This window comes from Trichosurus vulpecula, chromosome 1, assembly GCF_011100635.1.
Source record: "Trichosurus vulpecula isolate mTriVul1 chromosome 1, mTriVul1.pri, whole genome shotgun sequence".
Lineage (NCBI taxonomy): Eukaryota > Metazoa > Chordata > Mammalia > Diprotodontia > Phalangeridae > Trichosurus > Trichosurus vulpecula.
The window spans coordinates 31,924,175-32,067,765 of NC_050573.1; the positions used below are offsets into that span (position 1 = coordinate 31,924,175).

The 143,591-nt window shown below is 45.0% G+C and overlaps 4 protein-coding genes across 7 annotated transcripts in view; 2 read left to right on the plus strand and 2 right to left on the minus strand.

Moving 5' to 3' along the window:
• Positions 1 to 18,782: 18,782 nt before the first annotated feature.
• Positions 18,783 to 40,376, minus strand: SDSL (serine dehydratase like). Of its 2 annotated transcripts, none has more exons than XM_036751311.1 (9): positions 40,308 to 40,376; positions 29,423 to 29,621; positions 27,828 to 27,867; positions 24,846 to 24,985; positions 21,633 to 21,721; positions 20,514 to 20,741; positions 19,940 to 20,064; positions 19,123 to 19,341; positions 18,783 to 19,033 (listed from the first exon to the last, which is right to left on the minus strand). In XM_036751311.1, the coding sequence occupies exons 2-8, from the start codon at positions 29,600 to 29,602 to the stop codon at positions 19,148 to 19,150; spliced, it is 996 nt and encodes a 331-aa protein (XP_036607206.1). In that variant the 5' UTR covers positions 29,603 to 29,621; positions 40,308 to 40,376; the 3' UTR covers positions 18,783 to 19,033; positions 19,123 to 19,147. The 2 variants fall into 2 exon arrangements, with proteins under 2 accessions (XP_036607206.1, XP_036607214.1); XM_036751319.1 differs by having other exon boundaries at positions 19,119 to 19,341.
• Positions 40,377 to 49,899: 9,523 nt separating this feature from the next.
• SDS (serine dehydratase) lies at positions 49,900 to 64,277 on the plus strand. 3 transcript variants are annotated; one of them, XM_036740925.1, is made up of 9 exons: positions 49,900 to 49,964; positions 51,268 to 51,378; positions 54,564 to 54,721; positions 55,929 to 55,968; positions 56,762 to 56,901; positions 57,206 to 57,297; positions 60,031 to 60,258; positions 61,878 to 62,002; positions 63,510 to 64,277. In XM_036740925.1, the coding sequence occupies exons 3-9, from the start codon at positions 54,572 to 54,574 to the stop codon at positions 63,707 to 63,709; spliced, it is 975 nt and encodes a 324-aa protein (XP_036596820.1). In that variant the 5' UTR covers positions 49,900 to 49,964; positions 51,268 to 51,378; positions 54,564 to 54,571; the 3' UTR covers positions 63,710 to 64,277. The 3 variants fall into 3 exon arrangements, with proteins under 3 accessions (XP_036596820.1, XP_036596822.1, XP_036596821.1); XM_036740927.1 differs by having other exon boundaries at positions 54,567 to 54,721; XM_036740926.1 differs by having other exon boundaries at positions 49,901 to 49,964; positions 51,263 to 51,378.
• Positions 64,278 to 64,902: 625 nt separating this feature from the next.
• Positions 64,903 to 99,592, minus strand: PLBD2 (phospholipase B domain containing 2). The gene is made up of 12 exons (XM_036761057.1): positions 99,360 to 99,592; positions 86,068 to 86,161; positions 83,952 to 84,110; positions 82,890 to 82,990; positions 80,088 to 80,302; positions 78,509 to 78,606; positions 76,445 to 76,605; positions 75,826 to 75,921; positions 75,162 to 75,233; positions 74,905 to 75,057; positions 70,232 to 70,394; positions 64,903 to 70,010 (listed from the first exon to the last, which is right to left on the minus strand). The coding sequence occupies exons 1-12, from the start codon at positions 99,563 to 99,565 to the stop codon at positions 69,843 to 69,845; spliced, it is 1,686 nt and encodes a 561-aa protein (XP_036616952.1). The 5' UTR covers positions 99,566 to 99,592; the 3' UTR covers positions 64,903 to 69,842.
• Positions 99,593 to 136,423: 36,831 nt separating this feature from the next.
• SLC8B1 (solute carrier family 8 member B1) overlaps positions 136,424 to 143,591 on the plus strand; it is a 33,346-nt gene continuing 26,178 nt past the window's right edge. The window contains exons 1-2 of the mRNA XM_036742355.1: positions 136,424 to 136,465; positions 141,695 to 141,946. Of these exons, the coding sequence (XP_036598250.1) occupies positions 141,770 to 141,946 (177 nt within the window). The 5' untranslated portion in view covers positions 136,424 to 136,465; positions 141,695 to 141,769. The remainder of the gene's footprint in view (positions 136,466 to 141,694; positions 141,947 to 143,591) is intronic.

Here is a 143,591-nt window from a genome sequence, read left to right on the forward strand (position 1 = left end):
ACTCGTTCAGCAGGTGAGAATTCATCCCACTCTCTCTTCATTTCTCTCCCACCTTATTTGAGAGTATCTTCCAGAAAAGATTCTAGAAGAAAACCATAGAGCACATATTATTGATGGGACCCAAGGTCCCACAGCTGCCTAGTGGAAAAGACACCAAGATATATTGGCTTCAAGGTCTGCTTGTAGTGTTTGTGTGTGTGTGTGTGTGTGTGTGTGTGTGTGTGTGAACTAGGATTCTCCCCTCACTCAAGTTTTGGATTTTGAGTAAAGATGTCCTGAGTTCAAATCCAGTCTCACACACTTCTTAGCTGTATGACTCTAGGTAACTCACTTAACCTCTGCCTGCCTCATCCATAAAATGAGTTTCTCCATCTGTAAAATGGAAGTACCAAGAGCCCCTACCTCTCAGGGTTATTGTGATGATCAAACACATTAACAAATGAGTCTGCAAACTTGAAAGTGATATATGAATTACTACTACTATCATTATTAACTATTTTGTGCCATCAGAGATGTTAAATGAGTTTCATCTTGTATAAATTTATAGCAACCTTGACAAATAAAGGGCCCCAATTCTACATGGACACTGACCACAGAGGTGTAACAGCAATGCTGCTAGCAGCTGCTGTGGAGGTGTAAGGCCAATAACACCAGTGCACAGGAGGGCTGCTAGCGCAGGTTCTTTGATCTGCTTTTCTAAGGAAAGCCACTTTAAGGGGTTTACAATCTCACTTTAATTAAACATACATATATCATTCACTTAGTTCAGGGGGAAAAGTCAGCACCCTGAACTTCAGAGAAAACACAAACAGAAATTACAAGCAGGAAATAATATAAACAGAGCAAATAACACAAATCAGCAGATAGGGCTTCTAACTGTCTGTCCACAGCAATACATACATAGTTACCAGAGAGAGAAGCACCAGAATCTGGGTTTTCAAAGTCGGGAGGCTCCTTAATGGCTACCCAGGGTCTCATCTGGCCAAATCACATGAACACTTTCCCAAGGAGTGAGCCCCAAAGCAAAATGCTAACCTCAGAGTATATATACATATATGTATGTATGTATATGTATATATGTATGTATGTATATGTATATGTATATGTATATGTATGTATATATACATGTATGTACACATATATATATATACACACACACTTCTTCAGGGTCAGAGGGTATCACAACCATGTGACTCAAACTCATGTGACTTAGGCTTTCTTGTGACTTAAGCAGGTCAGCAAAGAGTCTTAATTCAATCAAAGGCTCTTGATTCAAATAAAGGCAAGGTTTGGGGCAGCTAGGTAGAGCAGTGAGTAGAGCACTGGCCCTGGAGTCAGAGGACCTGAGTTCAAATCCAGCCTCAGACACTTGATACACTTACTAGCTGTGTGACCTTGGGCAAGTCACTTAACCCCAATTGCCCTGCCTTCCCCTCTCAAAAAAAAAAAAAAAAGAAAGGAAAAGAAAGAGAAAAAAAAACAAAAAATAAAAAATTTAAAAATTAAAAAATAAAGGCAAGGTTCAATCAAAGGCACTTGATTGCCTCCGTGCTGAGAAGCACTCCAAAAGAAAAAACAGCAAAAAGTCCCCCTTTGCCATTACAAGAGGGTAGCCCTGGGCAGTGTTCAGGACAGGACCCAGAGACTAACAACCTGGACTCTTGTCCCCGTCTTCTACTACCCAGTTGTGTGACCTTATCCAACCACCTCCTTTCTCTGAAGCTTAGCTTGCTCATCTATATCAGGAGTAATAATCCTTCACACCCAGAACTGTGGTGATGGTCCCCTGAGATAATGAATTGGAAAATACTTTTTAAAAAAAGACCTAAAGAATGATTTAGGTGTGAGGAGCTGTTTTTCTACAATACCAGAAGTCCTGGATTAAAAGGTGGAAAACCCCATCAATGATTTATTTTGTCTTTGTTCTTGTTCAGCTATTTTCAATCATGTCCAGCTCTTCGTGAGCCCATTTGGGGTTTTCTTAGCAAAGATGCTGGAGTGGTTTGCCATTTCTTTCTCTGACTCATTTTATAGTTGAGGAAACTGAAGCAAACAGGATTAAGTGACTTGCCCAGGGTCACACAACTAAGAAGTATCTGAGGAGAATTTGAATTCAGGAAGATGAGTCTTCCAGACTCCAGGCCCAGCACTCTGTGCACTATGGCACCACCTAGCTGTTTACAGCACAGTAAAGAAGATTCATGACTTATTTTCCCCCTCTACGTTGTCTGATTTCAGAGTTGAATCCACTGAATAGTTCATAAGTCTCAACATTATGGGACTATATGGACAGCCACAGACACACACACACACTTCACCCATTTATTTCTTTTTCTGCTTTAAAAATAATTTACTGATTTCTTTCGTATTTCTATCACTCTCCCCTCCCCTTGGGCAGGTAGGTGATGCATTGGCTAGAGTGCCAAGTCTGGAATCAGGAAGACTTGAATTCAAATGTGGCTTCAGATGCTAGCTGTGTGACCCTGGGCAAGTCACTTCACCCTGTTTGCCTAAGTTTCCTCATCTGTAAAATGAGCTGGAGAAGGAAATTCCAGTATCTCTGCCAAGAAATCTTCAAATGGGGTCAAGTGTCAGACATGACTAAAAAATGGCTGAACAACAACTGCCCTCTCCAGTAGCCATCCTTAGAAGAAAAGATAAAAAAAATACCCCAGAAAAAAAGCAGCTCAACAAAACCAAGCAGCATGTTACAATGAGGAAGGCATCTAATCTGGGTCAGAAGACCAGGATTCAAATCCTGCCTTGGTCTTTCACACACCTATGTAATCTTCAACTTGAAAAGGCTACAAGCCAAGGCCAAAGTAGAGGGAGTGCTGGTGCATGATTTTCTGTTTGCAGATGATTGTGCACTCAATGCAGCCTCTGAAACTGAGATGCACCAAAATACGGATCAATTCTCTGTTGCTTGTGCTAATTTTGGCCTAACAATTAACACCAAGAAAACACAGGTGCTCCATCAGCCAGCACCACACCATCCATACGTGGAACCATCAGTTACAGCAAATGGAGAAGTTCTGAATGCTGTGGATAAGTTCACTTACCTTGGTAGTGTACTTTGCAGGGATGTCCACATTGATAATGAGGTTGATGCAGGCATCGACAGAGCTAGCTCGATTTTTGGGAGGTTCCAAAGGAAAGTGTGGGAGAGAAGAGGTATTGGATTGACTGAAGGTCAAACTGAAGATCTACAGAGCTGTGGTGCTGACCTCATTGTTGTATACCTGTGAAACCTGGACAGCCTACCAGCTCCACGCCAGGCAACTGAATCACTTCTATTTGAATTGTCTTAGGAAGATTCTGAAGATCACCTGGCAGGATGAGGTGCCAGGCCCTGAGGTCCTTACTCCAACTAAATTGCCAAGCATTCAAACCCTGCTCCAGAGAGAGCGACTCCAATGGGCTGGCCACGTTGTTCAAATGCAAAATGCCTGCTTGCTGTAAAGAACTCACACAGGTCAAGTGCTCACATGGTGGTCAGAAGAAGCAATACAAGGACACTCTCAAGGTCTCTCTTAAGAACTTTGGAATTGATCGTGTGGCATGGGACACTAGCACAGGACCACTCAGCATGGCATGTCCGAATCAGGGAAGGTGCTGTGCTCTATGAGCAAAGCAGAATTGAAACAGCTCGAAGGAAACTCTAAACACAGGTTTAGAGTATCCACCCCAAATGTTCACGTGGACTATTTGTGCCCAACCTGTGGTAGAGCATTCCAAGCTCATAGCGGTCTGATCAGCCACAGTCAGACACACTGAAACTTGACTCTAGCATAGTGGTATCATTTGGTCCTCTTTGAGAATGAAAGACAACAACCAAGGAATCTTGAACAAATCACTTAACCTTTCTGGGTCTCAATTTTCTCATCTGTAAAATGAGCAGAATTAGATGACCTCTTGGGTCCTTTCCAGGTCTAGAGCTACCAGCCTATGATTAGGTGACAGTAGTCTGCCCCCATAGTCTCCACCTTTGCAAAAGACAGTGAGGCAGAGAGTGAAGGAGGGGAATTTTCTGAGTTCTTCTTGCAGGACAGGGCTCAGCTGCTTCATCAATTTACTATTTTAAAAGCTTCAGTCCCAGTGGAGGAGATCTTATGTGTGAAGTGTTCTGAGACGCTCAGAAGAAAATATACAAGTGAAAAAGTTCTCTCTGTCTCTCGTTCCTCCCTCTCTCTCCCAATTCATTCTCTTTCTCTCTCCTCTCCTCTCCTCTTTCTCTTTCCCCATCTCTCTCTGTCTCTGCATCTCTGTTACCTCTCTTCTCCCATCTCTCTTTGTCTCCCTTTCTATCTCTCTATCCCTCTATGTCTCTCTGTCTCTCTCTCTCTCTCTCTGTCTCCTCTCTCTCCCTCTCTCTCTCTCTCTCTCTCTCTCTCTCTCTCTCTCTCTCTGTCTCTCACTCCTCCCTCTCTCTCAATTCATTCTTTCTCTTCCTTCCTCCTCTCCTCTTCTCTCTCTTTCTCTTTCTCCTATCTCTCTGTCTCTGCATCTCTGTATCTGTCTGGCCCCATCTCTGTCTCCTTTTCTATCTGTCTCTCTATGTGCCTCTCTGTCTCCATCTGTATGTGTATGTCTGTCTGTCTCTGTGTGTGTCTCTCTCTGTCTCTGTGTCTCTCTCTGCTTCTCTGTGTCTCTGTCTCTGTATGTCTCTGTGTGTCTCTCTGTCTTTCTCCCTCTGTGTGTGTGTGTCTCTTTCTCTCTGTCTCTGTCTCCTCTTTCTCTCTTCTCTCTCTCTCTCTCTCTCTCTCTCTCTCTCTCTCTCTCCCTACTCTTGCTTTCCTTACTAAAAGCTGAAAGTTTCCTATTTGTTTTTCAAACATTTGTTTTATTCTTTGGGGTTTTGGGGGAAGGGGAAGGACTGGCAAAGGTAATCAGTTTTCGGACTTAAGATAAAAAATAGCAGGAAAGGGTCGACTTGACTCCTTATAATTAATGGGGCAGCTTGTAATAGGATTCTCCAGCCTCCGGCGCTCCCCGGGCACACCTTTTTACATAAGATATTGCCCACGATGGAGTGGCAGGGCTGTGATTTATGGGGTTCCCTGCTCCAGAAAGCCTCTCCCGGGGTTGCCCGACCAGCAGAATTTATCAGGGACCTTGGAAACAAAGCAAAGAGACTTCCCGTGGCATTTTGGTAGCGTTTACAAACCCCCACCACCAGGGAAGAGAGAGAGCGGCAGGGCAGGACTAGTGCCAGGGAGCTGGTCTCAGGCCAGGGAGCTCTCCCAGTCACCATGGCTCTGCTCCAAAGGATAAAGACCAGGGCCAGCAACAAGGGGGTGTGTGTTTGGAAGAGGGAGGAAGCATAAGCCAAATTCATCCTCATGTAGACGCTGGGAGCCTCAGAACTAGGAACACCTTTAGAGCATAAAGTGTCACACCTGGGAGGGGCCTCAGAACACAGAATGTGAGGGCTTGGAGGGGCTTAGAACAGGAAATGTCAGAGCTGGGAGAGGGGCCTCAGAACAGAGAATGTGAGGGCTGGGAGGGGTTTTAGAACAGAGAATGTGAGGGCTGGGTAGGGTCTTAGAACAGGAAATGTCAGAACTGGGAGGGGCCTTAGAACAAGGAATGTCAGAGCTGGGAGGGGTTTTAGAACAGAGAATGTGAGGGCTGGGAAGGGTCTTAAAACAGGAAATGTCAGAACTGGGAGGGGCCTTAGAACAGGGAATGTCAGAGCTGGGGGAGGGGCCTTAGAACTGAGAATGTGAGGGCTGGAAGGGGTCTTAGAACAGGGGATGTCAGAGCTTTAGAGGCCTTAGAACAGGGTAGGTCAGAGCAGGGAAGCCCCTCCCTAAAAACCTTTTCTAAGGCTCTTTGCCTCCTCGGTGATCCTCCCCCATCACCCTCCAGCTCCCTTCTGTGGCTTTGCACTGAAAGTGTCTCCTGCCTGGAATGTCTTCCTGCCTTATCTCTTGGAATTCTTCATAACTCCTAAGTCGTCTCAAGCCACCCCCATGAGGCTGTTCCCAACCCTTCCCACTGCCCCTCCCCGCCCCAGCCTTCCCCTCTTAGGTTACTTTCCCCCACATCTTTTGCACACCTGCTCTCGTACCTCATGTCTACCTGGTGAGAACTGCAGTTCTTTGAGCACCAGGACTGACTTTCCCTTTTTTGTGCGACCCCAGCACTTGCTGAAATACTTGGCAAACAGTAAGTGCTTAATAAATGGTTGTTGATTGACTAAATATCAGAAAGGGCAGGACCATTGGGACATATGATGTAGTACATTGAGAGACCTCTGGGATCTTCCTGTCTGGCATTCTCAGTTTGACAGAGGAGAAAATTGAAGCCCAGAGAGAGGAAGGGTCTTAGCCAAGGTCACACAGGAACAGAGCCAGAACTTCCACTCTAGCACACTAGGAAGTCTCTAGGATTCTCTCCATTTTCCCTAGACCAGGCTCAAAAGGCAACAGGAAGCACTTGAGATAATAAATTTGGATCTGGAAGGGGTCTCAGAGCTCACCTATCGTAACAACCTGATCTCCATTGTCTTCACATGCTTGGTTCAGTAGAATGGAAGCTCCCTGTGGGCAGACACATTTTATGTTTGATTTTCATTCCCCAGGACAGGGGTTCAAATGTGGCAGGTGCTTAATTACTGCTTACTCACAGATTTAGAATTGTAGGGAACATTAGAGACCACCTAGTCCTGGCCTCCTCCCCATTCATTTTATGGATGCAGAAATGAAAACCTACCAAGTACTCAGGGGGAGAACCAGGACTTGAACCCCAGGCCCCTGCCTCCCAAAGTCAGTATTCTTTCTCTTTTACCACATTTTTGCTCGCCTCTAAGTGAAAGATAGAGGGTTGCTGGAAGCAGCAGTGTTCAATAGCAAAGGAAGGGAAGAGACAAGGGGAAATAAGCATTTATTAATCACCTACTGTGTGCTATGTATAAAGTACTAAACATTTTACAAATATTATTTCATTTGATTCTCACAACCCACTGAGGTAGATACTTAATATGATACTTATTTTACAGTTGAGGAAACTGAGTTAGGCAGAGGTTAAGTGACTTGCCCAGGGTCACACAACTAGGAAGCGTCTGAGGCTGCTTTTGAACTCAGGTCTTCTTGACTAGACTGCAGTTGCCTCTGCCCCAAACCCATTGTTTGACCTTGGGCAGGGTCACTTATTCAATCAATAGGGATCTATTAAATGACTACACTGGTTGTCATCTTCCATTTCTATGGCATTTGTTATTGTTCAGTCATTTCAGTCATGTCCAACTCTCTGTGACCCCATTTGGGGTTTTCTTGAAAAAATACTGGAGCAGTTTGCAATTTCCTTCTCCAGTTCATTTTACAGATGAGGAAACTGAGGCAAACAGAGTGAAATGCCTTGCCCAGGGTCACAGAACTCAACTCTTCCTGACTCTAGGCCCAGTGCTTTATCCACTGTGCCACCTAGCTGCCCTCTCTATAACAACCCAATGAGTTAGATAATGTAAACATCATCCCCATTTTACAGATGGTCACACTGAATCTCTGAGAAGTTAAATGATCTACCCAACATCACACGGTTGGTGTCAGAGTCAAAAAGCCAGAGTGCCTTGTCCAGGTCATATAATGACTATGTATGAGAGGCAGGACTAGAACTCAGGTCTTTCTGGCTTGGAAACCAGTTCTTTACCTGCCACACTGCACTGCTTCTCTTATGTGAGGAGATTTCACTAATAGAGACAAAACAGAGGTCTTAAATCCTTGCCATTGTGGGAGTCACAGCTGGTTCTTGGGCAGAACCTGAGAGACGGAATTCAGGAGGTTTGCACCCCAGATATGGAGGAGATTATCTATGGAGAAAGAGAAGAGGAAGAGGAACTATGTCCAACCCCTTCCCCTCCAGGCAGCCACCCAACAGGAGGCTGCCCATCACTCATCCAGCTGATGGCTTTTTGGATGGTAAGCCAGTCATGCCTGATGGAGCCAAAGTCTGCATCTCTGGGTCTGATGGAGCAGTCATTACGTCCCTTGTGTGCCCAGGCTTACAGTTCTATGTTGATTAGGCAGCCCCAGAAGTGGGGAGGAATGAATTCACAGTCTCCTGGCACTAGGAAACAGGTGAGGGAATGCCTGCTGCTTCTTTTAATTCCTTCTTATTTACCTTCTATTCTATTTTAAGAAAATGTCCTTTGACTTGCTGTGTTATCACATGTCTAGTTCTGGCTGGTGGAAGAGGGAAAATTCAGGAGAAAATGGGAGCTTGTGAGCAGTGGTTTTGAACAGATGATGAGCCCAAACAGGGTGTAAGAATATGATTGTAGCAACGGGCATGATCTATATGGAAAGAGAGAAACAGAGACAGAGAGACAGGGGGAAAGGATGGAGGGAAGGGGAGAGAGAGACAGACAGACAGACAGAGACAGACAGATGGGGGAAGGGAGGGGGGGAGAGAGAGAGAAAGAGAGAGAGGGAGGGAGGGAGAAAGAGAGAAGAGAGAGAGATGGAGATAGAACAACAGAGAAGAAAGTCAGAGACAGAGACAGAGAGAGAAAAAAGGGAGAAGGGAGGGGAGGGGAGGAGATTATTGCTATTCTCCATTTTGAATCTATGAAAACTGAAAATCCAGAGAGGTTTAAGCAGTCTGTGCATGGCTCAGTGGCAAACAAGAACGACCCAAACTCCCTGGTTCTCTGCTGACAGTCCATATCATACATAGTCTGAGGGAATAGTCATCCATCTTGAACAGAAATCATCTTCTCAGGACTGCCCTCTGTGGAGCAGGGAAATATCATCATTCCCATTATACTGATAGACTTAACCCCCTTAGTGACATCATCATCAATGTGCCAGGCACTGTCCAAAATGCTTCACAATTATTATCTCATTCAATCCTCACAACAGCCCTGGGAGGCAGGTGCCATTTTACAGTTGAAGAAACTGAGGCAAACACAGTTGAAGTGATTTGCCCAGGGTCACACATCTAGGAAGCTGCTGAGGTCACATTTGAACTCAGGCCCAGTGCTCTCTATCCACTGCACCACGTAGGCACCTTGTTCACCTGTTCCACATTGCAGGTTCATTCCTTGGCCTCTTCACTTCCCACCTGGCTGTGCTCCTCTGGATTTCTCCATCCTGCCCCAGGAACCTCTTCATCCTGTAGGATTTCATCAGCCCTGGAATTCCCAACCAACCTGGGGCCCCTCCCTTCCTCTGATGATAAGGTATAGCCCTCTTCTCCCAGAAGCTTCATTTAAGGAGGGAGCCCAGGTCTGCCATCTCTTCCTTTCCTGTCCTGTTGTAGCCCTCTGGATTTCTCCATCATGCCCTCACAGAATGTTTCCTTTTGTATATTGTCTTCTCCCCATTAGACTATAAGCTTCTTGAGGACAGGGACTGTCTTTTATGTTTCTTTGTATCTCCAGCATTTAGCACAGTACCTGGCACATAGTAGGTGCTTAATAAATGTTTATTGACTGACTACTGTCTTAGCCACCTCTCAGGATGGGATAAAACAGAAAAAGAGACTAAAAGATGGGAAGGTGAAGAGAGAAGGGGAGGAAGAAAACCAGTCAGGGGTCAGCCAGGAAGAAAAGCCTCCCTGCTCTCCAGTTAACAGATGACATCACCAATCAGCAGAGTAACCCCAACTTTGGAATCTGCAGAATAACCCTATCAGGAAGTTTGCAGCCAGACCTGTATGGCGGAAGCTGCTGTGTCTTCTAAGATTATGATACCCACACACACAGAGACAGGGTTTCACACAGCACTAGCTTCCAGCAAACACCTGCAGCCAGGAGGAGGGATCAGTAATCACCTTAACAAACACAAGTGCACACTAACACACACTCAACTCAAATACACTAAACTCTGCATGCATTCACACCAACACACACAAGCCCAGCTCTATGTGTGCATGCATTCATGAAGGCACATGACAACTCATCTGCTTTTCCTAGGCATGCATGAGCAGGGAGACGTACAAACATATGTGTATATGTTTATTCGAATGTATTCATTCATAAAACAAAATGCTGGCTATTAAGAGATGGATAGAGAAGAGGTGATAGTCCTCTTGCACTTTGCCTTGATCATACTCTATTGCTGGGGGTGGGGTGGGGAGGGGAGATACCAACAGAGGACACCCATCATCCCTTGCTCTCACCACTGGATCACCCTATTTTCCTTGCCCATCATATAATTCCTCCCTGACATCCTTCCCTCCTGTTCTTCTTGAAGGTTCCTCATTTGTTATCAGTTGCCCCTGTTCACACCCACTCTGTGCCTCTCCGTTGCCTTCTGAGAGATGTTCATCTTTAGTTCTTCCAAGGCAGTGATGGTCATCATCTCAGTCATCTGGAAACATTAGTAAAACATTAGTATTGAAAACATAGGTCTTTTTTGTTGTGGGAAGCTTGGGGTCAGTAGTGCTTTGCAATTTCCTTTTTTTTTCTTCCACCTAATAGAATTTTATTTTTTCCAGTTATATGCAAAGATAGTTTTCAACATTCACTTGCAAAAGATTTTGAGTTCCAAATTTTTCTCTCTCCCTCCCTTCCCCCCATCCCACAACAGCATGCAATCTGATATAGGCTATACATGTACAATCATATTAACTATATTTCTACATTGGTTATGTTGTGCAATTTCCTGAAAGCAATCTAACCCTCTCTCCTCCGACCTGTCAACTCTGAACCCCAAATCATTGTACATCTATACTATCCCATATATACATACTAAGAAGCTCTACAGTATGTCCATTCAGATACTTGGTGAAATCTGGACAACTGAAATTCTTCGTCCACTTGGTCTTTCCTGTGTGGATGGACAGGCCAGACTCCTTTGGGGGATTACAGCTCTCTTCCAGGAGTATCACTGAGTTCTTGATATATGTGTCTTGTCTCTTCAGCTCAGCTATAAGTAGGAAGCAGAAGAGAGAAAGGGGCCAGGCCTCTGAGAGGCCATGCTAACTAGGCAAAGTATGAGCACTGATTTAGAAGGGATCTTAGAGGTGATCTAATGCAACTCCCTCATTTTAAACACAGAAATAAGTGACTTACCGAGATCACACAGTTATTGAGCTGCAGACTCTAAAACCAGCAAGTGTATTTTTCACTAACCCATGTGGCTTCAGTCATCTGGCTTCTCTTTCCACCCATGCCCAGTGCTTGGGGTGGGGAAACAAAAACAATGATTCTATGCCCCTTCTTTCCCTTAGCTCTCCATGTTAGCAGCTGGTCCATAGCAGAGGGATCCAGCTGTGTTTATCCTGCTCAGGAAATTGATAGGGAAGGGAGGCAGGTAGCTGGGAGACATTTGGCCTTAGGCACATTTTGTGTTGTGCTGATCCATCGAGTACCAGGAATGTGAGCTGGGGCTGGGGTGAAGGAGGAATCAAGATATGCTTGTTTCTATTCCTCTGGCCTCCGGCTTCCCCAGCCAATCCCAGCTGTGCCTTTCACCTGGACTCCCGTGAAATGTGGTCTCCTATTGTCTCCAGTGGGAATTTCAGCCCTCAGGCAGCTGGCTTGGCCTGTTTGTAGAGTCTGTCACCCCGCTCCCACCCTCAGCTGCCTCTTCTTTAGTGCTGTTATATTCTAATAACTAACACTCTCATTTCCAGGAGACACTCAGGACTTCAGCCCAGAGGTCATGGGAGACAGCCGGTACCTGGGGTTCCTGCTGATATGGTAACAGGATAGTACAAGAATATCTGAAATATTGAAATTAGAGAGATGAGTCAGGGCCTTCTGGGAATAGCACCAGCAAGAAAGATTATGGGGTAAGGTATCCAGAAACTTGGACCATTGGCAACTCCCATCCCCCAGAGGGGGCATATAGGCCCCTGTAGGGTGTGGCTAGGCATGACCATTAGGGAGGAATCTCCAACAGTGAGAGGGAAACAGACCTTTCTGATCTCAAATATGTTTTGGCAACTCTCATGCTGGTATTAATTCAGGCTTGGCCAGATATGTTTTTGTGTGTGCATAAAATGGATAGATTTGTATATGCTTAAATTTGTGTGTATGTGGGTGTAAGTGTTCTCTCTCTCCCTCTCCCTCTCCCTCTTCCACTCTCTCTCTCTCTCTCTCTCCATATATATATATATATATACATATATATATGTATATATATGTATATATATGTGTGTTTATATACATATATATACATATATACACATACATATGCAATAGAGAGAAAGAGAGTATACACGTATATTTGTTGTTGTTCTTCAATTATTTCAAGTCATGTCTGACTCTTGGTGACCCCATTTGGGGTTTTCTTGGCAGAGATGCTGGAGTGGTTTACTATTTCCTTCTCTAGCTCATTTTACAGATGAGGAAACTGAGGCAAACAGGATGAAGTGACTTGCCCAGGGTCACACAGCTAGGAAGCATCTGAGGCCGGATTTGAGCTCAGGTGACTCTAGGTCTGGCTCTTCATCCTTTATACCACACCTAGCTGCCCACATACATACGTATGTTTGTATCTATATATTTGTGTGTTCATATTAATTTCTAAATCTATATTCGAAGAATTTCAGAGTTTGAAGCAAACTATCTATCAGATAGCAAACTATCAGAACCTATCCAATCTAATTTGTAGCTGGGAAAAAAACCCTCTACGACATCTCTGGGAAGTGGTCATTTTGGCTTTGCTTGAAAACGTCTGATGAAGGGGGAACTTCCCACCCCCAAGGCAGTCCATTTTACTTTTACTCATTATTAGGAAGCTTCCCCTCATATGAAGCCTAAATGTTCCACGATGGAACTTCCCCCTGTTACTCCTAGTTGTTCCCTCCAGGGCCAAGCAGAATAAAGCTACTCCCTCTTCCACTGGAGTCCCTTCAAGGGCTTGAAGGTACTCATCATATCCCCATTTCAACTTCTATCCTTCAGGCAAAACCTGCCCAGTTCCTTCAACCAATCCTCACATGGTATAGATTCAAGAGCCTTCAATATCCTGGATGCTCTCCAGCTTACCCAGGATTGAACACAGAACTTCAGATTGTTGAAAGTCTTGAATGCCAGAGTCAAAGATTTGCTTCTATAGGTATCTGGTAAGCAAAGGGGAACCACTGAAGTTTTTGAAGGAGAAGAGCAGTAGCATCATTAGGTTAGTATGTGATGGGTGCCAACTGCCCTTGTTTAGTTCAAATTATCAGGCCCAGATAAAGTACTTGGCCAAGCACTGACAAAAACGGTAGCTGGTATTGTTGTACCAATAATAATCATGGAGAGCAAGAAAGGTACTACGGGATTTGTTTAGTTGTTTTCAGTCATGGCCAACTCTTTGTGACCCCATTTTCTTGGCAAAGATTTTGGAGTTATTGGCCATTTCCTTCTCCAGCTCATTTTACAGATGAGGAAACTGAGGTAAATGGGGTTATATGACTTGCCCAGAGTCACACAGCTAGTAAGCATCTGAGGTTGAATTTAAATTCAGGTCTTCCTGTCTCCTATGCACTATAGCACAATATAGCTGCCCCTCCATGCTAATAGAGAATACTAAACATTGCCCCAAGTTTTCAAAAGAGGGGAAAGAATAAAGTCTACAAGTTACAGTAAACTTCAATTCTCACCAAAATTTTAAGTTATGTTATCTAAGAAAGAGGCAGGGAACACTTGGAGCAAGAAGCAGTCATGACAGAGAACCATCACGGCTTTGTCAAGAAGAGGGCATATAGGACTGATTTCATTTCTTTTTCTGACAGGGATACTAGACCAGAGCTGAAGAATGTTGTAGATGATACGTTTCCTAGACTTTTAGCAAAGCATTTGACAAATATTCTCATATTTTTCTTGTAGACAAGAGAAAGAGACTTGGGCTAATTGAAGATACAGTCAGGTGGATTTGTAACTGGTCAAAAGTTGAACCCAAAAAGTCATGATAAAAGGTTCAACAACAGCTTGAAAGAAGGTCCCTAGTGGAGTATGCCAGGGATCTGTCTATGGTGCTAGTCTATCAGTGACTTGGATAAAGGCATAGATACATAGAATTCTAGTTTCCTCCAAAGCTCAGCTCAAATATCACCTCCTACATGAGCCTTTTCCTGATTCCTCCAGCTGCTAATACCTCCCATCCAAAATTCCTTTGTATTTATTATGCATTGAATATATTTATTTATAGCAGCTAGGAGGCACAGCACTGGACCTGAGTCAGGAAAATGACTTCAAATCCAGCCTCAGATACTCACCAGCTGTGTGACCCTAAGCCAGTCACTCAATCTCTATCAGATTTAGTGTCATTATCTGTAAAATGGGAATTGTAATAGCATCTACTTCTTGGGGCTGTTGTGATGATAAAATGAAATATATATATATAAAGCACTTTGCAAACCTGAAAGCACTATACAAATAAATGCTAGTTGTCACCACCACCACCACCACCACCACCATCATCATTTGGACATTTCTATACCTGTAGGATGTAATAGATTATATCCTCTTTGAGGGCAACCCTCAACACACTACCTGGCAAATAGTAGGGACAGTTAGGTGTCAAAAGAGATAGAATACCGGTCTTGGAACTCATCTTCCTGAGTCCAAATATGGCCTCAGACAGTTACAAACTGTGTGACCCTGGGTGAGTCTTTTAACCCTGTTTTCCTCTGTTCTCCATGTGTAAAATGAGCTAGAGAAGGAAATGGTAGAACCACCTCAATGTTTTTGTCAAGAAAACCCCAAAATAGGGTCACAAAGAGTCAAACAAAATGATGGGACAGCAACAATAAATGCTTGTTGATTGATTGATTATCAAATTTGCATGTGAAATGAGGCTAGGAAACAAAGAGTAAAGGTCCGAAAAATGTCTTGACATTTTAGAATATTGGGTTGAATCTAACAGATGGAATTTAATAGGAATAAGGGGAAAGGAAGGAAATAAACATTTATTAGTCACCTACTGTTGTCAAGCGCTGTGCTAAGCACTTTACAAATAGTATGTCATTTTGATCTGCACAACTATGCTGGGAGGTAGGTAATTATAATATCCATTTTACTGTTGAGAAAACTGAGGCAGACAGAGGTTAAATGATTTGCCCAGAGTACTCAGCTAGGAAGGGGTTAGGGCCAGATTTGAACCCAAATATTCCTAACTCTAGGCCAGCCAACACTCTATACACGGCATCACCTTTTTTGTTGTTCCTAGGCAGCCAAGTGGTGCCATGGATAGAGTGCTAGGCTTCGAATCAGGAAGACTCATCTTTATGAGTTCAAATGCAGCCTCGAGACACTCAAGCTGTGTGACCCTGGGCAAGTGACTGACTGCAGTGCTCTAGGTGTGGTCTGACAAGGGCAGAATGCAGTGGGATATCCCTTCTGTGCATTCTGAATGTAGCCCAAGGTTCCATCATATGTGGAACATCACACATTGACCTCACAGCATTAAAAAAAAACTCAAGATCTTTTTATTTTTTTAACTACTCCTTAGTAACATTGGATCCACTACATACTTGTGAAATGGATTTTTTGAACTCAAAGGTATTATTGTTCAATTCTGTCAGATTCTTTGTGATCCTGTTTACAGTCTTGGCAAAGATATTGGAGTGGTTTGCCATTTCCTTCTCCAGATCATTTTACAGGTAAGGAAACTGAGGCAAACAGGGTTAAGAGACTCCTAGGTGCCACAATTTAGGGAGGATAAATGACAAACTGGACCACACCTACAATAAAGAAGTCCCCTTGTTCTCCTTGGTCCCAGACAGCAGAACTAGAAGACATGGGAGGGATAGGGGGTACAGAGAAGAACTCCTCAATGTCAAGAAAATCTTCCTCACAATCAGAAGTGAAAGAAATTCAGGAGTGAAAGTAGCAGCCTCTGGTGGTGGCGGGCTCACCCTCGTTAGAGGAAGTTAAGGCTGCGATATACAGTGGGTGCTTACTAAATGTTTATTGATTGATGGGACAAATGACTATCTGTCAGGGTGGTCATAAAGGGGCTCAATCACGCATGAGGTAAAGCCAGATGGCCTCTGAAATCCCTTCTAACTCTGGGTTTCAGGGATTCTGAGATTCTCATGCTTAGGGCACACAGTCGGGCACAGGAGAGATTCATAAAATTAAATCAAATTCACTCCTTCTCCTAAATGTGTTTATCACTTTTCTCCCACCTTAGGGTCCTGCCCCTATCTCCTCTTTGTCCTCTTTTCTCCCCTTTGCTGTCTTTCTTTCTTCCACTCTCCCTCTCCGATGTCTCAGCTGGGCCAACTCTCCTCTGTTATATACAAGAAAAGACTTAACTACAGTCAATTAAGAAATGTTATTTGGGGCTGTTGTATGGCAAACAATTCTTTTCTAGTTAACCCCAGTGAAGACCAAGCCTCTTATCTCCTGCTTCCCTGGGAACAAGGAAAAACACCAGCTGTAGATTCTCCCACAGTCTCAGCCAACAGTTTCCCTCCTAACTGTCACCTGTCCAACCTGACAAAAGATCGCCCTGATTAGGGGAAGAGGGGGAAATGAAACACTAAGAGACAAAGAGACCTGTCTGGAGTCCACTGGCACTTGAACCCATGCCCAGAGCTTCATCCCAGCTTTACTACTCATTTCCTGTGCGGCCTTGAGCACATCACTTAACTTCTCCAATCCTCAGTTTCTTCCTCTGTAAAAAGAAAGGGTTGAACTCAATGTCCTCTAAAGTCCCTTCCAAAGCTAACTCTGTGATCCTATGGGTCTATGGGAGTTGGTGTCTATGGTGTCTTCCAACTCATGGTTTTTGTGATTCTGAGATTGCCCTTCAGAATAGCCCTTAGGCAAAGCTCAGACTCAGCTCCCTTCTCCCCACTCTTCTAGGACTGGGGCTGAGAACTAAAAGGGGGGGTCAGAAAAATGCATACCCAGAGAAAGAATATATTTCGATGCAGAAACCAGAAAAATACACTCTGGTGTATCCCTCTCCATCATCCCCGGGGGCCATCTGCATGAGAGACACTTTGCTGCCCCCATGTGGCTCTGAGATGCTATTGTCCATAAAGCTTCTAAAAAGACCCCAGGCTTGTCTATTCCTGAATAACCAGAAAAGTCAGCTCTGGGGAACACTGACCATCTCCCAGCAAGGCTCAGATCCCCGAGAGCAGGCCCCTTTATATAAAAGTCATAACCACAGAGAGTTTCTAACAGCTTGGTATAAAAGGAGTCCTAGGAGTTAGGAGTTCTTGCTCCATCATTACCAATCTGGGAGACCTTGGCCAAGTGAGATGCTCAACACAGCAAGCATTAATTAGGGAGCTACTGTGTACAGAGCCTCACTTTGGTGCAGGATATATGCAGATGCACCGTCACTGCCCTCAAGAAGCTTATAGTTTTTTTCTGACCTCTCAACTCTCAGTGCCCTAAGTAAGAGAATCGGGAGAGGTGAACTGAGCCTAATTAGGGGACATAGAAAGGCAAAGGCTGGGGAAGGACAATCATGTAAAATGAGACATGGGAAGGTCAGAGAACCACAGAATGTGACTTGGAAGGGAGTTCTATGGACACCTAGTCCAACCAAAAGCAGGAAAGGACACTCCTCTATAAATACCCAATAATTAACCAATTAATCTATAATTATTAATTAATCACTTAATATGGCAAGTGATCATCCAGCCTCTGCCTGAAGACCTCCAAGGAGGGATAACCCACTGCCTCTAGAGACAGTCCATTCCACATTCTAACTTTCATTTGTTAGGAAGCTTTTTTCCTGAAATCAATCCAAAATTGGCCTCCATCTACTTTAATCTATCAGGCAACTAAGGATTTGCCAAGTGCCCGCTATGTGTCAGGCACCTGACACTCCTGGTTCTGTCCTTTGGAACCAGAGAATGAGTCTATGTCTCTTCCAGAACTTGAAGATAGTTATCACATCCCTCCTGAATCTTCTTTTCTCCAGAATAAGCCTCCTCCATTCTTTCCAGCAGTCCCACAGGGTATGATCTCAATGTGGTGTGAAGAGTACAGGATTTGGAGTCAGGGGTTTACTTCCCCTCTACGGGTTTTCTCATCAGCAAAATGGGATCTTTGGACCAGATAATCTCAAAGGGTTTTTACAGCTAAATCCTATGATGTTCTGGTACCAGGAAGAATAAGCTAAGGGGAAAGAAGTAGGAAAAAAGCGAGAAGAGGTATATCACATTCGTGGTGAGAGTACAGGTGAGGTATTCTGACCCCATATTCATGACGGAAGGTACTATCTGAACTGGACAATGAAGAAAAGTAGGAACTTTCGCAGATAAGAATGAGGGAGTCTGTTCCAGGAGCAGGGGCTGATAAAATCAAAGGCCCAGAGATCTGAGAATGGGGGACTGAGGCTAGTCCAGTTTGGCCAGAAGGAGAATATAAGAAATGGGGGTTATTGAGATAAAACTGGAAAGGTAGGTGGTAGCTGAACTGTAGAGTCCCTGAATACCAAACTTGAGAGGTTATGCTTTATTGGGTGAGAGCAGCTAAGTGGTGCTGCATTGGACAGAGTGCTGGCCTTAGAGTCAGGAAGACTTATCTCTCTGAGTTCAAATCTGGCCTCAGACACTTCCTAGCTATGTGACCCTGGGTAAGCCACTTCACCCTCTTTGCCTCAGTTTCCTCATCTGTAAAATGCGCCAGAAAAGGAAATGGCAAATCACTCCAGTATCTTTGCCAAGAGAACCCCAAATGGGGTCACGGAGAGTCAGACATGACTGAAATGACTGAACAACTACAACACTTTGTTAGATGCACAATAGGGAGCCACCAAAGGTTTTTCAGTAAAAGAGGGACTTACTTCCCTCCTCTGTAAAATGGGGTAGTTGGACCTGATGATCTCGAAGTTCCTTTCCAGTCCTGAGGCTCAAAGATTCTACAAACTCAATTCAAACAATGAAATTTTTATTGAATATGTGCTATAACTAGGTTGACACTAAAATGCAAAGCACATGCCTACTTGCAGTCTAGCCGGGGAAGCGAAGAAGAAAACATTTAGACAAGAGAGAAATATCGGGGATTTTAGAGCAATCAGGGAAGGCTTCCAGGAGGAGGGTGGGGCTACAAATGTCACTTTCTCCAGGGGTTCTTGCTGAGAGCATCATTTCAGTGCCAAGGAGTCCGATGGAGAGTTTGATCCTAAAAGGAGAACACTATTTCTCAGGCCTCTCAAGGCCACCTCCCCCTCCCCCAATACCCCATTTTCCTTCACCTGGCTTACTACCCACCTAGAGCCCCGCAGGGCAGGGCCACTCAGCGCCTCCCCAGCTGGGTCTGGAGGTCCTTCAGCTCAGCCCGATGAATGCCGTTCCCACCACACACGATGACCACAACCGAGCCCAGTGAGGAGCTGAGGCGGCCCTCAGCCTGGAGCCGGCCCAGGCAGCCCGAATAGATGGCAGCTAGTGAAGCCCCGCAGGCTGGTTCCACTAGCAGCCTTTCATCATCTGTGACCACAGGGAGGACAAGGCCAGGGGTGCAGGAAGACAGGACAGTGAAATAGAGAGACAGAGGTATCGAGAGCCAGTTAGGACTGAGCACGAGGTACCGCTGTGTTCCACTGTGTCCTCAATGGTTCCTTAGCCATGGCCCATGCTGGTAGCTAGGTGGTGCAGTGGGTACAGCACCAAACCTGGAGTCAGGAAGACCTGAGCTCAAATGCTACCATAGATACTTACTAGCTGTGAGACCCTGGGCAAGTCACTTAACCTCTGTTGGACTCAGTTTCCTCATTTATAAACTGACGATAATAATAGAACCTGCCCCCCAGGGTAGATAGGTGATGAGGATCAAAGAAAACACTGTTTCTGAAACACCCTTTAATACTGGCTATCATTATTATATCATCCCCACTGAGGTATGGAGTAGAGGGACGGCAAGACCAAACCCAAGGAGTCAAAAGACAATAGTGAAACGTCGGCTCTGGGGCAAAATTTCAGGGAAAGATTTTGAGATTAGAGAGCAGTTCTCAGTGACCCTCAGGTCACAGACCCGGGGCCCGCCTAGTCTGCCTATGGGCAAGGCTGACCTTCCTACCACACTCACCAAGGAAGCGCTCAACAGCCTCTACGGCTTCCTCATCGTCCACCAGCTCCGAGATGATCTGGCACTCACGGGCGCACTCCAGCGCCCGGGCACACACGGTCTTAGCACCTAGACATTTTGCCAGACTGGGGGGGGGGTGGGAGGAAAAAATGAATTCTAATGGGAGAAGAAATCAACTCCCCACATGTGAGAAAGACACAGATCATGGATCATAGAACGTGTGTCACAGTGGAAAGGGGGTTGTGTTTGGAGATCACGGACCAGGGCTGGGGGGAGGGGAGACCCAAAGCCCAGCTCTGCCTCTTATGAGCTGTGTGACCTTAATACTCCAAGTCTCCATCATATATGGACTGGGTGGTCTCTGAAGAGACCTTAGACATTATCTAAGCCACCTCCTTTACTGTTCTTTTATGGAGGTACATATGTAATTATGCTTAAGGATCTGGAACTGGAAGGTGTCCCAGAGACCATCGAGTCCAGCCCTCTCATTTTACAGATAGGGAAACTAAGGCCCAGAGAAGGAAAGTGATCTTCTGGGACCAGCATAGCCCCTTGAAAGCCAGGCAATGCCCACCTGGTAATGTCAGGTAAGGTGACAACTCTCCCAGCCTGAATGGTTTGGTTAAAGCTGTCAGCCCCTCGGGTCTCCATGGCGATGATGGGCACATCCTGCCAGCCCACCTCCTTCATTCCTGCCACGACACCAGCCAGGAGGCCCCCACCCCCTACAGAGAGGATGATGGCACCAGGCCGGGTACCCAGAGTATCCTTCAGTTCATGAATCATGCTGCCATGGCCTTCCCTAGAGACAAAAGCAAGAATAGAAAGGCCCCCATCACCACCACCCCACCAAGGACAAATCTTGATGTAGTCAGGAAGACCTGAGTTCAAATCCTGCCTCAGATATGTGACTGCAGGCAAATCACTATATCTTCCTCAGTTTCCACATCTGTAAATATCGGCTAGTCAATAAAAATTTATGAAGCGCCTACAGTGTGCTTGATTGAACACATTATTAAGCACCTACTATGTGCTACAAGGCACTGTGTAAAGCATGAAACACATATTAAAAATGGAAAGACAGTCCCTGCTCTCAAAGAGCTTACAACCTAATGGGGACAAGAATAGCACCTGCCTCAGAGGGTTGTTGTTAGGAAGAAATGAGACAACGTTTGCAAAATACTTTGCAAATCCAAAAGTGATATAAAATGTCAGTGATGATGAGGGGAGGAGGAGGACAAACATAGAGTTCTAGAATGCCAGGACTGGAAAGAACCTTAGAATATGGAATGTCGAAGCTGAGAGGGACCTTAGCATCCTTCCTCATTTTACAAAAGGGAAACTGAGCCTCGGGCTCAAGGTTCACGTGCAAGTTTGTGTCTGAGTGAGGACTGAAACCCAGGTTTCCCAAAATCCAACCTAGAGCCCTTCTCATTGTCACAGAAACATAACCTGGTGCTCGGTTGCCCAAGTTAATGGCTCTGTGCCCTAGCCCAATTCCCCTTTCCTGGAACAATTCTAATGCTAGCAGCCTATGGCCAAGTTGCACAGAGAAAAAGAAGGGAGAAAAGTGTCTGCGTCCCCATGAATAGTAGTGAATCAGTTTCTGATGAGAGCTGACCATAAATCCAGGGACCCAAATACTGGAGGTTTAAGGGGAAAAGCTGGGCAAGGAGAAGGAGTCCATAGTCACCAGATCAGTGGGTGGTCAAAGGGGTGAACGCTGACCCAACCATCCCTTTTGACCAACTCCTGGGCCTTCAAATCAGCTTCATCCCATACCTACAGGAAAATAGACAGAATTAATCAATGAATTAAAAGGCATTTATTAAGAATCTAAGACAGTGATATGGAGCAATCAGGGACTGAGGTCTGAAAACCTAATCATATCACCAAGGGATATAGGAGTGAGACCGGGAGAGGTAATGTCTGGGTCAGGGAGTCAGACTCTAAGGATCTTAACAGAGACACTGGGGCCAGGCTGTAAGCCAATAGTTAAAATCACTTGGGGATTCCTACGGTCGATGGACATTGATATTCAGTCTGTGTCCCAAGTCTGCATCTTCTTGCCCTTCTTCCCTAATTTAGACTAGACTGACTTAGGGCCCAAAACAAACGGAAATATGTTTAGCAGCTTTTTTCCAACTTCTAACCCATCCTACAGTATGTGAATGTCATGGAATGTTACTGTACTATAATGAACATGAAGAATCCAGAGAAGTATAAGAAGATTTCTATGAACTGATGCAGAAGGAAGTTACCAAATCAGACAGACAAGGTACATGATAATGACAGACAATCCAGATGGAAGGAATGATGATCAAGAAAAACCAACGACAACAAAACTGGATGAAGTTATGATGACAAATCTTAGCCTCAAAGTAGACCTACGAGAATGTGCTTCCCTCCTTTCTTTACAGAGGAAGAAAATTATGGGTGTAGATCACTGCCTATAGATGTTAGATTTGGTTGATGTGTTAGTTTTTCTGAACTGGTGTTTGTTTTCCTCTTTTCTATTCTCATTAAAAAAAAAAGGTAGCCCTCTGGGAGGCAGTGGGCAGAGATGCTGGGAAATGAGGGTGATGTAAAAACAGACAGAGGGCTGGGTCTGGAGTTAGGAAGATCTGAGTTCAGATCTGGCCTCAGATTTACTTACTAGCTGTGTGACCCTAGGCAAGTTATTTAACCCTCAGTTTACTCATCTTTAAAATGAGCTGGAGAAGGAAATGGCAAACCACTCCATTCTCTCTGCCAAGAAAATTCCAAGTGCGGTCACAAAAAATCAGACATGACTGAAATGACTGAACAACAAACAAAAAAGACAGCAGAAGAATGTCCCCAACTTTTGGTAAAGTTTGGTTGGAACAATCCTTACTAAAAACCAGCAAATGTTTTGCTTGTTTTCTCTACAAAAAAATATTTACTCAGCATGTACCCATCATCAGTCCTGTTCAAGGCTCTGTAGACAAAACAGAAGCCATCATGGTATAGTGGGGACAGGACTGGATATGGAGTCAGGAGAGGGGTGTTCTAAAACTCCCTCCGATGATTTCCAACTATGTGACCATGAGGTCAAACTTTCCTTCTTACACACTTAAGCCTTCTGAGCCTCAGTTTCCTTATCTGTAAAATGGGGACAATAATATTCTTTACATGTTACCTTTATTCAATAGAATTAATCCAATAGATTAATTATTAATAGAAGTTAATTATTCAATAGGATAAAGGCAGCACAACATAATCCAATACCTGTCTGACTCTTCTCAAAAGGTGGTTGTGAGGCTCAAGCATGATAATGTATGTGAAGCCTTTTACAAAGCATCCTAGAGCTGGTTCCTGCCCCCAGGGAGCTTATAGTCAAATCGATAAGAATTTACTGAATGCCTCAAATTTATTAAACATGGAGAATACAAAGAAAGGCAAAAACAGTCCCTGCGTTCTAGGAGTTCATTGTAATCCCAACAGACAAGATATAGAAACTGGAGGTGATTAACAGGAGGAAAACATATTGGGGTAAGAGAATTCTCGTTCTCAAGCATTAGAGACCAAGGAGAGTATAAACCATGGGACCCCCAGTACACTAGTTCAGAGAACTCTTATCTTGTTCATTCTCTTCAAACATTTGTGGGGCGGGGGTGGGGAGGGGAACCCTGCTGGTTCTAAATGACGTTAATCTACAACCAATGACAAGGGTACTATTATTTCCCCCTGTAGATTGTAATATTTGAGGGAAGACCCAGATCTGCAATTTCCTTGATGAATGGATTCCCATAGGAAAACTCCATCCACCACTGAAGATTGGCTACTGGTCTGCAATTTATAACCCCAGTGAGTTAACTGGGGCTTTAAAAAGTTCAGTGATTAAAGGATCATAGATTCAGAGGCAGAGACCATTTAGAGGAACCACTTCATTTCAAAGATGAAGAACCAGGGAAGTGAACTAAGGTCACACAATTAAGTGTCTGAGATAGAATCTGAGATCAGGTCTTCCTGATTCCAAATCCCAGGCCCCAACCCCTGCACCACCTAACTTCAACAGTCACTCTTTTACCCATGTGTTGTTTAGAAATAAATATGATGCTGCTGGTCATGAATTTTTAATATGATCCGACCCTGACAAGTGGTCCTGGTCCAAATAAAGAGGGGTAAGAATTGGCCAGTGGCAGAATATGGTACACAAAGATGCATTTTAATTGGACTGGTTGAAGTGCGCTCCCATCTAGAGGCAGAGGGATGGGGTCACTTGTAGCCTGAGGACCAGAGACGGGCAAAGCTGGGAGAAGATTAACCACAGATAGGGCATAGCCTCTCCTGATGCCCCTTGGAAAGACAATCCCCTCTACAGTATAAAAAGAGGGTAGTAATACCTGCAATATTTACCTGGTCTGGTTGTTATAGGGCTCAAATGGTAGAGAAAAGAGAAGGAAGGCACTTTGTATTCTTTCAGGTATAGAAATGTTGGTCATTTTACATTACTATGTACTATGTACAATATTACAGTATTATTATGGTATGATGATTATATTTGTTACAATTATATTCATAAATGTAATTCTAAGAGAGGCCTGGATAGAAAGCAGGACTTCAACACAGACAGGCCTGACTTTAATTCCCACCTCTGACACATACTGACTGTGTGACCCTGGATAAGTCTTATACTGACTCAGGACCCCCAGTAACTCTCTAAGACTAGTGATTACAAGGCAGATACACTCTGCTTGGGTACAGGGAGTTCCCTTATCAGAAGCTGTTTACACCAATAAAGTCACAGGCCCCAAAAAATAGCATTACTATACTTCTAAGACTGAAAAGGTTGAGGGAGATAACAGGTAGAAAGAGATCGCCACTGCCTCCAGGCCCTCCCAACCTCCTGGTGGGCTGTGCATTGCAGGAAGCCTTCCATTACCTTCCCCACCATCTGCACCTCAGCCCCCTCCCTCTCCAGCCTCTGAAGCACAGTTGGGCTGGCATTCGTGGGCAACACAATGGTGACTGGGATGCCCAGCTTTCTGGCAGCATAAGCAGCAGCCACACCTGCATTTCCCCCTGCAGAAGTAACAAAAAGGTTAAGGGATCATACATAGTTGGTCTGATATTTACATGTACTTAGTAAGGGAGAATATGGGAGAAGACGATGAAGGCCAAGAAGGAAGCTGCCATCTTGGTAAAGGACACTCTTTTAGAAAAGGTGTGAGCATAGGAGTTAAGATGTCTTCCAAAAGGGGGCTATAGGGCCCATATGTATTCTGTGCTCCCCTCCCAATCATCCCAACATACTAGGATCGTAGCATCACAGTACTTCAAGCTATAACAGATCTTAGAGATCATTTAGTCCAAACTCCTTCATTTTACAAAAGAGGAATCCAAAACCCAGAGAAACTGTGACTTGCCCAGGGTCACACAGGTAGTAAGCAGAAGAACTAAGGCTTGAACCCAACTCCTTCTGTACCATCTTTTCTTCCTCCCAATTCTCTTCCAGCTTCTTCTTATGAGCCAGTCAGTCGATCAATACTTATTAAGCACCTACTATGTGCCAGGTACTATGCTAAACACCAGAGATACAAAGAAATACAAAAGATAAATCCCTCAAAGAGCATACAGTCTAATGGGAGAAATGTAACATGAAAGCAACTTTGTACAAAGAAACTGTATATACATATAATTAGTTGAAGATAATCGACAAAATGATGCATGAGAATTAACAGATAATGAAAGGTTTTTCATAGAAGGTAGGGTTTCAGTTGTAATGGCCTCATTTTTTTTTCAGTAAAATATGACCCAAGACTCTCAGGCAAGGTTGGGGGAGGAAAAGCCATGATTGATTTGAGAAGAGCTACTATGATGAGTGGGATAGTATGTTAATTAGAGAGGCATAAAAGGATTTCCAAGTAGCAGTGAGGGTCAGGTTGATTTAATGTTTAAATTTAAAGAAAATTTGGTATAAACTCATAGGAGACATAGTATGGTTGTGTGATTTTCTCCACCTTCGTTCAACACGACATGTGTGGGTTTAAAGACAACTTATGTCAGGACTGATCCAGGGCTGAGGCTTGACAGGGCATAATCATTGATATGATAAGGTAGCAAGTGACTCAAGAAGAGAGTTTATTGTTGAACGGAATTAATTCACTGAAGGGGTCAAGATGGGGAATGGAGAAGAATGTGGCTAGTGTAGGAATGTTAGCATGGGAGAAAATGAAAGCTCAAGGGATTGGAAATCCCAGTATGATCAAAGACCAGCCAGAGGGAGAGGGAGAGAACAAAATAGATTGTGATCAGATAAGGGAAGTTCAGAATTCATGAACGGGGAGGTGATGCATTTGTGGGTTATGGCAAGATGGAGGGTGTGTATGGCTGAGGTGAGGTAGAGGAGTAGGTCATGGGGGTCAGGGTGTTTGAAGGGGAAATCAAACCGTTTTTCTAAATGCCCCATGAATCTTTCTTAAACTACATTAAGAGAGCCAAATTGTCCAAAGCGGGAGAGAACTGGTGGTCCCTCTGTACTCTGCCAAGGTCAGACCATATTTACAGTATTTGTGTTCAGTTTTGGACATTGTTGGATAAGACTATTGACAAACTGGAGATCATCCACAAAAAGGAGCCTATGGTCATGATGATGAAACCACACCATATGAGAATGAACTGAAAGAACTGGGAATATTTAGCCTGAGGAAGAATAGATTTGTGGGGTGGAGGTGTGATGATAGCTGTTTTCAAATATCTGAAGGTCTGTCAAGTGGAAGAGTCAATCAACAATCAGCAGGCATTTATTAAGTGATCACTATATACTAAGCACTATTCTAAGCACTGGGGATACACAGAAAAGAGAAAAACAAAAACAAAAAACCCTCACATTCTAATGGATTAGATTCATTCTACTCAGCTCCGGAAGAGGAGAGAGAAAGTTCTAGCAAGGTACCTTTCAGTTCAACATAAGGAAAAACTTCTTAAGAAGAACAGTTGCTCAAAAGTCGGATGGGTTTCCTTGGGAGGTAGTGATGTGCCCATAGCCAGAGGTCTTCAAGATAGGCATGGATACCACTTGATAAGCATGTTGTAGAAGAGATTCTTAGCTAGGGATGGATTGGATGAGATGACATCCGAGATCCTTTTCCACTCTGAGATTCTACTCTTCTCTCAGTCTCTCCAGATTTCTTCCAAAACTCTTCCCTCAGACCTTTCTCCAAGAATTTTTAACCAAATAAGGAAGAGGATTTGTGACAAAAGCTAAAACGGAGCTTTTCAAATTCATGAAATTGAAAAGTTTCCACATGATCAAAATTAATGCAGCTAGAGTGAGAAGAGAAGCTGTTAATTGGGAAAAAATCTTTGCAACAAATATCTTTAATAAATACTTAACTACCAAGATATATAAGGAAATAACATAAATGAAACAAAACCAAAATCTATTCCCCAGTTAGTGGTCAAAAGATATGAATAAATAATTGTCAAAAGAATTGCAAACTATAAACAACAATATGGATTGCTCTGAATCATTTATGATAAATGAATATCAAAACCACTCACCACTCTCCTACCCAAGTTCACCTTGTGATTTTCCTCTGATGTTTCTTAACTTCTTTTTCCAAATTGTCTCTGTAACTCAACATCTCTTTCCATCTAGTCTCTCCTCCAAACCTCTCACCTCCAATCCCTTTCCACAACGTCTTCCCCTCAATCTCAACCCCAACCTATTGTCCAAATGTCCACAAACCTCTCCTTCACCTGTTCTATTATCCTATGCCCCTGAAAGAATAAGGGGGAATCTATAAGGTATCCCCACCCCCAGACTTCAGTTCTGTGGACACTATAGAAATTCCCACTTCTTACCCACCCCATCATTTTTAGGATGCCCAAGAAGATTCAGGAATAAAGAGGACTGGCTCACCTGAGGAGCACACCAGGTGTTTGCAACCCTTCTTGGCCATCTATGGAAAGAAGAAAAGGAGCTCAGATTCATTCTGGTCCACTTGCTAGTTACAAACATCACAAATTCTCAGATTCCTTAAGAGTCTAGCCAATATGGAGGATTTTAAATAAAGTTTGTTTTTCTTTGGCAGAAAAGAGAGAGAGAGAGAGAGAGAAAGGGAGGGAGGGAGAGAAGGAGAAAGGAAGGAAGGAAGAAAGGGAGGAAGGAAGGAGGGGGGGGAGGGAGGGAGGGAAGAAGGAAGGAAGGAAGGAAGGAAGGAAGGAAGGAAGGAAGGAAGGAAGGAAGGAAGGAAGGGAGGGAGGGAGGGAGGGAGGGAGGAAGGAAGGAGGGAGGGAGAGAAGGAGGAAGGAAGGAAGAAGAAAAGGAGAGCCAGGCACTCCTCACTTGTCAGGAAATATGTGTGGTGAGGTGGAAGCATGTGGAATTTATGTATGAGATACTGACCTTTTCAGCCACACACATATACACACCCATGAAGGACACAAATGAATGCGCTGTTTTAAAAAATATTTATATCTTTTGTTTTTATATCACCTTCATTTTTTTTTAATATATCCCTTCCTACTCCCTTACCGAGGGAGCCACCCCTTGTACCAAAAAGAAGAAAAAGAAAAAAAATCAGGCAAAACTAACCAATATATCACCTAAGTCTGATGGTATGGACTATAGACTCACAGTCCCCTACTTCGAAAATAAGAGAGGTACAGTCTTGTGCACAGGGGCACACACACTCTTACCCAGTGGTATACATCTATGCTCTTTAACATACCCCTCTCTGCCCCAAATATGCCTGCAGAGTCTCAAAGACACAGGCTAATGTGGTCTCCTATAAGTGGTCCCTAGTCTCTCATACACGTCATATAAGTGAAGAAAGAGACCATTGTATCATAGGCTTCAAGCTGGAAAGGACCTTAGAGACCATCTAGTCTAACACTTTTATTTGATAGTTGAGGAAACTGGAAACTGAGGCCTAGAGAGATAAGGTGGCTTGTTCAATGTCATGGAGGCAGTGCTTATAAAGGCATACATCTAGAGATCATCTTGCTCACTTCCCCCATTTTATAGTTAAAGAAACTGAGGCCAAGAGAGGTGAGATGACTTGTCCAAAGTCACACAAGGAGTACATGATGGAGCCAAAGTCCTCTCATTATGTACTGTGGCATTTGGTGGGGGTGGGGTTGTGAAGACTTAGAAGGAATCTGACCTCTCTGCTCTCTCTTGGGAGGGAAGAAGTGACCATGACCTAGATCCCTAGACATTCTACATCCTCACATAGCTTCCTAATCCCTAGGCACTGTCCCAGCTTCCCAGTCTGCCTGGGTCCCAGACAATAAGGAACACCACAACCTCTCTGCCCCAGAATCCTTCAAGTCTATTCACCCCTGGGATGAGAGTCTAACTGGGTCAAAGGAAGCTGGAGCTCTATCCACCGACACAGACACCCTCCCCAGATCCCTTTATGTCAGACATCTTTCCTCTCTCACCCAAACTCTTTATTTCTCCATTCCTGCCCACACACCTTAAGACCTGCCCTCCAGACCAAAGCCCCTCACCTCCTGGCAGAAGCGTCCTATGCCCCTGATCTTGAAGGAGCCAGCAGGCTGGACATTCTCGAGCTTTAGGAAGACAGTGGTGCCCGCAACCACAGAGAGCGCACAGCTTTCAAGGAGAGGGGTGACAATGTGGAGATGCCTCTGTTCCTCGAGGCCATTTTTCTGAGAACCGTCCGTCATCGAGCCTTACCTACAAAAGCTGACCAACAAAAAGACAGATGTCATCCAAGAATGTAACCACCAAACACAGGCCCCACTCAGCAGACAACAGGGAGAATCTCCCTGGCACAGATCAGGGTTACACCATACAGAAGCAAGCACTTCACTCTACTTCAGACTCCTAATTCTAGCACAGGGGCTCACTGTCTGGGTGACCTTGGACAAATCACCTCCTCCCTCTGGGCCTCAGTTTCCTCCCCTCTAAAATATGGGCAGGAGGTGCTGTCCCCAAGTTCTGTCCCAGTTCTAAGAGTCTATGGTTTTAAATGAAAAAGCAAGAGAAGTAGAAAGAAAGGCATGGAAGAAAGCAGAGAAAAAAGACAAGGAAAGAGTAGGGGATGGGATAGTGTAATCAACACCAGACTTGAAGTCAGGAGACCCAGGATCAGATCTTGATTTACAGTCATTTCCTGTGTGTCCCTGGTCAAGTCACTTTCCCTCTCTGGATCTCAGTTTCCTCCTTTAAAAACTGAGATAGAGTAGATGATTCCTAAAGTTTCTTCCAAGAACTGGCCTCAGTTGAAGCCAGGAAGACTTGGTTTCAAGTTCAGCCTTTCATTCATGTGACCCTGGGCAAATCACTTAACCTTTCACTGTTCTAAGAAACTCCATACTGTAAGACTCTATGCTGCAGAGAAAATGCCAGCCTGCACTGGCAGAGGGAATTTTCTCATCTTAGAGTCTCCTGAATCCATGAAATCATATGTCCAATCCCTAGGCCAGTTTCTCTGATCTTAAGAAGGGAAGAGACCATTAGATGTTAGAGGCAAGAAATCAGAGAGATAGAGTGCAGCAAGAGAGACAGAAATGGAGAGATGAAAGAGACAGAGACAGAGAGATGCAGACACAAAGACAGAGACAGAGGCAAACAGAGAGGCAGACAGAGGGGAGAGAGAGGGAGGGAGAGAGAGGGAGAGGAAGAGAGAGAGAGAGAGAGAGAGAGAGAGAGAGAGAGAGAGAGAGAGAGAAGCAGAGACACAGAGAAACAGAAACACAGAGAGAGACAGAAAGAGAGACAAAAAAGAGAGAGTCACTGAGACAGAGAAAAAGAGATGGGGCAGGGGAAGGAGAGAGTTCAGAAGAAGGCAACAATAGGAGAGGGATAAGAAAGAGAGAGGGCAAGAGGACAGACTAAGAAAGAACTCTGAGAGATGAAAGACTGACCACTCCACACAGCAATCACTGCAGGGGTCAGGAAGTCCAAAGGTCCAGGGGTCCCTAAGACTCCTCCTGGACCTCTTCAATCCCAGATCTCCTGACCTACCTCTCTGGACTGCCTTCGCATTTCAGGGGATTCTGGAGGCTGGCGCCTGTTGCTTTGCTTGCCACAGAGTCCAGGTCCCAGGCTCCCCTCTACCACAGCCTTGGTCCCTCCCCCATAGCTCAAACACAGCCCCTACATGGCCTTTTCTGCCTGGAGACCTGAATGGCCCAGGACCAAGGTCTCCCATCCCCCATCTACACTAGAGGCCAAAAGCCCAGACCAGAGTGGAGAAGGAACCACCTCATACAAGTAAGGGGCCCTAGCAGTTCTGGATCTCAAACTATACCATAAAGAAGTCACAATCCTACAATTTGGTACTGATTTAAAAACGGAGTGATCACTGTAACAGATCAGGGTCACACAACACAGAAGCAGGCAAATATAGCAGCAGCATTGTCAGTAACCAAAAGACCCCAGTTACTGGAGTAAAGACTCCCAATTAGACAGAAACTGCTGGGAAAACTGCAAAGAAGCAGTTTGATAGAAATTGGCATTAGACCAACATCTCGTGCTGAATACCAAGAGAAATTCCAAACGGATGCATGACTTGGACATTTTAAAATGGACTCATCAGCACATTGGAGGAGCAAGGACAAATAACTTTTCAGATCTTTGGATAGGGGAATAATTCATGACCAAACAGGGGATAGAGAGGTTCACAGAAAATTAAATGGACAGTTTTGAATATGTGAAATTGAAAAGTTTTTGCGCAAACAAATCTAATTCAGTTAAAATTAGAAGGGAAACCGGTAACTGGGGGAAAAGCTTTGTAGTAAGTTTCTCTGATGAAGGTCTCACATCCAAGATATATGAGCCATCAGTTCAAATTATAGCAGCAAGAGGGGCAGCTAGGTGGCGCAGTGAGTAGAGCACCGGCCCTGGAGTCAGGAGGACCTGAGTTCAAATCCGGACTCAGACACTTGACACATGTACTAGCTGTGTGACCTTGGGCAAGTCACTTAACCCCAATTGCCCTGCCAAAAAAGCAAAAAAAAAAAAAAATTAAAAAAAAAATTTAAATTATAGCAGCAAGAGACATCGCCCAATAGGTAAGAAGACAAAGGATATCTATCAACAGGCAGTTTTCAAAGGAAGAGATCTAAGTTATCAGTAATCATATGAAAAAATGCTCCAATTCACTAGTAATTATAGAAATGCTGATTAAAGCAACTCTGAAGTTCTACCTTGTACCCAGCAGACCAACAAAAGTGAGCAAAAACGGTAAATGACACATGATAGAGGACTAGGGGAAAACAGACACATTAACACATCATTCATAAAGCCATGAATTGGTCCGGACGTTCTGGAAAGTAATTTGGAATGTGCCCCGAAAGTCTCCAAAGTGTGACCCAACTATATAATTTCTAGGCTTGTACCCCTAAAGAGATCGAAGAAAGCAGAGAAGTACCCATGTGTACAAAATATGTACAGCAACTGTTTTCATAGCAATCCCCAAACAGAAAACTAAGAGGGTATCCACTTAATGAGGAAGATGTCGAGGTGGATACTTTGTAGCCAGAAAGTTCAAATACACTTAGTAGCTGTATGTAATATCAGGATAATCATAGTACCTCCCTCCCAAGGTTGTTGTGAGATAAAATGACATAATATTTGTCAAATATTCTCCCTTTAAAGCACTATGTAAATGCTAGCTACTATCTATTATTTATCAATATCTATTATTTATTAATTCACAAGAAATAATGAAATAGTTTCAGAGGAAATTGGGAAGACCTATATGAGCTGATTCCGAGTAAAGTGACTAAAATTAGAGAAATTATTTAATTACAGTTGCCCCTTCTGCATCTCAGGGGTTAGGGGCATGCTGCCCCCACGATCAGGAAAATCTGTGTAAAATTTTTTGACCCTTCATACCAGAGAAGTCTGAATTTTTTCATTTTCTTTTATGGGATGTTTACAGTACCTTATTGTAAAATTTGGGTTAAGTATCTGGTTACAGACTCTGTGTCATCTGTCTCCGGTTTGCGCAAAACTCCCCCAAAATTCCCATTTAATTTCTTATGCCAGCCTGCAATATATGGAAACCCCATGGGAAAAGTAGAGGTATGGAAGGGATAACTGTACAAGTCTTTTAGGGACCACTAGGTGGCGCCATAGTGCACAGAGCAACGATCCTGGAGTCTTGGAGACACCTGAGTTCAGTTTCAGCCTCGGACATTTAGTAGCTGTGTGAACCTGTGCAAGAGTCACCTAACTTCCATTTGCCTCAGTTTTCTCATCTGTCAAATGGGGATGATAATAGCACTTACCTCCCAGAGTTGTAGTGAGGATAAAATGGGATAATTGATCATTGTAAAGCATTCAGCACAACTAAAAAATACCTCATAGGAGGGAGAAAAGGAGAAAGAAATTATAAATGGAAAAGGGGGAAGAAAAGCCTTCCTCATAGATCTAGAAATGGAAGGGACCTTATAAGCCATCTAGTCTAATCCTTTCATTTTACAGATAGAGAAACTGAGGTTTAGTGAGGTTAAGTGAGTTGTCTATGGTCAAAAAGCTGATAGTTATTAAAAGCAGGATTTGAACCCAGTACTTTAATCACTCCACATGCTGCCCCTCTCCTGAAACAGAGAGGATGTGTAAGATTAGCTGCCTAAGTGAGGAGAGCAGCCATCAGTTAAACAAGAAAGCCTTGAACTGAAAGCAGCAACATTGGCATTAGGGTGATCGACAAGGCTATTTTTATGGATGGTTAGACACCTATATCCTGTCATCCCCTTTCCAGGAGCCTGGAACCCAAAGAGATTTTAAAGGTCACACAGCCCACGAGCAAAGCAGGTCAACCGACTCTTTGGCCTAGAACACAGCATTGTTTCCTGGCCCTGTCACTGGAGTATATTTTGGAAGGAGAAGGGGATGAGGGAGAAGCCAGGAACCTCTGAAGATAGCTTGCATGGTGGCCTCCCCCATTAGAATGTGAGTTCCCTGAGGGCAGGGACAGTTTGTGCCTTCTTGTATCCCTAGGATTTAGTCAGTCAATAAATATTTTAAGTACCTACTATGTTCCAGGCACTGTGCTAAGCAGTTGGGACACAAAGCAAGGCCACAGTCTAAAGAGGAGACACAACATGCAAATGACTATGTCCAAACAAGCTACACACGGGATAACTAGAGATGATCAACAGAGAGAAGGTGCTAGAATTAAGAAGGGTTGGGAAAGGCTTCCTTTAGAAGGTGGGATTTTAGTTGGGACTGGAAGTACCAGGCACATTGTTGTTCAGTCATTTTAGTCATGTCCAACTCTCTATGATCCCATTTGGGGTTTTCTTGGCAGAGATGCTGCAGTGGTTTGCCATTTCCTTCTCCAAATCATTTTATAGATGAGGAAACTGAGGCAAACAGGGTTAAGGGACTTGCCCAGGGTCACACAGCTAAGAAGTGTCTGAGGCTGGATTTGAACTCTGGAAGAGGAGTTTTCCTGACTCCAGGTCTAGCACTCTATTCACTGAGTATAGAAAGTGCTTAATAAAGGTTTGTTGATTGATCCTACCCCTCCAGAGAGCTCCCTGGGAAGAAACTTCTTCCCTTGATAGAGATCAGTGCCAGGTCTATATAGAAGTTATAGCCTAGGACAGAGCAGCATGTGTCAAAGCTTGAACCCAGGTCTCTTCTGACTCTCAGACCTGCTTCCTTTCCCCACTATTCCAAATTGTCAGGCTGCAAAAGGTGAACAAAGTTGGTCTGAAGCTGCAAGGAATGTAGCATATGAGGAATTCTGAGAATCAGAGAAGACTTATATGAACTGATGCAGAGGAGAGGAAGAAATCAAAAACAGGAAAACAACATACAGGATAACTACAAAGATGTCTATAACAAGCACAAAGATAACTACAAATATTACACCACACAGTAGCAAAACTCAGGTCAAGACAGATAACGCTGATACCTTTCAGTTAAAGCACATCCTTCCTCTTGACGATAGGAAAGCTATGAAAGAGGAAATGGATTTGTGCTCCCAGTCTCTCACAAACCCCCTTTTAGGTGGCTTTGCTTGGATGTTTTCTGGGAATTTACTTTGGAAAGCGGTTGTTTGTGTAATTGTCAGGCCAACGAAAGGTATCAACAAAATCTGTATTAAAACAGTCTTCATCTGGAGCCTGCTGCTCAGCTGACCTGCGGGTGTCAGCCACCAGTTTGGAGAGATGAAGGAAAGAAATGGAAAGTCATAGAAAGATGCAGTTCATAGATTTAGAGCTTGAAGGGAACATAGGGACCATTGAGTCAAAATCTCTTATTTTATAGATGAGAAAACTGAGGCTCAGAAGTCACACAGTAGGGAATCAGAGGCAAGATTTGATCCCAGATTTTCTGAACCTAGATGGTGATCTTCATGAGGTCAGGGACTGTCTTTTGCCTCTTTTTGTATTCCCAGTGCTTAGCCCAGTGCCTGGCACATAGTAGGTGCTTAATAAATGTTTAATTATTAATTGATAATTTGTCAACTAAACTATTAATTGATGGAGAATTCTTTGAGAGCAGGGAATGTCTTTTCCCTTTTTTGTATCCCCAGCACAAAACACAGTGTCTGACACATAGTAGGTGCTTAATATACGTTTATTGAATTGAATTAACTCCATATTCAGCTTTCTTTTCTTCCAACTTTCTCATCTTGGGAGGAACTGCCATCCTCACCATCCTCACCACTGATCTCAGGGGAATGTGATCAAACAGAATCTGAAGTCCATGCTTCTGGTCTTCCCAGTCTTAAACCACCCTGAAGGTGGGGTTACCCCTAAGGCCCAAGAAGTCACCTCCTCATTTCTCACCCACCTGCCCTCTTGAGCTTTGTGATCTCCAGAACAACTGGAGAACCACATCTTCCCCTAACCAACTCTGTGGTCCTTGGGGAGGTACTCTCTCCTGATGTTTTTTCTAATATAAGAAGGGGGAAGGGTTCCTTATTTATGGGGTTCTAAAGGCCCCTCTCAGCCCTGACATTCCAGTTAGGTCATTCCCTGTTCTAAGGCCCCTCCCAGCTCTGATATCCCCTGTTCTAAGGCCCCTCCCAGCTCTGACATTGCCTGTTCTAAGGACCCTCCTAATTTCACAATGACCAGGAAGGTATAAATGCCCAGGAATTCCCAGCTGCCAGCCTCTCCATTTCAGTGTGCCCAATCAGCCACTATGTGGAGCCCTGAGTCTCCCCTAGACACTTGACCTCCAAACCAAATTGTAAGTGACTAGGATCACAGACTGGCCCCCAGGGGGAAGATTCTGGGCCAAACAGGAACCGTTGTGCAGGCTGGCCTCAGATCCAAACTGGCTAGTTCCAGTTCCTTGGAGTTTGACCCTGTTTACTCGCAAGGGGTGACGACCTTGGGGATTTTAGACTGAAAACAGCCCCCTCCCCATCCCATCTCTTCAGATGACCACCTGTGTGAGCTGGAGTCAGTCACTGAACCGTTCCGAGCCTGTTTTCACATCTATAAATGAAGGCATTGGACCAGACGACACCTGAGGTCTCTTCCATTCCCCTCTAGAGTTGTGAATCTTTGACCCTTCCAGAACCCCCGCCACAGAGCTTCCCAATAAACGATTAGGTAGAAATCAGAAGGCAGCCCAAGGGGCAACTTTTGTCCTCCATTCAATTTTTTGTTTATTTCATTGTGGTTTTAGGGACCTTTAGCACATCAAGAGGATGGGGGGAGGGAGAAAGAGTGATGGGCTTGAGGTCAGGAAAACCCAAGTCTACCTCCAGCCCCAGTCATTAACTAGCTGTGTGGTGGGTGCTGGGCACCTCTCTCTGGGCCTCTGTTTCTTCATTTGTAAAGTGGGGATAATAACAGCACCTCCTTCCCAGGGTGGGTTTGAAGATCAATTGAGATAATATTTGTAAAACGCTTAGCACAGTGCCTGGCACACAGTAGGTATTATATAAAAGCTAGCTATTTTTATTAGATTGGGGAAGGAAATGGCAAACCGCTCTAGTATCTTACCAAGAAAACCCCAAATGGGGTCACAAATAGTCAGATATGAAAATGACCGAACAACAAAATTAGGATTAGTTACAAGGCAATTCGGGGGCATGGTGGATGGAGCGCTGGACCTGGAGTCAGGAGTACATGATTTCAGGTCCAGTCTCAGATATTTACGAGCTGTGTGACCCAGGGCAAGTCACTTCACTTCTATTTGCCTCAATCTCCTCATCTGTAAAATGGCACCTACCTCCTAGGGGTGTTGTAAGGATCAAATGAGATAATCATTGTAAAACTCTTTGCAAAGCTCTTTCAAACAAAGCCCTATATAAATATTAGGTCTTATTATTCTCAATTAATCCCAGAAACCAAAGAGCAGACCCCAGTAGAGGACATCTCTCTCTCTCTCTCTCCCCAACTCATCAAACACGATGTTGATGTGCTAACAGCTGGTGGTGATGACAGCAACCATCAGTTAAACAAGCAGGCTATTAGTTAAGATCAAATATGAACAATTCTGTTGGGCATTTAACTAACTCTTTCACCCATCATACTACCTATACGGTACTGCTACAACAATTCAAATAAAAAGGAATGTGACAGTAGACAGCGGCGAGTCATTCTTTATTCCACCATCTACCATTCCATTCCTTTCACAGCCTGGCCTCTTTCTATCTTTCAATACGTAGATTTACACCTTTTTCCCCTCCACAAAGTCTATGGTCCAGTCACCCTGGCCTCGTTTCTGCTCCTGACATAAGACATTCCATCTCTAACCTCCAAACCTTTGCAAAGGCTTTTCCCCCTGCCTCAAATGCCCTCCCTCCCCACCTCTATGTCTTGGAATTATACCACTCCTAGGGCTATAACCCAAAGAGATCGCACAAGTGGGAAACAACATACAAAAAATATTTATAGTGGCTGTTTTTGTGGTGGCAAAGAATTGGAAATCAAGGGGATGCCCATCAATTGGAGAATGGCTGAACAAGCTGTGGTATATGAATGCAATGGAATACTATTATGTTATAAGAAATGGGGAAGATACGGACTTCATAATAACCTGGAAAGACCTACATGATACGATGCTGAGTGAGAGGAGCAGAACCAGGAGAACATTGTACACAACCACAGACATATTGATTCTGTGATGACTAATCTTGATAGACTTGGCTCTTCTCAGCAATACAAGGCTCAAAGATAGCTCCAAAGAACTCATGATGGAAAAAGCGAGCTACATCCAGAGAAAGAACTGTGGAGTCTGAATGTAGATTAAGGCAAACTATTTGCTCTCTCTCTCTCTCTCTCTCTCTTCATTTTTTTTTTTGGTTTTGTTTCTTCTCTCTCATGATTCATTCCATTGGTCATAAATCTTCTTTGCAACTTGACTATTGTGTAAATAAGTTTAATGCAAAGGTTTATGTAGAATCTATATCAGACTGCATGCCATCTTGTGGGGGAGGGGGAGAGGGGAGGGAAGGGAAGAAAATTTGAAACTCAAGAACGTGAAAAATTAAGTGTTGTAAACTAAAAACAAAAAATCTGACTAAAAAAAGACTAAACTCAAACACTACCTTCAATACAAAATCTTTCCTGATTCTGCCCTCCTCAGGCACCCTCCCTCCCTAGCAGCCTTTCTGTATGTATTTATATATATTGTATGTATATCTAGAGTATATATATTGTATATGTATATATATATATATATACATACATACATATATAGGGATGTGTGTGTGTATATATATGTGTGTGTATATATTTATATATATATGTGTGTGTGTGTATATATATATATATACATATATATATATATATATATATATATATATATATATATATATATATATATATATATATATGGTCTCCCCCATTGCAATGTAAGTGCACTGAGATTGAGGACTGTTTCACTTATGTCTTTGTATCTCCAGCACAAGGGAGTTGGCCTCGATGACTAATTAGGTCCCTTTTAGCTCTGAATCTATCTCCCATGATCCTCCATGCTTTGGATCATAGATTCAGAGTTGGATGGCTATCTGGACCAACACCCAGGGGTCATAGGAGGAGGTAACAGGATCACAGATCCAGGGACAGAAGCAAGCTCAGAGGCATCTAGTCCAACTCCACTCATTTTACAGGGCAGGAAACTGACACCCAGACAGATGAAGGTCTAATTCTAATTAGAATTACTAATAGGTGGTAGTAAGCTTCAAGGGGTAGCGAGGTGGCACAGTGGATAGAGTTCTGGGCCTGGAGTCAGGATGGCTCATCTTCCTGAGTTCAAATCCAGCCTCAGACCCTTACTAGCTGTGTGACCTTGGGCAAGTCACTTAAATGCTGTTTGCCTTAGTTTTCTCATCTATAAAATAAACTGGAGAAGGAAAGGCAAGCTACTCTGGTATCTCTGCCAATAAAACCCCAAATGGAACATGACTGAAATGACTGGGGAAAAAAAATCTTTAAGCTTCAGAGGCAGGATTTGAACCTGAGTCCTCTACATTCAATTTCAGAGCTCACTCTATTTCCTAAAATTCTGTGCAAAGAGCAAAGCACTAACAGAAGAACTTAGTTTGAGCCCTGGCAGTTCTGTCAGACTCTCTAGTTGCCTCGGACCTTTGGTCACTCGGCTCCTGTGAGACTCAATAAAATAAAGATAACAACCCTTCCCCCTTTCTTCCTCTGTCCCAGAGTAGTAATAAGAGAAAAGAGAGATTCTGAAATCTATTAATTAGAGGTCAGATCTAAAAGGTTCATACAGAGGTCAGTTTAATTTTTCACAAGGTGCTGATAAGCAGGTCCAAAGCCTTTCATTTTACAAAGAAAGGAAACTGAGGCACAGAGAAAGAAAGAGTTAGCAGAGAGTCATTAGTACTTATCCCAGTGAAGCCCCTACGGAATCCTGGGCCCATTCTGTGGGGTTCGCTGGCAGACACCTGCCCCTTTACTCTCCCCCAGTCCTCTGGACCCACAGAAGACAGAGCAGAGCTCTTCATGCCAGACTGCTTCTCAGGGACCCCGACCTCCTCCGCTTTTTCTGAGTCCCATGAAATAGGGGTGAAAATAGTTATTTCCAGTGGATACCAAGGATGGAGTTTCTTTCTAAAAATAAACCTCCAAATGACAGCTGTCTCACAGTGGGGTGGGGAGGAGAGGTAGTTCCCACCCCAGCCCCAGACCCAAAGCTTCCCTCAATCCCTCTCTCCCCAGAATCACTTAGCCCAGCTCCCCCATCACCAATGAAGAGTTTTATTATGTTCTAGAAATTTGCCCTGATATCCTCTGGAGGGCCAGGTCTCTTCCAGTCCCTGGAAGACAGATGACAGTCAGTCAGCCAACAAACATTTATTCAATGTTTACTATATATATACCAAACACTGTGTTAAGGTCTGGAAATAAAGATAAAAACAGTCCCGGGCCCCACACACTGCTCCCCTCCCATCTTTTAGGGAGGCCCAGGGGCTTGGCTTACCTCACTGCAAACTGCCCTTAGACTCACTCCTCAGGCTGCTGCTGGCCCCCAGCACCTGGCTCAGCTTCCTGCTGGAGTTTAGACCTTCAGCTCCTCCTCCTAGGTGAAAAGGCCACTCTGCTCAGGCCCGTGGAAGACCGCCAGATCCAAGGAAGAAAAGAATAGGGAGAAAGAAACAGCTGGGGAACCCTCTAGAGGCAGCGTGATAGGGGGTAAAGAATTCTGGATCTGGCCTCTGGACACCTGCCATTCAAACCCTAGAATTCTAGATCTGGAGGAGACCCTAGGTGTAGAGACCTGAGGGGCCATGCGGGCCAACCCCCTTAATTTTACAGTTGAGGAAACAGATCAGTCACACCAATTGTGTGAATGGAAAGATCTGGTCTGTTACAGAGCTCTTCCACCTTCCACCCACTCTTTCTTCCACCTTCGTCAAGGATGCCCTCGGCAGAGGTGTCGATTATTGACCAAGATTTTAGAGGTCAGGGAAGCATCCTTTTTATCCTGGAAGATGCCTCCACCCCTGCGGCCACTTCCTCTTATAGGTCAGCTCCTTCTGAGGCAGCTAATTGGTGCAGCAGTTAGTGTGATGGCCCCAAGGCAGGAAAACCTGAGTTCAAATCCCACCTCAGATACTTACCTGGGGAAGTCTCTTTTTGCCTCAGTTTCCTCACCTGTAAAGTGGGCATAATAATAGCATCCACTGGAGGCCGTCTAATCCCTGTATTTTAAAGATATGATACTAAGTACCTGAGACAGAATTTGAATCCAGACCTTTTTTTTTTTTGGAGGGGGGAAGGAAGGGCAATTGAGGTTAAGTGATTTGCCCAAGGTCACACAGCTAGTAAGTGTGTCAAGTGTCTGAGGTCACATTTGAACTCAGGTCCCCCTGGCTCCAGGGCTGGTGCTCTACTCACTGTGCCACCCAGCTGCCCCTGAATCCAGATCTTCTTGACTCCAAATCCAATGTTCTCTTCAGAGCAAGACAGTGGGCAGAAGGATTCCCACTTACCTTTTGTTTTAGAATCTTTTTTTGCTCCTATGAACATGTCGACAGAAGCAGAAATATTTTTGGATTTGGAATGTGATGGCCTGTGTTTAAATTCTGGATCTGTGTGACCTTGAGCAAGTAATTTCCCGTCTCTAACCCTTAGTTGTTTATTTTTTTCCCTCTCTTCCATGAGGGGAACTAAATGACTCCCTAAGTTTTTTCCTGGCTCTTAATTTATGGTGTTATAAGAGGGTGGTTCCTGCTTAGGATTCCTCATCTCTCTCAATCCAGTCATGAAGGGGGAGGAGGAAAGGATCAAGCACTTATTAAGCACCTGCTGTGTACCAGGCACCATCTCATTTGAGCCTCACGGCAACCCTGTGAGATAAGTGCTAATATCATCCCCATTTTTGATAGCTGGAGAAACTGAGGCAGGTACAAGCTAAGTGATTTGGCCAGAGTCACACAGCTGGTGTCTCCATCAGGATTTTATAACAGATCTTCCTTGATTCCAAGTCCAGCACTCCTACCTACCCCATAAATCTCAATAAGAGATTTCTTAGAAATTTTAGAATTCTTAGAAATCTTAGAAAAAATCTTAGAAAGAAATGTTAGAAAGAAATTGGGGCAGAGGTAGATTTGACAGCCTGTAAGGTCCCTTCCAGCCTCAGTTTCTTTATCTGTAAAATGAGAGAGCTAGGTAGCTTTTTAAAGTTTGTAAATATTCAGAGCTGGAAAAAACAAATTCAGAGCTGGAAAGAGCCTTAGAAGCCACTTAATCACATGACTAATGTGGAAATATGTTTGATATGATTGCTGCTTGCTGTCTTGGGGAGGGGAAGGAGGGAGGGAGAAAAAAGTTTGGAACTCAAAATCTTATAAAAGTGAATGTTAAAAACTTTCTTTACACAGTGGGAAAAAATAAAACACTATTAAAAATATTTTTTTAAAAAGAAGCCACTTAATCTATCTCCCTCGTTTTATAACTAAGGAAACTCAGGCCTACAGAGGTGAGACCCTGAGCAAGGAGACTTGACTAAGGTCACAAAACAATAAGTAGAAAAACTGGGATCGGACCCCAAGGTCTCCAAAGACAGCTGGCGTTCTTTCCACTGAGCCACATTGGGTGTTCTAGCAAGGAAGGCACAGGGCCAGGAATGATGCTATTGGCAGGGAGGGCAGATAGCAAGGGCAGGAGCAAGAGGGAGCAGGAAGAGACGCAGGAGATGGACTTGGAGAGGGAGGCTGGGGCCTTGAGTCTAAAATAACCCTTGACCTCACAGGTCACTCACCCCTCACCCGAGCCTGCCAGGTAGATGTTCGTCAGCCGACTTCACCCCTACGGCACCTCTTGCCCCATGATTGCACCTATTGGCCACCATGCACACACCTATCTGTGTCCCTGGGTTATTGTTTAAGCAGACATTTCGCCATGCTTATGTTGAAGCCGTCATTTCGCCTCCTTCCCATCCCCAGGTCCACTTGGCTGGGGCTTCCACTCTCAAAATAGGACTCAACACTGGCTCCCCCTCTCCTGAAGAAGGAGTGCTTTGGGGACACTCCACCGGACCTGTCCAGTGGCCTATATCGTCTCCTTCTCCATAAGGGGCATATAACCTCTCAGCCTCAGTTTCCTTTTCTGAAAAGGGAGAGGGTTGAATTGGAGGGCCAGCCAGATCTGTGGCTCTTACCTCTAGGAGCCTCAGTCTCTCTATCTATAAAAACAGAGGGCTGTGTAGTTCTCTTTAAAGGTTTGTAAACCTTTGTATTTTAAGGTTTGTAAAACACTTTCCAAATATTATCTCATTTGAGCTTCAAAATAACCCTGGGAGGTATTCTCATGCCCATCTTACAGATTAGGAAACCGAGGTACTCAGAGGCTAAATGTCTTGGCCATGGTCACACAGCTGTGAAGTCTGAGGCCAAATCTGAAGTCCACTGTATCACCTAGTGGCCTTAGATGTCCTCCAGAGGGTGGGGCCACATGGGCCTCAAGGCTGCACGCTCCCCACCCCTGCATCTAGTCCAATGCCCTCATTTTACCCATGAGAAAATTGAGGCATGAAGAAATGGACTAACTTGCCCAAGCTCAACTATCACCATATGTGTCAGAAGCAGGATTTGGACCCAGGTCCTCTGATATACCAGAAGAGACTATAGCACACTTGTCACAAATAGCAACAAAGGAGCTGGTGATGTGGGCCTGGGGCTAAGTGATAGCAGGGAAAGAGAGACCAATAGGAATCAATCATCCCTGCCCCCCAGGGCTGAAAAAGTCAGCCCCTAATCCAGACCTCAAAGACAGACCAGACAGACAAACATTAAAAAGAATGGGAAATAAATAGATTTATGATCTATAATCTATAATGTATAACATACAACAGTATATCTAATGTCTTATATATGATTGTTACATCTAATTATACATTATATACAAAACATATAAATTATATATAATTATGTGTTGTATGTATGCATATATTACATATGTATTATATGTGTATACATGCATATGTATACTATGTAACAATATATTATATATAGTATAAATCATATTATATATTATAAATTATCTATTATAATTTGTGTTATATCATTTTTATTATATATTAAAAAGCATATTATAAATTATATAATATAAATTATTTAATATATTATAAATTACATGTTTTATACACACACATATATAGATATGTAATTTGTCCTTGGCAACTGGTCCCATCACTTCCTGGCAAATAGAGGGAGAAGAAGTGGAAGGAGTGACCGATTTGATATTCTTGGGCTCAAAGATCACTACAGACAGAGACTGCTGCCGCGAAATTAAAAGACGCTGGCTTCTTGGAAGGAAGGCCATGGCAGATCTGGACAGCATACTAAAAAGCAGAGACATCATCTTGCCAACAGTCAAAGCTATGGTTGTTCCAGTGGCAGCGTAGGGCTGTGAGAGTTGGACTGTAAGGAAAGCTGAGCGCCACAGAATCGGCACTTCGGAATTGTGGTGCTGGAGAAGACTTTTGAGAGTCCCTCGGACTCTCAAAATGAGATTAAATCATTCAATAGTTAAAAGACATTGATTCAGACCATTCACTGCAAGGTGAAACACTGAAGCTGAAGTTTAAATGCTTTGGCCATGTAATGAGAAGATGGGACTCAAGGGAAAAGACCCTGATGTTGGGAAAGATGGAAGGCAAAAGGAAAAGGGGAAGGCAGAGGATGAGATGGATAGAGAGTGTCGTGGAAACAATGAACATCAGCTTGGACAGACTTCAGGAGATGGTGGAGGGTGGAAGGGCCTGGTGTGCTATGGTCCACAAGGTCACAAAGAATCAGACATGACTGAATAACAAAAATACATCATATAGAATTATAAAGTAAATACATATATATAGTATATTAACGGGAGTATAGAAGATTATAGCTCTAGAAATGGAAAAGATCTTAGAGACTGTTTCATCCAATTTTATCAATCACTATATTTTAAAGATAAGGAAACTGAGTCCCAGGAAGTTTCACCCAGGGCACCCTTGAATGGGATTAGTATCCAGGTCATCTGACCCTAGAATCTGTATTGCCTCCTTAATAGAAGGAAGCCCCTCTTTAAAGTCATGTTTAGCTAATCCAGCTTCCTTCTAGGCTTGGCATGGTTTTGCCTGCTACTATATAGCAGGTTATACAGAGGTTAGGTGTGACTCCTGATCAGCTGAGAGAATGCTTATTGAAACACTGCCTACCTGCCACAGGGAAAGTTCCAGAGACTCTTCAAAGAGCCACATGGAGAAATGGCTTCCTGGGAAGGTGATGGAGAGAGAAGGGCTTTGGAATAACAGAACACAGTTCTCTAAGCCGCAAGTATTTGGGAGCCCCCATCATATTCTTGACCTTTTGTTTAGTTGTTGTTGGGCTTTGTTTTTGTTTCAGTCCCGTCCAGCTCTTCATAACCTCATTTGGGGTTTTCCTGGCAAAGATACCAGAGTAGTTTGCCATTTCCTTCTCCAGCTCATTTTACAGAGGAGGAAACTGAGGCAAACAGGGTTAAGTGACTTGCCCAGGATCACACAGCTAGTAAGTGTCTGAAAAAATATTTGAACCCAGGAAGATGAGTCTTCCTGACTTCAGGCCCAGCACTTCAGGCACCACCTAGCTGCCCGTTCTTGACATTAGGGCCTACAATTTTTCCCCTTCTCCCTCTCCTGGTTTGAGCCTCCCATTTATGCTTGAATACCTCAATGGAGAGGGAACTCACTAACTCTAATGCACTGGGACAGACCTAAGGTTCTAAAACTTTCCTGATGTCAAGCCTAGATCTGCTTCTCTGCCACTGCCCTCTTGGGCCCAATAGTAATAACATGACTGATATTTACATAGAGCTTGCTACGTGCCGGGCACTGTGCCGAGTGCTTTACAATTACTGACTCGTTTGATTCTCAAAATAAGCCTGGGAGGTGGGCGCTATTATTATGCCCACCTCACAGACCATTTTATTCACGAAGTGTGGAGAGTCAGCTATATCCTGTTCAGGCCTTATCAGACCTCTGCAGAGCAGCCTTTTTAGATCTCCGCACGGCAGGATCAATTGAGGAAGGGTCTCTGCAAGGCAAAAGGCCCATGTTTAGGATAAGAAGATGTGGCAAAGAAAACCCACCTTCACAGCTGATTATCCACATGGGAAAGAACTGAAATGTTTCAGTATGGTTCCCCGTATGGGAAAGAATAGTAATGTTTCCATATGGTTATCCACACAGGAAAGAGTAGAAATGTAGGAGACCATTCCCAGGAGCAAAGAGATAAAAAATATTAACCCATGCTCCTTTGTACTCTTCCAAGAAGTCAGGATGACTCAGCAATTAACCTGTATAATACTGTCAGTAACTCCATTAAAATCAGTCTATAGCCCAACTATATGACTCACCTAGCCCCATGCCTTTATCTTTCTGTGTCAATTACTCCATCATATAATAGCGCCACTGCTGACACAATGAAGACTAGTCTAGTGATGGAAAGAAGGGAGGGAGGGGGAGGGAGGGAAGGAGAGAAGGAGGGAGGGAAGGAGGGAGGGAGGGAGGGAGGGAGGGAAGGGAGGAAGGAAGGAAGGAAGGAAGGAAGGAAGGAAGGAAGGAAGGGAGGGAGGGAGGAAGGAAGGAAGGGAGGGAGGAAGGGAAGAAGGGAGGAAGGAAGGAAGGAAGGAAGGAGGGGAGAGAGGGAGGGAGGGAGGAAGGAAGGAAGGAAGGAAGGAAGGGAGGAAGGAAGGAAGAAAGGAATGGAGGGAGGAAGGAAGGAAGGAAGGGAGGAAGGGAAGAAGGGAGGAAGGGAGGGAGGAAGGAGGGGAGGGAGGAAGGAAGGAAGGAAGGAAGGAAGGAAGGAAGGAAGGAAGGGAAGAAGGGAGGAAGGGAGGGAGGAAGGAGGGGAGAGAGGGAGGGAGGAAGGAAGGAAGGAAGGAAGGGAGCAAGGAAGGAAGGAAAGGAGGAAGGGAAGAAGGGAGGAAGGGAGGGAGGAAGGAGGGGAGAGAGGGAGGGAGGAAGGAAGGAAGGAAGGAAGGAAGGACGGAAAGGAGGAAGAGTGGAGAGAGGGAGGGAGGAAGGAAGGGAGGTAGGAAGGAAGGAAGGAAGGAAGGAAGGAAAGGAGGGAGGAAGGAGGGAAGGAGGGAGGGAGGGAGGAAGGAAGGAGGGAAAGAGGGAAGGAGGGAGGAAGGAAGGAAGGAAGGAAGGGAGGGAGGGAGCAAGGAAGGAGGGAAGGAGGGAGAGAAGGAAGGAAGGAAGGGAGGGAGGAAGGGAGGAGAGAAGGAGGGAAGGAAGGACCACATCGATAAACTCTGACTACTTCACAGCCTTACTTCAGGCCAGCCCTTCTGGGAAGGGCAAACAGAACAGAGATCTGAGTGTTCAGAGATCTGTGAAAACAAGCATCAAAATTCCCACCTCCTCCAGAGCCAAGGACATTCAGATCGAAATAGGAAGATAGGAAGCCCAGGGGAATGGGTGACGTAAGCAGGGCAGACAGTAGGTGACCTGGAGGTCTCTGTCACATAGGCCGTTGGAGGGGGGGGAGGGGAGCTGCTGCGTACAGGGAGACCAAATGGTTTTATACCTTCCTTCATCTTTGATGGTTGTCCTCTTGACAGGAGGAACCTGAGGCTCAGAGAAAAGCCCAAAGTGCCTAGGCTTGTTGCTCACACTGACCTCTGCATCAGCAAGTCTGAGCCTCCAAACCAGGTACCTGAGTTTGGTCAGCAGTAAGACTCTACTGCCCCAAGCCCCCTTTAGGTCAGGCTCTGCCAAGAAAATCCCAAATGTGATCACAAACTGAACAACTGACCATTTCTGTGTCTCAGCTTTCTCCGTCTAGCTGGCCCAAAAGCACCAGGGTAAGGGAAGGACAAAAGCAGGGCAAGCTGTCCCCTCTCCTTCAATCACACACCTTAGGTGCATCCCCAAACACCATGGGGAAAATGACAATCAGGTGGGGCATTACCTGCCTTCAACACTCTTGGGCTATCAATGTCCTTCCTGGTATCCAGAGAACCGAACATTACTCTGGAGAAGTGGCCTGGCCAGGGCTGAGTACAGCGAAATTCTTACTCTTCTCCTTCTAGACAGCATCTCTTTTTAATATGTCTAAAATCATGGATCTCCCTTCTGAGCTCACCGGCCTTGCCTCCATGGTGCCTCATTTTCCCTATTTGTTCAATGAGACGAAGCCCCTGATCGCCTCTGCCTAACCAAGGGATGTTATAAAAATGAATGAGACTTCATAGTGTGACGTTAGCAAGTGACCTGCCATTAGACTGCAAGTTCCTTGAGGGCAGGGACCGGCTTTTGCCTCTTTGTGGGTCCCCAGTGCTTTGGTACAGGGCCTAGCACATAGAACTCATTTAATAAATGTTTACTGACTTACTGACTTCGCCACTTTGGGCTTCGGTTTCCTTGTCTGTAAAATGAGGCAGTTAGGTTAAATCCCCTCACAGTTCCCATCCAGCTCTAAATCTATGACCCTACAAGATGTAAAAGGGTCTGATTCTCTGGTGAGTCCTCCCTAAAGCTCCCATAATTCCTAGTCACTCTTCTTAGTCCCTGCCCCATAGGGTCTCTGCCTTGAGGCAATCTGTGAAGGCCACAAGACGTGGGAGTGTAGGAATTGGGGTGAACTATATGAACAGTAAAGGAGACTGGTTCAACACCAATGACAAGGCAGACCTCCCCCCACCAAGGCCTGCACACGCGAGCTCGAGCGCGAGCGCGCGCACGCGCACACACACACATACAAGCACTCCCACACACACACTCACATGCATGCTCACACACACAAGCACACACACACACACACACACACACACACACACACACACACACACCTCCATCGCCTTAGCCACTAAACATGTTATTAGAGCTGACTGGTTCTGGTTGCTCTATCCTTCCCTTCCCTGAAGAAAGTTTATTGCAGGGGAGGACAGGAAGCAAAAGAAACTCCACTGGGAAGTGCTCCATTTTTTCTTATTGGGTCTCACAGATTGCTGAGGCATGAGACACACTGTCCCTGGGAAAGAGAAGGCTTTGGGGATTTGTTTTCTTCTCAGCTGCCTTGTCCACCTCATCATTATTCTGGTCCCAGTTTTCGGCTCTGCACCTTGGCTGGAGCCCCGACTACAGCTATCTGACTCAAGGGGGCTTTGTCTGATGGGCCAAACTCTGCTGTGTGTGTGTGTGTGTGTGTGTGTGTGTGTGTGTGTGTGTGTGTGTGTGTGTGATGAAAGACAGAGGGCAAAGACAAAGATGTAGACAGAGAGAAGAGACAGAGAGTTCCAGAGACATTGAGAAAGAAAAAGGAAGAGACAGAGAAGACGGCACAGGGGGACAAGCCCTCTGAGTTCAGATCCCACCTCTGTGACTTTGTATAAGTCACAACCTCTCTGGGCCTCAGTTTCCTCACCTGTAAAATGAAGGGAGGGTGAGATCATTTCTGAGGCTTCTTCCAGACCCAAGATCCTACAACACAGAGACAGGGACAAACAAAGCTGGGGGCTATGGATTAGAATTCCCTTTAGGTTGAGATGACCTCCCTGTCTAGGGTAGACAATGCGAGGGGCTGGACCAGATGGCCTCACGAGAGGCCCTCTGGCTCAAGGATACTACAAGAGGGAAAGGGCCTCAGAGCCCCTCCTGTCCAATCAGAAACGGATATGGTTTCATTCGTGGAAACGACCCTAAGGAAGGTGGGTGACCTTCTGCCTTGTCACCGCACCCTGAGGACCACAGGATCTTTCCATCTGACTGGCAACCTCTTACATGTATGGTCTTCCCCATTATAATGAATGTGAGCTCCTTGAGAGAGGGCTGTCTGGCTTTTCTATTTTCAGTCCCAGAACTTAGCACAATGCTGTCCCCTGCCTGTCCTTGTGTCCTTTCCCACCTCCCCCCCTCTGTGGGCTTCCTTTGGGATAACTGTCTGCTCTCCACAGGTCTCCTGAGGGGAGAGGAGGGGAGGGAGCTGGCATCAGGGGAGGAGGGGAGGAGGGGAGGCGGGGCCCTCGCTAAACTTCCATTGGCTCCCCTGGGCACAGCCAGACTATATAAATTTGGGAGGGGACTTGGGAATGACACCTAGTGCTCTCCCCTGGCCCTTGCAGGAGGGATCTGGATACTCCCTCCACACCCTTGGCCAACTTCTCTCTGGTGAGTGAATCTTGTCTACTCCCTTGCTCCCCTCTCTTCTCCTTCCCTCTCCTGGTGGCCAAAGTCATGGGGAAAGGATCGGCCAAGAGAGTCTTCAGTTTGGGGGAAGGAGTGCTAAAAACAAACCAAAAAGAAGCAAGCTGGTAGCATCATTTAAAGAGGTCAGAGAGCAGGTAATGCCCCTACCTGATCCTTATTTTCCCCATGGCATTTGGGGATGGATCTAAGGAGTGTGATTGAAGGAAAGAGGACAGCTCACCCTACTTTTGTCTCTCCCTTACCCTGGTCCTTTTGAATTATTCAACCCCATCCACCTCCAAGGGGCAGCTAGATGGGCCCTTTGAGAAATGAGATCCCAAGAGCCTGGCACTGTGGGCAATGCCCAGGCTGCCCCCAAAGGTCTTTTAGCCAATGCCGAGCAGACAAGAGTCTGATTGCTACAGAGAGGATTCTATCTCAACTACGGGTTGTCCTGGAGGGCTTCTGAGGTCTGAAATTCTATAATTCAAATTCTCTGACCTCCACCAATCCAGACCCCAGACCAGTGGGAATGTTAGCCCCACTAGCCCAAGCTCCCAGTGCTAAAGCCTCCTCCTCTCCAGACGTTCACTCACAAACCCAGAAGCTCAAAGCCTCCTAAATGGAGTGTTTGGGTGTGGGATGCAGGACTCCAGAGAAATACCATTGTACATCTCAAAACCCCAAGCCCTGCTCCCCCCAGGAATCAACCAATGTCCTCAGTGCTCTAAGGTTTATAAAACACTTTCCCTAACACAACCCTTGGAGAATGCTATCACAAGTATTTTTATTTTAGGGGGCAAGAGGAGTCCAGATTCATGATCCCAATGAGGAAACTCCCTCTTTCTACCAGTGTGACTTATTTGTCATTTACAGTCTTCCCAGAGATGCCTCTGGCCCAGAGAGGATGCATGACTTGCCCAGCGTCACACAGTCAGAGGAAGGTCTTGATCCCAGGGTCTTCCTCCCTCAAGGCTGGCCCTCTCTTCATTATGTCAAGCTGTCTCTTGGCTCAAGTTCATTAATTTTATTTTTTCTTTTCCCTCCTTTTTTGGATGGAGTTTAGATAGAAACAGCTTAAGGACAAAACACTCTCCTGCTCATTGGTCTTTTATATTTAATGTTCTGTGGATTCACGTGCACCTGGATAAAATCATTGTTTTTTGTAATCGAGTAGCTTTGGAATGTCAACTTACCCTCTCTAGTTTTAGTCTCATGATTGTCCGGACTTCGGCTTTACTTGAATAGGAAACGCCTAATGAAGAAATTCTCTCTGTCAGTGCAGATTGGTAACCATACTGCCAAAGGATAGTCCTCCGGTAGAGGCTCCTCATCTTTTTGGTGTCACAGACCCCTTTTGCAGTCTGGCCCCCTAAAGGCCTCTTCTCCGAATCAGGTTTGTGACTCATATTTATGATGAAAGAAAATGCTATATTTCAATTAGAAGTGAATGAAAATAATTTTTTCCCCATCCAAATTCATTCTGACACAAGTCACCTTCTCTTGTAGAAATAGCAAGGTGGTGTGGCTAAAGCAGTACACATGGAGTCAGAATGACCCAGGTTCAAATCCTACCCCAGACACTCAATTAGCTGTGTGACCCCCAAGTGATTCACTTAACCTCTCTTTCAGGATTTAAATAGGATAAATCCTAAGTGCCTCAGTTTCCTTATCTGTAAAATGAAGTTAGACTCTCAAGGATTCTTCCAGCCCTAAATCTACAATCCTAACCCTTCCCAGTCACTTCTAACACTCTTTCTCCAGCCACTGTACTAGAAACAGATGGATATTAGGTAGGGAAGGAAGGGAATAAGCATTACTATAGTTCCTACTATGTGCCACGCCCTGTGCTAAGCATTTTTACAAATATTATCTCATTTGATCTTCACAACAACCTTGAAAGGTAGGTGCTGCTTTACAGATGGGGAAAATGAGGCAGAGGTCAAGTGACTTGTGCAGGGCCACACAGCTAGTACATGTCTGAGGCTAGATCTGAACTCAGGTCAGCCTGACTCCAGACCCAGTTCCCCGTGCACTATGGCACCAACAGCTGCCTCTGATGAGGAGAGATTGAAAGCTGGACGTCAATTCAAGCCGATCTGACAAAAGGTCAGCCTGAGATCTATTTGCACAGATGGTGATGATCTCTCGTATTACTATGGGGGCAGCCTGGTCCCAGCTCGTCCACTTACCTTGCTGGCTGATCTTAGGTGACTAACCCTTGCATAAAACCCCCAAGTCCCCTCCCCTCTCTCACCTTCAGTCTCTCCCTCTGGACTCCTCATGGACTCCATGGCCTGGGTCCCTTCTAGCTCCTTTGGTTCTTACAGTCATATTCACCATTTTAAAGATAACATTAGAGTGACGGCGGATACAGAGCTGAACTTTGAGTCAAAAAGAGCTGGGTTCAAATCCTGCCTCTGACTTTAACTAACTGTATGAATCTGATCAAGTCACTTAACCCGTGAGCCTCAGTGTCCTCATCTGTAAAATCTGACCTACCTTGAATTACTGTGAAGCTGTAATGAACTAATCTAAAGCACTTAGCATAATGCTGGCACACAGTAGGTACTTAATAAATGCCTGTTCCTGTTCCGTTTCCCTAATGAACTTTGCCAACCTTAAAGGACTGTAGAGCTATTATAATATTGATTTTATAAATGGGGAAACCTGAGGCCCAGAGAGCCTGTGATTTGCCCAAGGCCATGGATAGTAAGAAGCAAAACATGAACCCAGGTCCTCTGACTATTGATCACAGAATCCTAGATTAAAAACTAGAAGGGACCCTGAAGGCCATCTAATGCCTCCAAAAACTAGGTGGCCCAATGGATAGAGCGCAGGGCTTGGAAGCAGGAAGACCTGGGTTCAGATCCGGCCTGAGACACTAACTAGCTGTGTGACCCAGGGCAAGTCCCTTGACATCTGTCTGCCTCAGTTTCCTCACCTGTAAAATAGGAGTGATAATAAAAGCTCTTACTTTGAAAGGTTGTCGTGAGGATCAAATGAAAGAATCATTGAATGGCACTTAGCTCAGTGCCTGGCACATAGTAGGCGCCATAAATGTTAGCAGTGATGAGTGTAGGGAATGTACTGGGTTTTTTCTTTATATCTCCAGCACCCAGCACAGTAGGAGATGCTTGGTTGAGTAACAAATTCATTCAGATGAATGTCAAGTCCCTTCACCTTACAGATGAGGAAAATGAGGCTGAGAAAACACAGCTGTTAGTGATGAGAACCTGAGGCTCTCCCTGGCGTTCCTTCCTCAGGGCCATGATAAATCCAGCCCTGTTGATGGGAAGATTTCCAGGAAAACCTTCTTAGTATAAGAGAAATCACATCAGGATGAAATTGTCTCTCCAGCCCAGGGGCAGAGAGCCTGTGAGTCACAGACCAGCAGCAGGCCGGAGGGGGTGCCAGAGAGCAGGGCAAGGCATGCCCGCCCCATGCTTCCCACGAGCACCTTCCAGATCCATGCCGCTTCCAAGGAAGCACATAGATGCCGCCTACCCCTGGCAGGCAAGCGCAGGCAATTCCCCTCAGTCTAGCCTGGAGGTCCGTGGGTCAGGGCATGACAATGATTGAATGGAGTGGAGAAATAAGTTATTGGCTCTCCTAGGGAAATTCCGGAAGGTGAAGAGCTCCAGGACAATCAGCCCTGCCACCCCCACCCCCAGATACTGCAGATTTAAAACCCTCTAAAGTCCTGGATCCTCCTCCTTCTCCTTCCCCCGACCCCAGCATAGCATTTGAGGCCAAATACTGAGGCCATTTACAAATACAGAGGTGGTATTAACACCAACACCTTCCTCCACTCTAGGCCAACTAAGATCCAAGGAAAGAAACAAGCATTGATTAAGTACCTGCTGTGTGTGAAGCTCTTTAATAATTATTAATTCATTTAATCTTCACAACAACTCTTTCAGGTAGATGATGATTAGGCCAATTTACAGAAGAGGAAACTGAGGCAGACAGCAATTAAGTGATTCACCCCAGGTCAAAGTTGTCTGCCTGGGAAGGGCCCAGGGCTGGAGGTCATAAGATTTTAGATTTAGAGCTGGAAAAGGCATTAGAAGTCCTCTAGTCTGCCCACTCCCCATTTTACACATGAGGAAACTGAGACCCAGAGAGATGAAATTACTTACCTTAAGTATCAGAGACAGGTTTTGAACTCAGGTTTTCTAATTCAAAATCTAATATTTTTCCTGATGGACCATGGATATGAGGAGGGAAAGAGGGATTCAGACTAATAGATTTAATTCTGGAAGGGACTATGTGGGTCATCTAGTCCAAACTTATCACTCCATAGATGAGAAAACTGAAACCCAGAAAGGGTAAACAACCTTCCCAAGGCCACAGAGGTAGCAAGTGGCAGAGCTAGGATTCGAACCCAGATCCTCTGACTCTGGATCCTCTGGGGATAACCCATAACCTTGAGAGAGGCACTGGACCTGTGGGAGTCCCAGTTTCCTCTTCCATACAATCAGGGAGTTGGATGAGATGGTCTCTGATCTGAGATTCTGGTGGTTTGTCTGGGTCAGAAAGTTTCTTCTGCCTCACCCTTTACCTTTCTCTCCCCCACAGCAGTGATCATGTCTCAGGAGCCTCTCCATGTAAAGACCCCCATCAGGGACAGCATGGCCCTGTCCAAGGTGGCAGGTGCCACTGTTTACCTCAAGATGGACAGCACTCAGCCCTCCGGGTCCTTTAAGATCCGGGGCATTGGACACCTGTGCAAGACAGTAAGAAGGGAAGGGGCAAGGAGCTGGGGAGGTGCCAGGGAGGGCAGCAATGCCCTGGGCCCTTTGGAGGGGGATGAAGGTCAGGAAGTGTCTGTGCCTCCCAGGTCATCGGAGGAGGGAGAAGGGAGAAGGTCTACAGAGGGTCCAAAAGAAATAACCCGTCAGTGTGGCCATGAAGTACCCTGGGACAGACAAGCACCAAGGTCAAGCTTTTGCATAAAAGCCCTAGGAGACAACCTGATACAATCTGGGGTGGGGGGTGCCAGGAAAATCCCTGCCCCAAAACTGTTCTCCCACCGGCTATCCAGTGCCCAAAGATCCACCGTTAGAACATCATTCCTTTAAGTTAACACTTTTCCATCTCCCAGTTCCCCTGGAGAAGGCTATTGGGTGGTCCGGTGTATAGCATGCTGGACCTGAAATCAGGAAGAGCTGAGCTCAGATCCTGCCTCAGACACTAATGAAGCTGTGCAAGGGTCGTAAAACCTGCCAGCCTCAGCTTTCTCATCTGTAAAATAGGGATAATAATAGTAACTAACTAATACAATTGTTGTGAGGATATTAAGCATTGTATTAAGGTAATTATTGGTGTTTAGTGTGGATGAGTTCAGCACATCCTCTCCTCTGAGAATGTTAGTGGCAAGTAAGGAAGAGCTTGGTTGAGAGGCAGGGAGTAAAGAGCGGCTGGGACTTACAGCCCAGGGTACTTTCTGGTCACATGGAGAGCCCTGGACAACGAGCAGGGTGAGATGAAGTCACTGCACGGCTAAGAGAGGGAGGTGCTAAAGGGGGAATCACAGGAACCCTGGGACCTGGGAGTAGGAGGAGAAGGCATGGGAACATGGGATGTCAGAGCTGGGAGGGGCCTCAGAACAGGGGATGTCAAAGCTGGGAGGGCCCCTAGAACAGGGGATGTCAGAGCTGGGGAGGGCCTCAGAACAAGGGATGTTAGAGCTGGGAGGGGCCTTAGAACAGGGAATGTCAAAGCTGGGAGGGCCCCTAGAACAGGGGATGTCAGAGCTGGGAAGGGCCTCAGAACAGGGAATGTCAGAGCTGGGAGGGGCCTCAGAACAGGGGATGTCAGAGCTGGGAGGGGCCTTAGAACAGGGAGTGCCAGAGCCTCCCTCTGACTCTAAATCTAGCTCTCTCCCCTGCTCCCTGATGCTCCCTCCTGCCCTGACCTACCTCCCTCTCTCTGTCTCCACAGTGGGCTGAGAGGGGCTGTGACCATTTCGTCTGCTCCTCAGGTAAGATTCCTAAGGGGGCAGGGCTCCCAGGCTCCTATCCATGGAAGAGGCCCCCACATATCAGGATTTAATGGGCAGCAGAAGAGGGGAAGAGAATACCCCCTGGGCCACAGAGGGTCCTCATCTAGTCCAATCCCCTCATCTTACAAATGGGGAAACTGAGATCCAGAAAAATTATTGTCTTTTGCCTCTCTTTGTATCCCCAGAACTTAGCACAGTGTCTGGCACACAGTAGGTGCTTAATATATGTTGATTGATTGATTACCTGACTTGCTCCTAGGGGCAAGGATAGAGACTGAACCTATGATTTCATTGGTAAGGAAGGTCTATAGCACTACATGACCTGCTCTACAATTTACAGTCTCGCTGGGGTCTCCCTGCCTCCAAGGGTACTCCATTCAGAGCATGACTTACTAACATATGTCTTACTGAACTGCTATCACATACCAGGATGACTCCCAGGCCAGTAAACAGCAGACTGCAACCCAAGGATTCTAACTCCCAAGTTCAGATCTCTCTCCTCCCAGGATGAGGGAAAGACTGGTGAGCCGTGGGCTAATGTAAGAGCTAGGTCTCAGGAAATCTAGGCCTGGCTGGGCTCTGCCACTCATCACCTCAATGGAACCTTGGGCACAACATTAATTAAGGCCTAATTTCCCATCAAGTCTTTCCAGGAATCTCAGGTTAGAGGAGAGAAAGAGAAATGAGGTTGGGCCCTTAAAATAACCGTAGATCATCCTGGGTTCTGTCTGAAATGACGCAAACCTTCCTTCCCCTAACAAACCACCTACAGCTGGCAATGCTGGCCTGGCTGCAGCCTATGCTGCCAGGAAGCTGGGCATCCCTGCCACCATCATCGTGCCCAACACTACACCTCCCCTCACCATCCAGAAGCTCAAGGCTGAGGGTGCCATGGTCAAGGTCGTAGGTGAGGTGAGTGCCTGAGAGGTGGACACATACATGTTGGTGATGTGATGTATAAGGGGTGGGCTGGAGCAAGGTTGTTCATTTGTATTTGATTCTAGAGGTACTAGGGAGCCATTAGAGTTTCTTTAGCGTGGGAGTGATGAAGTCATAATGGCCTTTTAGGAATATCCGTTTGGCAACATTGTGAAGGATTGGAGAGGGAAGAGCATGTGAGGTCAAGGAGCCAGAAGGGACCCTATATAAAATGTCCAGCTAGTGGGATCTCGGGGAGAAAAGCCTTCCTTCACCTGTGTCCCTTGACGATTTCCAGACACTGGATGAGGCGGTCAAGTTGGCGAAAGCTCTTGCCAAGAACAACCCGGGCTGGATCTATGTGCCTCCCTACGATGATCCCCTCATCTGGTACGTACTACCTGGGTTGGGCTCAAGGACCATCTCTAGGCTGATGATTCTCAAATCTACTTATCCTGCCCCAGTCTCTCCAGTGACCTCCAATCTCACATATCCAGCTGCCTTTCAGACATCTCAAAATGGATATCCAGTAGACGTCTTAAACTTAACATGTCTGAAGCAGAACTCATTATCTTTCCCCCCAAACCCTTCCCTATAAATGTAGAGGGCATCACGAGCCTCCCAGTTCTTCATGCTCCCAATCTAGGAGTCATCCTGGACTCCTCATTATCTCTCACCCCCCAGATGCAATATGGAGCCAAGGCCTGTCTAGTTTACCTTCATAAAATCTCTCCAAGATGGCCCCTCCTTTCCTCTGACACAGCCCTCCCTCTGGTCCAGACCCTCATCACCTCACACCTGGAATATTGCAATAGCCTGCTAGGGTGGGGGGACAGGGCTAGGGGTCAGCCTTAAGTCTCTCCCACCCCCATCCATCCTCCATATGGCCACCTTCCTAAAGCACAGATCTGACCACCTTTCCCCTCCCCCTGAACCCCAACTGACCATACCCATGCCCACAATGCCCCTCTTCACCCTCCTCCCCCTGTTAAATTTCTACACATCCTTTGAAGTTCAACCCAAACACTACCCCCTCCAGGAAGATTCCCCTGATTGTCATTGTCAGTAATATCTTTCTTCTTGTATCTCACGGAACCCTTGACTCCGATTACAAAACAATCCAGTGGGACCGTAGCATCTCAGATCTAGAAGGGTTCCAAGAAGCCATTGAGTCCAGGCTCTGGAGAAGAGATGGACTGGGGTCAGGTTTGGAAAGAGCAGAAAGAGAAATGCAAGAAGTCTGAGGGGAGCAACCTAGCATGGTAAATGAAGCACCGGGCCTAGCACCGGCAGGACCTACGTTCAAATCCTGCCTTGGATACTTAGTAGCTCTATGATCCTGGAAAAGTCAGTTCCCCTACCTCCTGGCACAGGTGATACTAGCCAACCTTTATAAAGGGCTTTACAAACTTTATATCATTTTTTCCTCCCAATAGCCTTGAGAGGAGGATGCTATTCTTATTCCCAATTTAGAGATGAGGAAACTGAGGCAGATAGCGGTTTCAGAGACTTGACCACGTAGGTGTCTGAGGCCAGATTTGAACACAGGTCTTCCTAACTCCAGACCGAGTGTTCTAGGCATTGCATCATCCAGCTGTATCTAGGTGATGCAGTCTCAAGGTGAAGAATGAGACGTACATTTTCAGACATGGTCGCCTCGATTGTTTCTTTTTTTTAATCCGTAAAATGGGGGTGATAGCAGTGCCTACATCACAATGTTAAGTATCCAATAAGATCAGGCTTGTAAAGTTTTTTGCAGACCTTAAAGTACACCATAAATGTACATTGTTGTTATTCATTTGGCTTTCCATAGAAGGTCACATGTATCATAAGATCCTAAGATCATAAGAGCTGAAAGGGACCCCATGGGGAATCTTTAGCCCCAGGAAGTTAAGTGACTTGTCCAAGGTCATACAGGTAGTAAGCATCAGAGGTAAGACTTGAACCCAAGTCCTTTGACTCCCATCAGGACTTTTTCCCACCATACCAAAAGTCAGTCAACAAGCATTTATTAAACACCTGCTCTGTACCAGGTACTCTACTAAGCTCTGGGGACACCAAAAAATAAAGAGTTTCTCCTCAAGAAGCTCACGGTCTAACAGCAAGAAGAAAAAAAAACCATGCAAACAACCCTGTTCAGGCAAGATAGAGACAGAATAAATTGGGATAAGTCTCAGAGGGAAGGTGCTAAGATGGAGGTAGATAGAGAAAGGTAGAAGGTAGGACTTTAACTGGGATTGGAAGGAAGCCAGGAGGCAGAGATGAGGAGGGAGAGCCTGCCAGGCATGGGGCACAGCTGGGGAAAATGCCCGGAGTCAGGAGCTGGATCTCATGTGGTTATATGTAATAAAGGATGACTTTAGGATCCAATATAGGTTTGGTTTTTTAAGTTAAATTATATATATTTAACAGAAATATGTTTTGTATGATCTCATACATATAACCGATATCATATTGGCTGCCCTCTCAACGGGTGGAGGGAGGGGCTGGAGGAGAAAGAGAATTTGGAACTCAAAAAATTTTTAAAGGCAATGTTATAAATAATAAATAAGAAAATATATAATAATATTACGTTACATTATGTTATATTACATTAATTATATTATGTATTACATTACATTATATTATATTGTTACGTTATGTTATGTTATATCACGTCACATCATATCATATCATTATAATTTATAATAATAAAATATATAAAAATAAATAATAAATTTAAAAGTGAGCATTAAAACAAATAAATAATGAGTTTTTGAAGAATGCCATAGATAGAAAGATAAGATAAATTTGTGGGGGGCTAGACATTTTTAATTAATAATTTATATACATTTTAAATTAATAAACATTTATTTTCCCTCCCCCAATGAAAAAGGAAAAACCAAAACCTTTGTAACAGATATTCATAGCAAAGGAAAGCAAATTCCCACATGGGCCATGCCCAAAAATGAAAAACGTCCTGAAAATGGAGGGTTTCCCAAAGCGGACTTGGGCTGCCTTGGAAGGTAGTTGTCCATCCCTGCCAGGGTTCAAATGAAGTTTGGTCTGGTACAGACTGAACTAGACATCCAGAAGGCCCTTCCAGCTCTGAGATAATGGTATTTTCTGATTCCCAACCTGCAGGGAAGGCCACACCACCATTGTGAAGGAGCTGAAGGAAAACCTTCCCGTGAAGCCGGGAGCCATCGTCCTGTCCGTGGGTGGCGGCGGCCTCCTGTGTGGTGTGGTGCAGGGCCTGGTGGAGGTGGGCTGGAAGGATGTGCCTGTTGTGGCAATGGAGACCCACGGGGCCCACAGTTTCAACGCAGCCACCAAAGCTGGCAAGCTGGTCACACTTCCCAAGATTACCAGGTAAGGGAGAGAGGGAGAAGGAAATGGGAATTTATTAAGTAACTACCTTGCGCCAGGCACTGTGCCAAGCACTTTACTATTATTATCTCATTTGAAACTCAAAAACCTTGCAAGGTAAGTACTATTGTGATCCTCCTTTTACAATTGAGGAAACTGAGTCAGACAGCATCACACAGCCAGCAAGTATCTGAGGCTGGATCTGGACTCTGGTCTTCCTGACTTTAGGAACCACCTAGCTGGGGTCAAAGGATTCTGACTGGTAACAGATAGCAGCTACAGAAGCCCAGGACCCTGGGCCAAGCATCCAGGGGCTTAAACTCCTGTCCTAGAAAAGGAGCAAACAGCTCCCTTGTCCTCACCACTGGGCATAAACACCACTGCCCTCTAGGGAGCCCCTATATCCCAGCCCTGAGGGGTGGGAGGTGTCATCTCGATCCAGGTGAACCCTATCTGTTCATGAATTTGGAAACAGAGGCCCAGGAAAATTAAAGAACTTAACCCAAGCAAGTGCCAGAACCAGGATTAGAACCTGCATATTCTGACTCCAAATGCAGAGTTCTCTCTCTGTCCTGAAGAGGCCGTGTAGTACAATGGATAGAGGCCAGCCTCAGGGATAGAAAGAATAGACCTGGGTTCAAATCCTGTCTCTGACACATCTCCAGTGCCTGGAATGCCCTCCCTCCTCCACTCTTAACTACTGACCTTCCTGGAAATCTCACCTTCTACCCGAAGCCTTCCCCAATCCCTCTTCATTCCAGGGCCTCTGTTAATCATCTTCTATTTGTCCCATATATAGCTTACTTTGTATATGTTTGTTTGCTGGTCTCTCCCATCAGATTGTATCCTCCCTGAGAGCAGGGAATCTCTTTTGTCTCCTTTTGTATGCCTAGCGCTTAGCACAGTGCTTGGCACATAGTAGGTGCTTAATGAATATTTATTAACTGCTTGACACTGGACAAGTGACTTTACCCCTCAATGATGTCTAGACTACACTTAAGGCTCTAAGATACAGACAAGGTTGCCTATTCCAATAAAATCATAGGTCCAGGACCTATCCACTACCTCTGCTCCCACCAAAGTGCGGACCACTGACTTAGTTTCCCTATCCCTCCAAGATGCCCATATCCCCATGGTCCTTGATCTTGGTTGCTTTGTCTCTAATCATGAGAGGAGCCTTGAATGCTAGCCTACCCTACCCCGCTCCTGCCAAATCCTTGGAATTCTGAGCAAGGCCAGAATGATCAAGTATGGCCACCTGGCTCCCTTTCCTCCAAGGGGTGGGGAACCTGTGACTTCGAGGTGGCATGTGGCCCCCTAGGTCTTCAAATGTGGTGGCATACAGCCAGAGGAGAGGCTTGAACCTAGGTCTACCCCACTCTCTATTAACCACATGCCACTGCTTTTTAATAGTTATTAATAATTATCAATTAATTATAAAATTATTACTACTTACAAAAATTCATACCACTCACCTTTTTCACAAGCACACTTACCATGTAAAGCAAGGCCTCCTTACCTCACCAGGTGCTACCACCATGGTGGTTATGTTGGAAACACCCTTTCAAAATGTAGATGGGAGTCTGTCTGATTCCAGTGCCTTTTTTCTCCATCTGTCCTAGTGTGGCTAAAGCCCTTGGGGTGAACACTGTTGGGGCCCAGGCCCTGAAGCTGGCCCAGGAACACCCCATCTTCTCGGAAGTGATCACAGACCAAGAGGCAGTGGAAGCTATTGAGAAGTTTGTGGGTAGGTGCCAGACTCTGTCCTAAGCCCATGAGATGAGGGCAGGAGATTGGGGAGGGTAGGATTGGGGGAACAAAGAGGGCTTCCCTCTAGACAGCGGTGTGCTGATAAATGTTTAACAACCAGATCTCCAGACTAAATATTTAACAACCAGCTCTCCAGACTAGCTATCTTTGTATGTATATGTATATACATACACATATATATGCAACACACTTTTAAGTTTCATCTGCATTATTAACATTTTTCCATCACTTTTTAAGTCTAGATAATCGACAAAACAACAATAAAATCAAACTATGATTAGTTGTGTCTGCCAAGTTCTGTGAAGGAAAATATTAAACAGAAATTTTAACAATCAGCTCTAGAGCCAACTCTAGCACACCATTGCCTATAGTCAATAAACAATTTTTTATTTTTTTCAATAAACATTTATTAAGTACCTACTATGTGCCAGATACTGTGTTAAGTGATAGTGATACAAAAAGAGGCCAAAAAAATGGCCCTGCCCTCAAGGAGCTTCCAATCTAATGGTGGAGACAAATATGTATAAGCTATGTATGTACATATTAAATATGTGCAGGATAAGTAGGAAATCATTAATGAAGGAATTAAGTAGGGAAGACTTCCTGTAGAAGATGGGATCTTAGTAGGACTTAAAGGAAGCCAGAGAGGTAGGTAGGCCTATGTTCTGCAGAAGGACAATCATGATCAAGGCCCCCACCCCAAACTGTCCCCCTCCAGCTTATGCTAGGATCTGACCAAACCATTACCAATTCAGTCCTCTGAGTCAACAAGTCAATAAACATTTATTAAGTACTATGTGCCAGGCACTGTGCTAAGTGCTGGGAATACAAATATAAGTGGAAAAGAAAGACAGTCACTGCCCTCAAGAAGCTTCTATTCTAATGGTAGAAGACCACTCTTAAAAAAAGAGAGTTGAAAAGAAGGGGGAGGGGCTCGGTTGGGGAAAGCCTGGAGAGTCAGGTGTAGAATCTGGAGAGGAATATAGACATGACTAACCTGGTCGATAACGTGCTTTGCAAAATTTAAAGCGCTACATAAATGTCATTGCCATTATCACCATCATCATCATCATCATAGTTCAAGGACTTAGTCTAGGTCTAGTCTTAGGACCCTGGGATGGCCAGCTTTGGCTCCTTATTCTGAACCTTCCTTCTGTTATGCAGCTCACACGTTTTCATTTACATATCGTCTCCTCCCTTCAGCATCTTATTCTGTACCTGCCTTCTATTTCATAGCTCACGTGTTTTTATTTACATATTGTCTCCTCCATTAGAATGGAAGCCCCTTGAGAGCAAAGATTGCTTCTCTTTTTTGCTTTTCTTTGTATCTCTCAGTAAGAGCAGATAAATCTTGCTGATTGACTGAGGAGGTTGGTGTCACCGTGCAGCCAGGGGCAGGGACTTCCTCCGATGCCACTTGGCTCCCCAAGGCTCCACGCCTCGGGTCTCAGACCCTCACCTCTGCCTTCTTCTGGTTCTTGCAGATGACGAGAAGATCCTGGTGGAGCCGGCGTGCGGGGCGGCTTTGGCAGCTGTTTACAGTGGTGCGGTGCAGAAGCTCCAGGGAGAAGGGAAGCTCCCGGCCAAGCTGTCCAATGTGGTGGTCATCGTGTGCGGGGGGAGCAACATCAGCTTGGCTCAGTTACAAGGGCTTAAAGAGCAGCTGGGAATGAAAACTAGCTGAGCACACTCCCGCCAACTCCTCCTCCGGCATCCTGCCAAGCATCCCCCTCTCAGGGCTGGAGTTTTATCCAGCGCCTTATTTTATTATTATTATTATAATACTGTTGTTCTGTTGTTGTTGGGGGGTATATACCAATGAGGCTGGAAGAGGCAGACCTCTTTCTGGTAGGGAGGCCAGGGCTAGGGAGAGGGCCTCCAGCCACTTGTGAACCCCTGGCCCTGTTCTGGGACTCCTACTTAGCCCCACTTTGATCCACCCCTTCTGCCAGCCCCACAGAAACCCGGGAACCCCAGGGATGAGAGCTGAGCCAGGTGGAAGGGAGTGGTGGAGATGGGTCATGGGACTTTCATATGGTGCCCCCATCTCTCTCTATCTCAGATTAGCAAAGAGAGGCCTATAGGTCAAAAGGGAACTGGACGGGGAGTGAGAAGCATTGGGGTTTCTTCTCCATAGCACCACCCCTATTGGTTCCCTTTTCTGGGGCTGGGGAGTTAATCAGACCCTACTCATTTTTCTAATGTCCAAACTGTTTCATTAAAAAAAAAATACATCTATTTATGAAAGGTAACTTCTGGGTCTGTTATTTCCTTAATGTCTTTTCATTTCTTTTCTGCTGGGAATCTTAAATGGCCCCAGGAGGGATGTTTTCCCTAGTGACGTATGGCCGCTGAAGAAAGCACCCCTCCCTCTAGCTGTGTCTCATGGAAGAGCCATTCTAGGCCCAGGGAAAAACAGAAAATAAATAGATTTTGCTGAAATCCCTGACACTAAGAACGCTGGAGAGAAGAAAATTCTGGAGTCAAATCCTCCCCTCTCCCCACCCTAACTAGAGTCTCTACTTCCCGCAGGGAAGAGTGTTGGCCAGCAGGGGGCGCTGTGGCGCTATGGATGGGGAGTGCTGAGGCGCTGCACGATGCAAACATTTTGTAGCTAAGGATTATGGGAAACTCCCAGTGTGGCTTGTTATTCGTTCAAGTGCAACATTTTATGAGCCATGGTGGATAGAGGCTTGGCCTCATAGGCAGGAAGACCTGGATTCAAATCCTGACTCCGACGCAGGCTGCCTGTATGATCTTGCACTGCCCACTGGAGTTTCTCAGACAATTCCCTATGTCAATGAGATCCCAGGTCCAGTCCCTCTCCCCCTACTCTGTGCAAAGCCTTGGAGAAACAAAGATAAAAAACAAGAGTCCTGCCTTCAAGATTACTTTTTATTGCAGATTAACAACACCCATTTCTTTAGTGTATTAAGCTTTACAAAGCACTTTCTTCAAAACCATTGTGTGAGGCAAGGAGTGTATTATAATAAAAAAAATTAAGAAAAAGAAATGGAAACTGTAATGAAAGGAGGGACAGCATTTATTAAGCGCCTACTATGTGCCAGGCACTGGGCTGAGTGCTTTTTTCAAATATTCCATTTGATCCTCACAATAACCCTTGGAGGTAGGTGCTATTATAATCTCCTTTTACTGTTGAGGCAGAAGTCCAGGGTCCCACAGCTCGTTAGGTCCGAGGCGGGATTTGAACTAACATCCTCCTTACTCCAGGCCAAATGTTCCATCCACTGTGCCACCTAGCTGCCTGCTGCATTCACAGTAAGAGGCAAGATCAAAATTTGAACCCAGGCTCTGACTCCAAATACAGTTCTTTTGCCTGCCTCTTGAAGGCACCACCAGCACCAACAAGAGAGGGCTGTGAAGGCATCATTCTCAACTCCTCACTCTCCCTCGTTCCCCTCCAATCAGTCGCCAAATCTTGGCACTTCTGCTGGTATCCATCCCCTTCTCTAATTCCAGAGCCTGATCTCCTCTTGCTGTGTTCCTGGTCTCTGAGCCTCAAGTCTCTCCCTGCTCCAACTCAAGCTGCCAAATCGCAAGTCTGACCTTGTCACTCCCTTTCTCCATCAACTCTGTCAGTTCCTTATTACCTCTAGAATCAACTATAACTTCCTCTGGTTTTGAAAGTCCTTCACAAAATGTTCCCAACCTACCTCTGCAGCCTTCTTGCTGTTCCTCACAGACAGAACCCCATCTCCCACCTCCAGGCCTTTGCAACATGTCTGCAATGCACTGTGTCCCCACCTCTGATTCACAGAATCTCTCATTCTTTTCAAGACTCAGCTGAAGCGCTGCCTTGTACATGAAACCCTTCCTGCTCCCTCATGTTGCTACTGACCTCCTTTCCAAACGTCAGATGCATTATGTATGTTAGTTGTATATTATGGGTTCATGTTATCTTCCCCATTAGACTACTCTCCTTGAGGGTACATATTGTCTTCCTACCTGATGCCTAGTAGTGTCTGGCATATAATAGGTGCTCAATGAATGCTTGTTAAGGAATCAATTGCCTTGGACAGGCAGTGTTTGGAGGTTGAGATCCACCTCTCACTTCCCGTGTCCAAATCCATTCCCTCTGAGTAACATTTCTCCTCTTTAAAATGAGGTTATACTGGGAGAGCTCCCAGGCCCTTCCATCTCTAACATCTTGGCGCTGGGATCCCTCCAGAGCAAACGCCCAAGCAGAAGCACTGGATGGCGCAGCATGCTGTCAGCCTGGGAGAAAAGCAGGCAGGGGAGGCTGGTACATAGAGATTGTAAGAGAATGAAAGAAAGCTAGGACTTAGGTTTGAGGGTGAGGAAGAATCAAGGATTTCTTCAATAAACAGGAGAAAGAAGAGGGGTGAAGAGAAAAAAGAGAGGAGAGAGAGAAGAGAGGGGAAGAGAGGAGAGAAAAAAGGGAGAGGAGAGAAAAAAGAGAGGGGAGAAAAAAAGACAGGAGAGAAAAAATACAGGAGAGGAGAGAAAAGGGGGAGGAGAGGGAAAAAAGGAGGAGAGAAAAAAGACAGGAGAGAATAGGGGGAGGAGAGGAGAGAGGAGCTGTCACAACTAAAAGACCTAGGGAATGACTTGTAAACATTTCTGCACTGATTATTAGACCTGAGTTCAAATCCTGGCTCTGAAACTGAAATGAGCTGTGTGAACCTAGAAGTCACTGACCGCCTCTTTCTCCATTAAAAATGAGGGGGTCATAGGTAATAATAGTGACAGTCCACAGTAGCCAGCATTTACATAGTGCTTTAAGGTTTGGAAAGCGCTTTACAAATATTATCTCATGTGATCCTTACAACAACCTTGAGAAGTAGATGCTATGACCGTCCCCACTTTACAGATGAGGAAACTGAGCCAGACATAGGATTAAGTGACTTGCCCAGGTTGTGACTATATGAGGCAGGATTTGAATCCGGGTTCTCCTGCCTCTGGGGCCAATACTCCATCCAACGAGCCACTTGAAATCCCTTTAGCGTGCCTGTGAGCCAGAGGCTGCAGGAGTCCCGGAGGGATGGATGCCCTTTCCCCGCCCCCACCTCCTCCCGGCTGTGTCCCAGGCCTGGGATAGTCCCCCTCCTCATCTCTGCCTCTTGGCTTCCCTGAAGTACCAGCTAAAATCTCACCTTGCACAGAAGTCTTTCCTCATCCCCCTTCACACTGTTAATACCTCCCCTCTGCTGCTTATCTCCAATGCATCCTGTCTATAGTTTGTTTGTATATAAATTTTGCACGTTCTCTTCCCCATCAGACTGCAGCCTTCAAGGGTGACTGTCTTGTACTGTTCTCTGTATGCCCAAGCAGTTAGCACGTAGTAGGTTAGCACGTAGTAGGCACATGATGCTTACTGACTGACTGTGGATGGATGCTGGATGCTGACCCCCAAAATCCTCACTCCCTTGGGAGGGAACCCAGACCCTGGATCCACTCTGACCCTTGGGCCCACTCTCTTCTTCCCAACAGTCATGGGCTAGGCCCCCGCAGCCACCCCCAAACACACACACACACACACACACACACACACACACACACACCATCATCGCAGGATAGCTCTGGCTACTCACACCCCTTTAACAAGCAGTCACCAAGTACAGCCCTCTGCGTAAAAACAGATGGCCAGCAGACCCAACCATCTAGTCTACTGTGGCCTCCAGAGTCCACTCCCCCCAGGCACTGGGTGCATCTAGGCCTTGCAGTCTGCCCCCTGATGAATCCCAATAACCACTGGGCCATTCTGTCCACCCTGCAGCTGAAAACTCTTTAGGACTCAAGCTCCTTTAGAGGAGAAGGGTTTGTCTTCTCTAATTTCTGTTTTAGGCAGTTAGATGTCTACTAGAGAGAACGATGGCCTTGGAATCATAAAGACTTGAGTTCAAATCCTGACCCAAACACTTAGGAGCTATATGATGGTGGGCAAGTCACTTAATTTTTCTATGTCAGTTTCCTCATCTGTAAAATGGGATAATGTCACCCCGCTCACAGGGTTTCCTTGAGAATCACATGACACGCAAAGTGCTTCGCAAATCTAAAAAACCCACAGTGCTCGGCATACAGCAAGCGTCCAATAAATACTTCTCCATTCATTTGTTGTTCTAGGCCTTAGGGATACATGGACAAAGGGGGATTCACACCTGTGCTCTGGTTTGAAGACTGGAGCAGGCGGGTGTCCCTCTCCGCCTCCCCAGCCCAGCCCTCTCGGGCCTCGTCCCTCATCGCTCGCGGTCCTTCCACATCGGAGCTCACAGAGAGGAGGAAGGGACCTCAAGAAGCCCGCTAGGCCAGCTCCCCATTTCTCAGATCAGGAGACTGAGCCCCAGAGAAATCAGATGACTCACCTAACATCGCAGGTGTGGGGCTCCCAGTCAGGTGGTCCACTGTACGGGTGAAGACAGGGAGGCCCAGAGAGGCTGTGACCTGCCCAAGGTCCTCTGGGCGTGAGAGGGGATTTCAGCTCAGGTCCGGGTTGGACTTAGGTGGACAGGCTTGGACAGTGAGATCCCTTCCACCTCTGAAGTCCCGATTCTCTGCAAGTCCCAGCCCATTCCTGGCCAACAACATCCCAACCCCCTCCAAAAAGCAGAGTGGGGCTGGAGGCCATAGTCTCTCTCTTTTAATAACATTGCATCCATTTGAGGCCTGGCCACTAGAGAGCCCCAGGCCCAGTCCCCACAAGCCCCTCGGGCACTCTGAGCGTGGCCCTGGGAAGGAAGGGGCTGCAGCAGAGAGGGCTCAGGAGGAGGAAGACGTCCTTCGTTCTCTAATTGGCCTCTGGGACCAAAGACATTTCCATGGAGGCAGCTGCTTCCCTGCCCCAGCCTTCTCTCCAAGGCCTCCAATGCAGTAAGCACAGCCAAGCCCTCCCCTGCCCTGCAGAGTGGGCCTGGCCAGTGAGAGGCGGGTGGAGTTAGCTGGGGCGAGGGGGGTACAGGGCTGGGTGCAGAGTGAGGCAGATGTCAGCAAAGGACCAGTGGACCAGGAGCACTCCCCCACAGACCCAAGAGGGCTGGCTCCCCTCCACAGTCCCCACTTATGGCGAGGTCAGGCACTAGAGGAAGAGCCCACAAGCCTAGGCAGCCACCATGAGAAAGCAGGAGAAACAGACAGATACCCAGAGCCCAGGGAAAGCCAAAGCCCCCAAATCTCCAAGTCCGGGGTTTCAGGGGAAGGTGTGATGTAGTTTGGTGGTCTTTTGTTTTTCCGAATTTGTTCCCGAAGGGCAGTCCAATGAACGAGCTGACAGTATGGACATGGGGGAATGAGGCAGGGGGTCATGCCTAGCTCCTCCACCACCACTTTCTAGGTGGAGGCAAAAGCCTGGTTGGGGGTATGCAGTCTCAGTAAACAGCTGTAACTGGTGCCTAGAAAGGGGCAGAGGAAGGTGGGAGCCTGCTTCCTCAATGAGACAGGTCCAGAAAGGCAGGAAGCAGGCTCCTAAGAGTCCAGCAGATCCTTGAGGAAGCCCCCTCCCCTCCCTTCCTTCTCCAGGAAAGTCACTGTGGCTTGGGAGCAGGCATTTTAGAGGCTGGAACCCAGGGCTCAGGAGGGAATGGGAGGAATGGGGCTAGGAAACTGGTGGTCCCCTAAGGCCCTCAGGGCCTCTTTGGACAAGGCAGGTGGCTCGAGAGCCAATGAAGCAGCAGAGAGTAGAGGGACCTCAGCCCTCCAGGCCCGGCAGGCATATTCCTTGGGGTTCCAGGGTCAGACAAACCAGCAGCCAGGGTGGATGAAGAGGAGAGGAAGCGCCAACTCCCTAAGGACACTGGGGTCAAGGGCAGTGGGGTGGTGGGGAGAGGGGCAGGTCCCCAGCTTCACTCCCATGAGACCTTGATGGGGGAGAACTTCCAGAGGTCTGGATGGCCCATGTGTAACAGCTTGTCAAAGGGTGATGAACTCCACTGGAAGGGGGGTAACTGGTCCCACGTGGGGCCACTGACTGCGATTAGGCGGAAGTCTTTGGACAACTCATAAGAAGTGAGCTGAAAAAGGGTTGGGGGAAGCCAGTGGGTAAACCTGTCCCACTGATCCCATCCCAGCTCCTATCACCTACTCCAGCCCCAGCCTTGGCCCTCGTCCTATCACGCCCACACGCCACCATCAAGTCTAACCACTACCATCCAAATTACTAGGATCTGGCAGTTGAAGACTGAGCACAACCATACCCCTACACTAGGTCTCCTCCCAAGGGCCACACACAAACCTTCATATCTATGCCTCCATGGGATCTCTGGGTCAGAGCAGAAAAGGGGTATGTCCCATTGGCTGGATTGAGGTCTGAGCGGGCTGAGATGGCATTCTCCCCATTCTGCACAGGATTGCAGTCCTCACACCGGGACAGGGGATCGTGGGGGAAGTTGTTGAACCTGAAAGAGCAGAGTGGTGTTAGAACATGGGCAAGAGGAAAGGAAGCTTAACCCTAAGAAGAGAGAGGACAAAGGATGGGAAGCCAGTCAGCTGTCCCAGAATCAGTACCCAGAACCTGTCAAACCCAATGTGGAATCCACACAGCACTGCTACAAAATGCAAAGCCTTTGAACAAGAAACCTAAGAATGTGGGGGCGCGGTGGCACCACTACCTAATGAAGACAAGGCTTCAGAAGACAGAGGCAGAGGCAGGACGTTACGGCTGGTTAAGAAAACTGTATCTGGCTAAGAGGCGTTCTCCAACAGATAAGTGGTCAAAGGATATGGATGGTTCTCAAAAGAAGAAATATAAACTATCGACAACTATATGAAAAAATATCCCAAATCATTACTAACAAGAAAAACACCGCTATCATTCATCAAATCGGCAAAGATGATAAAAGATGGAACTAGTCAATGCTGGCAATCAGGCACATTAATACAATGCTGGTGGACCCGTGAAATGGGTACAATCATGCTGAAAAACAAAAAGGAATTATGAGAGAAAAATCACTAACTGTTCATACCTCTAGACTCAGTTAACCCACTACTGGAAACATACGCCAAGGAAGTTCAAAACAAAAATGATATACGTGTGTGTACGTGTATATACAAATAAAACATTTTTTAAAAGTCTGAGAATGGTTTCTGGATTTCTGAGCCACAGCATATGGCCAAGGATGGAATCCTAACAAGGGATGGTTAAAATGTATCTTCCTGAAGTCTTAGAAATCTAATCAAAAGCAAAAAGGAAGGAGAAGAATAGACTGCCTATTTGTATCTACCAAATATATCATAGAGAGCTGCTACAAGGAAGGAGCAAGAAGACTAGGAGAGGAGACACGCACCGAGCTAAAGGCAATAAGATCTAAGAAATGAACTAACAAAAAAAGACAAAAATCTATGGACTCAAATGTCAACACATAAATAGACTAAAGTACAAGTAAAAATTCAATAGAAGAAGCCCCATACTTTATGCAAGGCATTCTGCTAGGCACCAACAAGTAAGGCAAGCTATAGATCCTACTTGAAGATGCCAAATTTGACCTCAGAGGGACCAAAGAGAGTTGGGAGAATAAGACCCGATGGCTGGCTGATACTTGTTGGGTGTACTTTATTGGGGTATATTCTATTCAAAAGAAATAGGAGAAATAAGAACATGAGGAGAGGAAGGTTGTGTTATATTCTGAGAAGGCATATGCATATAAGGAAATCAAGAGCATGATGGAGAGAATTTGGGTAAAGGTCAATTAAAAAAAGAAAGAAAAGCGATTTGGGGGAATATACTATAGACCACCTAGACAGAAAGAGGAAATGGATGAGTCTGGAAAACATCACAAGCCTGGAACAAAACCATGATGGTGCCAAGGGACTTCAATTATCCAGATATCCGCTGAAGCTCAATCTCTCTGCCAATGGCAGATCAGAGAATCATTTCTTGGCTTCCTTAAGGATAGTTTCTTGCTTCCAAAGACAAAGAAGCCAACAAGGAGAAATTCAATTCTAGATCTGATGATTCTCACCAATTGGAAGGAGCTGGCTGCTAGACTGAAAGTAATGGGAACCCAGGGGGAGTTCTCCCCTGTGAACACTCCATTCGGGAGTCTATGATAGAAAAGTGGAGGGAAGAATAAACACATTCTGATGGCACCATACATTGTAGGTGAGCAGATTTCAGAGGGCTGAGATGAAGGATAGCTTGAATTCCAAAAACTAAAATTCTTCTGAAGAGGTCATCCTCTAGGAGGTGAGGAAACTCCCAAGAATTCTAAATTAGATTTAGATTTCTAAATTAGAATTAGATTCTAAAGAGAAAAAATTCCAACGAGGAGGAAAAATAAGAGTTGCTTGAGAGACCTGATGTGAATGCTCAGAGAGCTCACTAAGCAAAGGAGATTAAAAAAAAAAGATTTGAGCAGAAGATAGAAGAAAATGGGGGAAAGAACGCAAGAGCCTGGCATGCTGCAACATTTACCAAGGGTGTCTGGAGCACTCAAGGTCCAAATGACCTGAGGCTGGAGAGGAAATCTAAGGAAACCTCTACCTAACTGAAAAAAAAAAAAAAGGTTGTAGGGGCAGCGAGGTGGTGCAGTGAGTAGAGCACCGGCCCTGGAGTCAGGAGGACCTGAGTTCAAATCTGAACTCAGACACTTGGCATACTTACTAGCTGTGTGACCTTGGGCAAGTCACTTAACCCCAATTGCCCTACCTTCCCCCCCCCCCCACAAAAAAAAATGGTTGTTTTGTTCTTAGGGGAAAGAGAAAGATCAAGAAAGAGAATGGACCACTGCTTGGGGCTCATGGAATGACGTCAACAGACAATGGTCAGCTAGTCAATCTACAAGTACTTATAAAGCACCTACTATGTGCCAGGCACTGAGCTAAAGCGCTGCCAAGAAAGACAATAAAAGAATCTCTGCCTTCAAGGGGCTTACAGTCTACTGAGGGAAGATGACATGTGAATAACTAGGTACTTGCAAGATGTGTGGATATAATGTATATAATGTACACATCCATACACGATATGTAGCAGAGTAGGATGAAGGGGATATTCCAAAAGGGGAAAGGTATTGTTACTGGCTAGGTGGATCAGGAAAGGTCTCCTGTAGAAGGCAGGATTTGGGCTGAGTCTTTAAGGAATCCAGACAAGCTAAGAGGCAGAGGGGAAGGGTCCAAGGCAGACCGAGCTAAGGCACCCAGATGGGTGGTGCAGCAGCATCTTTGAGGACTATAAATAGGCTGGACTGTAGAGTGTGTGAAGGTGAGAGAGGCAAGAGAAGGCCGGGAGGGCAGGAAAGGGTCAGCTTGAAGCACTTTCAGTATCAAAGAGAAGGGCTTCTGTTTGGTCCTGGGGGTGTTGGGGAATTTGGGAGTGTAATGAGCAACAGGAAAATCCCCCTGGCGGCTGAGGGGAGTGTGGACCAGAGCTGGGAGACCAGCTGGATGTCTGCACAGGAGACTTCTAGAAGAGAGGTGGTGAGAGCCCAGACTGAGGAAGGGGCCATAGGAGGGGAGAGAATGGGAGGTGCATCAGAGGCAGTCTTAAGGACATGATGTGTGCGGTGAGAGAAGTCATGGGTGACTCCTAGGCTTCAGGCCTGAGTGATGTGGAGGGTGGTGGTGCCCTCAATGGCACTAAGGAAGCTGAGAGGAAGGGAGAGTTTTGGCGGGGAGATAATGAGTTCAGTTTTGGCTGTGCTGAGTTTAAGACGCCCATGGAAAATGTCCAACTGGAGTTATCCAAAAGGCAATTGGAGATATGTGACTCCAGCTCAGCAGAGAGCCTAGGGCTGGATCTAAAGATGTGGGGATTATCTGAATAGAAATGATCATTGAACCTATGGGAGCTGCTGAGATTGCCAAGTGAATGGATGTAGAAAAAAGAGAGACGAGGGCCCAGGACGGAGCCTTGGGTAGTGGGCACGACAAGGATGAATATCCAGCAAAGGAAGCTGAGAAGGTGAAAAGGAAGGAGAACCAAAAGAGCAGAGTCGCAGGGAGAGAAAAGAGAATGACCTTTTTTTTGGCGTTTGTTTCTCTGCCAAGAAGAATAACCTTCAGACAGCAAAGGAGGGCAGTGAGGGGAGAGATGAATAAAGGGATAGTAAGAACCAGCAGATCTTGGTGAACTCAAATCATCTGGTCCAAACAAATTACATCTTTGGGTATCTGAATGGCCGGAAGATGCAAGTGCTGAGGTATGGTCCCACATCTGAAAGAATGTGGAGGACAGGAGCGGAACCTTAGGAGAGGAGAAGAGCAAATGTCCCGATTTTCCCAGTGAAAGGAAGAATGATCTGTAAACTCTCAACCAGTGAGTTTGACTTCAATTCCTGGGAAAAAACTCCAGAAGGGATTATTAAAGGGATGGTTTGTGAATGCCTAGAAAAGGAAGCAGAGATTGCAGAGAGCTGACAAGGCTGTTTCATCTACAACAGGTCGTGCCAGACTGATATCTTGTCTTTTCTTGACAGGTCAATGTCAAGGAAAATGCTGCTCATAAAGGTTACGTAGATTTTAGTGAAACACCGGACAAAGTGTCTCATGGAATTTTTGTGGAAAAAACAGGGAGATGTGGACTAGATCAATGGTGTCAAACTCAAACAGAAACAGGTCCTTGAGGACTGCAGGTCAACTAAGAAAACCATAAATTAACAATATTTATGTTAGAGGACATACTTCTCCAATGTGGAAATGTAATGGAAGATGCCCAGAACAGAACTACAGCCTTCGTTTACAAACAAAGAAAAACTTCTCCATGCATCTCATACACGATGGGATTTAGAGGGGACCTTGGCGATCACCTTCCTAATCCACCCCCATCACTGGACAGCTTAGGGAGGCCCAGGACTTGCCCATGGTCACCTTTCTAAATGGCAGGGCGAAACTTCAAAGTCCAGTCACCTGACTGCAAATCCCAGTGTGCACCACACATCTAAACCAGTAAGAACAAAGCCTGGGGGTCCTAACCTCATCAGCCGGATCATGGAGTCCAGGTCATGTACCAGTGACTGGTTCCGTTCAAAGATCCGGGCTCGGGGGCTGTTCTTGTAAGAGAACCAGTCCCCAAACTCCTTCACCAGGTCGGGCATCCCACTGGCATTGAACACCGACTCAAAATACCTAGGGAGGGGAGAAGGGCGAGAGGGGGGTCATTTCCACTCCATCCCCTCCCCCATCCCCCCGCCATCACTCACAAGCACCACTTGCCAGCAGTCAGCACTCACGGTAAGTTGTAGCTGGCCCAGTAGCCCTTCTCGTATAGCTCCTGGGTCTTGTCAGCCACCACCACCAGGCCCCTGGGACACAGGAAAGAATCACAGAATTTCAGGGTTAGGTGGGACCCCAGGGACTGGATTTGGTCCAACCCTGGCCTGACCAGGACTCACCAAATCAACAAGTGACTATCTGGTCTCCCAGCCTCCCAGTCAGCTTTTGGAAACCTCTCAGCATCAGGAAGTTCCCCAGCATGAAGCCTCACATGGTCTCAGGTACAACCTCTACCCCAGGCTCCTAGGCCTGTGGTCTGGGGACCACACAGAACAAAGCTTGTCCCTTCCATCTGATGGCCTTTCAAGTTTTTCTCCCACCTACCCCACCCATCCCCAGGCACGCTTATCTTCTTCATGTTAAATATTCCTATGCCTTCAAATAACCAGGTCCCCCTTCCCAACTTGCCAAGATCCAGCATGGCGGGGGCTACGTCCAGACTCTCTCAATGAGGTATTCAGCCAGTCCAAACCCTCTATTTCCTAAATGCCTCACCCGCAGCTCAAGGTAACCACTGCTGCTCTCCCCCCCCACCCCTAAAAGTCAGACAGGAGCATGGCCATGGCCTGCCCAACTCCCTAGAGACCCAGAAGGGAGGCAGGCTGGATGCCAGACACTCACGGAATCTGCTCTAGAATAGTGAGCAAGCCATCCATGGGCTTGGACTTTCCAGGAATGAAAGCGTTGTAATCTACGATCATCCACTGGTTGTTATATCTGCCAAGGAAAGAATAGGAGTGGGGGTGGGGAGGGGAGAGTAAGCAGAGTCCTGGTGACCTCCATCCCCGTTCCTGGGGTCCCTAGCCAGACCTGGCCCAGAAACCAAGAATTCAGCAATGCTGGGGCTCACCATGAACCCTGCAGATCCAAAGGGCCCATCCTGCCTCTGCCCAGCCCACACTCACACCCTCGATAGCCCTGGCCACTGGAAAACACAGAAGACTTAGTAGAGATCTGGTCTTATCCCTTGCTGGGGCCTCAGTTTCCACATGTTTAAAATGAGGGGGTCTCAAAGGTCCTTTCTAGCTTTAACAGGGTCAGATTCCATCACATACAGTTACCAAACTAAGCTTCCCCAGATACAGTGGTTCCCCACTGCCTACCAGACCCAACAGAAGTCTTCTTTCCACCAGGCTCTCAAGGCCCTCCAAAGCCTGACTCCGCCTGACCTAGGGAATTCCATCATCCTCCTGGGGTGTGAGAACCAGGGATGGCAAAGTCCCTGAGGTCTGGGACTCACGTGCCACTGTTGAACTTCTTAAAGATGGCAGACCACGTGGACCCATCCTGAGCCAGCCGGTTGGCCACAATATTACGCAGCCACTCAAGGACGCTGTTCTGAGGCTTAACGTACTTCCATAGTTCCGAGTTGCTATTGCCGATGGTTGTCTCCAGGGTCACCTGCATCCAGGGCACAGCCATAAGGTGAGGGTCTCGTGGGACCCCAGGAGAGAGGAGAGCTAGCTGGCCTTCTTCGCCCTCCTGCCTGCTTCCCTGGCCCCTCCAGCTGGCAGGGCTTCTCCCATCTCCCACCCCAGCCCCTCCATCCTTCTTTCACCTCCCACCGCCCTCCTCCCTGCAAGGTCATCCTTATTGGTTGTCCCTATATATCTGCATGCTAACTCCCCATCAGAACGTAAGTTCTTTGGGGACTGGGCCTGCGCCACTTTGGTCCCTATGCTTAGCACAGTCCCTGGCACACAACAGGGACTCAATAAATGCTTTTGGAATTGAATCAGATCTAGGCACTGGAGAGGCTGTATCACTAGATGGAAAAACAGCTGTAGTTAGAGCCAGAGATCCTGGGTTCAAATCCCACCTCAGCCACTGATCACTGCATGACCTTGGCTAAAACACCTTATCTCCCTGGGACCCAGTTTCTTGACCTCAGACAGCATCTGAGGTCATTCCCCTTCCTGGGTCTCAGTCTCCTCCTCTGACAAATGGGAACGAGAACACTGGTGCTCCTTACTTCACAGGGCTTCAGTGAGGGAGAGACTTTACAAAACACTAAAAGCCCTCATGGAAACTCGAGCTGTCATCGGCAGTTCCCTGCTCCTTGCTGGGTAAAACAGGAGACTGCATCACCCAGACTGAAGCCACATGTTGTCAGGCTCATCGGGATCAAGGGCTGGCTGACAGCTTGATCTCCATGTCGTGCCTTTGATGAGCGTAAAGAGGTTCACATGGCTAGGGGAGGGGCCTCCAAGGTCATCGGGTTCAACCCCCTAATTCTGTAGATGAGGAAACAGAGGCCTGGCCCTAACCCTAAATGACTTGGCCAAGGCAACCGAGGCAGGATTTGACTGCAGGTCTTCCCGACTTCCAATCCAATGCTCAGACACTCTCAGATGATCAAGGGGCTTCCACGGCCCAAGAGGAACTGGATCACAGACAAGCAGAGAGCTGGTCTTAGAGGGAAGCAGTCCTGGGTTCAAGTCTTGCCTCTGAAACCCACTGCCTGCGTGACCCTGGGCAAGTCATGTAGCTTCTCAATGCCCCCAGGCAGCCCCTGAAACTCGTAGGTTATTAAGCAGGCACCCCTCTGCGCTGGCAGCAGGATGAATTTCCCTACACCAGAGGAATCATAAACCCAGGCCTCAAGATTTCAAGAACCCGTGAGTTTCATCAGACACAGACTGCCCCAATCCCTCTAATCCTGGGTTTCCAGGACTGCCATGGCCAAGAAAAAGTCAGCGCCTCTCCAAACTCATAGAAACAGTACCCAGCCCCAGCATTTTACAGACGGGGGACTGAGGCCCCCAGAAAAGTACAGGCCAGACAATAGGACAATGTGCTCTCATTCTTCCCCACCTGGTATGAGCCATCAGAACTCACTCTCCAATAGAAAAGCCATGGAGGGCCTGGTCAGAGCCAAGGTAGGGCCTAAGAGGCCAGCCCGAGTGGAGATGTCAGCCCACACTTACTCATCAGGAGAAAAGCCTACATTTCCATAGCCCCCACAGTCTACAAAGCAGGGTGCTCAATATACCCCCAAAAGGGGCCGTGATCTTCTCCTGCCTGACCAAAGGGGGCTCGCCACTATCCTTGAAGGGCCCACATAACAAGGTCCGGAGACCATCTAGTCCAACTCCCACATTTTACAGATGGGCAAACTGAGGCCCAGAGGGGAGGTGACTGGTCCAAGGTGACCCAAGTAGTGGCTGAGTCTCAGAGGTGATCTCTGCACTGTGCTATGCTGCTCCTTCAGGTAACAAAGGCCCCAGGCATAACAGGAACATGCCTTGGATTCTGCGTCCCGAGTCGGCAAACAAGAGAGGAGAAATGATCAAAGGCAACTCACCAGCCCACTGCCCAAGATATAGAAGTCGTCACAGGAGAAGATGGTCCCAGGATAGGAGGAGAAAACCTGCTCATTCCCAGGGATCAGTGGCGACCCACCTAGGAGAGACAGCCCCCAAGGAAGACCCAGTCCAATTAATCAAACCAACAATCCATAGCCATCACCACCAGCTCCCATGTCTTCAAGGGCTATCCCCTGAAGATTGGCAAAGATGCTTCCTCACAACTACACCAGGAGCCAGCTGGGTTAGGAGGTTGGGTGACTTGCCCAGAGTCACACAGCCTACAAAGGTCAGAGCTGGGATTCAAACTCACATCTTTTTTTTTTTTTGAGGCAACAGGGGTTAAGTGACTTGCCCAGGGTCACACAGTTAGGAAGTGTCTGAGGCCAAATTTGAACTCAGATCCTCCTGACTCCAGGGCCGATGCTTCACCACGTAGCTGCCCCTCAAACCCAGGTCAGCTGACTCGTCTAAGACCAACTCCTGCTTCATCCAGAAGGGACCTTCCCTTCTCCTCCTGGACCCAGTTTCCCTTCCCTTCTGCATCCCCCCTGAATTTCCCACCAGCCAATGAGGCAGAACATTCCCTGGAACCAGGGAATCCATGGTCTTCTCAACAACTCTTACTATCTTGATGGAACGCTGACCACTGCGGATGAAAATTAAGTCAGTCAGTCAACTAGCACTTATTAAGCACCTACTGTGTGCAAGGCACCAGTTTAACAAAGATGATAAAAATTGAAGAAGAAACTAATGACCTCATTGGTGTAGGGAGCTCTGGGAGGAGGCTGTCTCTGCCCATGCAGGGAGGCAATGCACAATCCATAACTCTGGAGCCCTGAGAGGTTGTGTTATTTGCGTGAGGTCACACAGCAAAGTTTTATTAAAGTCCACAAAGTGTATAAACTCTCTTATCTGATCCTCAGAGCAACCCTTCGAGTGAGGCACTTACTACAGGGATTATTACCTCCATTTGAAAGATGAGGAAATTAAGGTCCACGGGGGTAAGGTGACTTGCCCAGGGTCACACAGTTAAGAAAGGATCAGAGGCAGGTCTGGAACGGAGGCTCTCCTGAGTCCAACACCCTCCCTCACTGCAGACATTTTCGACAAAGAGGGGTTTGGGAGAAGATGCATCCTGGAAGCCATGTCACTGACACACCAGAGGGCCTGGTCAGAAGGCACTCTCAGTGTCCAGCCCTCCAGGGTGGGGGCACAGTAAAGCCCCATAGTGGGACATAGATCTAAGCCCTTTTCTGGGAGAGAAGTGGGGAAATGAGAGACCAATGGGCCCTGGATCTGGAGCAAGCAGGCCAACTTTCCCTTTTAACAGATTAAGTAACTGAGGCCCAGGAAGGCTCACAGCATCCCAGATTTGGGGTGAGCAGGGATCCTGAAGGCCATCCAGTCCAACCCTCTCCTTAGGAGATGAGGCCCAGAGAAGTCCCGTAACTTTCCCAGGACCACACAGTGCACGGCCCCTTCTTGCTCCCTCCTTTTTGGCCAGGCGTCCCCCTACTCCCCCACCCCCGCCCAGAGCCCCAGCCCTACTGCGTGCTCCCTTCCTCCGGTACCCACCTTTGGGCAGTGTCCGGAAACGGAAGTCGTATTTCTTGATGATGCGAAGCATGTGCTGGTAGGAATTCCAGGTGTCGTGGGACACCAGCAGCTCACTGTTATTGGGCAGCAGCTTGATGAGGGCTGAGCAGGAGCCGGAGCCCATGACCCGCCTCTGCTCCGTCTTGTTCAGAGCCGGTTCCAGGTCTTCCAAATCACCCGACAGCTGGAACAAGCTGAGGGAGGGGGTGTGGCTGGGGTCTCAGTCTCCTGGTCAAGGAGGAGGGGGCCACTGAGGAGGTCCCTGACACCCTAGTATAAATTAGGGTGGCAGGGCCCTTAGGGAGGCTTGGAAGCAGAGCCTCAACCACCCAGCTGGGGACAGGGCATGCCCTGATTCAACTCAGCCAGCACTAAACTCCTAAGATCTCCCCTCTCCTTCTATCAGAACATGAGCACCTTGAGAACAGGAGGCTTCCTTTTCTATGTATCCTGAGGGCTTAACGCAATTCTTGGCACAGAGGAGATGCCTAATAAAGGCTCATTCAATCATTCATGAAGTCACTTACTGTGTGCTGGGCACTGGCGGTACAAACCCCCAAATGAAAAGCAGCTCCCACCTTCAAGCCTCCATTCCAGAGAAGGAATGCAATGTGCAATGACCACAAGGCTTCCTGTAGGAAGTCAGCCCCTGAGCCAGGAAGGAATGGAGAGATTCCAAGAAACAGAGGTGATGCAGACTGGAAGGTTCAGGAGGCTCTGGGCAGAGGCAGTAACCAGAGCCTTGGTCCTCCATACCCACCGAGCCACTGTAGAACACTGGGCTCTCTGGAAACCAGGCCCAAGGAGGACCCCAGCTATCTAGTGGATGAGCGCTGCTCTCTGCCATCGTGGGAGGAGGCAGAGATGCAGGAGGCCTCTCGAGCTCCACTCACTAGGCATCGATGACCCCACTGGCCAGGAAGAGGATGGGGCACACTCTGCTCTCTCTGCTACATCCAGACGCTCTCTCTGCCTCTGTCCCTCATTAGTCACTTCCTCCTTACACTCGGATCACCGTGTCTAGAGCCTTCTTATGGCTAAGGTTAGGTTCCCTTATTTCTCAAAGAGTTCAGTAACAGGACCCACAGCTTTTCTCTACTCCGGAACCTTGGCCCTTGCCCTCAGGGCATCCAAGGTCCACCCTGGTGTCCCCTCAAACACGTCTGGATCCTTCACTTCAGCTGCCCACAGGAACAGTCAAACCTCAGACCTCATTATCACTTCTCATACCTTGAACACTCAGATTACACACTCTGATCCTAACGTTTGGCCCTCTCACTGCTTGTTCTCCTAATCCTATCCCTTGCCCTTCACTTCCTCTTCATACTCTCAGAACTGGCCTCACTTTCTTCCCTTTAGAGTTGACCAGGTCGACTCCACACAGTCCTGGAATCTTGAACTCTTCACCCCCTTGTCCCATCAATGCTTATGCTGCCCCAGAACCCAGCCATAGATTTACCACCATCACCCACCGTCTCCACTCCTACAGGTCTGAACACTCCTGGAAGACACCGATTAGATCTACTATAAATTCATGCTCTCTAAACCCAAGCGGGCCCCCACGCTACATGAAATCCTTTCATTCTTCTCTGTTTGAGAGTGATACCCACTAAGCCATTGTGTCACAACCCCTGGTCTCTCCTCAAACCTCCAGAAGCCCTCTTTCCCCTTGTCCTCCCTCTCCACACAAGGCCTCACCTTCTACATTGTTGAGGTGATGGAGACCAGTCATTGTGAGTTATCATATCTCTCCCAGTCCACACCTCAAACACCTTCTCCATCCTCACGGATCCTTTCCTCTTGCTCATTTTCAAAGAGACATTTCTCTTTTTGAGGCCAACCCTTCTACCAATGCCTTTGTCCCTTTCCCTCCTGTTTGCCACGAGAGTGTGGCCCATGGTTCACTTCCTTAGCCCCTCTGGGCATGTGCTATGATTTCTTCCCAAAGGCCTCTGCGCTGTGAGAAATAGCAAAGGGACAGATAGGAGCAGAGCTGGGGACTCGGGGTGGAGGGCCCTGGGCTCTCAATCTGCACCCTGTCCCCTTCCAATTTGTGGGATTTCAGCCCTTTAGTTCTCTCCAGCTTCCTCCTCTGCACAGTGGGGATCCTTCTTGGCCGGGCAACCTCAGAAGGAAAAAGCTGACAGACTAAGCAGGGGGTCAAATGAGCTCACATCTGCAAAAGGTTTTTTCATAGACTATAAAGCACCAGATGAACACAATGGATTATAAACACACTGGGTATTTGGAAGGATTGTATCTGTTTGTCCTTCATTCTTGAAGAAGATCATGACATCAAGGAGGTGATGCCATGACTTACAAGAGAATTGGATTTAAGTGGCACAGGGCTGTGCAGAGTCACAAGCCTCACTTTCTCCTGGGTCCAGTGGATGACTGGAGGTGGCCCTGGATGCAGCAGGGGACCTTGGCCTTTTTAAGCTAAGGTTTTCCCAGGTCTCAGTTTGACTTAGGAAATGCCCATTCTGTGATCAAGTCTAGGTAAGAAATGAGGCAAAGAATGGCCTCTTCTACCTAGTCAAAAAAAATCAATCTTGCGGGGAAGACCCCCAGAGTTTCTGGCCAAAACAAAAACAAATAGCAATTTGGAAGGAGAAAAGGTGCTGAAAGCAGGGAAGAGGAGGCAGGAAATCTACCTGTTTCACAATTCTGCCAGAGGCTGGTCTTAAGGCAGAGGCATTAGTTTCTATGAGTTCTTGTTCCAAATAGAGGTTGCTCTCTCACTACCCACCCAACTCCTCCATACCCAGAAGGGTCACTTACAGGAAGCCAAAGGGCGTGAGGGTGAAATTCTTAGATGGGAAAGCTATGCGCCCCTGGTAGCTGTCCTCCAGCCCCTTCAGCTGCAGGAGAGCGAGCTCCACCTACCAGAAAGACAATCAGACAGATAATCAACCGAGGGGTCTGACTCAGCCTTCAGTCACACTCAGAAAACGAAATCACATGACCCCTCTCAAAGGGCAATGTAGGGCCCCCTCTGCCTAGGGCCCTGCAACCATGCCCACACAATGCCAGTTCTCAATGTCCCTGCCTGATGCATGGGTCATAATTATGGCTCTTCTGCTAGTTGGCTAAATGACCTTAGTCACCATCTCTCTCTAGGTCTTATTCACCTCATTTATAAAAGTAATAGAACAAAATGAACCATAGGTCCCCCACAGATCATGGTAAGTATTCAGTAAGTAAGTATTCAGCGACACCTAGATGAAGGGTGGACACACAGTAGGTACTCAGGAAGCACCTCTGTATCATTCCAGGTCCCTGTATCTTCAAGCAGCATCCTTGGCCTCTCTCGGCCTCATTTTCTCATCAAAAATTAGGGTGGCTAGATGCAACAGCTTCCAAGGTCCCCGCCTATGATCCCACGTCCTTTCATTTTACAGATGAGAAAACTGAGACCGAAAGGTTATGGATCCTAGATGTAGGGCTGGACCTCAGAATCCAATGAGTTCAACTGCTTCAATCTATGGGTGAGGAAGTTGAGACTTAGAGGGGTCACAGGATCACAGAGAGACCTCAGAGTCCAAGGATGGATCCCAAGCCCCTCATTCTACAGATGCCCAAGACCACAGACACAGCTCAGTGTCATCGTCAGGGTTCTAAGAGAGCTTCTGTGTCCAAACCCAGTACTCTCTCCATGGACCCTGAGGTCCCCTGCAGACATCTGTCTTTGGGACTTTTAAACAGATTACTGAACAGTATAGACAGGCCCACAACTGGCTGTGATGAGATGGGACAGCAGGTGACCAGATGGACGTCAATGGCCCAGGCAAAGAAGGGCCCTCCCCTGGGGCCTCACAGGGAGGCTCCTCCCACCATGCCCACCTGGTGCCAGTACTCAACGTCTTTGCCAGACGCAATCTGCTTCTGCATCCAAGCCAGGTTCAGCTCGATATAGTTCTTCAGTTTCTCACAGTAGATAGTCTCATACTTGAAAGGGCCACAGTAATCTACCACCGTGTTCATCCAGTGCATGTAGATGAGCTGTGCATGGGGAGGGGAGAGAAGCAGAGAGTCATGGGAAGTGGGAACTGGCTGGGGTCAGAACCTAGGGGCTGCTAGACAGCACCACTGCCTGTGTTCAGGCTGCCTGTCCTCCCATTACCAAAATCCCAAGCAAGGCTCCAAGGCCCTCCACTCCATCCGCCATTAAGGCCACAGGCAGCCTCCTTTCTCTGGCCTCTGAAGGCTTCTCCCCCTTAACATCTGGGCCTTCCCTCTGCCAACCATCTCCTATCTGTACTGTCCATAGTTCTTTGTACAGTTGTCTACCCCCATTAAACTGTGAGCTCAAGAGCAGGGATTGTCTTTACCCTCTCTTTGCATCCCCAGAGCTTAGCATGGTGCCCAGCATACAGTAGGAGCTTAATAAATGCTTGCTGATGTGACTATCAGAAGGGTGGACACACAGGGATTGTCTTTGCACTCTCTTTGCATCTCCAGAGCTTAGCACAGTGATTGGCATACAGCAGAAGCTTAATAAATGCTTGCTGATGTGACTATCAGAATGTCAGCCTGAAAGCAGGGATTATCTTTACCCTTTCTCTGCATCCCCAGAACTTAGCATAGTGCCTGGCATACAGTAGGAGCTTAATAAATGCTTGGTAACATCACGATTAGACTGTGACCTTGCGAGCAGGGATTTTTTTTACCCTCTCTTTGCATCCCCAGAGCTTAGCATAGTGCCTGGCATATAGTAGGAGCTTAATAAATGCTTGCCAACATCACCATCAGACTGTGAGCTCAAGAGCAGGGATTGTCTTTGCCTTCTCTTTGCATCCTCAGCGGTTAGCATGGTGCCCAGCATACAAGAGGAACTTAATAAATGCTTGCTGATGGGACTATGGGAATGAGAATGAACTTTTTGAGGACAAGGATGGTCTTACTTTCCTAACAGCAGCCATGGTGCTTTGCACACAGTAAGGGCTTAATAAATGATTTATCACTCATTTTATTCATTTGATCAGCAGCTAATCCTACCCCAGGGAGACCCCAGGGGATGTGAGCTCTCACCCTGGGACATGCCTCTGCCTCTGGGGCCCCCTCCTCCCTTTGGTGAGTTCCTCCCAAAGCATCTGTTTTGGGGCTGAGAAGATGGAGCAGCAGGTGCCAGAGAAAGTCAATGGCCCCAGCAGGGCAGGGCCCTCCTCTGCCCCCAGGCTCCCCTGGCCACGCCCACCTGGTACCAGTGGCTGCCCAAGGCTGCTTCTGCTCCCTCCAAGAAGCTCCTGAGCTTTTTAGAGTAGATGGTCTCATACGGTAAGGGACCTTCCTCCTTTCCCCTCCCAGCTCAGACCCAGACTTTCTGAGCTTCATCACAGGTACCTTCCTCACCCCCTCTGCTTTTCAGCTCCCAGCGGGGTCTTCCCCCATTAGAAGGTAAGCTCTGGAGGATAGAAACTGTCTTTCTTTCTCTCCTCTTCTTTCTTTCTTTACTTCTATTTATATGTCCAATACTTTGCACAGCGAGTGACATTTAATAATAGCTTAAAAAATGTTTGTTGAGTGACCTGAAGTCAGAAGGACCTGAGTTCGAATCCTGCCTCACTCACAAACAACAGTGTGACTTTGGACAAGTCACTTTTTCACTCTGCGCCTCAGTTTCCACATCTGTCAAATGAGGGAGTTGAACCAGATGACCCCTTAAGGTTCCTTTCAGCTCTAAATCTAGGATCTCAGGACCCATTTACAAGTGCATACATGAGCAGTCTTCATCCCCGTCCTCTGACAATCACCACTTCCCTTAGCTCTTCCTCTGGTGGTCCTAAGACAGAGATGCTGGTGCTGGGAGAAGCCCCTCTAAAGTGATTCTTATATGTGGGCAAGGTCAAGGGCACAGTCCTGATTTTTGAGGTTACCAAGGTGATCTCCCCACTGAGGAAAGAAGAGGATCTGTACCACCACCACTCCCTCCGTGTCTGCCATCGCCCCTTCCTCTTACCTCAGCGGACACGGCTGCCTCCACCACCCCAGCTGCATACGCCTGCAAAGCATCGCTGTATAGCTCATTGGTAGCCAGATCCAAGAAGGCCCACCTGGCATGGAGAGAGGGGGATAGCCTGAGGTCAGCAAGACGGACTTAAGGACCCAGGCCACCCCGGGACTAGGAGCAAACTAGCACCTCCTGAGCCCTTCCCCAGCAAGGGAAAGTACCCCGTCCTTAGCATGCCACAGTCTGTCTATCTGTACAATGGGAATACCACACATCAGCAACATCTTTCCATTAAAAAAGAAAAGTCTGGGAGGCAGAATTGCTCATAGGTAGATGTCCAATATTGTTGTTGTGGCTGTTTGTCCTTCATTCTCGAAGAGGACCATGACATTGGGACGGTGATGTCATGACTTGCAACCGAATTGGATTTAAGTGAGGCAAGGCTGTGTAAAGTCACCAGCCTCGCTTTCTCCTCCGGAGCCATCTGGGTCCAGTGGCAAGTTATAGATCAGAGTGACTAGAGATGGCCCCCTCAATATTGTACACACATATTTAAAACTGAAAATATTAAAAAATAATATTGTCCTCTAACAACCTTCTCAAAATCCTTGGGAAAGTCTCTTAGAAAGGTGGCCTGGGACACAAAAAGGTTTTCTTAGGGTGGTCCCTTAAGACACAGTAACTACAAAGACAGGTCACACGGTAGGCACTTAATAAGTACTTGCTAAACCTCACACTCTCAAGTGACATCTGGTTAGCAGCCTTTTCCATAAAGAAAGGAGTAAGACATCAACGGAAGGGAGGCCCAAGAGTGAGGAGGGTGGTCTAGCAGGACCCCCCCTGAAGCCCAGACTGTCCTCAATGGTCCTCTTAAAATGTGATGCCCGGGCCTGAAAGTAAAACCTGAGATGGGCTCTTGCTAGGGCAGAGGACTGTAGGGCCCTCCCTCTCTGTAAACTCTAATGCCCTCTTAAACAGCTTAAGACGTGGAATCTGGCCTACGTGTTTCAGCCTATTGTACTGTACTGCTGACATATTTAACTTGCTGTTCAGTCGTGACCCCATTGGCCTCGCATGCCAATACCATCCATCGGGTTTTCTTGGCAGAGATCCTGGAGCAGTTTGCCACTTCCTTCTCCAGTGGGTTGAGGCAAACAGAAGTTACATGCAGGCTGCTAAAACCTCCTAATGTCACCCTAAGCTACATTTGGGCAGATGATTCATTAAACTCAAGCACAGAACTTGACATGTCTCCTTATCAAACTTTGTCTTAATGGATTCTAGCCCATCAAGATCTTTCCAGATCCCAAATCTGCCATTCAGGGCCTCAGCCTGTCCTTCCAGTTCTGTGTCTTCCACTAATTTGATACAAGTATTCAACCTGGTTACTGAAAGAAAAAAAAAGTTAAAAAGCACAAGACTGAGTACAGTTAGTCCTGCTATAACTCAGCATCTGCTTCCCCAAAAAGCAGAGTACTATGCAAAATTACACAACAAAAATCCCGAGGCTTATGGGGGAAATGGAGTTTGGGGCACAATAGTCAAAACCTTTGTCAGTGGCACACAAATTAAAAGATAAGAAACAAAAGCACAGTTTTATAGAGGTTAAATGGTTAAGAAATACATAAATGAGCCAATAAATAGTGGCTGTCCAAGGTCCCAGGGGTCAGAGGCTACATCAGAAGGGAGTCCAGCTGCCAGTCCTCCTCTGCCCACAGATCCAACTGTCCCAGAACATAGATACTAAATATGGCCCATTTTCTTGAAAAACACCTGAAATTTGCTCATGGAAGGGGACGTAGAAGGGGCTGCAGCTTGGGAGTTACTCTAAGTTTTCTGCGTTCTAACTTTTTCTTATGAACAAAATCTACCTAGTCATTCTTTGCCTCATTTCTTACTTAGCCTTAATCATTGGATGGGCTTTGCCACAGTCAAAATGAGAACTCAGAAAGATCTTAGTTTGAAAAGGCCAAGGTCTCCTACTGCATCAGGGCCATCTCCAGTTGTCCTGATCAATATCTGGCCACTAGACCAGGATGACTCTGGAGGAAAGAGTAAGGCTGGTGATATTGCATAACCTTCCCTCACTGAAATCCAATTCACTTGCAAGTCATGGCATCAGCTCCCTGATGTCATGGTCCTCTTTGAGAACAAAGGACAAATACAGTCCAAAATGAGAAACAATCCTGTCCTCAAGAAGCTTACATACAACACACTTCAAAAACAAGAAAAGTATATACAAGGTAATTTGAGGAGGCAAAGAATATCGGCGACACAGCTAAGCCTTGAAGGAAACTAAGAATTCTTTTTTTTTTTTAATTTTGAGGCAATCAGGGTTAAATGGTTTGCCCAGGGTCACACAGCTAATAAGTGTCTGAGGCTAGATTTGAACTCAGGTCCTCCTGACTCCAGGACCAGTGCTCTATCCACTGTGCCGCCTAAGAATTCTAAGAGGCACAAGTGACTGGGGTGCAGGCATGAGGCACAGCTGTACAAAGATGGACTAGGAAGTTTAGGAAACAGCACGTAGGTAGCACTAGCTGGGACAGAGAGTGTGTGAAAGGGAGAAAGATGAAAACAGCCACCTGGTTGGAAACTATCCAAAAAAAACGAAAGGAGAGTAATCTGACATGACCTGTTCTGGATAAAGCCAAGCTGGTTCTCTGGGATCCCCACTGGTCTTTCTGAATACTCACAAAAAGATCTCTTTACTAAAAGTTTCTCGTTCTTCATTGTCATGCTAACGGGTTGATGGTTTAAAGGACCCCACCTAGTTCCCTTTTTTGAAAAGTGGGGCATTTGCTCATTTCCCAAGACAAGGTTGGGTAATAGAACTGAACTTAGAGTCAGAAGAGGCCTGTGTTCAAATCCCAGCCTTCCTCCCAACACATTCCAGCTGTGGAATCCTGGGAGAGCCACCGAGCTTCTGCTTGCCTCAGTTTCCTCATCTGCAAAATAAGGTCTATGATAACAGCACCTGCCTCACAGGGTCATTGTGAGGATCAAATGAGATATTTATAAAGTGCTTAGCCCAGTGCCCGGCACATAGTGGGCACTATATAAATGCCAGCTATTATTCTGCTATTTTTAATATGTTAAAGCAGTGCCATACTAATCAAACTACCAAAAAATTATTTTATAGAGCTATAAGAAATACTAGCAAAATCCCTCTGGAAGAACAAAAGGTCAAGAATATCAAGGGAATTAATGAAAAGTGGCCTAGCCGTACCAGATCTTAAATTGTATTATAAAGCAGAAATCATCAAAGCTACTTGGTACTGGTTAAGAAATAGAGTGGTGGATCAATGGAACAGGTTAGGTACACAAGACACAGTAGCCAACGACCATAGTAATCCACTGTTTGATAAACCCAAAGACCCCAGCTTCTGGGATAGGAACTCATTATCTGACAAAAATTGGTGGGAAAACCAAAAAATAGTATTTCAGAAACTAGGCATAGACCAACATCTCACACCGTATACCAAAGTAAAGTCCAAATGGTGTGTTGGTAAACAAAATGGGCTCTTAGCACTCAGTTCAACCAAGTGCCCATGAAGAGTTTGGCTTTTGTTTCATTTGCTTAATTCAGTGTATTTCATTGAGTCTTACTAGGTGCTAAGCCCCAGGCCCAAACCCCTATTAGGTGCTAAGCCTATGTGAGTGTGAAGCTCCCAGGGTACTAAGGGGAGGTGCTAACTCAAGAGCCAATCATAGGAGCCTAAGTTCTGGTCATTCAGATGACATTTGATGACGTCTGAAATGGTATAAGAAGAGAAGACAGAGCTGTTTGCGCAGGGCTCTCACTCTTGGTGGCATGGAGACTCTGGGCAGCTGTAGCTAGGAGCCCTCCAGCTCGTAAACCAGGATGTTGGGACTTTGTTAAATTCTGGTAACTATGAATTGGGATTTGAATCAGACAAGGTCTGTCTGTTGATGTTTGTAATTTGTTTGTATTTTGCTCTGAAGTTCAGGGTGCTGGCTTTTTCCCCTGAACTAAGTGAATGATGTCTGCATGCTGGATTAAAGTAAACTTGTCAACCCCTTAACGTTGCTTTCCTTAGTTAAGCAGATCAAAAGAACCTGGGCTTTTGCAGCATGCGGGGTAGCATTCGTTCTTGTCGTTGGGCTTGTGTTGGTCTTTCACCCCTACAACAGCTGCTAGCCGGATTGTTGAAACAAATGGATACACAACTTATATATAAAGGCTGATACTATAAGCAAATTAGGAGAGCAAGGAATAGCTTACCTGCCAGACTTATGGAGAACAGAGGAATTTATGACCAAACAAGAGATAGAGAACATAATGAAATGCAAAATGGATAATTTTGATTAAATTAAATTGAAAAGTTTTTGCACAAAGAAAACCAATGCAAACAAGACTGGGAGAGAAGCAGAAAATTGGTAAGGAATTTTTACAACCAGGGTCTCTGATAAAGGCCTCATTTCTAAAATACACAGAGAACTGAGTCAAATTTATAAGAAAACAAGTAGTTCCCCAATTGATAAATGGTCAAAGGATATGAACAGGCAGTTTTCAGAGGAAGAAAATAAAGCTATCTATAGTCGTATAAAAAATGCTCTAAATCACTATTGATTAGAGAAATACGAAACATAACAACTGAGAGGTATCACATAACACCTATAAGATTGGCTAACATGACAAGACAGGAAAATGATAAGTGCTGGAGAAGATGTTGGAAAATTGGAACACTAATTCATTGTTGGTGGAGTTGTGAACTGATCCAACCATTCTAGAGAACAATTTGGAACTATTTATGCCCCAAGGGCTATAAAAATGTGTATACCCTTTGATCTAGCAATACTACTTCTAGGGCTGTATCCCAAAGAGATGATAAAAATGGGAAAAGGATACACATGTACAAAAAATATTTATAGCAGCTCTTTTTGTGGTGGCCAAGAACTAGAAATTGAGGGGATGCCCATCAACTGGGGAATGGCTGAATAAATTGTAGTATATGAATGTAATGGAATACTATTGTGCTATAAGAAATGATGAGCAGGCAGACTTCAGAAAAACCCGGAAAGACTTATATGAACTGATGCTGAGTGAAGTGAGCAGAACCTGGAGAACATTGTACCCAGTAACAGCCACAGCGTGTGATGACTGATGGATAGACAGCTCTTCTCAACAATGCAAGGACCTAAAACATTTCCAAAGGACTCATGATGGAAAATGCCATCCACATCCAGAGAAAGAAATATGGAGTCTGAATGCAGAGTGAAGCAGATTATTTGCTCCCCTTTTCTTTTGTTGTTTTGTTTTGTTTGTTCCTTCTCATGGTTCCTCCCATTAGTTCTAATTTTTCTTTACATCATGACTAATGTGAAAATGTTTAATAAGAATGTATATGTAGAACCTATATCAGATTACACATTGTCTTGGGGAGGAGGGAGGAAAGAGAGACAGAGAAAATTTAAAACTTATGAAAGTGAATGTTGAAAACTAAAAATAAATTAATTTATAATTTGAAATATATGTTAGAGCAACCAGATTTGCATGAAGTTCTATAAATCTTATATACACAGCATATGTATAAACATCTACACATAAATGTGTGTCTAAAACAGTAAGCTCCCCAAGGGCAGGCACAGTCATCTTTGTCTTTGTATCCCCAGAATCTGGGACGCAGAATGTGCTAAAATTCTTGCTTACTGAATGAAATTAGCTCCCTCTTGTCTTCCTCACAGGAATTGCTTCTCTGACTTCAAAATTTCATTTTTTGAGAGCTTCTCACCCTTCCCATCCTGACTTCCTCAGTAGAATTTTAGGCCTTGGGATCCACTCTTAAATATGACTATGCAAATCTGGGCACAATTTGTACTTTATCAGCATAGGGAAGTCCCAGAGGGGAAGAGAAGAAAAATCCCCAAAGGTTGGAGATTCAGAATCAAAACCCGACTCCACCTCAAGCAAGTGACTTTCCCTTTCTCTGGGCCCCTGTGTCCTCATCTGTAAAATGAAAGGGGCTGGGCTGGATGGACTCTGAGGGTCCTTCCAGGCCTGAATCTAGGAGCTCCTGCCACCAACCTGAAACAGCCAAAAATGCATACACATACACATGCACAAGTGCACACAGTTGGATTTTTAATCTTTCCCATTAGAAACATGAGTTCCTTGAGGGCAGGGAATGTTTTTGCCCTTTTTTATATCCTAAGTACTTAACACAGTGCCTGATACGTAGCACGCACTTAGAAAATGTTTGTTTGTCTCTTGACATCTCTGCATGTGGCTCAGAAGGCCACTCCTTCACTCCGGTAGCACTACTACACACCTGTGACCTTGGGCAAACGATGACATCTCTATGCCTCAGTTTATTCTGCTACCATCGGCATCATCGATAAACATTTATTAAGCGCCAACTATGTATAAGTGCTACAAAATGAGGGAGTCGGACTTGATGGCCTCTAAGGCCTCTTCCGGCTTTAAATCATTGGTAGTGGCCACAGCAGGTAAGAGTTAGACCTGGAGTCAGGAAGACCTGAATTCAGATCCCGCCTCAGACACGAGTTGTATGACTCTGGCCCAGTTATTTAACCTTTGGTTGCCTTGGTTTCCTCATCTGTAAAATGGGGGTAATAATAAGCAAGGTTGTTGTGAGGATCATCTGGAATAATATTTGGAAAGAGCTTTGCAGACCTTAAAACGCTGTGTAAAGGCTGGCTGTGATGATGATGATGATGACGATGATGAAGAACGAGAAAGGGAAGGAGGAGGAAGAGACAGAGGAGGAGGGGGGGAAGAAGGAGGAGGAGGAGAAAGGAGAAGAGGAAGAAGAAGAAGACAGAAGAGGAAAAGAAGGAGGAGGAGGAAGAGGAGGAAGAAGGGGAGGAGGAGGAAGAGGAAGAGGAGGAAGAAGGGGAGGAGGAGGAAGAGGAAGAGGAGGAAGAGGAGGAAGAAGGGGAGGAGGAGGAAGAGGAGGAAGAAGGGGAGGAGGAGGAAGAGGAAGAGGAGGAAGAGGAGGAAGAAGGGGAGGAAGAGGAGGAGGAGGAAGAGGAGGCAGCAGTGGCAGTGGCTTATTTCTCCCAAGACACCCATCACTTCAACCCTAGAGACGACTGAGGAGGTCTCCTAACTCCCTCATGAGTGCTCTTTCTAGGCTACTGAGAACAGAAATACAAACAGCCCTGGGTAACACCACTCATGGAGAAGTCCTCACTCAGCGGGGACAAGACAGACTTCTTTCTGCTGAATCTCTGGCATCTCCCAGGACAAATCAAGAGTGATCCCTCCTCAAATAAGAAACAAGCATTTGTGAAATGTTTTCTCTGTGCTAGGACCTGGGATAAAAAGAAGGGCAAAACCAGTCTCCGCCCTCTAGGAGTACATGCATAAAATAAATACAGGGTAGTTTTGGGAGGGAGGGCATTAGCAGCTAGGGGCCTTAGGAAATGAATGGATGAAAAGGCATCAGACTATGTGCAAAGCCCTGGAAAGGCTCAATGTGGAAAGGGCACATGAGCCAAATCTTCGAGGAAGTCAGAGATCACAAGAGGAGGAGATTGGGCAGCCTGACAGCCACCTTTTGTCATCAGGAAGAAGACAGAGCTGAGTTCAAGTCTCTCGCCTTAACAAAAACTGGCTGTGTGACCCTAGCAACATCACAATCTCTCTGTTTCCCCAGGCAGCTTGGACTCTAAGATGCAGCTCAGATACTGATCTGCACTGGTAAGGGGCAATTCTGCACTGGTAAGGGGAATTTCTGCACTTGTAAGGGATATTTCTGCACTGGTAAGGGGCATTTTTGCACTGGTAAGGGATATTTCTGTACTAGTAAGGGGCATTTTTGCACTGGTAAGGGGCATTTCTGCACTGGTAAGGGGCATTTCTGCACTGGTAAGCGGCATTTCTTCACTGGGACATCCCAGCTCCAGTGAAATCATGAACCAAGACCATAGTATGGCAAACGAGGGTTCTTAAATCCCAGAGAGAAGTGACGTACCCAAGGTCATACAGCCAGTTAGTGTTAGAGCTGAGATGGGAGCCAAGGTCTCCAGAATTCCAACGTTCTCATAAATCCAGGACCTGCTCTGACCTAACACACCCTGTTCAAAAGAGGCTTTTATACAACAGGGGGGAAAAGCCACCTGGATTTGGTGTCAGAAGGCCTGGATTCCTGCCCTTGACACTTGATGCCTTATACAAGTTACTCAACCTTGGGGGTTGAACTGGGTCAGTAATTCTCAAACTGTTTGGTAGTAGAACCCCTTTAAACTTTTGAAAATTGGGGACTCCCAAAAAAATTAATCAATTGATTAAAAATTAGGACTCCCCCCACCAAGAACTTTGGTTTAGGTGGGTCACAGCTGTAGCTATTGACCATATTTCTAACTAAAACATTTTAGTATTATTATGAAAATGGTTTTTACATCCTGGACCCTCTAAAAGAATCTCAGGGACACCCGGAGGTCCCCAGGCCACACGGGGAAGTCCCTTCCAGATCTCAATCTATGATTCCCTTTACAATCAGTCTCCTCCCCCATGGCCACCCTCTGTGGCAAGCCCTTCTATCACTGACCTTCTGCTCCCCGGAGTCACCATTTCACTCTCTGCTCCATCTGAGAGCCATGAAGAAAACGGAGTTGCTTAGCCCTGAATGACTCACAATGCTCCAGGCCTCAGTTCAAACATTTTTAAAACAGGAGAAATTATCCCTACCCTGCCTACCTCAAAGGGCTGACATAAAGATAAAAAGAAATAAAATGAAGAGGAGTTTTGCAAGTTAAAAGAAACATGATAGATAGTAGATAATGCACCAATCTCAGAGTCAGGAAGACCTGAGTTCTAATCCTGCTTCTGATACTTACTGGCTCTGTAATTAACCCTAGACATACCATTTACCCTCTTAGGGCCCTGGGTAACTCACTAGAACTCTAGATTGCAGAGAAGGCAGCAGGTGGCCATCTGCATTGGTAGAGGGAATCTGGTAGAGGCAGCTATGGATGGAGTGTTGGGCCTGGAATAAGCAAGACTTGGGTTCAGATCTGGCCTCAGATACTTAACAAGCTGAGTGACCCTGAGCAGGTCATTTCACCTGTTTGCCTCAGCTTCCTCACCCCTATAATGGGGATGATAATAGCACCTACCTCCCAGGGTTGTGAGGATCACATTATCTCTAAAGCATTTGACAAATCTTAAATCACTGTGTAATGTGAGGTATTGTTTTCTTCACTGGGGACTCTTCATATGAAGTCACAGATCTTGTCCTTCTCCTCATTCTCCAGCACGGCACAGAGGAAAAAACAATGTATTTGGAGTCAGAAAACCTGGGTCACATTGACTAGATCTGGGACTTTTGACAAGTCAGTTTCCCCATCTCTAAAATGGGGATATAAATGTCGTAGAATATAAAGCACCAAAAATGTGGGCACTATTTTTAGACTCAGTTCCTAAACAGCTTCTAAGTCTCTCCAACTCCTTTTCCAGATGTGGTTACAAGCACAAAAAATACCTGACCAGGGGATACCAGGAGGGGGACAAGGCACTTAGCAAAGGGTTTTTTTGGAACTAGAAAGCTCCACCCCCCCACCACCGACATCCCCCCTTCAGCAGAAGAGGGCTAGCTCTCTATGAGTACTGCCCAAGAGCAGCCCAGAGAAGGACCGATCCAGAGAGATCTTCTTGGCCAGGGTTGGGGAAGCTGCGGCCTCAAGGCCATGTGTGACCCTCTAGGTCCTCAAGTGTGGCCCTTTGACTGAATCCAAACTTCGCAGAACAGATCCCCTTCATAAAAGGATTTGTTCTGTAAAACTTGGACTCAGTCAAAAGGCTGCACCTGAGGACGTAGAAGGCCAAATATGGCCTCGAGGTCGCAGCTTCCCCACCCTTGCTTAATTCAAAATTCACAAAGTATTTTCCTGGGAAGTAGGTACCCCCAAATCCTTAACTCTATTTTACAGATGAAGAAAATGAGGTCCCAAGAAGGACAGATAGTGAGAATCAAGAGGCAGAATTTGAACCCGACTCTGAGTCTCCACCATGGGGCATTCTCATTGTGACTTGTTTATGTTTTGGCCGGAGGTGTCCCTCTGTCCCCCTCAAGTTTGTCCTAACTCATCAGCTGGCCGAGAGATCATTTCAATAATAAGTATTTATTGGCTGTGTACAAGACATTTGGCCAGGTCCTGAGAATCCAAAGACAAAAACAAAAGCCCTGCCTTGAATGCTGGCAGAGAAGTAGGCTGCAGGGTAACTGGAGGGAGAGAACCAATGGCTGGAAGGGCTGGGGAGATCAAGGAAGGCTGCCCGTAGGAAGAAGCCAGAGGGCAAGATGAGGTAGAAGCACATTCCAGGCATGAGGGAAAGCCTCCACAAAGGGGTGGAGTTGGGTGAAGAGGTGCCAAGAAAGGCATAAGTGTTTTCCTTTACATCCTACCCACAAGCACCCCTCCCAGCACCTAGGACAACTCTGACTACAGCAGGTGCCCAATGGTGCTGACTCGCTTTCTGCCCAATGAACTCAGCAGGCCACCTCCTTCTCTGTCCTGCTCCCAAGGGAGTCAGCAGAATCTAATCAGATTGGCTCAGATCACCATACTAAAATGCAGAGCAGCTGCCCAAGGGCCTTGGTGATGGAAGCTAGAGGCAGATGGGTGCAGCCAGACAGCGCTGAGTGCCTTTGATGTGCCAGACTGGGGAATCAAAGACCTTCCAAAGAGTCAATCCCTGCCTGGTCAGCTGTTTGCTCACTGCCAGCACCAAGAGGTAAACAACCCTACCTCAGGTGCCTTCCTCCCCAGACCACCCGGAGGGCGGGTGGGGCAGAACTGACCCTACCAGGAGTGGGGAACCTGCGGCCTCGAGGCCACATGTCCTTGGGTGCTGCCTTTTGACTGAGTCCAAGTTTTACAGAATAAGTCCTTTTATTAAGGGGATCTGTTCTGTGAAGTTCAGATTCAGTCAAAGGGCCACACTTGAGGACCTAGAGGGCTAGATGTGGCCTTGACACAGACTCTCCACCCCTGCCCACACGAACATATAAGCCATAGGAGTGAGGGGGTGCTGCTGACCCTGCCAACTCCCCCACAGGCCATGGGGGAAATGTCAATGATTCACCTCCCTTCAGTGATGGGAGTGAGTGCAGGGGAGCTCTGACCCTCTCCACTTCTAACATGCACCAGCTTGCCCCTCCTTAGGCAGCCTGGCAGCGCTCACCATAGTGGTGCCAGACTTAGTACAGACAGCCCACCGGCTTCACCCACTGCAGCTCAGCCTCCCCAGTAGCAGAATCACTCCCCTGAGCTCAGAGCCCTTTCCCCAACACCACACCCGGGGGAGGGGGGACAGTGTCCCCTTCTATATGAGAGCACCTACTCAGAGAGTTGTTGTGAGGAGCAAATGAGATAGTATTTGTAAAGTGCTTAGCATAGGTGACCAACTATGATAGACTTAGCTCTTCTGAACCATACAATGATCCAAGCCAATTCCAAAAGACTCATGATGGAAAATGCCATCCACCTCCAGAGAAAGAACTATGGAGTCTGAATGCAGATGGAAGCTTCCTATTTTCACTGGTCTTTGTTTTTTTTCTTCCTCATGGTTTTTCCCCTTTATTCTGATTGTTCTTTCACAACATGATTAATGTGGAAATGTTTAATATGATCATACACGTATAGTTTATATCAGATTGCATGCCGCCTTTGGGCGAGGCAAGGGGAGGGAGGGAAAAAAATTTGGAACTCAAAATCATATAAAGATGAACTTAGAAATGAGGCAATAAATAATCTCCCCAAAAAAGGTGCTTAGCACAGTGCCTGGCACCAGTAAGTACTAAATAAATCCTTGTTTCCTACCTCCCTTCCTTCTACTAAGCTCTAAGGCCTTCTCCAGCTCCGACATTCGAGGCTCTCTGTACCCACCTCCCAATGTGTCCAAGCCTGCTACAACCACCAACACTCACAGACTAATCAGAAGCAGAAAGAACCCTACAAATGACTTAGTCCAAACCCCTTCATTGGACTGAGAAGACCCACAGGGATGAGGAGTAAAGAGAAGCGACTCATCCAAGGTCTCAGTGAGAGTCAGAGGCCAAGTCAGGAATGGAACCCAGGATTACTGACTCCAGGCCTATGCTCTTCCTACTGAAACCTACCTATTCCAGGGGTCAAACCTCTGAGCAAACCCGGGGCAGGGTTGGGGTGGGGGAGGAGGGGGGGAGATGTAAAGGAGGGTTGGGGACATGGGAGGGAAGGGAAGAAAGGGTAGAGATGAGGTCTTCAAGGGTGAGCACTTAGGCATTCAGCCTGATGGTGGTCTCATCTTCTAAGTATCAACATCTCTGGCCTGGCCTGGTAGCCAGGGTGGTGAAGGCACCAAAAAAACAGCTTTTAGGGGCTGAAAACAGAAAGTGGCATCCCCCAACGAGTATAGAGGGTAGGAATGCTGACCAGGGGTCAAGTCTATGGGTGAATCCAGAATCCTGGGTGGGAAAGGCAAGTGGTCCTGGGTAGAGGGCTGAGGGGCTAGCCTATAGGGGCTGCCAGAAGCCCAAAACCCATGGGTGGGGTAGAGGACAATGATTATGGGCTGAGTGCTGGCCAAGGCTGCAGGTGTTACCTGGAACCCAGAATTCCAGCCCCTCAAAAGACATGGTGGCCAGAGGTCAAAGTCGATAGGGACACTCAAAAACCCGGAGTTCCAGCCCTGACAGGTAGGAAAGGCAGTGGTCATGGAAGGACTGGCCCCACAGAACGGGCAAATCTACCTTGCCACAGTTCCCCATGGATATGGGGCTCCAAGGATGTGGGCAGAGGGCTAGTCAATGTCACAACCCACTACGGTGGGGTCGGGGATGAGAAAGGGTAAGTGCTTACAGTCCGCAGAATGGGCTGGTCTGCAGGGGCTGCCAGAAACCCAAAGTCCTAACCCAGTGGTTCCATACAGAAGGCTGGATGCTCTGAAAGGGCTAGGGCAGAGCTGCTGCCAGAAAAATCTTCAAGTCCTGGCCCCCAGGGTAGGGATGGGCCCAGGGCCAGTTCACAAAGGTTACCCGAGGCCTGGGGTCCCAAGTCCTGGTCCCTGGGACTTCCTAACCTGACAGGGTCTAGCTGGGGGACCTGGACATTGGTAAGGAGTCTGATCTGGGATAGCCAGGGCCCTGCCCACACCCAGCCCAGCCCCAGCCCTAACCCCTTCCCCAACCATGACTCCCTCCCCAGTCTCGGCCCCCAGCCTCATCCCCCTCCCAAACCGCTCCCAAGCCCCTCCCCCCCCCAGCCCAGCACCGGCCGCAGCCCCTCCCAGTCCCGCCCCGCCCCCGCCGGCCGCAGCCCTCGAACCTCACCCGGTCTCGCCGATGGCGTTGGTGAGGTTGGCCCAGGCGATGGCCCCGGCCTCCCAGCCCTCCACCACGGTGAGCTGGCCCGTGGATGAGTCCATCACCACCGAGCTGCTCTTGGAGGACGGCGGCTGCAGCGAGGGCTGGGGCAGGCTCAGCGCCAGCCCCAGCCCCAGCGCCAGCCCCAGGGCCAGACAGCCGCCCTGATACATTGTAGCGACCGAGTCCGCGCCCGCTGCTACATTGCCGCTCACGTGACTCGGCGCCCGAACCCCGGGCGGGGCCACCCTTAAAGGGGAACGCCCCACGCCCTTGAATTGGCCGGGCCGGGAGTCTCCTCCCCTGCGGCCCCGAGGGCACATCGGAAACTGCCACTGGGCACAAGAGCCCGGGAGTCTGGGTCCGAGGACCTGCGTGCAAGGCCCCACCCAGCCAGACTGGCCTCAGTTTCCTCATCAGCCAAATGAGAGGGTCTGAACTATCAGTCGATCAACAAGCTTTTATTAAGTCCCTACTGTGTGCCGAGATGTCTTAGCCTCCTTCTAGCTCTGATGTGGACTGATGCTACGATGCGCCTTCTTTGTACATGTCACACCCCATCTCTGAGTCTCAGTTTACCTCTCTGTAAAATAAAGGTGATGGACCAGAGGATCATTAAGGTCTCTTCCAGCTCTGACATTCTGGGTCTCTGGATGCTGTGTGTCACTGGACATACTTCCTAAAAGACTGAAGCTCCTCCTACCTCCTTTTTCCTCTTTGGTATCCCCAATGCCCAGCACATAGTAGGTCTGTATGACTTCTGCATGAACTGCAGAAATACCAAATAATTGCAAACAGTCTACAAGGAGGGCCAGATGCTCAGGGACCTGCCTCCAGGGCCTGCAGAGAAGTGGGGCCTCCATGAACCCCAGACTCAAGGTTCCATTAAAATGCAGCCTGGGCTTTCTCCTTAGCATTCTTAGCAGGCCTGACTCTATGGAGTCTGCTAAGCTCTTCTGGGTTTTTCTCTGGTGCTTTCCAAGGGAGGGGGGTAAATTCACCCATAATAAAGGGAATTAAATTTAAAAATGTGAAGGGATGGCAGAGGTGATATGGGCAGGACTGTGCTCCTTACCCAAGGAAAATGCCAAAGTGTGTCTGAGCTTCTACATCACATTTTGAGCCTTGGACATTCTGAAGAGCAGCAAGAGTCTTAAGAATGCAATGGCCAGGGCCCTAGCAAGTTCTGAGGCCCTGTGGGAAATTCTCCACTTTCTCATCACTGAAATCCTGCCCTGCTCCCATCCCAGGGCTACAGACCACCTTTGAAAACAAAAACCTGTATTTGTACCATGGGCAAAGGATATGAAATCGATGGTCTCCTCTATTCTTCATACCCTATTTCACAGATTAGGAAACTAAAACCAAAGGTGTCAAGTGACACTGGCAAACCAAGGTCCAAAGTCCACCCAGATTTTTCCTGACTCTCTGCCCTGTAGTCCTCCCAATGGAGCAACACCACAGACTCTAGGTGGGACCTTGGAGATCGAATATACTATTCCCATTTTACAAATGAGGGACTTGGAGTCTAAGAAAGAGAGAAATAAAATAAAAAGTTTGAAAATAAAAGTCCTAAAAGGAAAATTTTGGATGTTTGAGAGGATGTGGGAAAACTCCACTGTTGGCGGACTTGTGAGCTGATCCAACTATTTTGGAGAACAATTTGGAACTATGCCAAAAGGGGTATAAAATTGTGTGTACCCTTTGACCCAGCATTATCACTGCTAGGTCTATATTCCAAATACATCCCAAAAAGGGAGAAAAGAATTATTTATACAAAAAAATATTTAGAGTAGCTCTTTTTGTGGAGGCTAAGAATTGTAAATCAAAGGGTTGCCCAAAGGGAATGGCTAAATAAGCTGCAGTATATGGTTGTAATGGACTATTATTGTGCTGTAATAAATGACAAACAGGATGATTTCAGAAAAACCTGGGAAGACTTAGATGAACTGATGAAAAGTGAAATGAGCAGAACCAGGAGAACATTGTACACAGTAGCAGCCATATTGTTCGATGAAGACAGTAACAGCGATATTGTTTGATGAAGAATTGTGAATGACTTAGCTATTCTCAGCTAAGACAATCCCAGAGGATTAATGATGAAGCATACTATCCATCTCCAGAGAAAGTATTGATATTGACTAAATAGAGACTGAAGCATGCTATTTTTCACTCTCTTCCTTTTCTTTTTCTTTTATTCAAGTCTTCTTGTACAAAATGACTAATATGGAAATGTTTTACATTATCGCACATGTATAACCTATATCTAATTGCTTACCATCTCAGGGAGTGGGGAGAGGGATAGAATTTGGAACTCAAAACTTTAAATAAAAATGTTTAAAAAGATTAAAAAGAAAAAAGAAAAATAACAGTCCCTGGAACAGGGTTTTGAACATCTCTCCTTTGGGTTCAGTGGCTGAGAGACAGGCAAGCAAACAGTTTGCCCGGAGTTTAACTTGTCATACCATCCATCATTGTTGATGTCCTTCCCAAGGTTTCCTGGTTTAAGATTTATTAGTAGTTGTCCCTTTAAGAAATATCTTCCTGCTTGCTACATAAAGCAGGGTTTATGACATCAGAATACCTCAGGGGCAAGAGTTCTCATTCCATTGCCCTAGTAAGGGGGGGAAAAGGCAACTAGATGGATGGTGCTGTGTGGATAGAGTGTTGGGCCTAGAGTCCGGAAGATCTGAGTTCAAATGTGACCTCATACATTTACTAGCTGTGTGACCCCAGGCAAGTCACTTCACTCTTTTTGCTTCAGTTTCCTTATCTGTAAAATGAGCCAGAGAAGGAAATGGCAAATCACTTCAGTTATCTTTGCCAAGAAAACCACCCAAATGGTGTCATTAAGAGTACAAAAGTGAGAAACAGTAGACTTCTCCTTAGTCTTCCTCCCACCCCCACCATAGCTATAGCCTGCCCTTCCTGAACTATTCAAAGGAAATCATCTTCACCCAGTTGTTTGGTTCATAGAGCTCATTGGCTGAGAGGATGGATTCTGTTTGAACAACCCAGTCCAACCAGGGAGGGTATGAACTTCCCAAGATCTGGGACTGACCTGGTCACAGAATCTTACACCTGGAAGATATCTTGGAAGCCAGGGAGGTGAACAAGATTCCCTTCTACAACATGCTCTTGACAGGGGGTCGTCCCCCTGGAAACAGACCAGTGAAAGGGATGCTAAGACCTTAAGGAGGCTACAACTCTTATTTTTAGGAAGAGGGTTTTGTTTTTATGTTTATTTGTTTGTTTTTCTGGGCTTCTAACCTTAAATCTAATTCAGCAACTTTACACCCTGCTGATCTTATTTTTTCCCTCTGTCTCTAAACAGTCAATCAAACATTTATTCTGAGCATTTATTAAACACTTACTATGTGGACACGATTGAAAATAATTAAAACAACAAGAACAAAATGTGCCAGGCATTGTGCTAAGCACTGGGGATCCAAAGAAAGGCCAAAAAATAAAAATAAAAATAAAAACCACAGACAGACAAGGAATTCACAATCTAATGGAGAGAAGACAAGAAAAATCAATCAGTTAGCTGTTGTTCTGCTTGCTCAAAGAGGACCCAAGTGACATCACTAGGTTGGGGTCAAGGTACAACGTATCTGACTGTGGTTGATCAGACCAATACGAGCTTGGAAGGCTTTACCACAGGTCAGACACAGATAATCCACATGAACAATTAAAGTGGACATGACTCTAAATATGCACATCTCCTGTTTGTTTTCAGCTACTGCAATTCTGCTTCAATCATAGAGCACAGTGCCTTCTTTGATATAGGCACACCACGCTGGGTGGTCCTGTGCCAGTGTCTTCCATGTCTCACAACTGACTCCAAAGTTCTTCAGAGAGACCTTGGGAGTGTTCTTCTATTTCTTCTTCTGACCTCCGTGTGAGTGCTTGTCTTGTGTGAGTTGTCCATAAAACAATCTTTTAGGCAAATGCACATTTGGTATTTGAACAATGTGTCCAGCACATCAGAGTTTCGCTGTGTGCAGTAGAGTCTGAATGCTTGGCAAGTGATCTTCAGAGTCATCCTAAAACAATTCAAATGGAAGTGATTCCATTTCCTGTCATGGCGCTGGTAGACTGTCCAGGTTTCACAGGCATACAACAATGAGGTCAGCACCAGGGCTCTGTAGACCTTCAGTTTGGTAGGCAGCCTAATACCTCTTCTCAAACATACTTTCCTTTGGAGCCTCCCAAACACTGAGCTAGCTCTGGCAATGCATGTGTCAACCTCATTTTCAATGTGTACATCCCTGAAAAGTATACTACCAAGGTAAGTGAACTTATCCACAGCATTCAAAACTTCTCCATTTGCTGTAACTGATGGTTCCATGTATAGATGATGTGGTGCTCGCTGGTGGTGTTCTTGGTGTTATTTATTGTCAAGCCAAAATTAGCACAAACAGCAAAGAATCCATACTTTATTGCATCTCAGCCTCAGAGGCTGCATTGAGCATACAATCATCTATGAACAAAAAGTCACACCAATTCTCCTTTCTCTTTAAGTCTTGGCCCCTAGCCTTTTCTTTTTCTTTCTTTCTTTTTTTTTAATTTTTGGAGGCAATTGGGATTAAGTGACTTGCCCAGGGTCACGTAGCTAGTAAGTGTCTGAGGCCAGGATTGAACTCATGTCTTGCTGACTCCAGGACCAGTGCTCTATCTGCCTTGTCTTTTCAAGTTAAATTATTTACCATCAGTGTGGTACCTCACCTTGATGTTGTTTTCATCCTCATTGAAGGTGTTTGACAACGTCGATGAAAACGTCATGCTAAAAAAGCGTAGGGAACAAGCACACTGCCCTGCTTTACTTCAGTGGTGACTGGGAAAGTGCTAGAGCATCATCCATTATCCAGAACCCGGACAGGTGTGCCATCATGAAATTGACGTACAATACTGATGAACATCTCCGGGCAACTGAATTTTTCCATGATCTTCCAGAATACTTAGATACATACTAGGTGAACAAAGAGGCCCTTGGGTGGTCCAGTATAGAGGGCTAGAGGGCTAAGCCTGGAGTCAGGAAGACCTGATTTCAAATTCTACCTCAGATACATAGGAGCTGTGACCCTGGGCAGGCCATTTCACAGCTCTCTGTCTCCGTTTCTCCACTAAAATGTAAAATAGCAGCACCTGCTTCCCAGGGAGGTGGTGAATATCCAATGAGATAATATTTGTAAAGTGCTTAACATAGTGCCTGGTACATTATATATCTACATGCAAACACACATACATGTATACATATACATATGCATACATATATGCATATTTTGTTATATTATTAAATTATGTATATATTATTGTGTATGTAATATATTATTAAAATGTATATTAAATGCATAAATTATTGTATAAATATATTCATGCTTGCATATTACGTATAATATGTAAGATACATACATATAATATATAAGAATATATTTTATATATATAAACCATATAAATGTGTATCACTTCCCTACACAGATACCAGTCAAATCTAAAAGCCCTTTGGATATAGAAGATGGTTATATTATCCCCAAATCTTTTCTCCTCCAGGTTAAACATCCCCACATCCTTCAGCCACTCCTAATATGGTGTGATGTCAATGCCTTTTAGTCATCATGAGTGTCTGCCTTAAGATGCTGTGTGATGTGTCAATGTCATGACTAAATTACAGGACCCAGAACTGATGTGGTCTGATGAGCAGAGGACAGTGGGATTATCATTCAATTAGTCCATCAGCCAATAAGCATTTATTAAGCTCCTGCTATGTGCCAAGCTCTGTGATAAGTGCTGAGGGATACAAAGAAAAGTAAATATAGGGTCCCTGCCTTCAAGGAGCTTGTAGTCTAATGGGGTGATACCAGCTCCAGTCATCCTGATCTATATATTGCCACTGGACCTAGATGGCTCCAGAGGAGAAAGTGAGGCTGATGACTTTGCACAGCTCTCTCTCTCTCTTCAGTGTCATGGCATCACCTCCTTGATATCATGGTCCCCTCTGAGAATGAAGTACAAACACCAACAACAGCCTCATGAGGGTGTAACCAGAATTGTCTTTGTTTTCTTTGAGTGACTCAATTTATCTCAGTGAGCTTTACTAGGTGCTAAGCCCCAGGCCCAAACCCCATTAGGTATTAATGTAATCCATGTGGATGTGAACATCCCAGGGTCCTAAGGGGAGGGGCCAACTCAAGAACCAATCACCAGAGCCTGAGCTCTGGTGATTCAGATGATGTCTGATGATGTCTAAAGCCCTATAAGAAGGGAGGACAGAGCTATTGGTGCGGGGCTCTGGAGATGGTGTTGATGAGCAGACTCCGGGCAGCTGTAGCTAAGGAGCCCTCCAGCTTGTAAACCCGGATGTTGAAACTTTGTTGAACTGTGGTAACTATCTCTTGGGACTTGAATCAGACAAAGTTTATTGATGTCTGTAATTTGCATTTTATTTTGAAGTTCAGGGTGCTGGTTTTTTCCCCTGAACTAACTGAATGATATTTGAATTAAAAGTAAGCTTGTCAACCCCTTCACCTTGCTTTCCTTAATTAAGCAGATCAAAAGAACCTGTGCTGTTGGCAGCTTTCTGGGTGTTGGCTGTGGGTGAATCTTATACCCCCACAGAAGCTGCCAGCCGGGTTGTTGACACAGAGGGAGACAAAATGAAAACAATTAGAACCATATGAAAGTATGTACAGGGTAAATTAGAAGGTAATCTCAGAAGGAAGGCAAAAGGGAGAGGGTATGGAAGAAGAGGGGAAAGGGAAAGTTTCATGTAGAAGCTAAGATATGGCATGGTCGAGGAGACCAAGTTCATATGCCCAAAGGGCTATGAAACTGTGCATAGCCATTGACCCATCAATACCGCCTCTAGAGCTGTATAGAGATCATAAAAATGGGAAAAGGACCCACACGTACAAAAATATTTATAGCAATTCTTTTTGTGGTGGCAAAGAATTGGAAATTGAGGGTATGTCCATCAACTGGAAAATGGCTGAACAAGTTGTGTATATGAATGTAATAGAATACTATTATGCTATAAGAAATGATGAGTAGGCAGACTTTAGAAGAACCTGGAAAGCTTTATATGAACTGATGCTGAGTGAAATGAGCAGAACCAGGAGAACATTTGTAACAGCAAGGCAATAAGCACAACATCAACGATAATTGTGAATATGCCTATTCTGTATTGTAAAGTATGAGAGACTCTCCACATAGAAGGTATAAGAAGTAAAACATTTATTCAGACACCGCAGAACCATATCCCATAACCAGGCAATCTGCTCCCACAACCAGTCAGTCCACTTTATCATAACAGCAAGGAACTTAAAACACAATATCACAGCATGGAGCCTCACCATCCCAAAACCTCTCTGACCCCCTGCTGGGGTATTCCCACAAAACTCACAGTACAGCTATCACAGGTCGTCTGTCCTCAGCTCTAACTATCATGATGGCCATTAACAGCAATAATGGCTCTCTCAGCATTTCCTATGACACAACTTCCTTTTCCTCTCAGTAAGCTCCTCCCACCACATGTGACTTAGGCTTTCTGTGACTCAAGCAGGTCACATGGCCTATTAATGGATGGGAGAGATCTTCAAATCTAAATTGTTATTACAACATTGTACACAGTAACAGCCACATTGTGCAATTACTAACTTTGATTCACTTAGCTCTTCTCAGCAATTCAAGGTTCTAAGACAACTCCAAAAGATTCATGATGGAAAATGCTATCGACATCCAAAGAAAGAACTTTGGAGACTGAATGCAAATGGAAGAATACTATTTTATTTCCTTTACTTTTGTTGTTTTGTTTTGTTTCTTCTTTCTCATGGTCCCTCCCATTAGTTCTAATTCTTCTTTGCATCATAACTAATGTGAAAATATGTTTAATATGAATGTGTAAGTAGAGCCTATATCAGATTGCATGCCGCCTTGGGGAGGGGGATAAAATTTAAAACTCAAAATCTTGTGGAAGTGAATGTTGAAAACAAAAAGATAAATGAATTAATTATTTAAAAAAAAAGAAAGAAATGATGAGCAAGTGGACTTCAGAAAAACCTGGAAAGATTTACGTGAATGGATGCTGAGTAAAGGGAGCAGAACCAGGAGATCGTTGTACACAGTAAACAGCCACATTGTTTAATGACTGCCTTTATTAGACTTAGCTCTTCTGAGCAATGCAAAGATCTAAAACAATTTCAAGACTCATCATGGAACATGCTATCCACATCCTGAAAAAGAACGATGGAGTCTGAATGCCAATTGAAGCATACTATTTTCTCTTTCTTTTGTTGTTGTTTTTTTTTTCTCATGGTTCTTCTCTTTTGTTCCGATTCTTCTGTCACGTGACTAATGTGAAATATGCATGATCATGCAAGATTATATATCAAATTGCATGCCATCTTGGGGAGAGGGGAGGGAGAAGGGGAAATTTAGAAATCAAAATCTTATAAAAGCAAGTGTTGAAAATTAAAAAGAATGAAAGAAGACTGAATTCAAATCCAGCCTCAAACACTCACTAGCTGTGTGATCCTGGGCAAGTCACTTAATCTCTGCTTACCTCTATTTCCTCATCTGTAAAATAGAGATAATAATAGCACCTGCCTCCCAGGATTGTTGTGAGAATCAAATGAGATAATATTTGTAAAAGCACTTAGTGCCATGTCACATAGTAGGTACCATATAAACGCTAGCTATTTTTATTATTATCGTGAAGGAAGCCAGAAGACAGAGGGTTGGACTTAGTTCTGGATACTAGGTATTCTAAGATAGCATTCATTAGCTTTCTTGGCTGCCATGTCACACTATAGCATCATGTTGAGCTTGGGGTCTGCTAAAACCACCAATTCTTTTTTTTTTTTACCTGAAGAATTGCTGCCTAGCTACAACTCCCCCTTTTTGTGCTCCCAAAGTTATTTTTTAAGACTACATTTTTGCTCTAAATCACTATTGATAAAGAAATTCAAATTAAAAGAACTCTGAGGTACCACCTCACACTTGTCAGATTGGCTAATATGACAAAAAAAAAAAGATAATGTTGGAGATGTGGGGAAACTTAGACACTAATGCGCTGTTGGTAAGTTGTGAACTGATCCAACCATTCTTGAGAGCAATTTGGAACTATGCCCAAAGGGCTTAAAAAACCATGCTTACCCTTTGACCCAGCAATACCACTGATAGGTTTGTATGCCAAAGAGATCAAAGAAAAGGGGAAAGGATCTATTTGTACAAAAATATTTATAGCTCTTTTTGTGGGGTGGTAAAGGATTGGAAATTGAGGGGATACCCATCAGTTGAGGAATGACTGAACAAGTTGTAGTGTATGATTGTGATGGAATACCATTATGCTGTAAGGAATGATGAGCAGGATGCTTTCAGAAAAACCTGCAAAGACTTATATGAAGTCAATGCAGAGTGAAGTGAGCAGAACCAGGAGAACACTGTACACAGTGACAGCGATATCGTATGATGATCAACAATGAATGCTATTCTCAGAAATACAATGATCCAAGACAGTTCCAAAGGATTCGTGACAAAAATACTATCCACATCCAGAGAAAGAACTAATGGAGTCTGAATGCGATGAAAGCATTTCACTTTTTAAAATTTTTTGTGGGTTTTTTTTCTTGTGGTCTCTTTATTCTTTTACAGCATGACTAATACGGAAATGGTTTGCATGACTGAACATGAATAATCTATATCAAATTGCTTACCACTGTCTCAAGGAGGGAGGAGAGTAGAGAGGAAGGAAAAAAATTTGGAACTCAAAATTTTTAAAAAGCAAAGGTAAAAAATTGTTTGTACATATGATTAGAAAAAATAAAATATTTTTAAAAAGAGTTTACATTTTTCTCTATTACATTTCCTCTTCTTAGATTCTGCCCAACATTCCAGCCTGTCTCTGAACCCTGACTACCATCCAGTGTGTTAGATTAAGCTATCTTCCCCCTCCATAGACTGCACCTTGAATGCTAGGTAGCCATCTTATAAAAAATGTTCCATTAGTCATTACTGCTTTTCAAAAGAAGAAATGTAAACTACCAACAGCCATATGAAAAAAATGTTCCAAACAACTAATAATTAGAAAAAATGAAGGCAATTCTGAGGTCTTACCTCATGTCCAACAAATTAGCAAAGATGACAAAAGATGGAAATATCTTTGGAGAATATACGAGAAGAATGAAATACTCACATAGCATTGGGGTAACTGTGAATTGGCCCAACCCATTCTAATCTAGCAAAGTCTCTCTTTAAATTAAGTTGAACAAGTATTCAAAGCTCTAGGGCAGACCTGAACAACTTGGCAGTAGGTAGGGGCCAAAATTAAAATATGCTAAACTTCTTCAGGCCACAGATAGGTTTTTAGCAGCTCATTTTCCAAGTAAAGGTATAATTAATGATTAAACTATTTTGCAAATAAACCATATTTTAAAAGGGAAATTTTAATTAATATCTATTAATTACACTTAAATTACTTAAGATTTTTATTTTTCACAAAATCACATTAATGTTAAAAAAAATTACTTTGCTAAGCAGTACAAGTTTTAATACATTTTTCAGGTTTTCTTCCTGTTTACATTTAGTTAATGTGGCGCAGTTCTTGTCAGCTATCAGTTTATCGTACTCCGGAATCATGTCTGAAATCAATTTCTTTAAAAATCTGAAAACTAACCTTTGCAGCCACCTGAGTTTACTTTCTTGAAAAACCGCTGTTCCCCACTGAGATTCTTCAACAATTTGGACTCTTTAATTTGTTTTTCATTGGTATCCAATTTGTTTAAGTCAGAGTGTTTTGATTCGAAATGCCAACAAAGATTGTATTCCTTTGGAACGGCGATAATTTCTGGGCAAATGAGGCACAATATTATGTCTCTCACATAAGTAGACAAGTATCTTTTTGTCCAATACAGATTAAGCACTCTATGTTCTGATTTGATCTTCTATTTCTTTTTATCACCCATTTTACAAATTCACCTCAAAAACTTTAATGTTAGAACCAAAAAAATCTCCACAGTAACTGCTTACATTCCAAGATATACTGAACTGAGTGTCTGACCTTGGAGAGAGCACCAGACACTCATGTAACTTGGAGGGTGGCCACTCAGCAAGAGAGGGGAAGAAGCCCTCGAGTGGTTGCCACTCATCTCACAGAAGGCATCAGCTGCATTGGCATGTGGCTGCACTCACTTTGTCCCTGTTCAATGCCACTAATGACCAAAAACACAGCAGAAAGATAGGACTCTTGGTCCTCTCAGACTAGAGACAAACTGACAATGGTTGATTACTGAGGGTCACATGACAAATAGAAGCGAGGGCACGATATCAACCCACCCTCTAAGTTATATGACGGGCACAATAATGACTAATGGAAGGTAGGTTAAATGGAGCATGGACAAAGCAGTCATTCCATCTTTGCTTTCTTTTTCATCCTTTACATTTTTCACGGGCTGCTTGAAATCCTTTGGTGAGCCACAAGAGGCCCGTGGGCTGTATGTTACACAGGCCTGATATTGTTGCTACATGAGAAAAAACAAGCATGAAAGATTCAAAGAAACCCAGAAAAACAAACACAAATGACTCAGAGTAAAGAAAGCAGAACCAGCTGAACAATTCAAAAAAATAACGATATAATTGGGATTTGGGAACTTCCTGTTCTAATGGTATGTGTGGTTCAGAGGGACAAGCCTTCCTTCTCAACCCTCAGGGCACAAAGGAGTTCTTTGAGCTGAAAAGCAGACTTGAGTCATGTTCATCCAGGAGTTTTGAAAAAGTCACCCATAGTCTTTGAGAGAACAGACTGGAAATAGGCAGCGAGATAGACGGGTGACCTATTTTGTATATATGCTCAGGATGGGTTGAGCAACTCCTGATTTATCAGTCTTTCTAGCTCTGTAGTAATTTTATTTTTTATTTTTTGTTTTATTTTAGTTCCAGTTCTGAATGCTCTCTCTCTTCACTCCCCTCATTCTTGGAGAAGACAAGAAAAACAAAAACCATGACAAATATGTGTAGTCATGCAATACAAATTCCTGTGTTGGAGAAAGAAAGAGAGAGAGAGAGAGAGAGAGAGAGAGAGAGAGAGAGAGAGAGAGAGAGAGAGAAAGAAAGGAAGGAAGGAAGGAAGGAAGGAAGGAAGAAAGGAAGGAAGGAAGGAAGGAAGGAAGGAAGGAAGGAAGGAAGGAAGGAAGGAAGGAAGGAAGGAAGGAAGGAAGGAAAAAAGGAAGGAAGAAAGGAAGGAAGAAAGGAAGGAAGGAAGGAAGGAAGAAAGAAAGAAAGAAAGAAAGAAAGAAAGAAAGAAAGAAAGAAAGAAAGAAAGAAAGAAAAAGAAAGGAAGGAAGGAAGAAAAAGAAAGGAAGGAAGGAAGGAAGAGAAAAAAGAAGGAAGAAAGAGAAAAAGGAAGGAAAGAAGAAATTGAGAGAAAAGAAAGGAAAGAAAGAAGGGAAAAAGAAGGAAGAAAGAAAAAGGAAGGAAGAAATTAAGAGAAAAGAAGAAAGGAAGGAAAGAAAAAGAAAGAAGGGAAAAAGGAAGGAAGAAAAAGAAAGGAAGGAAGAAATTAAGAGAAAAGAAGAAAGGAGGAAGGAAGGAAGAAAAGTGGAAGAAAGGGAAGAAAATATATTTCAATCTGCACTCTGAGACTATCACTTCTCTATCTGGAGGTGAACAGCACGTTTCATCATAAGTCTTTTGGAATTAGGGTTGGTCATTGTATTGAACAGAGTTATTAAGTTGATTATCTTTATAATATTGCTAACTCTGTACAAATTTTTCTCATTGTTCTCCTGGTTCTGCACATTTTGTTTTGCCTCAGTTCACACACATCTTTTCAAGTTTTTCCAAAACATTCCCTTCATCATTTCTTTTTTTTAATTAATTTTTATTACTATCTTATTTTTCCCCAGTTTACATGTAAAAACAATTTTTAACATTCGTTATTAAAACTTTGAGTTCCCGATTCTCTCCCTTCCTCCCTCCCCACCCGACCCCCCTCATTGAGAAGGCAAGCAATTTGATATAGGTTATATATGCCCTTCATCGTTTCTTACAGGACAATAGCATACCATCATGATCATATGTCATATCTTGTTCAGCCATTCCCCAGTTGATTGGACATCTCTATGGTTTCCAATACACACACACACACACACACACACACACACACACACACACACACACACAGAGACGCACAAAGCTGCTATAAATATTTTTGCACATATTGGTCCTTTTCCTCTTTCTTTGATGGCTTTAGGGTGTAGACCCAGTAGCAGTATTGTTGGGTCAAAGGCTATGCACAGTTTAATAGCTCTGGGATGATGGTTCCAAACTGCCCAGCAAAATGATTGGACCAATCCATTGTTCCACCAAGAATCTTCAAGTCATTTTGAAAACTTGGTCAACACCGTATCGAACCCCTCCCCACACAGGGTCATTTGGATTGAAACCAGGACTGCTCCCTGTTCCCACTGCCCTGTCCATAAAATTACAACTATAACAATGTAAATGAAAAGGCTAAAAAACTAAAAGGCAGATGAGCTAAGGTTAAATGCAATGACCAATTTTGTTTCCAAAGGGCTGATAAACATACCTACCTCTTCTCAGTGAAAATATGGGACACTGCAGATATGGAATGTAGTATATAATGCATTGCAATCACTATATTGATTGCCTTTGCTTAACTGTTTTGTTGTCATAAAGAAGGTTTCTATGGGATAGAAAGTTACTGTGCAATGAAAAGCAAAAAGCATCACTAAAAATCACAACCCCCCCCCAAAATGTACACTGATGTATTATTGGTTGGCTTGTGCATGGGTACAGCCATTATAGAAAGCAATTTGGAATTATACACAAAAAGTTACAAAGAGCTGGCTTGAATTTTAACATTAAAAAAAAAAAACAACTAAGATCTCGGCAACTGGTTCCATCACTTCCTAAAAAACAGAGGGAGAAGAAATGGAAGCAGGGTCAGATTTTGTATTCCTGAGCTCAAAGATAACCACAGATGGTGACTGCAGCCATGAAATTAAAAGATGCTTGCTCCTTGGAAGGAAAACTAACACCAGCTAGAAATCAGGAAAGGCTTCCAGGAGAAGGTGGCACCTATTGCTGTTGTTGTCTGTCCTTCATTCTGGAAGGGGACCAATGAGATAGTGAGTGTGATGTCTTGACTTGTAGGTGAACTGGATTTAAGTGAGGCAGAGCTACACACTTACCATCTTCTGAGCCTGGAAGGAGCTAAAGGGCTCCTTCCCTTGAGAAATGCCTATCCATATCCCTAGATCATTTATCAATAGAGGAAGAGTTTTTATTCTTATAATTTTTTTACATGAAAATTTTTTTACTATGACAAAGACATCATACAATTTTTATGATGTTGGTCTTTCCTTCTTGCCTTTGTGCAAGGCCAGAAGAGAAACATTTGCAATTTTTACAACCTTGAATCAGACTCCAGGAATATCACCAACATGACCTTTTCGACCAAATCCAGCAACCAAAACTTCATCATTTTCCTCAACAAAGTTCAAGCAGCCATCGTTGGGAACAAAGTCAGTGATTTTTTTTGCCATTCCTGATCAGCTGGACTCTCACACACTTCCTGATGGCAGAATTGGGCTGCTTGGCTTCCACACCAACTTTTTCCAAGACAATCCCTTTAGCATGAGATGCTCCTCCAAACGGGTTGGCCTTCAAGGCAGTGCCCAAATGAGCTTTCTTGTACTGTTTGTCATGCCACTTTTGGTCTCTCCTGTGGCTTCGGAGTTTTCTGGCAGTGCAAAGACCACAGCACTTACCCATGCTGCCGCCATCCGGGCCGAGAGAAAAGAAAGTTATTCTTATAAATTTGAATCAGTTCCTTATATATCTTGGAAATGAGACCTTTATCAGAGAAACTTACTGAAATTTTTTTCTTTTCTAATTAATTATTTCCCTTTTAATAAAACCTTGATTGGACTAGTTGATGCAAAAACTTTAATTTTATATAATCAAAATTATCTATTTTATCTTCTATGATCCTCTCTGTCCCTTGTTTGGTCATGAATTTTTCCTCTATCCGTGGATTTGATAGGTAATTTTTTCCATGTTTATTAAATTTATTTATGATGTGACGTTTAATTTTAGGTCAAGGATCCATTTGGAGCTTACTTGATGTAAGATGTGAATTGTAGGTCTAAGTCTAGCTGTTTGCATACGGATGTCCGAATTTCACAGCAGCTTTTATCAAACAGTGAGTCCTCGTCCCAGTAACTGGAGTCTTTGTGTCTATGGATTACTGGGATATACTATACATTTGTTTCTGTACATTGCTGCTTTTGAGTTCTTTTTCAACCCTGTTCAGCTCTTCACGACCCCATCATTTCAAAGAAACATAGAAGGACATAGTGAAGTGAGTAAAACCAAAAATAAATTTGTACTATAATATTGACATTATTAAAAAAAACTTTTAATTTGAGCACTTTCATAAACTAATGAATCCAATGAGCAGTACTGAAACAACAATTTATATAGTAACAACATTGTAAAGACAAACAACTTTGAAAGATGTAACCATTATAATCAATTAAATGACCATCCATGATTCTAGAGGGCCCATTATAAAAAGAGGCAATAGATTTAGGGTACAAAATCACATACACACACCTATTTTTCATATATTAGCTGTATTGTTTACAATTGTGTCAAACTCCCCATTTGGGTTTTTTCTTGGCAAAGATACTAGGGTGGTTTGCCATTTCCTTCTCCAGCTCATTTGACAGCTGAGGAAAGTGAGGCAAATAGTGTTAAGTGACTTGTCCAGGGTGGCCAGATTTGAACTCAGGAAGATAAGTTTTCCAGACTCCATATCTGTCATTCTGGCCTCTGGGCCACCTACCTGCCCTTGGGGTAGGAGGGGAAGAAGATAAGTTTCTGTTCACTAAAATTTAAGGAAAAATAGAGAGGTAGAAGGTTTTTCAGGTATAAAATGCTGCCTGTGCTTTCAGATGAGGTCCTTGTGTCAGTAGTTTTGCTTAATTCTTTTCTTCTGTTACAAGAGACCTCTCACAGGATGGGGGTTGTCTGTAAATGTTTGTCATGTAAAAACAAAACGTGGCAGCAAGAAAAAATTTTCTTTAATCCTAAAGGGCTGAAAGGAAGAAGGAATGCATTCTAGGTGTGGGGTACAGCTTGTGCAAAATCACAGAGGTGGGAGATGAGTGATGGGAATTAAAATTCAGAGTTGAAGGAATAACTAGCAATCCAGTTTGGCTGCTCTGAAGAATCTTATGAAGTAAGTCTTAGACAGTAGGCCAGAGTCACATTATGGAGGTTTTAAAATTTGAGCCACCACATGTCATTTTGTTCATCATTAACTGCAAACTCTGACAAAATAAGTCTTGGCTAGCTAGTTTTGCAGCTTTGGTTTGGGTTTGGGGTTTTGCTTTGTGAAGCCTGTGGTTTAATTGATGAGAGGAGAGGAACTCTCAGTGAGGAAGCTCTCTTTCCCAAGGCAGATAAGTACATTCTACAGTTTAAAGACTTGATTCAATTCAATGAGAGGTTCACAAACCAGTATAGTGCCAGCAGTGAGACTTGAACTTGGCTCTTCCTGACTCTAAGACTCTATTCACTAAGCCACAGTGTTTCTTTAGGGCGCTTTTCTTTCTCTAACCTGCCCCCTGGAAGAGGCATTACTGGAAAGAAATCTTTTGGCCATATGAGTTACCAGACCTGGGTGATACCTGAATGCACCCCTGAAATTCAACCTTCTCCACCGCTTCATGATGCCTCCCTCCCATGGCATGACCCCTGGTCCATTCCAAGATGCTTTTGCTCTGGCTGAGTGTACTGAACCAGCTACTGTGGCTGCGGCAGGGACTAAGCAAACAGCAGGTGGCAGGATAACTCCCTTTATGACAGAGACAGTCTATGGTAGCATTATTCCTTCTAGTCCAGAGGTCTAGCTGCAAATCAGGACATTGACGAGTGTAGTGTGAATGTCTGATACTGTTCTCCACCATCTCCAACTGTAATACGATGGATCCAACTGCAGGAATTTAACTAGATACTCCCTAAACTCATTTCTTTTGTTTGTATTTGTGGGTTTTTTCCTTAAAAAAAGTTTCTTACTAGCTTTTTTTTTATATCACTTTCATTTCTAAATATGATCCTCCTCCCCTTCCCAGACAGCCATCTCTTATAACAAAAAATAAAAGAAAGGGTGAAAGAAAAGCAACACAGCAAAATTCACCAATATATTAATGACATGGATGCAACATTCCATGACCATGGTCCTTCAGCTCTGCAAAGAAAATGCAGGGGTACATTTTCTCATTTCTTATTCAGGGATGAACTTGGTTATTATTGGGTGGGGGTGGAGTCGGATTTGGATTTAGAAGGCCTGTCTCTGGCGCTGATTATGCATGTGACCTTGGGCAAGACACAACTCTGAAACTCAGTTTCCTTACCTATAAAATGAGGGGGATTGGACAAGCTGGCTTCCAAGGCCTAAATTTATGATCCTTTTATACAATGTTCATTTTTAGCATTGTTACTCTTTCGATGGATGCGTCATCATGTATTTCACTTTCTCAACTTTACTTATTCCACTCTGCATCAGTTCATATAAAATCTTCCCACACTTCTCTGAATCTCAAACACATTTTCTGCTTCCATTCATTGACACTTCTTGGAGTCAATCAGTCAACCAACATTTATTAAACACCTACTATGCTCCAGGCAATGTGCTAAGTGCTAGGGATGCAAAAAAGGGGAAAAGACAGTCCCTGCCCTCAATGAATCCTGAGTTCTCCATCAATCAACATTTATTAACCGTCTAATACTGTCAGACACTGGGAATACAAAAAAGGGCAAAAGAGTCCTTGTCCTCAAGGAGTTTACAATCTAATAATTCTCCCAGTTTCCTTCTCACTCTAGAAAGTAGGACAGTCTTTTTTCCCTGCTGTGACTATCTCCACTGAAATGACCAGGTCTGATATTACAGGCTACTGTCTCATATCACGTGCAACTGGCTTCTCCTTTGACAGCTTTCTGTTGCCCCACTCCATGACATCCCGGTGTCTGAGTGTGAGAGCTTTAGTCAAGCTGAAGACCCCAGACCACTGACTCTACAATAGAATTCCTTTTAGTCCCTAGGGGAGTTTGACTTCTATGGAGACTCTAGGAAGTCAAGTCAACAAGAAATTATTTAACCTGCTATATTCTAGGCACTGTGCTAAGAGTTAGGGATACAAGTAAAGGCAAATAAAGGTAAAAACATCCCCTGCCCTCAAGGAGATTCCAGTCTAACAGGGGAGACAACATAGAAATCACTAAGTACAAACAGGGCAGAAAGAGGATAAATCGGAGGTAATCTTGTCTCCAAACCTGGTAATACTTTCTCAGAGTAAGGTCAACCAGCACAAGTAGCTGAGGTTGAAGCCTGCCTTATGGCTTAGTACCCAGTATAATATATTATATATAATAATAAATTATAATATATATCCAATATAATAATAGCTAACATTTTATAGCACTTGCTATACACTAAGCACTTTATAACCATTATCTCATTTGATCCTTATAACAACTCTGGGAAGGAGGTGCTATTATTATCCTCATTTTGCAGATAAGGAAACTGAGGCAGAGATTAAGTGACTTGTCCAGGGTCACGTAGCTAGTCAGTTGGATTTGAACTCAGGTCTTCCTGACTCCAGGCCTGGTCCTCTAGCCACTTAAAAAATTAAATGGTAAGCTTAACAAATGCTTATTCATTCATTATTCCATAGGATGAGACAGCATTTGAGAAAGACAGCATTATATAATAACTATGTCACTGGTCTTAATTCAAGAAGATCCGAGTTCAAATCTGGCCTCAGACACTAGTTGAGTGACCCTTAACAAGTCACCTAAAATGAAGGGGTCAGACTAGAGCCTCCAATTTTCCTTCCAGCTCTAAATCTATAACTCAATGAAATTCAATTGAATTCCATGCGATAAACATTAAGCACCTACTGTGTACCAGGCACTATGTTAAGTGATAAAGACGAAGATTGCTCTAGAGGTTTAAAGGCATGTAAAAATGAAAATCTTTATTCTGTCACCTCAAATGACACTAATAGAAATTAAAAAGGGGAAGCATCCAAAGAGATGGATGTAAATACATGAGGAGTGTTGATGAGGTCAAAATTTAAAAGTCTGTCTACAGAAAGGAGCCATCAGAAAGAATACACCTGGAACCCAGGTTCCCTATTGAAGAAGAAGGGACGATATTCCATTTTTTGTCTTGGAATCTCCCTTGCCTGGTATATATATATACATATGTACATATGTGTGTATGTGTATATATATATGTGTGTGTGAGTGTATACATACATATATATGTGTGTGTGTATATATATATGTATATATATATATATATATGCTTAATAAATGCTTATTGTATGGGATTGGAGACAACAAACAGGCCCAGAGGAAAAGACAATGCAGATAGAGAATAAAGGGCTTTGGATTTGGAGTCAGAATCAAATCAACGAGACTTTTTTTTTTGGAGGCAATCAGGATTAAGTGACTTTCCCAGAGTCACACAGCTAGTAGTCAGTGTCTGAGGCTGGATTTGAACTCAGGTCCTCCTGACTCCAGGGCTGTTGTTCTATCCACCGCACCTAGCTTCCCTTCAACAAGACTTTATTAAGCATTTAATTCGTGCTAGGCACTGAGTCTACAAAAAAAAAAAGGTAAAAAGAGTTCCTGCCCTCGAGGAGCTGATGGTCTAATGGAGGAGACAACCTGTAAATAATTAGGAAGCATCTGCTACTTAAGACCTATGTGACCTCAGACAAGTGTCTTCTACTCTCTGAGCCTCTAATAAGCAAGTGGTACTGGATGGTCCCTTTCTTTTAGCCTAAGATTCTAGAAATCTGCCACTATTGTGCGTGATCATACAGGTAACCACGTACGTGGGATTATGATGAGGTGTGTCTGTGTGTCATTCTGTACCAAGGATCGCAGGTACAGGAAGTGGTATGTTGATGACCAGCATGTGATCTGGGGAGTGTTCTCGCTAGCGTGGCACCAGACCTAATAATCTCTCCCGAGACTCTCACAAAACAATCTGCTAGGCTATGCTCATGACCTATCTCCCTCCGGCGTCAGGGGGAGGGGGCTCAGAGCCAAAGGTCTCCGTTACCAAGAGAGGGTAGGCATCACAGCCCCCTCCTTGCTCTTCAGCTCTAGGATGTGGGGAGTAGGGAAGGGGGTCCCTGAGAGTGAACGGAGCCGTTGAAGCAAATCCTCCCTCCCTCCCCCCTTACCTTGCCATGAAGGAAGTGGTTAACATTTTGATAGCAGAGGGTTAGGGGGTGAGTCTGCCCAGATGGAAACAAAAATGAACCTCCTACCCAGGCAAAGTATCAGGTCACACATGAGGTGAAAAATTAAAAGGTTCCAGGAAAGTCCCCTTTTTCTCTGCCCCTTTCTATCTGTGATGAATTCAAGGCATGTGGATTAGCTGAACCACGTCCTCACTTCCACAGGAAACCTTTCCCCCTTAATGCTAGCACCTTCCCTCCGTTGATCACCTCCAATTTATCCTATCTACACTAGTTTGTACATAGTTCTTCTTTTTCTTTCAGTTTTCAACATTCACTTTTATAAGATTTTGAGTTCCAGATTTTTTTTCTCCCTCCCTCCATCCCCTCCCCCCTCCCCAAGACAGCAAACCATCTGATACAGGCTACACATGTACAAATCTTGTTAAACATACTTCTGCATCAGTCCTGTTGTGAAACAAGAATCAGAACAAAAAGGAAAAACTATGAGAAAGAAAAACCAGAAACAACTGAAAATAGTCTGCTTCGATCTGCATTCAGACTCCATAGTTCTGTCTCTGGAGGTGAATGGCATTTTCAATCATGAGTCTTTTGGAATTGTCTTAGATCATTGTATTCCTGAGAAGAGCCAAGTCTATCAAAGCTGGTCATTGAACAATGTTGCTGTCACTGTGTACAATGAATGCAGTGGAATATTATTGTGCTATAAAGAATGATGAGCAGAATGGTTTAGAAAAACCTGGAAAGACTTACATGAATTGATGTTGAGCGAAGTGAGCAGAACCAGGAGAACATTGTACATGGTCTTGGCATGTTGTCTCCCCCATGAGTTAATTTTTTCCACCTTTCTTTTGCCCAGACCTTAGCACAGTACCTAGCACATAGTAGACATTTAATAAGTGCATACTTAGCACAGAACCTAGCACTTAGAAGGCACTTAATAAATGCTCACTGACCAACTAACTGCGATCATTTGATCATTGCATCGAATGGAGTTCTTAAAGCATTGATTAATGGACATTTAGAAATGGAAGTGATGGCTCCGTCAAGAATAAATCATGCCATGCTAACTTCATTTCTTTTTTTCCAACAGTGTTAACTACTGTTAAATCATGAAAATGCCAGTCAGTGTCTGGTTCACTCTGTCTATGACTGTTCTTCTGGTGTGTCTAAAGGTATGTTGGATTCTTAGAATTCTGCAACAGTATGTACTACCCCTCCTCAAGGCAATGCAAAGGAATTTGCTTGCTAGAGAAAAGTTATGGCCTTTTCCCTCTTATTGGGATTTTTATACGGTGGAAAGTTGTTTCCCTTCTCCCTTATAGAATCTGAGGGAGCAGCCAGTGCACAGCAGTCATGGGACTCTGGTCCTCACTTGAGAGAACAGCCAAAGACCATCTGTTCTTTTGGCACCAGCCAGGCAATTTTGAGGCAGAATTCTTTCTGAATATTTTGTGAATTCTTCTTACAATGGTTTTCCTCCAATTATTAAGCATTTATTTTCTTCTTCCCCCTCTCCTCTGCCCCACTGGAGAAGGAAAAAATTGAAAATTAAAAAAATAAAAGATCTTGTAATAAATACGTACAATCAAGTGAAAGAAATTCCCTTAACAATTAAAATAATCTTGATCATTTCATCCCTACATAATAAAAATAATATTAGCTAGCATTTAATTAATGCTTCAAGGTTTGCTTCAAGATAGTGTACAAACATTATCTAATTTGATCCTCAAAATAACCCTGGGAGATAGGTGCTATTACTATCCCCATTTTACAGAGGAGGAAACTGAGACAAAGATTCAGTGACTCACCCAGTGTCACACAGCTAATAAGTGTCTAAGGTCAAATTTGAACTCTGGTCTTCCTGACTCCAGGTCCAGAGCTCTATCTACCATCTACCATTTCAAAACTAAAACAGTCCCTGCCCTCAAGGAGTTTACAGAGACAATAGGCATAAATATAAGTACATATACAATCAATCAATCAACAAGCACTTAGTAAACACCTACTGTGTGCCAGGCACATAGTAAGTACTTAATATGTTTTTTTTACTTGGCCTGCAATCTCTGTGTTGTTCTTGATTCTTCATTCTCTTTTCCCATATCTTTCCCCATATAATCAGATGCCAAACATTGCCATTTCCCCCTTTTTTCCCCCAAACCTGGGAAACAGGAAGAAGGGTAATACCTTCAATAGAAATAGAGAAGTTCAGAGGAGGGTTGGGCTAGAAGTGTGGAGGATAATAAGTTCTGTTTTGAACATGTTGAGGTTACAATGATTATAGGACATTCAGTTTGAATTGTTTAATAGGCAGTTGGTGATGTAGGGAGAAGCAGAAACAGCACCAGAAAACCCAAGAAGGGAGAGAGGGTCCCAAAGGTGGTCGACAGTAACAACGCTGTAGAGAGATCAAGCATGGTGAGGATGGATGGATGGATGGATGAATAGATGAATAAATGAATGAATGGATGAATGAATGAATGAATGAAATGAAGTTTCAGAGGTATTTATTAAGTGCTTACTATGTTTCAAGCCCTGCGTTAAATGCTGGTTGCAAGGGGCAGCCAGGTGGCACAGTGAATAGAGCACCAGCCCTGGAGTCAAGAGAACTTGAGTTCAAATCCAGCCCCAGACACTTACTAACTGTGTGACCCTGGGAAAGTCACTTAAACCTGATTGCCTTCTAAATAAATAATTAGATGCTGAGGACACAAATTTCAAAGCAAAAATAGTCCCTGTCCTCAAGAAGCTTATATTGTAAAAGCTGGGAGCAACACATAAGAAGTGGTGGCTACGTATTTTGGTTTGGAAAATCACAAGTGTGGTGAGTGGAGCCATAAGGGAGTTGATTGGCATGCCCTTTCAGGAGCAATGACCACAGAGTTGATTTGATTATGGAATAGGAATTAGAAGGGGGTAAAGGAAAGAGAGATTGTGCTTGAAGAGTGTTGGTAAAGAGATGGCTATGGCCTAAATCTAGGATCTGTGAGGATGATCGAGTACACACCATTAGCTTTAGAAATTAAGGGATCACTGGTAACCCTGGAAAGAATAGTTTTAACTGAGCATGGCAAGCCAGTTTGCAAGTGGGAGGAGAGGAAATGCAGCCAGGTCTCTGCCAAGGAGTTTGGATGTGAAAAGGGACAGACATATAGAATGGTAGCTTGAAAGGATGGCAGAGTCAAGAGAAGATTCTTGAAGAGTGATGGAGATACAGGAGGAAGGAAGCAAGGTAGGGAGAGATCAAAGATTAGGGAGAAAAATGATGGATACAGTCATAATGAGTTCTTTCCCTTGGACCAGAATGAATGGAGGAGGGAGAAGTCAGAGTGGTGGGACTGAGGAAGACAATATGACTTGTGGGAGTGACTGCCCAGAGCTGGATAAGGAAAGTAGCTACCCAAGGCAGTTGGTGGATCCCTGCCCCACGCCATATCAGCACCTTGGGAAAAAGCCCCATTCACTCTGGCCTAATTATTGCTCTGGACAGAAGGGATAAACTTCCAGGGTTTATAGGAAGAGAGAGGATTAAGGTCACAAGTAGAAGTGTTGACATCCTCTTCTTCAAAGATGAGCAAAGGAAGCAAGAATGAGAGATGAGGTTAAGGGGGTTTGAAGTATAGACTAGAGGAGAATCAATCAATTAAACAATGAGCATTATTAAGCACCTACTATGTGCCAGGCATTGTGTGAAATGTTGAGAATTCAAAGACAAAAGTAAAACCAAGCATAATCTGGTCCTGCCCACCCTGACAAAGCTTTCTCAGATCTTCTCTTCCCAAGAGTCATGGGTCTGGAGCACCTTCATGTCCCTGGATGTAGATAGACGTGACTACTTGCACCCGTTTCAACGAGTAAGGTTCACCAACCACAATCCCTTTGGTAAGATGGAGAACTATGAGGCAGGCCTTAGCATCTGGCTTGTCACCAATCCCTGAAGACTCTTGGGCCTTATCATCTGCTCTGCTGATACACCCACCAGACTTCCAGCCTCTGAGCCCTAAGGACCTCTGGGCCTTACCATCCACCCTGCAGATGAACCCTCCTCTATGTGTTGTCTCTCCCAGTTAGAATGCAAACTCCCTGAGAACAGGGATTGCCTTGATTTTCTATTTTTATCTACAGTGCTCGCACAAAGTAAGCACTTACTGAATGCTTTTCTGTTCTATTCCCAGCTTCACTGACGTTACATTCTTTTGCAGGGAGATAATGTCTATGTATATAAAGATACATACTTACAGAATAATTACAAAATAAAATTTTTTTGGCTCATCATCATAGGCTCATAGATTTAGAGTTAGAAAGAACCTTGGTGTTCTTTGAACCCAATCCCCTAATTTTATCAATGAGGAAACTGAGGCCCAGGGGTTAAGTGATTTGCCCAGGGTCACTTATCTAGTAAGTTTTCCATAGATAGTTAAATACTAGGTGGAGACAAGGGAAGTTACCACCAGGGATGGCCTCAATATTGTCAGCAAAGTAAAAAAAGAAGATCCCATGCTGAGAATGAGGGAGGGCAAAAATAGTGGAGCAAACTAGTGGATAGAAGACAAGATTTGACACTCTGACTGTACACGGTAAGACAGAATCAAAGAAGAAAGAGTAAAAAGACTGTTGTTCAGCAATAGATTATACAGGCTCATGGGATCTTAGATTTAGAGGTAGAAGGGACCTTAGAGGCGTCAAGTCCCCTCTTTTTACAGACAAGAAAACTGGACACGGAGAGCTTAAGGAACTTGCTGAGGGCCCCCCAACTAGTAAGTTTCCAAACTCACTTATGTTAATTTTAAATTTAATTTCTAATTTATATATAATAATTTTATATAATAGATAAAACACAATAATTTTATATATAATAATTAGGATTATAATATAAATTATAACAATAATTATAAGACAAATTATGATCAATACTATAATAATTATACATAATAATTGATTTAATATTTCCTTATATTAACATAAGGAAAGATTAGAACCCAGGTCTCCCTGCTTCCAAGTCCAGTGTTTTCTGTGCTATATCACGGCCTCTGCTCTACACCCACCTGGTTGTGGCTTCCTCTTTAACTTGATTAAATAGCACATGAGTAGGACCAGAGAAGAAGTACTCCAGAGTTGAGGTTGGGCAGGGTATGAGAGGATATTGGAAAAGGAAGCAAGTCAGTTATTTAAGAACTGGTTGTTGGCTTGGATGACGCTTAAGGAACTCTCTGTTTCACCCGAGTTGGACAACTTTGTCTCCTGACCATGCCTTGAACTTCCCTTTTTGGGGCATGTTCCCTTTTCCCAAATGTCACCCCTCCTCTTCTTTGCCTGTTGTATTGCTAAAGCCCAGCTCAAATGCTGCCTCCTAGATCTTTGTGTCCTGATCCCCACTGGCAGTCTGTTGAAGACTATGGACCCACCTCTTTTTCTCAGAATCTTGTTTTTAAAGGCATAAAATAAAATATATAGGATTACAAAGGAAATTCATTATATTGAAATATCAATTTCAAGATTGAATTTCAAGAAATTCAAGAAATTTCAAGATTTTTTTTTAAGTTCCCAGACCCCAGGCTAAGAGCCCTTACCCTATAGACAGCCATCCCTGAGCCCTATGGCTAAGAACTATCTTTGCCCCGCCCCCAACTTTATAGAGTATCTATTTTGCACTTCATTAATGTACTTAACATGTAATATATATGATAGAGAAAATGGGTAGAACATGGGACTGGCCAATGGGACTCCCATCCTTTTGAACATGTGCAGGCTTCAGCCTCCTACATACCCACAGGGGGACTGGACAAGCTTAATTCCAGGTGTGCATAATGGAAGGCCCTGTTCTTCATTGTAGGAAATGCACATTGTTTCTGGTCTGTTAACCACATGGCAAAGAAACCCACTTGATTGGCTGCTGTCCTGAAATTGAGTATGGATCTAAAAGCACAAAAACAAACTTGTCTCCCTCTTCTTCCTGGCTGTGTTCCAATGAGGAGAAAAGAATTGTATAAGCCTCCAAGTGAGGAGAGGAGGGCAAAAGAAACAGAGAGAGAAGAGCAGTGGGGTAGAAGGAGGAGTTTTTCATTGTTGTTCAGTCATGTCTGATTCTTTGTGACCCTAGAGACCATAGCATCCCAGCCCCTTCTATCCTCCACCATCTCTGGAAGTCTGTCCAGGTTCATTGAGCGAGAGCAAGAAAGAGGTGGAAGAAGAAGGAGGAGGAGGAGGAGGAGGAGGAGGAGGAGGAAGAGGAAGGAGAAGAAGAAGAAGAAAAGGAGGAAGAAGAGGAGGAGGAGGAGGAAGAAGAGAAAGAAGAGGAGGAGGAAGAAAAGGAAGAAGAAGAAGAGGAGGAGGAGGAAGAAGAGAAAGAAGAGGAGGAGGGGAGAGTGTAGGGCTGATATCAGATCCTTACTGTTTCCTCTTGAGTTTGCATGGTGTGGCAACCACATTTCCCTGATGTTGATTCTATCCCTATCTTGTCTATTCCTTCCTGCCTTCAGTGAAGAAGTATTAGAGAAGGAACAGGCTGAATAGACTATATTAGGGTCCTGGTTGGAAGGTCAGGTGAGCACACCAGGATTCTGGAAGCTGAGATCCATAGACAAAATTTGTAGGTAGCTAAGCCTAGTGAGCAATGAGACCCTAAGCAATTCACTTAACCCAGAATTGGATCCAAGACAACCTGAACTGAGACAGATCAATTTTTCCATTGGATATGCTTGTGAGATGAATGCTTTGTAGCAAATGATTAAAACTTGAGCCTACTTTCCCCAGGGATTGAAATAGTATAGAGGAGAGTATGCCCTGGATATTGGAGGAAAAGGTTTATACTTACGTTCTTGCTGTACTGTATCTTCTCAGTAAATATCCCTTTGTAAAAGTTAATTGGTGGTAATTGACTGAATGCTCCCGGCACTAGTCACTGCTGGTTGACAGTGGGCAGATGGAATTGGCGTTCAAACCCATGGCATTAGAGAAGAACCCATAAGCCCTCAGGAGTACCCTAGAATCCCAAGTAGGGGAGAGATGTAGTCTGGAAGTCAGAGACTGACTTGTCAATGTGATTGGCAATTGGGATGAAGACACTCAGAGCTTATAAAAAGCTACATAATAATAACTAAATGTTTATTAATAACTCAAATGTATGTACTCCTTAAAAGTTTGCAAGGTACTATGTATGTGTATATATATTTATACACATACACACACATATATATATTTATATATGTATACGTGTGGGTGTGTGTGTGTGCCTCCTTTGACTCACACAACAACCCCTGTGAAGTAGGAGTAGTATTATCCCCACTTTGTAGATGGGAAACCTAAGGCTTGAAAAGGTTTCCCATGTATAACACCAAATCTCCCACCTCAGCGCCTTTGCACAAGCCTGGAATTCACTACTTCTTCATCTCTGCTTCTTAAAATTCCAAGTTTCTTTAAGACTCACTAAAAGACTGTTTTTTCTAAGAATTTGTTCTGATCCCCCCTATGCTAGTGCCCTCTCCCTCAAAGTTACCTTACATATTATGTAAAATTATGAAAGCAGAGTTGGAAGCTGGAGGGACTAGTTTTTTTATGTAATCTTTCTTCAGTGACAGTGTGGCATGGTAGAAAGACCTCTGGATTTGAAGTCAGAAGACTTGGGTTGAAGTTCCAGCTCTGTTGGTATTGACATCATTTGCCTGGGCCTCAGTTTCCCCATCTGTAAAGTGAAGAGGTTGGACAAGATGGACATTGAGGTCCCTTCCGGCTCTAGCACAGAGATTTTTGTACCGTACATGTTGTCTTATTCCCCACCCTCCCCCACTGGAGAATGGAAGTTCCAAAGTGAGCACCTTAAGGACAACGATTTGGATCTTATCCAACCTTCCAAACTCAATTAAGTGTTCACTGATAACTGGCATTTATAAAATTTATAATTAATATAATTTTAATAATTATAAAATAATTTATATTATATTATATATAAATACTATCTCATTTGATCCAGCCAACAATCCTGGAAGATTGCTGTTATCTTTATCCCCACTTTACAGATGAAGAAACAGATTTATGCTCTTATGTACGCATAAGGCAAGGGAAGAACAGCTAGCAGGTGTAGTGGAGAGAGGGCTGGGCCTAGAGTCAGGAAGATCTGAGTTCAAATCCAGCCTCATATACTTACTATCTATGTGACCTTAAGCAAGTCACTGGATCTCTGCCTCAGTTTCCTCAGCTGTAAAATGGAAATAACAACAAGTGCTTTGAAAAACTTAAAGCAGTGTATAAATGCTAGTTATTATTATGTGATTATGGGACCAGATGACCTCTAAGGTAGCTTCCAGCTCTATTTTGTGATCCTATACATCAGATAACCGATCTAGGCTTCACTTTCTTCATCTGTAAAATGGGGGAGTTGAACTCAGAGCTGTCTTCAAGCTCTTAATCATCTGATCCCTGTTCCCACAGGCTCTCTGCCTTAGAGCACGGAGCCATCTCCAGTGGCCCTGATCTCTATCTGGCTCTGAAGGAGAAAGAGAGTCTGGTGACCTTGCACAGCCCTTCCTCACCTAAATCCAATTCACTTGCAAGTTGTAACGTCACCTTCCTGATGTCATGACCCTTTTCTAGAATGAAGAACAGACAACAAAGATCTTAGAGCAACCTTCCCTTCCTCATCTGTCTTTCCACCCATTTGGCTGCTTCCCTTTCCTCCCTAAAGTTCCTTCCTGAGGTTCCTGTGTCTATCTAGAAAGGAAGTCTATCCCTTCATGGGTCATCTAGAGGAGAGTGCACTTGGTCCCAGGATGATTCTTTTCTCTTGAAAAGCAAAACTTTGCTAAGCCTGTATCTGATGAGGGCACAGTGTCTGGGAACCCCCTTGAATCTGGAATACAGTCTCTGGGAGCCCCCTTGAACTGTCCTTGAATCTTCCAACTAGATCTGGCCTTCCCCTAAGGCCATAAGCCTTACATTATCATTAGGCCCAAATCTCTACCCAGCCTTGTCCTTTGTTGTCCAGCTACTTCCCACCCTTGATACTATCAATATCCATGCCTTCAGCTACTTCCCACCCTTAATTCCATTCTCTTGGTTCCTGGAGTCTGACCTCATCTTGTCCTCCTTAGACTCCTCCTCAACACCCTCCCTAAAGGCCTCCTCTAGTCACCCCAGACCACCCCCTCAATCCCTCCTACAATCTTTGTGTGTATAATCTCCATCTTGCCTCCCAAAGGCGCTCAGATTCAATCTAGCTCATCTTAGATTGAATTCCGTGGGCTTGTGAAAATAAGCATCACAAAGGGTGGGATTTCTTAGGACAACCCATTATGGTGAATCCCTAATAAACTTTGTCTTTTCCCTTAGCTGAGAAGGCTTGAGTTGAATTCTTTTGGCAGGACCCGGCATGTAGGTATTTTGGGGTCACGAGCACCCCTAGAAACCTATTGTTCACTACTGCCATCACTTTGCTTTAACCTCTTCATATCCAAACAGACAAGTAAATTGGGAATAATCCTGTGCCAGGCCATCACAGCTGGAAGGGACCTTCCCACTCAGCATGGCAGGCATCACACCTCACAGGTTTATTGCTGCAAGGGACCTTGGACTTCCTCATTTTAAAGCAGAAGAAACTTATTCAGAAGGATTTAATGACTTAGGTGGTGCAATGGAACAAGTGCAGACACTACAGTCAGGAGGACTCATCTTCCTGAATTCAAATCTGGCCTTGGACACTTCCTAGCTATGTGACCCTTGGGCAAGTCACTTAACTTTGTTTGCCTCAGTTTCCTCATTGTTAAAATAAGCTGGAGAAGGAAATGGCAAAACCAATCCACTATCTTTGCCAAGTGTGAATCCTGACAGTTTGGTTAAAGAAGACAAACAATCTAGGTGATAAAAAAATTCATATTATTTATTTATTCCCTTAAGCATAGAGGACATGCATGCATGGGGTCAGACCTGAATCTGACTAATGAACAAAGAGATGAGAAAGCCTGCATTTCATCACTTTTATGACCCCCATGTATGTTAAACATGATACAAGACAAGGATTTTCCTTAATGGAATAGATTATAAATACAATAAGTCAGGATAGTTGACAGTGTCTATTGGAATTACAACCCAGGATCTCTGTGCTTAATTTGCCATTAACATTACATAACATAGTATATGCCCATAAAATATTAAGATAAGGAAAAGTCACATAATTCAAGATAGTGTCTGGGGTCAAGGTTCTTACCCTTAATGGCCAGAGAATGCTCCATCTGGGCTTGTTGACATAAGATAGAGACGTCTCTGAGGTTACTCAGAGAACAGAGACTGTTAGGATCAGGCTTTTCTTCCAGTTAATCAGTTCAGGCTCTGGGTCTTATTAAAATTACAAAAATGATATAAAATGGTATAAAATGTTCCTCACAAGAAAACCCCAAATGGGGTCATGAAGAGTCAGACAGAACTGAAACTACTGAACAGGAAGTCATCAAAGGGTAAAGGGCAGAATTAGGATTTGAATCCAGATTCTCTGACTCCAAATCCAGAGAGTGCTTTTTAATTTTTTTTTTAATTTTAAAATTAAAAAGAAAATTTTTAATGATGGCACCATTCCTGAAGGGCCCTATGAATAATAACTGACATTAATATAGACATCTATATATGTGCTTGTTGTCTCCCGTGTTAGAATGTAACCTCTTTGAGGGCAGTTTTGGCTTTATTTGTATTCTCAGAGTTTGCCAAGCGTCTGGCACATAGAAGAGTTTGCCACCCACTTTATACAGACTTGATTGAGCCTCATCACAATCCCATGAAGCAGTTACTCTGTGTGTGTGTGTGTGTGTGTGTGTGTGTGTGTGTGTGTGTGTGTTATTGTTCTCATTCTAGATAAGAAAACTGACTCAGAAAGGTTATGTTTCTTGCCTGGGTTATCACACAGCAAGTACGGGTCACATTTGAACCCAGAGCACTACTAAGCTAACACCCCAAAGAGATCAAAGAAGAAGGAGAAGCAGCTCTGTTCTGTTGTAGCAAAGGAGGCTATTGAAAGACTCTGATCTATTCAGTAACCAACCACAACCCCCAAGGACAAAGATGGAGCATGGTCCTGTATATAGATTGCTTTGTATGTAGTTCTTTCCATTAGATTGTAAGCTCCTTGAGGGCAGGCACTGTCTTTTTGCCTTTTTCTGTATCCGTAACACTTAGCACAGTGCCTATCATACAGTAGGCTCAATAAATGTTTGCTGAATTGAATTGGATCTCCAGCTGGAGATTCTGATGGATTCAGGGTGAAAAATGAGGCATGCATTTTTGGACATCACTGATGTGTGAATTTGTTTTGTACGGCTACTTATGAAAAACTTTTTAGGACTTTCAGCCTAAGTCTTCCCAGTTCTAAGCACTCTGTCCATAGCTCCATGCTGGAGACTATCAGAGCTGGAAGAGATATCATCCGTTTCAACCCCTTGTTCTTTTTTTTCTTTTTAACCTAAAAGGGAACTGAGTTCCAGAGAAGGGGATTGGGTGTCCTAAGGTCACGTAGAGAGTAAGGGGTATAGGACTAGGACCAGGGGCTCAGGTCTTCTAACTACTGGATCAATGTTCTTTCCATCAGATACGGCCTCAAGGTGAAGGTCCTGAGGGAGAAGAGGTAGCCAAGCAGGGTTTGGGGGCAAGTAGAAACAATCTGTTTCCAAGGTGCTGTGGTTTTTAAAAGGCAACAAACAAATAAATGAATAAACAAACAAGTAAACAAATGAATAAAAATAAACAAGTAAATGAATGAATGAGCAAATAAGTGAAAATGAATGGAAAAATAAACAAAAGACTAAAAGCCCTCCTAAATACAAAGACACCTTTCCAGATTTCTCTCACATTTGTCCTTTATGTTAAGGCTCATGAAAATGCAAGTTACCTTTGATGCCCATTCAATTATCAAGCTTCCTGGGAGTGGTTCCTCAGACCGGTTTTCTTTTTTGTTGTTGTGGTTGTTTTTTTGGTTTTTTAGCTCTAGGCCCCAAGGGAGGGGAAATTTATGGGATGGGTTAACACGTGTGGGGAAACAACCTTATTTGCGGGAGCTTAATTTAGTTTTGGTTTGGATTGGTTCAGAAATGACACAGTCTTGAGTTTGATAATATATATATATATATATATATATTATATAGTACTAGTATTTATTTTAGTAATAATAATAAAGATCTCAATCAGTAAATCTAAATAGCTATGTTACAATCAGTAAATCTCAATAGTTATGCCACAATCAGTAAGTCTTCATAGGTATGCCACAATCTCATCACAATTGATTAGCACTGATGGGGGCATTATCTACATCTCCATCATCTGGCTAGGGAGTCCCAGGTCAGCCTCCAGAGTCCCATCTGGAAGGTCATGCCTTGGGGTAGACTCCCCCAAATGGCTCAGGAATACCTGCCTTTAGTAGTGCCTTCTAACCAAGAAGGCATTTTGCCAATTAAATGAGTGGTCAGTGGGAAAGGAGCTATTCTCAAAACATCCTTGAAAGCACTTCTATTTGGGAATGTTTGATTCCGGGAGGGGTGGCCAGTCCTCCCCAGTAGCAAACATCATTAACAATCCTAGGGTATTAGAGTGAGATTGCAGGCATATTGAGGGAGATCAGAAATGTCCTAATCAACGTATGCATCACACATAGCTGGAATGGGCATTAGGTTCCTTTGCCTTGGATGGAAGGCTCCAAACCATAAAGAATTGGGAAGTGGGAGGGAAGGGAGGCACCTTTAAAGGAGGCCGAGGGAAAGTCCAGTTTCGCCTACTTTACCATTTTCCTAAGGGGTAGTTTTTTCTGAACCCTGTAGAGGAGGAGGCTTACCTCACAGTCCAGTGACCAGGCCTCTATATCTCATCCACTCCAATCTATCAAAAAGGTTTAAAAAAATAAAGAGGTAAGAAGACACATATGACTCCAGTAGAAAATGAGGAGACCTGAAGGTAAGAATTCAAAGTCCAGACATCAAGGAACAGAATGGCCCCTTATAAGGGGCCAAGGGCCTGACTAGGGAGGGGAGAAAGCACTTTGAGCCCCAGCTCAGCAGTCCTAGACCCTGGCTTCCTTGGGGAACGGCAGGTAAAGTGGACAACCAACTTTGTTGGTTGTAGGATGTGGAGCAAGTCTCTGGGGTTGGATTAGATGATGCCCATAGTTCCTTTAAATCTTAATTTCTTTTTACATCTTAATTTCTTTGTCTTTCTTTTTGCCCTCACGGTTTAGCACAGTGCTTAGAACACAGTAGGATCCTAATAAATGCCTGTTGATGGGCTAATTGTAAAAGAGAGATAATATCTGTAATGTTTGCTTCACAGAGTAGCTGGGAGGAAGGTTACTTCACTGCCCACGAGATAAGAATAGTGCTTTGCAAACTTTAAAATACCATCTCAGTGTTCTTATCTTTTTTCATGGAGTTCAGATAGAAGAGGTCCTGGAATAAGTCAGCATTTTGTTATTATTTTGTGCTGTTAACAGTGTCTGGCATATAGTAGACTCTTAATAAATGCTCATTAACTGACTAACTGTTCTTTGAATTATTACATTTGTGGTATACCAATGTTATTCTCCATTTCCTTGTTAATGTTTCTTCCAGCTCTGATTTTACTTTGATTTTATGTTTCTATGGGTACACACAGACCTTCGTCTCTTGCCACCAAGCATTTGCCCTGGCTGTTCCATGTGCTTGTAATGCTGCTCCACCTCACCTCTACATTATAAAGTCCCTCTTTTCCTTCTAGGCTTAAGCACCCCTGACTACATGAAACCTTTCCCGATCCCCACATCACTCCCACGCCCTCCCCTTCCTCCCTTCCCTTGGAATTATTTGTATTTATTCACCCCAAATTTGTGCTACATATATTTAATCTGTACACTTACTCCCTCCCCCATTAGAATGTAAGCTTCTAGTATCCCTAGTAGAGTTCCTGACACAGAGCTTAATAATGCTTAGTGACTCATTAATTGATACAATATTCAAAGCTACTGATCACCGGGCCCCAGAGTTTCCCTCCTGCTCTGAAAACTGGAGTCATCCAAAGCCAGTAGCTCTGATTCTTCCCACAAAGTCATGGAAAGTTGACAAAACTTCTTCTTACAGTCCTCATCTTCCACCTTCCATCTTTTGTCCTCTGCCCCCCTTCTGCCCCTTGGCATTTTGTTATTATTTTAAAAAATTAAAGATTTTTAAAATTGTTCAAAATATTTAAAAATGTAAATACATATTTAAATATATTAAAACATATTTATTTTAAACTTTTGTTATTATATCTCTGTCATTTCTGGAAGTACTCTCTCTCTCCCATCGGAATTTGCCCCAACCAACAAAGAAAAATGGGCAAAAACACACAAGGTAGTTATCCCACATGACAATGTTGACAACATTCAAAAGTAGAGGGGGGTGACAACAGGCCCCCATCCCCAGCTCCCTCCCACCAGGAAGAAGGAGGTGCTTTATCTCCTGTCCTCATACAACATTGCTAGTTTTTCATTGACCCAGAGTCTGGCTGCCTTTCAGTGACCTTTTCATTTATACTGTTGTAATCATTAGCTATGTTGCTCTTCAGGTTGTTTCTGGCACTCTGCACAGTTGAGACAAGCCTTTGCAGGATGCTTAGAACTCTGTATTCATCATTTCTGACTGCACAATGACATTGGGTGTGTATGTATGTGTATACATGTATATATGTATTTATAGATACTGGGTGATATGTATATATACATTTACATGTACTATGTGCATGTGTCTATATGTATATTTATGGTTTTCCAAGAGGCAGAGGAACTAGAGACCAAATTTCAAGCATTTGCTGATTATCCAGAAAAACATCTACTTTTGCTTCATTGACTACACTAAAGTCTTTGACTGTGTGGATCACAACAAAATGTGGCAAGTCCTCAAAGAGATGGGAGTACCAGATCATCTTACTTATCTCCTGAGAAGCCTGTATGAGGGCCAAGAAGCAACCGTTAGGACCGAATATGGAACAACTGATTGGTTTAAGATTTAAAAAAGGGTAGGACAAGGATGTATATCATCATCTTATTTAACTTATATGCAGAGTACATCATGTGAAATGCCAGGCTGGATGACTCAAAAGCTGGAATTAAGGTTTCCAGGAGAAATAACAACCGTCTCAGATATGCAGACAATACCACTCTGATGACACAAAGTAAAGAGGAACTAAGAAGCCTCTTGATGAGGGTGAAAGGGGAGAGAGTAAAAGAAGTTTAACATCAAAAAAAGAAAACACAAACTTAAGATCTTGGCAACTGGTCCCATCACTTCCTGGCAAATAGAGGGAGCAGAAATGGAAACAGTATGAGATTTGATATTCTTGGGCTCAAAGATCACTGCAGATGGCGATTGTAGGTATGATGTGAAAAGATGCCTCTTCCTTAGAAGGAAAGCTATGGCAAATCTGGACAGCATATTAACAGGCAGAGACATCGCCTTGCCCACAAAGGTCCCTATAGTCAAAGCTAAGGTGTTTCCAGTAGCAATGTACGGCTGTGAGAGGTGAACTAGAAGGAAAGCTGAACAGGGCAGGGTTGATGCTTTCAAATTGTGGCACTGGAGAAGACTTTTGAGAGTCCCTTGGACAGCAAGGAGATCAAGTCAGTCAGTACTTAAAGAAATTAATTTTAGGCTATTCACTGGAAGGTCAAAAACTGAAGCTGAAGCTTAAATACTTCGGCCACATAATGAAAAGATGGGGCTCACTGGAAAAGACTCTGATGTTGGGAAAAATTGGAGGCAAAAGGAAGATGGGACTCTGTGAGGCAGAGGAGAGGTGGAGCAGCACCTCTGGCTGGCTCAGTTTTCTAATCTGTAAAATGGGGATAATAATAGCACCTACTTCCCAGGGTTGTTGTGAGGATCAAATGAGATTGTCTGTAAGGTGCTTAGCACAGTGCCTGGCACATAGTAGGTGCTTAATAAATGCTTGTCCCCTTCCCCTTCCCTTTTTAAAATTAATTTTTACCGATGTGTTTTTTCCACATCATTTACTTTTGAAGAAATCCTTCTCAGACCTTCACCCGCCGAGAAAGCTGTCCCTTGTAACAAAAGGGTAAAAAAAAAAAAAAAAACAACAGCCGTTCAACAAAACTGACAAATGAGTATGACCGGGTAATCAAGAATCCACACCCACCTCTATAAAGAAAGGGGGTGGGGGCCAATTCCCTAAGTCTTAGTCTCCCTGCATTTTAAAAGAGGAGTTTAGAAAAGGCAACCCGAAGGGGTTGAAGTGCCGAAGGGATGGTTTCAGATGGGGAGAAGACGATCTTGGGGTCCGGGACATCAGACCTCTGGGACATCCTCTCCCTCTCTCCTCCTAAGCCAGTGGCGAAGCTGTAGGTTCCCCCACCCCACTCTACCCCACCCCCTCATCACCAGGAGCTGGACCTAGACCTCTCGAGTCTTACAAACTAGCCCGTGGATTTTATGATCGGTCCCCCGAGGGGGCGGGAGGGGTCTCCTTCAGCTTCTGCACTATATCCTGGCTCTTCTGAACTGGAGGCCAACTGGCAGCGCCGGCTTCGGACTAAGGGCGCGGGGCTGGGACCGAGCTCCTGGCCGGGGGCGGGGCGTCCTCGGCCAAGTTGAAGGTCGTGTGGCTCGCGGGCCCCCTTTAAGGAGCCGTGGGAGGGGAGCCGAGGGGGTGGGACAGGGCCTAGACCGGAGGGACTGGGCCGGGCTGGGGGCGGGGGGAGGAGGAAGAGGAGGTGGCAGCGCGGAGCTCAGCCAGCCCAGTCGGGCGGGGCAGACTGTGGGCCAGGGGCCATGCGAGCCGGAGGTAAGCCCTGGGAACCTGGCAGGAGGGGGCAGAGGGTGAGGCCCCCAGTTTAGTGCGAGAGACAGGGGACCCCTGGGGGAGCGGGGTCACAGGGGGCCAGTTCGTCTCCAGTGGGGTCGGGGACAGAAGGTGAGCCCCCTCCGGTAGAGGTGAACCCCGCTACTTGTGAGAGAAGACTGGGGGAGGGCATCCCTCCGTTAAAAGAGAGGGGGTGAGTTCCCTTCCTTGTCGGTGGGCCTCTCTTCCTTGCGGGGAGACGGGCCGGGCACCCCACCAGTGAGATGGGGGGGGGGAGTTAGGACCCCCTGTCTTTGCGAGGAGACAGGGAGTGGACATCCTTTCAGTGGGGTGGGGAATAGGGGGTGAGCCTCACTCCAGAAGGAGTGGGCACCCTTCCAGTTGGGGGAAGAGAGAGGAGGGACGGGGTGGGATGCCCCCTCCATTATAATGGGAGTATTGCTGGGGAATCCGGCCTGGGATCCCGGAACCGAGGCAGAAAGTTGTCTCCTCCTCCAGCTCCGCCTCCAGGCAAGCGCCGGGGCACACCCCTGACCAACTTTGGGTCAAGTTTGCGGGTTCGCCTAACTTAGAGTCCTGCCAGCCCCCGCAGCCTCACCCCATCCTTTTTGCAAAGACTGATTCAGGGGAAGCTTGGAGGAGGGGAAGGAGGGCAAGAGGGGGCGAGGAGTGGTCCTGAAAGGGGAGACCCCTCTTCCCACCTCAGTCCCAACCCTCATTCTGAAGAGGTCTGAGGAAAATGATTGATAGGTAACCATAGGTTTCTAGGGCTGCTGGAAACCCCAAAATACCTACACGCCGGGTCCTGCCGAAAGAATTCGACTCAAGCCTTCTTAGCCAAGGGAAAAGACAAAGTTTATTAGGGATTCACCATAATGGGTTGTCTTAAGAAATCCCACCCTTTGCGTTGCCTGTTTTCACAAGGGGGCCAGATTCAATCTAAGATGAGCTAGATTGAATCTGAGCGCCTTCACCGAGGCAAGACGGGAGATTATATACACAAAGATTGTAGGAGGGATTGAGGGGTGGTCTGGGGTGACTAGAGGAGGGCTTTAGGGAGGGTGTTGAGGAGGAGTCTAAGGAGGACGAGATGAGGTCAGACTCCAGGAACCAAGAGAATGGAATTAAGGGTGGGAAGTAGCTGAAGGCATGGATATTGATAGTATCAAGGGTGGGAAGTAGCTGGACAACAAAGGACAAGGCTGGGTAGAGATTTGGGCCTAATGATAATGTAAAGCTTATGGCCTTAGGGGTAGGCCAGATCTAGTTGGAAGATTCAAGGACAGTTCAAGGGGGTTCCCAGAGACTGTGCCCTCATCAATTCCACTCCAAAAAGATCATGCCCCTGCTGGAAGCTGTCAACCTCTGGGCAGAGACTCTGGGAATTCATTCCTGGGGGATGTTGAAATGATTTATCAAAAGTAATCAGCTCCTTATGCTGGAGGAGACCTTAAGGACCCTCTAAACCTGGAGTGCCTTGGGCAGCCTGGGGAGACCTAGGGACCCCTTCTCACGATCATGTTTTTAAATGCCTAGCAAAAAATTCACAGAATCACAAAGGAGACCAATTATATTGAAATATATTTCTCAAAATAAGTTTTTTTTAAAAAGTTCATGGACCCCATAAAGCACCTGCTGTCCTCTCTAGCTCTCTACTTTCATTTTACAGAGAAGGAAACTGAGGCCCAGAAAGAGGGAGGGATTTGCCTGAGACTGAATCAAAGGCAGAGCCAAGCTCCTGGTGCCCTATTCCAGTGCGCTCTATTGGTTTGTTTTCTGGAGTATCAATCTCATTAGTTGGCAGCTAGGGGGCGCCATAGTTCCTTGGGCTTGGAATCAGGAAGACTCTTGATTCAGGAAGACTTCCTGAGTTCAAATCTAGCCTCAGACACTAGCTGTGTGACCCTGAGCAAGTCGTTTAACCCTGTTTGCCTTGGTTTCCTCATCTGTCAAATGAGCTGGAGAAGGAAATGGCAAAACCACTCTAGTATCTTTGCCAAGAAAAACCCCAAATGGGGCCACAAAGAGTCAGACTCAACCAAAAAATGACAGAACAAAAGCCTCATGAGTACCCATCATTTTCCATACAGCAATCAGACTGGTTGGGATGACCTTAAAATAGTTATGAAACCAGCAGCCCAGGCAGGGAGTCTTCTCCAAGCTGGTCTTGCAGTCCTGAAGGCCCAAGTTCAAATCACTACTCTGACACAGATTAGCTATGTGACCCCAAGAGCAAGCCACTTAAACTCTGTGTCTTAGGCTAGTCTCTCACCCTGTAGTTCCCCCCCCCCCCAGCCCACATCCCTCCCCAATAAATAAACAAACAAACAAACCCTATTGATGCCTTTCCTTCCCAGCCTGCTTGGTCTGAGGGAGGAATCAGATCAGAGCAAGGCTATGTCCTCAGGGAGTTTGCTGTCCAGTTAGGTAACATCTTTCACCTTCTCCCCAGCTCCAACTCACTTGTTGCTCCTGTAACACTCTTACCTTGTTTTCTGTCGCATCCCTCTCCATGCCACCATAGGGCAAGGGCCTTAAGTAAGCTTTCACTCCATTCCACTCACAATCTAGGTGCTTAATAAAATGTTGAATGGGGTCAGGAGAGGCCAGGCAGTAAAACTGGGGTGTGTTAAGTAGGCTTCCCAGGGCAGCCATCAAAAAAGTATTACAAACGGGAAGTGCTCAGAGGAAGGAAGAGTTTACTTCTGAGAGGGGTGATCAAATTCGGCTTCCTGGAGAACTAGTTATTGGAATCCCTGAGGACAAGGATGATTGGATTAATAGCCAGGAAGATAAGGCTTTGAATCTTGCCTTACTCTTTGGTAGTCTAGTGATCCTGGGCAAGTCATTTAACATCTCTGTGCCTCAGTTTCCCTATCTGTAAAATGAGAGGGCTTGGGCTCCATAGTCTCCAAAATTCCCTTCAAGCTCTCAGAAAGGGTTGGGTTCAAATCCCATCTCATTTACTAGCTGTGTGACCCTGGACAAGTCACTTTCTTCATGTGTAAAATGAGGGGGCTGGGGTTATATGACATATGATCTCCAAGGTCCCTTCGGTTCTGAAGCTCTGATCCTGGAAGAGAGGGACTGTTGGGAGGTGCAGAATGGCGTGGGTTTTGGACAAGGGAAAATCTGAGTCAATTACCAGTTGTCACCCTGAACAAGTCAATTAACTTCTCTTCATCTCAGTTTCCCCCCTGTAAACTGAGGATAATAACAGCACCCACTTCGCAGTGTTGTTGGAAGGATCAAGTGAGAAGATGTAAAATTAACCTTTGCAAAGCTTAAAACACCACATGTGAGCTATGAAGGAAAGACAAGCCTCTCAGGGACAGAGCAGAGCCCAGGGGCTGGGATACCCAGGGAGAGGGGTATCCAGAAGGCTGGGGTGATCAGGGAGCAGGGCAGAGTCTAGGGACTGGGATACCCAGGGACTGGGGTGGCCAGGGGGCTGATAAGGTTTAGCATATGGGAGCTCCCCTGATCTCCCCTTGAATCTTCCCGCTAGATGAGGCCTTTGCCTGAGGCCATAAGTCCTTCATTATCCCTAGGCCCAAATCTCTAGACTAGGTTACTCTAACCTAGCCTAGCCCTCCACAGTCTGGCTAGTTTCCACTCTTGATCTTGTCGAAGTGTCTAGGCCCAAATCTGTTACCCTTAAACTAGCCTAGCCTTACATGGTCTGTGTTATCTCCAGGTAGCCTTCAGCTACTTCCCACCCTTAATCCATTGTCTTGGTTCCTGGAGTCTGACCTCATCCCAGTCTCATCAAACTCCTCCTTAGACTCCACCTCAAGACCCTCCCTAAACCCCTCCTCCAATCACCCCAGGACCACCCTAGATCCCTCCCACAATCTTCATGTCTATAAGTTTCATCTTGCCTCCATGAAGGTGCTCAGATTCCATGAAAGCGAGTGTCACAAAGGGTGAGATTTCTTAAGACAACCCATTATGGCGAACCTGTAATAAACTTTGTCTCTCTTTGGCTGTGAGAAGGCTTGAGTAGAATTCTTTCGAGCAGGACCCGGCATGTTGGTATTTTGGAGTCTTGAGTACCCCTAAAAACATGGTTCCCTAACCTCTTCAGCCCAGAGCCTGGGATACCCAGGGACAGGGGTGGTAAAGGGTTAATGAAATATTAAAAATCTTCCCTGTACATTTATAGGCCTACATGACTACATATGTTGTCCTTTCTCCTTGGAAAAGGGGCTGAGCTCCCAGGACTAAAAGGTCAACTTGTACCTGCCTGATTCCTCTTCCTAGAAGGGCTGACTGTCCTTCTAGGAATATATGGGATCAATCCTGTTTCCTTTTGACACAGACATTTTGCCATATCAATCAAGGATGTCTTACTCCTTTGAACTCTGGTGCAGTCCACTGCTGCATCACATCCTGTGCTGAGTCAGGTATGGCTCCTGTGCAGAACCAGTCAGGGGCTAAGTTACGTAGGGATCCTGCACTGAGCCAATCAGGGGATAAGTTACGTAGGATCCTGTGCCGAGCCAATCAGGTGCTCTCACATACAGCCCTGGTGCTAAACTTTGAAACTGGACATAATCTGGAAAAATTACTCTACTCTTTGGAGTTCCACCCCTGGGGAGCATCCTCTGCCGGGGATTTTTTCCCAGCTGAGACTCTGGAGCTGAAATCAAGGGACTCCCCAGCATGTAAAACCAGATGTTGGTGATTCCCCCATTTGGTGATATGTGTAAAGATTTCTATTATTCTGTTAGGCTTCATCTTTATATTTCTACATTTCTTTAATATTACTTTTTATTGTCCTTGTGTGCAGAATAAATGTTACACTGATTCTAATCTGGTGTGAGTATGTCCATTATACTGTGGAATCTGATCCTAAAAAATAGTTAAAGCAGCTGCATGTATCTCCTTAATGCTACAGGTGGCCGGGGGACTGGAGTGGCCAGGGAGCAGAGCAGAGCCCAGGGACTGGGATACCCAGGGACAACAGTGGCCAGGGGGCTGAATTGCCCAGGTCCTGCCCAGGCCCCAAAGGCAATGTCACTTGTGGATGGATGGTAGTAATTTGTGGTCATCCAAACACACTTTTTTCTTTTCACCAGGAGATTGAGAAATACCAAGCTCTTGCACATACTTTAAAAAAAAAAACGTTTTTCTGCTTTTTAGATGAGGTGGGTGGGGGGAGATGGCTCCTTCCTGTTACCCAGAATGTTCTCTTTTCCCTTTCCCCAGGCTGTAGGACCTGCTGGTTAGTAGAAGTCGAGGGTCCAGCCTCTGAGGATCAGGGCAGCCCCACAACGGGGCAGGATGGCTGTCGGTATGGGGGGCAGCCGGGCCCTGAGCCACATCCGGCTGCTGAGTTGGCTGTGGCTCCTCCTGAGAGACACATCCCCTGTGCTGGGGACTGGCCCAGCTGCCCAGGCAACAGGAAGCCCAGGACCTCTAGCTGTCCAGGAAGGGCTGAATAGCAAGGTGGACACGGACGTGAGTATTGGGAGGTGGGGGTGGGGGGGCACTAGATGGCGGCACAGGAGGAAATGGGACTGATCCGCCCTGCAAATCAAGGACGTTATGGGAGGTGGGAGCGCGGAGCAGAAGGCACTTTGTCAAACTTCAGGCATCATTGTCACTCACTTTTGGTCTGAACTTAGAGCAGTTGGCATTTATAAGTTCCTTAAGGTCTGCGGAGCACTTTACGTGTTATTTGATCCTCACAACTACCGGGCAGGAAAGTTATTACTACGATTTTATGATACTATATGATATGAGGTAGTTACAATCATGATTCAACAGACGAGGACACTGAGGCACAGCCATACAGCTAACATGTATCCGAGGCAGGTTCAAATGTGGTCCTGTGTTCTGTCCATGAGAGAGATGGATGCTGTCTTCACCCCCATTTTGGAGAAATTTTTTTTTATGGAAACCGAGGCTCAGATAGGCCAAGGGACTTGCCCGCAGTTATGCAGCTACTAAATGTCTAAGGTAAGATTTGAAACAAGGTCTTCCTGACTCCAGGATCGGTGCTCCATCTATCATACCACACTTGCTGGTACTAGGTAAAGTGACTTGCCCAAGGTCACCTAGGTGATAAACAGCAGAGATAGGATTTGAACCCAGATCCTGATTCCAAATCCAGGCATCTTTCCACAATATCATCCCTTTTATCACTATATTACTTCTTGGTGGAGAGGCATCTATATATTTATATGTTATATCTCCCCACCATAATGAGGATGATAACAACCCTTTATAGAGCACCTAGTGTGTGCCAGGCACTGTGCTAAATGCTTTACAAATAGGATCTCATTGGATCCTCACAACAACCCTGGAAGGGAGGTGCTGTTATTACACTCATTTTAGAAATAAAGAAACTGAGACTAACACAAGTCACAGGGCCAGTAAGTGTCTGAGGCTGGATTTGAACTCAGGTCTTCCTGACTCAAGCCCCTCCCTTCCCCTCACTCTATCCATATTAGAATATAAGCCCCATGAGGGCAGGGACTGCTTTGCATTTTTATCTCTGAAGTTAATGTCTTCTTAGCTTGGCTTGAATCAGTGGATCAGAAAGCATTTGTTCAGTACCTACTATGTGCTGTAAACAAAGAATAAAACAATTAGCACCTACTATGTGCCGGGCATTAATAATACAAATACAAAGAATGAAACAATCCCTCCCCTCAAAGACTTTCCATTGTGTGAGGTGTGAGCAAGGCCTATCATTCATTTCCCCAGAACCATGGTGGGTATCACCTTCTTTTCTGTGGGTTACATAGGAGACATCATGGCATTGTGTACAGAGTCCTGGACTTGGGTTCAGAAGATGTGGGGTTTGGAGCACACCCCAGAGACTCCCTAGCAAGGTGGGCCAAGGAGGTTGGGGTTTTCCCCTCCGAGTCTCTGTTTCCTCGTCTCTAAAATGGGCACAGTCACATTTGCACTACCTATCCTTGTACAGCGTGAACATTGTGAGCCTTAAAGCCCTTTGTAAATGTGAGTTACTAGTAGGTGAGAAAGACGAGGCGACTGGAGGTTTCAGCCAACCTCGACTCTACGAGGCCCCCTCCAGGTGTCTCCTAACTGTCTATCTCCTCCCATGCCTCCTCTGGTCTGGTCTGGACATCATTGC

Coding starts and splice junctions, on each gene's coding strand:
- SDSL (XM_036751311.1), bottom strand. CDS start 29,602: ATGACGGACGGTTCTCAGAAAAATGGCCTCGAGGAACAGAGGCATCTC. Junction 27,868..29,422: donor TAGGACGCTTCTGCCAGGAG/GTGAGGGGCTTT, acceptor TTCTTTCCATAG/ATGGCCAAGAAGGGTTGCAA. Junction 20,742..21,632: donor TTTGACCACCCACTGATCTG/GTGACTATGGAC, acceptor TTTTGTCTCTAG/GGAAGGCCATGGCAGCATGA.
- SDS (XM_036740925.1), top strand. CDS start 54,572: ATGTCTCAGGAGCCTCTCCATGTAAAGACCCCCATCAGGGACAGCATG. Junction 55,969..56,761: donor CCATTTCGTCTGCTCCTCAG/GTAAGATTCCTA, acceptor AACCACCTACAG/CTGGCAATGCTGGCCTGGCT. Junction 57,298..60,030: donor TACGATGATCCCCTCATCTG/GTACGTACTACC, acceptor CCCAACCTGCAG/GGAAGGCCACACCACCATTG.
- PLBD2 (XM_036761057.1), bottom strand. CDS start 99,565: ATGTATCAGGGCGGCTGTCTGGCCCTGGGGCTGGCGCTGGGGCTGGGG. Junction 75,922..76,444: donor AAGAAGTTCAACAGTGGCAC/GTGAGTCCCAGA, acceptor TTTCCTTGGCAG/ATATAACAACCAGTGGATGA. Junction 75,234..75,825: donor ACTATTCTAGAGCAGATTCC/GTGAGTGTCTGG, acceptor CCTGTGTCCCAG/GGGCCTGGTGGTGGTGGCTG.